Genomic DNA, 142,056 nt, shown 5'->3' with positions numbered 1-142,056 from the left:
GGATGCTTTCAACCCCAAACAGACCACCGGGCACACAGTAAGTGCTCAGTGTTTACTTGTTTTATAAGACTTGCAAGCATCAGTTATGATCAGATGGGACAGGGCTCCAATCGTTTGCCTCATTCGCAGGATGGTGGCCTTGAGCCTAGGGAATGAGCCTGCAGCCATGAGTCCTGACACCTGGGGACCTGCTTGCCGCCAGGTCTGGAGAGTTTCCAGCGGGCTCTTAGAAGGCTGTAAGGCAGCCAGGAGCAGCCAGCAGCACCTGAGCCAGGGCGAGCAGCTTTGACTCAGTGGGTTTCCTGAGGCATGGTTGAGACCACACACACGACTCATCCATCCTCAGCCTTCCAGAAACGAGCCCGCAGATACCTCTGTGTGCTGCGATTTGCTTCCTCATTTACTTCTCTGTGTCCGAAGTTCCCCTTCTGCCTTACCTGCTGGTCCCTGCAAGCTGCCCTCCTCACCTCCCTGTTCACCTGCTGACACCACAACCTGAATTCTCACTCTGGTCCCGGCCCAGACACACAAATGGGCCTCACCTGCCTTGGCAGTGGAGGAGACCCTAAGCAGCTGGGGACCCTAACCAGCCAGGGACCCTAACCAGACTGGGGACGCTGGGGCTGCGCTGGGCAGGTGAGGCCCGTGTATGTTTGTGCTTCACTTTGCCCCACGACATCCGTGCACGTGACCGTCTGTTCTGTGTTTGTTCTGCCTGAATGTCTGTGAGAAAGCTGCCCCGATTTCTACTAAAACTAAACCCAGGCTGGGAGAGACCTCCAGGTCAGCAGGAGCTAAGGGGGTGCAGAAAAGCTGAGGCCAGTGGCTGGATCCCTTCCCCACATCTGTCTCCATCTGTGTGATCTCTCTGCTGCTTCTTCAAGGCTGAGCCACGCTTCCCCAGCCTGGTGTCTCTGTGCACGAAGGCTGTCGCCACAAAGCACCACAGACTGGGGGTTTAAGTCCCAGCAAGGTATTTCTCACAGTCCTAGAGGCTGCAAGTCTGAGATGATGGTATGGGCAGGGCCAGTTCATCCTGAGTCCTCTCCATGGCTTGCAGACGGCGTCTTCTCCCTGTGTCCTCACAGGGTCGTCTCTCTGTGTGCACCTGCATCCGAATCTCCTCCTCTTATCAGGACATCAACCCTGTGGTTTAGAGACTACCCCGATGGCCTCATTTTACATTAATTACCTCTTTAAAGACCCTATCTCCAAATACAGTCATAATCTGAGGTCCCAGGGGTTGGGGCTTCCACGTAGGATTTCCTGGGAGACACAATTCGGCCATCACATGACCACCAGTGTCCCCTTGGGCATGCATTGAATGCTTGTGTTCACCCCAAAAATTCATGTCAAAGCCCAAGCCCCTCATATGGCAGTATTTAGAGGCAGGAACTTGGGGAGACAATGAGGGTTGGATGAGGCTATGACTTGGGGCCCCATGATGGGACCAGCGCTGTAAAAAGAAGAGGAAGGGGGCAGAGCTCTCTCTCCCTCTCCTCTCTCTCTCCCCCCCACCCCCATGTGAGGATACAGTGAGAAGGTGCCCTGTCTCAACCAGGAAAAGGCCCTCATCAGCGAGTGAATCTGCCAGTGCCTTGACCTTAGACTTCAGTCTCCAGAACTGTGAGGAATCCCTGTTTGCTGCTGAAGTCACTCAGTCTTCGGTATTTTGTCACGGCCCGAGCTGGCTAAGACAACCAAGCACTTCTTAAGTAACGAATGGGCCCTTCTCAGAGCCCAAATTAGCCCTAAACACAATTCACCTGAAACACTGGGCATTCCAATCCTAAATCATGAGAATCAGCTGAGCTTCAGACTGGTTTAAATGCCAAAGAATAAACAGGAGAATGCAATATTCAAAAAGACATTAAAGTTTGAATTATCTCAATCACCTGCATATATCCAATTGGCTAGATTTTCACATTTTCAAATAAATATTGACTGCATTTGCACTCAATGGAACTATATTCCTAAGTAATATTCTGGGAGTTGTATACAAGACAATTTTATGAAGCCTCTTTAACATCACCTCGTTTTAGAGTCTGTGTCACATAATTGACACCTGCCATGCTGGGGGCAGTGTGGTTTGCCACAGTCGCAATCACTGGCGAATGAGCTAATCCCGAAAGTTGTTTTATGAGCTTCTTTTCACCAGTGACACCGAAGCACTGATCCCTGTCCCTGATAAGCCTCCTGTAATGACTCAACCCTAAGAAATCCACAAACAGGCAGCTATCCCTTAAATGAATGCATTTTTGAGAGATCCCAGTGAAAATTCTGAGCCGCCGTTGCTGGAAGACCTGATGGGGACGTCTCCTTTCGCTGCTCCATGTGGTAATGCAATGATCAGAGGTCACTCCCTCCTGATGGAAGGAACCAGCACCTGCCTGCTACCAGCTGTAGAATGAGGGAGACTGAGTGGGAGACGTTCCCAGAGTCTCGGCAGCGCCCGGCCCGGTTCAGCCAGGCCTCTGCTGCCCTCCAGTGGCCTTCGGCTGGAAGCAGCGGACAGAGAGTCCCGCTGCAGGAGCCTGGGACGCAGAGCATTCCTGGAATTAATTCCTGGACTGCTGGGAAAGCGGCCGGGGTGTCTGGGGTGTGCAGGACTAAAGCAAACCACTCAGCCCTCGGCCTGTAACTCCTTGCTTCCCCCAGTGCATTTTTCTCCTTGGTAAAATCCAGATGAAATGAACCAAAAGAAAAAGCAGCCTCCACGATGAGAGGTCCCGGAAGGAAGCCTTGGAAGGAAGCGAGGGGACGCCCCTGGCCTCGGCCTCGTTGCCTGTTCCTTCTCCTCGGCAGCTCTGCATGGCCCCCCAGCAGGACAGCTCATCCAAGGACACCCCTGCCTGGGGCCTGAGGACCCACCTGCAGGGCCAGACCCCCCTCCCCACCCCGGGGTGAACACAGCCCCCACAGGCCCCAGTGGGCGGGAATGTTCCCCGTGGTGGCCATTCACATAACAGGACAAAAGAGCCCCCACGTTTGCTGGGATGACTCTTGGGAGACCGCCAGCAAGTTGCAGACCACGGCAGAGGCCGAGCTGAGACGGGAATTCCATGCCCAGGTCTCCCTGGACTGAGGGAACGTGATAGAAAGCTGAAATAGAAACAGAAACAATAGCGACACCTCTTTAGAAAGGCTACAACTGAAAACTGGTTCCCAGTCTAGCCTGATGGACACACGATCTGAAGAGATCCAAGACCCGTTTCTGAGAGGAGAGAGAAGACCGTGGCCGGCAGACAGGGGTGATGCTCTCAGCTGCCCTTTTCCAGCCAAGGCCAGAAATGTGGTGTTGCTTTGGCTGGCTTTACGCCCAGGACCCCAAGCGAGCTTCCTCCCCAAAGTGGGCTGTCCTCCGGACTCTGGGTTGGGGACATCTCTGAGCCAGCTGGGAGGTCAGAGACAGGTTTACAACCAGGAACCCCCTCCCAGGCCCGGCATGAAGCATGGGCTGTGTACCTTAAAAATGTGGCTTTAGGAAGTGAAATGTTGGCCGGGCGCAGTGGCTCACACCAGTAATCCCAGCACTTTGGGAGACCGAGATGGGCGGATCACCTGAGGTCAGGAGTTCAAGACCACCCTGGCCAACATGGTGAAACCCCATCTCTGCTAAAAATACAAAACTTGGCTGAATGTGGTGGCGGGCGCCTGTAGTCCCAGCTACTTGGGAGGCTGAGGCTTGAGAATTGCTTGAACCCTGGGAGGCAGAGGCTGCAGTGAGCTGAGATCGTGCCACTGCACTCCAGCCTGGGTGACAGAGTGAGACTCCATCTCAAAAAAAAAAAAAGAAAGAAAAGAAAAAAGAAAACAAAGTGAAGCAGCGTCAACACCAGCCAGGCTCAGTACCCTGGAATTACATATTCAGTTTGTGGCCTGATGTGGGGTACGTTGGTTTCAAAGAAACAATAAACCTGTAATTTTAACAAATTGATGTTTGGCCAACTAGACATTCTAGAAGGCAGTCGTTCAGAGGGCAGCTGCTGGTGGCTGGACACCTTCTGAACGGGCAGCCAGTGTCCATGGCCAGGTAGGCAGTATTTGCTTCTCAGTTCCAACTGGAATCATGACTCCAAAGCGACAGCTGCCACGAGCAACAGAGAATGGAGAGAGACACACCCAAGCGTGGCCACACAGCAATTCACAGTCAGGAAGGAGAAGCCGGAGAGGGACTCAGCCGATGACCCCAGGAGTCACAGAACTCCCACTCACTGCAGGCGAATCTACCCGGGAGAGAGGGGAAAAGAGGTTCCCCGAACACCACCGGGGAATAGGATGATATTCATAGCAACAAGCATTTATATGATACTCTGTGCTGGGTGCTTTACCTGTATGTACTCATGAATCTTGATAACGCTTGAGCCAGGAGCTCTTCCGTGAACATTGTCGTTTTGTAGAAGAAGAAACAGAGTCACAGGGCCCCCAAGGGACCTGCCCGGGTCCTACAGCTTTAAGAAGTAGAACTGAACTTACACCCAGGGCCCTGGCTCCAAAGCCCACCCTAGTAATCCATGATGAATCACCCACCTCTGCGTTGGCCTCACCAATAAAGCTCTGATCCAAAGGTCCAGGCTCGGTCCCCGTGGTGTGCTGGTGGCATAACCGGACAAAAATGCCCCAGCGTTTGCTGGGATGGCTCTTGGAAGACCGCCAGCAAGTGGGAGAATACGAGAGAGACCGTGCTGAGATGGAAATTCTAGGCCCGTATTCCAATGAACTGAGAAAAACAACGGGAAGCTGAAATAGAAACAGGGGTGATAGTGACAATTTTTTCAGAAGGACCTCCTGGGAAGATGGAAGTGAGGCAGGCATGGCCCTTCTCCCGGACACTAGAGCCTGCACAGGCCTTCTCGATGGGTGAAGGGGAGCTGCTCCCCCGGCCTGAGGCCAGCGGGGGAAAGTTCTGGAACCTGAGCCCCTGAGTGTTTCCTGTGATGGGCAGAGCCCTGTGTGGTGACAAAGACAGGTGCTCAGTGTCTGCTGGCTCCTGAGCTTCCATCTGACTCTTCAGGACACAAACTCTCAGGTTTCCACTCCATTTCCCAAAGGGGTCTGTGCACACAGGGGGCCCCAGCCCAGCCCAGGAGCCACCAGGGCCTCCAGTCAGAGGACAGAGTAACAAATTTCAGTGAGGACAAATAGAAAAAACAGTAAGAGGGTAGAAGTGGAGTTAATCAGTTCATTGTTCCCTGTTTCCCTGAACAGAATTTTTTTTTTTTAAGACGGAGCCTTTCTCTGCCACCCAGGCTGGAGTGCAGTGGCGCAGAGCAGCCTTGAGCTCCCGGCTTCAATCCATCTTCCTGTCTCAGCCTCCCGAGTAGCTGGGACCACAGGCATGTGCCACCACACCCAGCTAATGTTTTGTATTTTTTGTAGAGACAGGGTTTCGCTCTGTTGTCCAAACTCATCTCAGATCCCTGAGCAGAAGCAATCTGCCTGCCTCAGCCTTTCAAAGTGCTGGGACTACAGGCATGAGCCGCTGTGCCCAGCCAGGATACTTGAAATTCTCAATATCATGAATTCCTTGCATATTATTTTGAATTCGTGTTAAACTGAACTATAGTTATTCAGAAGATATTTTCATTTTTCTCTTTTTTCTTTATTTTTAAACTTCTCTTGTTTCCTAATAAGGCTTTATCTCTCAATACTAAACATTGGCAATGCATTGTGTGGGTGGAAACAAGATTCCTGTTCCCTGGAAATTGGAAGGCAGACGGTGGCTTTCCAATGTCCATCAACTGCCAGGAGTTAAAGTGAGGGAGACACAGACAGGTGACCCCAGAAGCCATGTTTCTCCACATGTAAAGGACATATTTTTGGCTTCCCTACTCCCCTTTCTCTTGACGTGTCTCGCTGCTATTTATGGAGTTCGGGGTTGTCTGGTGATGCAAAGCCGCATTGCATAAACCTCTGTGCAGTAACACACCTTTGGGTGGACATGAGAGGTCCCTTAGTTTACTCTGTGGTACTCATGGACACCATGTCCATGGCGTCCACTGAGAAAGCATCATTCAAACCAGCTGCTGTCACTCTTCTCTTACCCAGGACACACCAGGCACCTGAAAACTACAAAGTGAGGGAAGGTTAGTGGAGGGGTAGCCCTTCTACACAAAAAGTGGTTTGTCAAAACTATAGCTAGAAGGTAGTCCAGTCAAATGGCATTTGCCTTTTGACTTTATATCTTCAGGAGTTTGGGCAGCAAGTGAAAGAAACCAGCTTAAAGCTATAAAACTGGAAAATCCAGGAGTAAAGATGGCGTAAGGCAGGGTGAGTAGAGGGTGCAGAGCATGGGACCATCGTCCTTCCCTCTCCTGCCCTGCCTGGCTTTCCACGGCTTCATTTCGGGGAGGCTTAGTCTGTCTCTCAGAAACCCAAGTGAAAAATAAAAGTAACTTTCCTAAGAGCCCCCCAAAATTCTAGAATTGAGTTTTTGCTGACTTAGTCATTTGTTCATTCGTTATCCAATCACTGTAGCCTGAGGCAGGGAAACGCTCTGATGGGCCAGGCCTCGAGCTCAGAGGTGCGTCCACGCCACGTGCTATGAATGGAGAGCTATTGTCTGGGGCAGGAGGCAGAGGAAGGAGGGCTCGCGCCGAGTGAAACGAAGAGGGGAAATGAATGAATGTCTCGGAAGCAAAAGCAGCACACACCCACTCCAGACGCCACGCCCAGAGCTCCAATTCCCAACAGGGGCGCCGCGTATTTCTTTACAAATTATTTACAACAGGGCACCGCACAAGCTCCCTGTCCTTTTAGAGCGCACCGTGACGTTCCATCCATTTCCAGCGACAGTTGCTCTGTTTCACTCTTCCTGTTTAAAATGCCAGCCTAGCAGTATGAATTGGTTGTGAGTTTGAATAACTGTCATGAAAGCAATTTTAGTAAAAATAAATAAACCATGTAAAGGACATATTTACTCAGCGCAGAGCCCTTGCCAAGGAAATTGTCAAAGTTAGAAGAAAGGCAGCCATCTAGTGGCAGCATCCTGTCATAACACTGCTAGAGTTGGGGAATTCAACTCTATTTAGGGGGAAACTATTGTATCAGTGAGATGAAATACAATTATTTAAAAAATATATGATTTGCCCCATTTTTGAGACTGGGTCTTGCTCTGTAGCCCAGGCTGGAGTGCAGTGGTACGATCATGGCTCATTGCAGCCTCTACCTTCTGGACTCAAGTGGCTTCCAGAGCAGCTGGGACCACACGTGCGCACCACCACACCCAGCTAATTTTTTTAATTTTCTGTAGAGACGAGGTCTCACTATGTAGTCAGAGCTGCTTTTGAACTGCTGAGCTCAAGTTTAGAGGAAGCCTTTCAGTGCAGTGAGACTTTTGTGGGGGGTCCCTCAGCCACCTGGAAATGACTGTCATCCAGGAAGTTATTTTCTACCCACCTCAGCCTCCCAAAGTGCTGAGATTACAGGTGTGAGCCACTGCACCTGGCTTTATTTGCCCCTTTTAAAACAAAGCCAGAAGGGCGCGGTGGCTCATGCCTGTAATCCCAGCACGTTGGGAGGCCGAGACGGGCAGATCACGAGGTCAAGAGACCGAGACCATCCTGGCTAACACGGTGAAACCCTGCCTCTACTAAAAATACAAAAAATTAGCCGGGCGTGTTGGCGGATGCCTGTAGTCCCAGCTACTCGAGAGGCTGAGGCGGGAGAATGGAGTGAACCCGGGAGGCGGAGCTTGCAGTGAGCCGAGATCGCGCCACTGCACTCCAGCCTGGGCGACAGAGCAAGACTCCGTCTCAAAAAAAAAAAAAAAAAAAAAAAAAAAGCCAAATTCCATCTATAAATTCACTTATGGAATAGTTATACAGAAACTATTTTCATTTCATTTCATTATGCCTATGTCACGTTAAACCCTGCTCCTGGTTTACTCCCTGAACCTGGGATTTCTAATACATATGGTAAGATTTTCAACTGCTGTATTTCACTGATTCTAACACATATGCTTTCTGTTCATATTCGTATGACCCAATAACAACACTATTGGTTTGGCATCCAACGATGTGAATTCATCTTAGTAATGGATCATACTATTAAGTGGAGAGAGCAAGTCCCAAACATTTACCCAACATATGCTATTATTTTATAAGGTGAAAATAAAGGAAAATAATAAATACATGTATTTTAAGAGAGCATGCACATATAATAAACATATATGAAAAGTAAAGCAAGGGCCAGGTGCGGTGGCTCACGCCTGTAATCTCAGCATTTTGGGAGGCTGAGGCGGGCAGATCACCAGAAATCAGGAGTTCGAGACCAGCCTGTCCAACACGGTGAAACCCCGTTTCTGCTGAAAATACAAAAATTAGCCAGGCACAGTGGTGCGCACCTGTAAAGCCAGCTACTCGGGCAACTGAGGCAGGAGAATTCCTTGAACCCAGGAGGCGGAGGTTGCAGTGAGCTGAGATCATGCACTGCACTCTATTCTGGGCAATAGAGCAAGACTCCATCTCAAAGAAAAAAAAAAAAGTAAAGGAAGAAAATAGTTAACTTGGGTCAGGAGGGAGGGGTGTAGTTTGGGACAACTAAATTATTATTTTCAGTATTTCAAAATAATATAAAATATACAAATATAAATATATCAAATATATTTCTTTAAGTCCTACCATCAAAACTCTGTAATCTACTCAGTAGTCTATCCATCAAGTCTATTTCTCAGCAGAAGTTTTATTGCATCTGATGTTAAACCAGGTTTCAATGGCTGCAGGAGAGATATTGGCAAATAGGGGGTCAGAGGGAGAGAGAGAGAGGAGGGATGGGGGCTGCATTCTCCATGAATGCTTACAAGTTTCAAAGAAAGGTAGTGATGCTTGATTATAAGTGGGTGTTGTTCTTTGTGTCATATCACTGTATAACTAACTCATGGAATAACAGAATGTTAGAACAGAAAAGGAATGTTGAGGTCGGCCTGAAGCTCTTTGTTCTGCAGAGAGGGAAATTGAAGCCCAGAGAAGTTGTGTGAGTTTCCCAGAGCCACACAGCCCAGCAGCAGCACAGCATGGAGTTGAACTCCCAGCACTCCAGCACCATACTCAGTGAAGCGCACCTTGCTGCTGGCTTCCCACTACACGCCAAGATTGGAATTGTGACCATAGTTTCATATGAGATTACTTTGTTAACATCCAATTCACACATGCAAAATACCTGCCAAAAACCTGGAGAAGAGTTTACCTATGAAATCACAGAAAAGACAGATGCTGTTTGTGGTGTAGCCTTAACATTTAAGGAAACTAAGTGAAATCTATGGTGCATAAATTTTTAAATTTTTCGTTAAAATATTTCCACTTATAAATCAAGCCATGTTAAATGGCCTATATTTTTAGATAAATGAATGTTTATCAATAATGTGATATGTTTAAATATTCATTATTGAACTAGGACAAACACGTCTCTTTAGAAAAGAGATAAAACAGCCTATCATAGTATTCAGGAAAAACAAAAGAATATGATACCAAACCTAAGGAGCCCTGTAGTATGTGATCACTATTAATATAGACCTGCCATTTACATTTTTAAAAAGCATGAGACTAAACGTTTTCTTGTAAAAGGCATGCAAAGATTTCATAAAGTAGCAAGCATTGATGATTTGCATTGCCTTTGTTTCGCTAATCCTGCAACACTTTTTATTCAAAATGCAGATGATCTAAGCTCCACGTTCCATCTGCTGATACAGCACTGACCTTTGATAGTTGGTTCAATTTGCCAACGTGGAGTGCAGGGAATGCAGAGCCACTCACGCTAGATCAGGCGCAGGGGGTCTGTTCTTTTTTCCTTTATTTTACTTTACTTTTCTCACAAGCAGACAGAGGGGTCCATTCTAAGCATATGTGTGAGGTGATGAGGAAATGGAATCTCAGGAAAATGTTTTAAAATCACAAGAGGGTCAGTTTTTATGGAAGTGAAGGGTATAGTGCATCTAAGACAGCTCTGAGGTGCTGAAAGGGGGGCCCTAGGACCCCACTATTAATAGAATTTAGCTACACTATATTCTGATATGCTTCTTCCCACTTCCTATGCCGAGTCTTTCTTTGATTTGCAATTTAAGTTATTTAGAGAGAGGGCTTTTGATTGGCTCGGCTAATAACTATTGATGAGTACATCAAGTCAGTCATAGACTTGGCCACCTGTGAACAGAATGCTGGTGGTTCCAGGGGCCCATTTCTAAATCAGTGGGAGCCACAGGCTGTGTCCTGCAGCCCATAGTGTTGGTGGCTGAGGCTGGAGATGCCAGCAGGGAATGTGAATGGAAGCCGATTTGGGGGAAGGGGCTGTGGATACATCAAGCACTGTGATTGATTTGTCTAACATGTGCATTAATGTAAAGAAATACATTCTGCAGACGTGATCTAAATGCAGAAATAAGCCGTGTCAATCAGTACTTAATACAGGGCAGGGCATTTCTGTTCTTTTCACTCTGAGCCCTGGCAGGGTAGTTGTCTTGTTCAATCAGTGTCTCTGCAGTTTAGAAATATTTCTATATAATGGCACTTTAAATGGTGTGTAGTAAAGAACTAACCTTTGGTTGGGCACAGTAGCTGATGCCTGTAATCCTGACACTTTGTTCTATGGAGTTCTATGGAGGCCGAGGTGGGAGGATTGAGCCCAGGAGTTTGAGAGCAGCTTGGGTAGCTTAGCAAGACCCCATCTCTACAAAAAATATCTGGGCATGGTGATGCACACCTGTGGTGCACACCTGTGGTCCCAGCTCCTCTGGGGGGAATCACTTGAGCCTGGGACATGGAGGCTGCAGTGAGGTATAATCACACCACTGCACTCCAGCCAGGGCAACAGAGAGAGGCCCTGTCAGGAGAAAAAGAAAAAAGAAAAAACTAACCTTACCCAAGGAGCACTCTGGCCTTTGCCTTCAGCTCCTGGGAGGTCACGTCTAAGCCGCAGGCATGTCTTGTCTACTAAGAGTGTTTTTGTCTAGCTAGGGCCTTGGGCCATACGCAGAGCCTAACAGCGTGATTCACAGTGGAGGCTTTGGATGGTGCATATTGGCATGACTTCTTGAAGGACTGGTGCTATGGTCTGCATGCTGATGTCCCCCCAAAAACTCATGTTGAAACTTACTCCCCAGCGCAGCAGTATTAAAAGGTGTGGCCTTGGGGAGCTCGTTAGGTCATGAAGGCCCCACTCCTGTGAATGGAATCAGTGCCTTATGAAAGGGCTGGAGGTTGAAGCCAGCACCCTCTTGCCCTTCTTTCCCTTCCATCCTATGAGGATACAGCATTCGTCCCCCCCTCCGGAGGACGCAGCCACAAGGCACCAACCGAAAGTGGAGCTCAGCCCTCTCCAGCCCCTAAACCTGCAGGCTCCTTGATCTTGGACTTCCCAGCCCCAAGAACTTGAGAAATACATTTCTGTTTTTTATAAACTACCCAGTCCGAGGTATTTTGTGATAGCAGCACAAACAGACTAAGGCAGCTGGGGCCTACAGGTCAGCCAAGTGCAGTCAACCATGTCTCTGTGACCAGGTCCAAGGGAAGCCTCTGGACGCAGGCTTGTGGAGCATCCCAGCTGCCTGTGCTCCATGTGAGCTGCCACACATTGTTTCTGGGAGCAGCAGACTCAGCCACGATTCCACCAGGACAGGAGGTGGCAGCTCTGTGGATCTCTCCAGGGCTCTGCCTTCAGAACCTCTCCACTTGACTGATTTTACTCTGCACCCTTTCACTGTAATAAATGCTTCTGCTGAGTTCTATGGGTCCTTCTAGTGCATTATTCAACCTGCAGGTAGTCTTAGAGATGCCCTAACTCAGCAAAGAATCATTATTCTTTATTGACCTTTTATCATTTAAGCACTTAACTGAAAATAACTTCAAGAAAGAAGCATATACAATGTAGCAGGATGACTTATACAGGACCACTCGTGCACAAAACACCACAAACATGTATTACTGGAATTATCTTCCAGCTTTACATCTTGGAAGTACTGCTGAGCGTTTCTTCAAGATGATTCTGGGAGAAGGCTGGAGAAACATCCTAGACTTTGCCCAGTCCTCTCAACATTCCTTTGCCCTCGTTCTGGCTTGCCTAAGTCCTTCTGTCTGTGCCCCACTCTTCTGCATGGACACAGTTAGGTCCTTGTATTTGTCTCTCTGTCTGCAGTCTCTCTGAACATTTACCATGACCCGGGGGTGTGCTATGCTGGCTTACGCTGGATCCAAAGCCAGTTATTAGCATCTCTGCTTTGCAGGACCTCACACTAGTCCCCGGATCCATCCACAGTGGGAGTATTTACACCAAGGGGATTTGCAAATGAGAAACATCAGCACTTTCCCTCTTCTGTCCCTACTCCAGGCCAGTATTTACCTGCTGAACATGATTCTTTAACAACTCAACTTCCACATCTCTTTGCTATATTTTGTCAGCAGCTGTAAAACACTGGCTACGGTTGCCTTCTAGACTAAAATCCCTGCCTCTGCTCAACCCACACTCATCTGGGTCTTTGCATTTTTCTGCTCCAAGCTGTGCCTCTCGGCTCACATGATATAGAAAGGGGATCTGTAGCCCCTGTCTTTCAGTGGAAAGAAAATAAAAACCCAAATGTCCATCAGTGATAGACTGGATTAAGAAAATGTGGCACATATACACCATGGAATACCATGCAGCCATAAAAAAGGATGAGTTCATGTCCTTTGTAGGGACATGGATGAAGCTGGAAACCATCATTCTGAGAAAACTATCACAAGGACAGAAAACTAAACACCACATGTTCTCACTCATAGGTGGGAATTGAACACTGAGAACACTTGGACACAGAGTGGGGAACATCACACACCGGGGCCTGTCGTGGGGTGGGGTGTAGGGGGAGGGATAGCATTAGGAGATATACCTAATGTAAATGATGAGTTAATGGGTGCAGCACACCAGCATGGCACATGTATACATATGTAACAAACCTGCACGTTGTGCACCTGTACCCTAGAACTTAAAGTATAATTTAAAAAAAAAGAAAAGAAAATAACTTCCTGGATGAGAGTCATTTCCAGGTGGCTGAGGGACCCCCACAAAAGTCTCTCACTGCACTGAAAGCCTTCCTCTAAATCAGTTCTTCCCACACTATTTGTGAGGAAGAAACAGCTTTGTTTTGTTTTAAATCTCCAATCCTGGTGGACTGATACTTTTCTAAAATACAATATAAATTAATTACTAGGAAAAGAAAATACAACAAATATTAAATAAGAACTCCACATTTTATCTTAAATGTAAATAAATAACATTTTTGCTAAAATGTAGTAAAAGTTGCTACACTTTCTAAATTCAGTTTCTACACTCAAATTTCCTCAATTTCTGAACTTCTAAACTCTTAGTTTCAGAACTTTAACCTTTCTCAGCTCTCGGGTTTCAACCTCACCTCATGGTAGATCAGAAACAAACTGTTCTGAGACCGTGTTGAGTAGCAGAGATCTGAGACACTGCTCTGCCACAACAAAAGCATGACCATATCTGCAGGAGCATGATCGTTATTCACTTCCATGAAGGTGACACATTTCCACTTCATGACACTGGAGAGAAGTCTTGTGAATGAAAATAAATCGAAATTCTAAAACTCAATTTCATTTCACATATGAATGATTTGGAACAAGCAGTTGAATCCTAGCCAGGTTTTCCAATGAAGTGAGTTTGTCAACAAACCCCTACACATTGATTTGGAAGCTAAATCTTTCCGATGCAATGAATGGACTTTGTTGGGATTCATTTAGAAGATGATGAGGCAATTAATCAGATCACCAATTAGTTGGTCCAAGTCAATTATACTGACTGCCAAGACAGCCCAACTGAAACGGGATAGGCCGGGCGCGGTGGCTCACGCCTGTAATTCCAGCACTTTGGGAGGCTGAGGCAGGCGGATCACAAGGTCAGGAGATCGAGACCATCCTGGCTAACATGGTGAAACCCCGTCTCTACTAAAAATACAAAAAATTAGCCGGGCTTGGTGGCGGGCGCCTGTAGTCCCAGCTACTCGGGAGGCTGAGGCAGGAGAATGGCGTGAACCCGGGAGGCGGAGATTGCAGTGAGCCAAGATCACGCCACTGCACTCCAGCCTGGGTGACAGAGCAAGACTCCGTCTCAAAAAAAAAAAAAAAAGGGGGGGATAATTAATTCCCTTGACCCCTTCAAGGGACTCAGAAAGGGGCTGGTTCATTTACTGAGCTTGCAGCTCTCAACCCCTTGCAGGATGGGGAGCACACAGGTGAGCAGGTACAGAGGCCAGGATGTGTGCTTCTGGGCAACCGGCAGGAGCAGAACTCTGTGTGGCCCATGGCAGCATCTAGGGGTTGCCCAAGACCCCCAGAGCCTCAGAGGATGTGTGTTACACTGTGCTCTTTTAGCTTTGCATCCGTGGGTGGCTTAAGTCTTAAACAGCTCAGTGAAGGGGCAGTATGACAGCCTCTTGCACCCATACACAGGTTGTTGTGTGGGCTCCAGGAAGAAGTGGGTCACACAAACCAATTGAAGGGTGGTGAGTGTGCAGGATTTTATTGAGCAGTGGAAGGGGCTTTCAATGGGATGGGGAGCTGGAAAGGGAATGGAGTGGAAAGGTGGTCTTCCCCTGGAGTTTGGCAATCCCCAGCGGAACTTCTCTTCAAGGTCCCACCGTCAAGCCGGCCCTCTGAAGTCAAGCTACTTTTCTCCAATGTCTGGCTGCTTCTTCTCTTCTCTCCTTCTCTGCTACTCTGCCAGTGAGGCCTGGTGATTTTATGGGTACAGGATAGGGGGCAGGGTGGGCCAAAAAGCAACATTCAAGCAGGAAAACAAGATTGCATGTTCTCACTTTGGGCCATGGTCCCAGGTTTGACGGTGTGGCCCTCCCTGGGGACCACCCTTTTCCACCCAGAATTTTCCTGCCTTCTGTCCATATCACAACTAGGTTCATGGATGAGATGTATGTTTTCTCTAAGTATTAGGTTTAATGTTCCTCTTCATAGTACTCTAAGAACCTGAATATTCAAAATGCCTTCTAAAAACCAGAATCTGTGTTTAAATAGTTTATGTATAATTTATGCTGAAAAAGAAGAAAATCGAAATGATATATATTAATTCAATAGTTAGTTTCTCTAATAGAAATTAATAAATAGATGCACAAGAACAAGCATGATGAGATCATTATACTGACTATATATTTATTCTTAAATATGTAGTGGAATAAATATGTAGTGGAAAAATGTTCGTTGAAGCAGGATACTTTTCTAAATACAACTTTGTATGGTATCATCATAACTAAAGTGGCAGTTTATGTTACCATCATAACTAAAGTGGCAGCAAAGAATTCAGAAGTGCTGATAAAGGTGAACTGCATCTGGGCCGGGTGCGGTGGCTCACGCCTGTAATCCCAGCACTCTGGGAGGCCAAGACGGGCAGATCACGAGGTCAGGAGATCGAGACCATCTTGGCTAACACGGTGAAACCCCATCTCTACTAAAAATACAAAAAATTAGCCGGACGTGGTGGCGGGCACCTGTCGTCCCAGCTACTCAGGAGGCTGAGGCAGGAGAGTGGCGTGAACCCATGAGGCAGAGCTTGCAGTGAGCCGAGATCGCACCACTGCACTCCAGCCTGGGCGACAGAGCGAGACTCCGCCTCAAAGAAAAAAAAAAAAGTGAACTGCATCTGTTGAGTGGGTACCTCCTAGAGAGACTAAGATGCTGTCAGTGAGGAGGAATGCGATAGCCCATGGGCAGCTCTCTTCTCTTTATTGTTGCAAAAGCTGCCTGTAGGGCACTGGGAGGAGCACTTCCAATGCATTACTGCCTTCACTGTTAGCAACGTCCTGTGTCACGAGCGCTATGATTATTATCCCCCATTTCATTTTACAAACGAGATAGTAATTTCTTATAACGTGATTTAAGGGTCCTGAGAAGTCTATAGCTATCTCTTCCTTTCTTTAGGTTAATTGAAACTATCCCCATTCATTTCAAATTTAAGTATTTCTAAGAGAATAAATGTTTTTAGTGTTTATTAATACTGTGAAGAAACAACAGATTATAAGTAGGCTAAATAAATGTGTGTTCATATGTACTTCAAAGTGGCATTGCTCAAATAAGGGATAGTAGAGAAATCTTTAAGAACCCTTTAAGAAATCTGTCTGGAGTAAGGCGATTGTTAGAATAACTATTATTATTATAATGGTAGTAATTGGTAATATCAGCTTTAAAGCTTTTAAAGTACCATTTTTTTCAGTTTCTATTAATACCAAAGATACTACACTAAATAGTTTATATATTCTATGAGATAAGAAATATTACTCCTATGTTACAGGAAACTAAAATTTAAAGAATTTAGGTAGAGTGCTGAAAGTCAAATAGCCCAAAAGTGCTGAAACTGAGATCCAAACCCAAATCTTTCTGATGAGAAAACTAGTTCAATACGACCACTTCTTTTCGATTCAAAGGATAATCCTAGGCAATCTGGTAGAAATCATATTTTACACATATCATACAAAGAGCAGTAGAGTCAGATGAGCAAATCCTGTAGGAATTAAGACCAATTGAAGGATTTTAGGCAGGAGGATGCAGAGCATCTGATAGCTTCTTTTCTGTCTTGAAGGATGCAATAGAGGAGCGGGGGGAGAGGAGTAGGGGGAAGAAGGAGGAAGGAGGAAGGGGGTGGAGAAGGAGGACAAGGAGGAGGAGGAGAAAAAGGGAAAGAAAATGTCATCTGAGAGACCAAAATAGGTATCCCTTTATCAACTAAGATGGACTCTAAGGTTAAGGAAATAAAATTTACCTTTAAGTCTAGGGTTCAGGACTTGGCTGGCATGACAACTTCCTAAATTCCTAAGGCGCAAGAAAAACACACTCTTGCTGAACTTCCTAAGAATAGGAGTTATGAGAGTCCTCCTAATTCTGATTTAAAAGCCAGACCACAACAACTCTGACTGGGCAGAGGGCTGGCCTTACAAACACCTTTTTCTGATAAGCAACTGCAGACCTTAAGCCAGTTTCAGCAACTCATAGAGGCTGTGCAAAAACAGTCTTTGTGTAGTTCACCTTTTGATGTAGAGAGCCACATGCCACCTCATTTTAATGCTAAAACCCACTCCAACGTGAACATGAGAGGTATGTTACAGATATGGTATCCATTGCACGTGTGCTCAACCCCCTCGTTAATATGTATAGCTTTCTCCCGACACCTGCTGAGTATGCAGGACTCTATTGTATGATGCGGACCCTGTGAGGCAGAAAACCCAACCTTCTCTCCCCCTCTTCCAAGAGAGGGCACCCACAGCGCACACCAGAAACTGTCTCTTCCCAATTTGCAAAATGGAATCGCAATACAGTTCTCCTTCCCACTCTTCAGTCCTCCTGGTGATCTTTTCAATGATGAAGAAAAAGAAAAAGAAAGAGATTAAGATTGAGGAGAGAAACGTAATTATCTTTTCTGCAAAGCAAAGCGTGTAGAGTTGGGGAACCGATGAACTGACTCCAGCTCCAGGTGACATTTTCAGGGACTGGCAAGGACAGTCAACAAAAAAGACAACACAAAATGCTCTCTACACACTAGAAATGGTGCCAGGAGTGGGAGATACACTCTTAGGGCTTAGAAAATCGTAGTATGATACTTTTTTAAAGATGATTATTTTATTTATGTATTTATTTATTGTTTTTTATTATTATTTTTTTATTTTTTGTAGAGACAGGGTCTCTGTGTCACCCAGGCTGGAGTACAATGGGCAATCATAGCTCACTACAGCCTCCAACTCCTGGGCTCAAGTGATCCTCCAACCTCAGCCTCCCAAGTAGCTAGCGCTACAGGCATGCGCCATCATGCTTGGCTAATTTTTTTTTTTTTCAATTTTTGTAGAGACAGAGTCTCCCTAAGTTATCCAAGCTGGTCTTAAACTTCTGGCCTCAAGTGAATACAAATACCATAAACTGGGCAGCTTAAACAACAGAAACAAATTGTCTTGTAATTTTGGAGGCTAGAAGTTTGAGATGAAGGTGTCAGCAGGGTTGGTTCCCTCTGAGTCCTCTCTCCTTGTTGTGTAACTGGCCTTTTCCCCTCTGTGTCTCAAAAAAAAAAAAAAAAAAGGACCTCCTTCCTCTTCCCACTTCAGACAGCCTGTGGCACATAATAAACCTGGATTCTTACCCACCGGGACCCATCCTTTGGCACAAATTTGTTTGTCTCATACCCAAAAGATCCTCACTGTTCCCCAAGAAGGGGGTCTCATTATCAAGGAACAGTAATTTTCACGATTAGAATGTCGGGAAGTGTGTTACAATAAACGAACTTTTGGTGATGATGTTGTCTGAATCAGAAAAGATGAACTGAGGAGTGGAAAACCAGTGTTTCTCCCACTGAGCTTTCTATTTTACAAATGTGACGTTACCTCTGGCTTGCTTCCACTGAAAAGACATTTCAGGAAGGAACATTTATTTTACTGCCACAAACAATACCGCACAAAAGTGGTGCATAAATGCTGTCATGGGCACCCTTTTCCTTCCTCCATCCCCTGATATGGACCCATTCATTCTTTCTATAACTGACAGGTATTTCTCTCAAAGCTCCAAAAAGTGATGCCTGAAAATTAAATTATAATATGCATTTTCTATCATTCTATTTCAGGCATATCAAAATTTCTCATTCATACAAATGAGCTAGAATATTGTAGAATGCTTTGCTGAAAATACCAACAATTTGCAATAAAGCCTTCACATTTAATCTGTACAATAATGATTTGACCATTAATGAAACTGAAAAAAGAAGCTGAAGAAAAAATGTGGGAAAAAAGGGGCTTGTGTCAATAGACTACCTCTTTTTAGGAATATAAATCTGATAATTTTATTTTAAAATATTAACAGGTTGGTAAAACATTTTGTTTTATAAGCAACTAAATATTTTATTTTTAAAAGTTCTTCTATTTTACAATACAGAATGGAGATTTTATTTATTTTATTTATTTTTTTACTTTTTTTTTGGAGACAGAGTCAATTGAGTCTCCTGCCTCAGCCTCCTGAGTAGCTGGGACTACAGGCATGCATCACCATGCCTGGCTAATTTTTTTTAATTTTCAATAAAGTCAGAGTTCCGCCATGTTGGCCAGGCTGGTGAAAAAAATTCCTGATCTCAAGTGATACACCTGTCTCAGCCTTTCAAAGTGCTGGGATTACAGGTGTGAGCCACTGTACTTGGCCAGGAGATTTTATTTAAACATTGTGGTATGCAGAATAATGGCCCCCAAATATGTACATATTCTAATCTCCAGAATTTGTGAATATGCTATGAGAGGTGGAAGGAGGAATTAAGATTGCAGATGGCATTAAAGTTGCTAATCAGATTACCTTAAAATAAAATTATTTTGGATTATTGGGGCGGGCCCGAGGTAACTACAGGGGGTCCTTAAACAGAGAGGAGGAGAGCAAGGCAGAGGCACCAGAACCAGAGACTGGCATCAGGGAAAATGGGCCAGCCACTGCCAGCTTCAAAGATGGAGGGAGGGCCCCCAGCCAAGGAGTGTGAGCATGCTCTAAAGGCGGGAAAAGGCAAGAAGCAGATTCTCCAGCAGAGCTTCCAGAAGGGAATGCAACCCGGCCCACACCTTGATTTTAGCACAGTGAGATCAGTATCGAACATCTGACCTCCACAACAGCAAGTTAATAAATCTGAGGCCAGGCACAGTGGCTCACCCCTATAGTCCCAGTGCTTTAGGAGGCAGAGGCAGAAGGAGGACTTGAGATTAGGAGTTTCAGGCCAGCCTGAGCAACATAGCTATAGTCTGTCTCTACTTAGTTAATTAGTTGATTTGTGTTGCTTTAAGCTACTGGGTTTGTAGCAACTTGTTACAGCCGCAATAAGGAACTCCTACACACAAATTAAACTGTTGGGAACTCATAATTTTTGGAAAGCCTCATCTGACCTTCTCCAAGAAGTCTTCTCCTGAACCACAATTTTGTGATAAGATCTTCACCCCTGCCCTCCCACAGCATACTGTGTGTTTATCTGTTACAGAATGTGTTAGACTGCACAGTGATTTTTCATTTATTTTTCTGTAATCTCTGCTAGACCAACAGTTCCATAAAGGTAGGGACAATGTCTTTAATTTCCACCTGAAGTTCTCGTCCCAAAACATTTATCCCTGGCCAGGCGCAGTGGCTCACACCTGTAATCCCAGCACTTTGGGAGGCCAAGGCAGGTGGATCACGAGGTCAGGAGTTCGAGACCAGCCTGGCCAACATGGTGAAACCCTGTCTCTACTAAAAATATAAAAATTAGCTGGGCGTGGTGGCACACACCTGTAATCCCAGCTACTCTGGAGGCTGAGGCAGGAGAATCGCTTGAACCCAGGAGGTGGAGGTTGCAGTGAGCCAAGATCAAGCCACTGCACTCTGGCCTGGGTGACAGAGCAAGCCTCTATCTTGAAAAAGAAAAAAAAAAAAGAAACACACACACACACACACACACACACACTTATCCAAAACTTAGCAGCAGCAAACTATATAGCTTATCCTGGGAGCTTAATATTTTTTCAAACAAAGAGTGACGATTACAAACCCACCTGCACTCTCACCCATGAAACCAATGATAAAAATATTTTAAAGCATCACAACTATTACAAAATGGCTTGTCTCATAAAGAATGCAATCCATGACCACAAAACAGATAACAGGGCAAACACAGAGCCTTAACTACAATTGTTCTGTGTTGTAGCAGAGTGGACTGGCGTGTCCTTCTCCAAGCTGTCAAGTCATTTACAGTGAAAACAGTGGCACCTTCGGTTACTGTTAAAAAGTCTAAACGTACTAAACAATTGGAATTTGCCCAATGACTAGCCTTAGAAAATAAACAGTTGGAGAAAATATATTTTGTCTTTGGAAGTTCCCAACATTTGTTTTTCTCTCCCCGTTTAATCATTTCCATTGGTGATGATGCTCTTTTCTGAGGTCCTCAGATACTTGCCAGCTCTTTCCTTACAATAATTTCCCTTGGAACATTATTCACTCTTAGTGTGAATTTAAGTAAGTGGGTCTTTGCATTTTAAGCATTTTGATCAATTTGGAACACAAGATATTGCCTCCTGTTAAAGTATTTTCAGTGTTAGCAAATACATGTTAAGGATGCCATGTGATTAACACATGTTTAGAGTGACGCACCTGACACACATGTTAAGGATAAAACACACATTAAGGATAGCATGTGATTAATCAGTGTTAAGGATGACAAACATATTAAGGCAGGCAGAGGTTTTGTTTCTCTGCTTAAACTCAATTCTAAGCATTGCGCTGTGAGTTAGGGTCCAATCTAACAACTTATTCTGAGATCATTTTTGTTTTGTTTTGTTTTTTTGAGATGGAGTCTCCCTCTGTGGCTCAGGCTGGAGTGCGGTGGCGTGATCTCGGCTCACTGCAACCTCTGCCTCTCGGGCTCAAGCGATTCTCCTGCCTCAGCCTCCCGAGTAGCTGGGAATACAGGTGCCCACAACTGCGCCCTGCTAATTTTTGTATTTTTTTAGTAGAGACGGGGTTTCACCATGTTGGCCAGGATAGTTTCGACCCTCCTGACCTCAGGTGATCCGCCCTCCTCGGTCTCTCAAAGTGCTGGGATTATAGGCGTGAACCACCGCGCTTGGCATATTCTGAGGTCATTTTAAACTTCATGACTTTTCCTATTACAGAAAGCAGAAATAAATTTCACACCATGTATATTAAAGGCATGGGTAAGAGAAGTAAAACTTGCAAACCCTTAGAAGAAATAGAAGATAGTGTCACTATGGCCTTAAGGTAGGTGGGGGGAATTGAAGCAGCAGTTTCATTTCCTCCCATATGCTTTATGGCATTGATTGAACCTGTTCTCCAGTGACCTGCCTCAGTCATACCTCGCACCTCTCCATACAAGTGTCTCCCCTACATGGGAGCGTGTGTACTGCTGACTGTTCCTATTCTTCCTTTTGACCTCTTTGCCTCTCTCGGTGCCAATACCACACTGTCATATGTAAGATAGTTTTGTAAGACTTTCTAAGTCTTTAAAAACATGTCCTTAGTAAGAAGGCTTGCCTTAATAGCAGGGAGAAGAAGTCCTCTACCCGGATCTTCTTCAAAGCTGACTTGCCCATTCCTGAATCTTTTCTCCTTCGTATGTATTTTAGGCTCACTTCATGCATGCTTCTGCTCTTCTGGGCTCTTTACTGGAATCATATTGCATTTTTAGTAAGGACTGACCACTTTATCATATTGAGTTTCTCATTTATGAACATAGTATGTTTTGCCGTTTATTTAGATTTTTGTAAATGTCCTTCATTAAAGTGTTTTTGCTAAATTCACAATTAGATACTCCCATGGATTCTTCCCATTCAAAAGGGAGTTGATTTTTTCCCAGTCAGGTGAGAGCTGCAGCTTGCATGTAGAATGGAGTTGCTGCTACCTGTTTTGCTTACCAATTTATAGTATGTGTGTGATATACGAAAAATGATGCATATGAGTATTTTAGTATATGCGTAGCATTGAATTATATAAATATGTTAAATTTTATTTAAGAAAACTCTTCCTGATAGGCTTTTATGTTGTTCTATATTTGTTTGTAGTCAAAAAATGCTGCAGGGAACATTTATACTTTTATATCACTGTGCCCTTGTGAGAATGCAACTGTGGGAGAAATTTCATGAAGTGAAATGTCTGGTAAAAAAGTGCATGCATTTACAATTTATGTAGATAATGCTGAAGTGCTTTAAAAAAAAGGCAAGAAAAATATAGTGCTACACAGTACCCAGAGGATGAAAATACATAATTACCATCACTTCACAAACCTCACTAGCCTGTGTTTTATGAAACAGTCTTATCCGATAGATAAAATAATAACTATCCCATCATTACTGTGACTTTTCTTTAGTTATAAGTAACCCTGGGTTTTTTCCTTACATGTGTATATACATTTGTAAAGTTTTAAAAAATTATTAAGGGTCTGAGCCAAGAGAAAGTTAACACTTTAGGCTTTCTATAACAACTTGAAACACCCAAAGTTAAACTAAATTTAAGGAAAGAGCTGATCTCCCTCAAAGGTGGAAATCAGGGAACATACCTAGAAGCAAAAGTTAAATCACAATCAGCCTAACTAATTTGAATTTCTCAATGGGTGATTTTAAACAGAAAACACGTTGAAAGCTGAAGTCAATGCTGTGGCTGCTGTCACAAGTAAGACCTGAGATGATAAAATTATGGAATTTTAGGGTGGAAAGTAAACTTGAAGAAAATCTGGCCTCATCTTTTTTGACAGGTGAGTCTGTCTTTGTAAGTTCAACAGAAATATGAAATGTTTTATTCAAACTCATAAGTAGCAAAGTTCAGTGGCTAGCAAATAGGTAACACTATAATCATTTGTGGAGTGAACAAGAATGAAGGAATGAATGAATGAATGAACGGTACTAGGATTGGCACCTGGGTTTCCAGAAAGTAGGATGCTCTTTCTCCTTATGCTTTGCCATTAATAGTCAGTGTGCTGACATTCCATACATTTCTATAATCCTACATTTAGAGGCACTGAGCTAATCCCTTGTTTTTAATTTCCGACAATCATCACTTTTAATTTATGATGAATTCAGAAAGAAAGGGTTTCCAAAAGCATGTATTATGTTCATGACATGTAACCTTGGAAAACACCATATTTGGTTAAATCACTGCATATTTTTCTTTCAGAGGTAAAAGTGCTTTGACATCTCTGTATTTGTTTGCTAAGGCCAGGGTAACAAAGTACTGCAAACTGGGTAGATTAGAAAAAAAGAAATTTATTATGTCACCGTTGTGGAAGTTAGAAGTCCAGGATCCAGATATCGCAGGATTGCTTTCTTCTGAGCTTGAAGACTGAGTCTGTTCCATGCTGCGTCCTGAAGTTATGGTTATTGACTGGTGACCCTTAGCATTCCTTGGCTTGTAAAGGTTTCACCCCCAATATTTGCCTTTATCTTCACATGGCATTTTCCCTGTGTGTGCATGTCTGTCTCTGCATCCAAATTTTCCCTTTTTATAAGGACATGAACCATCCTGGAGTGAGGCCCACCCAATGATGTCATTTTAGCTTAATTATTTCTGTAAAGACCATCTCCAAACAAAGTCACACTCTGAGATACTGGGGGTTAGGACCCCAACATATCTTTTTGGGTAGGCACAATTAAACCTTTAACACTCAATATTCACTTGATTGCCCTTCTAAGTTCCAGTCACAATCTATTCTGATTTTTTTAAAAATTGCTTTCTAATTTCGCTAAAACAATGAATTTCACTATAACATAGGATATGTTTTTGTAACATAGCAAATTGCATAGACAAGTTCGGATTTTTAATTTCTGTGTTGGAGTCATTTGTGTTAATATAAACTGAGACTACCTGTAGGTGTTAACATTAGGTTGAATGCTACTCGAAATAATTATTTGTAAATGTTTGGGCGTTTGTTTATCTAGGTTATCCATCAGTGACATTTGAATGCTATGGGAACACACTCTGAAGCCTTAATTATTAGACTTACACAACATCTATTTTCAAAGAAATAAAAACACTATAACCTTCCAGTGTTTCATTTTCCTGGCCACTCACAATAGGGTTAATGATACCCAACTGTCTCCCCCAAGATCAGAGATGTTATGATGACCTACTAATATGTATGACCCATGAAAGGAAAATAATATCTCGGGAACCCAAATCAGTAAGCTAAAGGGAAAAATCAAGCTGGGAACTGTCAAACCTGCCTCCCATTTTATTTCTAAGTAAGACAGCTAAAAGGATTTTAAAAGCCACATACTTTTCTCACAATTTGTCCACAAGGAAATTCCTTGTGGACCAAGGACAGGCAGAACTCAAAGTCATCCTCCTGAGGCTCACGGGTGAGACAAACGCATATCTGATCACTTCCTCTGCCCCATTGTTTCACTGAGTCAGACTAAGGCATTAGTGACTGTTTCTCTACCCTTCTCTCAAATGTAAGTTGTGTGTTCAGTGAAAGTCTAATCAGAGACTCAAAATAATGCAACCATTTCCTTCTTATCTACCTACAACCTGGAAGCCCCCACTTGGAGTTGCCCTGCCATTTCGGACCCAACCAATCTACATTTTACATATATTGGTGGATGTGTCATATCTCCCTAAAATGTATAAAAGCAAGTTGTGGCCAGGTACGGTGGCTCACGCCTGTAATCCCAATACTTTGGGAGGCGGAGGCGGGCAAATCACGAGGTCAGGAGTTCGAGACCAGCCTGACCAACATGGTGACACCCCATCTCTACTAAAAATACAAAAAAAAAAAAAAAAAAAAATTAGCTGGGCATAGTGGTGGGTGCCTGTAATCCCAGCTACTCGGGAAGCTGAAGCAGGAGACTCGCTTGAACCCGGGAGGCTGAGGTTGCACTGAGCCAAGATTGCGCCACTGCAATCCAGCCAGGGCGACAGAGTGAGACACCGTATTAAAAAAAAAAAAAAAGTTGTGCCACGACCATGTTGGCCACATGTCATCTGGACCTCCTGGGGCTGTGTCATGGGCATGCCCTTAACCTTGGCAAAATTAACTTTCTAAATTGATTGAGACCTAGATCGGATATTTTGTGTGCGCACACCCAAATTCTCCCTAGAAGACGGGTGATGCGCAGAGCGTGTTTGTGTCTGTCGCTCCTATTATTGCCTGTGTTCTGGTTCCTTTGGGCTCTTCAATAAGGAGGTACGTGTTTACCTGCAGCCCAGAACTGGCTGCCCTATGGAGAGTTTGGGGTAGACACGTTGGGACTTTTCCCCACAGTATTACCTTCCACATTGCTTCCAAAGTTTTAGCTTGTTCAAGCCGACTGCAGCCATCTACTTACCATTTATTTTTTTTATTTTTTTTTTTCAGAGCCCATTAGGAGACAGAGGGAGATTTGAGCCTGTTTGTATTCGTGATACAAGGGGAAGAAAAGAGGGCGAAGGTGAAGGGAGGAAGGAAGAGAGGCTCTGAGAAACCCAGAAGGTCAGACTTGGTGCGGACTTCCTCCAAGGGCTACCCCACCCTCTCCAAGCGTGGCTAATCCCAGGGCCCCTTCTGGCCCACAGTGCAGAGCCACCCACTCCTACGCGGGCCTCCTTCAGCCTCTCTGGGGGTTCCCAGAAGGGCCCTTGGGCACTTGGGCAATGTCAGGGGGCTCAGGTGCATCTTCCTAGACACGAAACGAAGAGGAAAGCGGAGGCAGCAGCGGGGGCCACAGGTTCCCATGCAGCAGCTCGGAGCTGTGCTGTGCTTCCCTGGCGGCCATCCGTGATACGTGTGACACCGTGGGGCCCTGGCCCTGGGACCTGCCATGCAGCCTTGAGATCTCATCCAAGAAGCCCCCAGACCCCAAGGTTCAGGCCTGGCGGGGCAGCAGAACGCCTTTGGAGCTCAGCTCAGCCCTACAAACAGGACCAACGCCCACACCAAGGCCAGAGAGGGGTACCAAGTTTCACCTGGCCCAGCTTCCGGCAGCCCCCAACCAGGCCACTACCCTCACCTGAACATCCCGGTCCATCACCAAGCCCCACCCACTTCTGCCAGCCCTGCCCCCACAAGGCCCCGCCTCTCGCATGCAAGCCCCGCCCCCAAGGCCCAGCTCACCTGCAGCCCCGCCCCACCAGGCTCCACCCCATTGCCTGCAAGCCCCATCCCCAAGGCCCAGCTCACTTGCATCCCCGCCCACTAGGCTCCACCCTATCACCTGCAAGCCCCGCCCCCAAGGCTCAGCTCACTTGCAATCCCCTCTCCCACTGGTCTCCACTCCTCACCTGCAAAGAGCCACCCCTCGCTAAGCCCCTCCCCTCACTTGCACAGCCCCGCCCAACACAGCACGCCCTTCCAGGAGCCCCTCTTTTCACCAGCGCAGCCCCGCCCTTCACCAGGCCCCACTCCATCTGCATAGACACGCCTCTCGCCACGCCCCACTTCTCGCCTGCCCACTTCCCCCTCCTATCATCTGTCCACATCCTGCTGCTGGCCGAACCCCGCCCCTTTCGGCAAGCCGGCCCCGCCCCTTTCTACCCGTGACCACGCCCCTCGCCTTGCCCGCCTCCTTCGGCACGTCGGCCCCGCCCCTCCCGCCCATCTCCGTCCGCACCGCCCTCCCGCCCGTCCCAGAGCAGTGGAGGCCTTCCTTTTCACCTACAGCCTATCGCAGAGGACGTCGCTGTTCGCGTTGACCAATAGGAGTGGTAGCCGTCACGGCAAGCCCCGACCCGCGCCCTGCGTCGGGTTAAGAGAGGTTCCTCGTCCGCCAGGTGCTCGTCATACGCCATGTGGCGCTGCGGCGGGCGGCAGGGCCTGTGTGTGCTGAGGCGGCTGAGCAGCGGGTGAGACGCTGCGACGGGAGGCGCTCGGCGCGCTGGTACCCGGGAGGGGAGGGTCCAGGGCAGGCCGGAGGCGTAGGGGTCCTCGTCCCTGCGCCCGGGGCTGGCAGCTCCCCCAGCTGTGGGCGTCCCGCACCCCGAGCCCTTCCTGGAGCTCCCGCATCCGAGGCTCCGAGGCCGGAGGACCTCGGAGCTCCTTCCCACTCCCAGGGGCGATGCCCCGGGCTGGGGGCCGGGCCTGCCCGCTGCGCTCCCGGCGGGGCCCTCCATTAGCGTGGGCTTTAACGGGGGTAGTAAATGGGGTCGGCAGTTGCGGTTCTCGCTGACAGCTTTGCTCCTAGTTCATTTTTGTTGGGAGGCCGAGTCCTTAAGAGAACCGAGGCGCCCACAGCCCACACTGAAAGTCTCGCTGTGTTCAGAGAACTGAAGCCTCCCGGAATTGAACTGTTTTTTTTAATGACTCAATTTATGGGGAAAAAAAATGACGAAGCGGTTTAGTGTTCATGGTAATCCATGAGCCCGTGTTTAATATAAGGTAACAGTTCAGCGCTGCCGGCCCAGGCCGGGAGGCACGGGGCGTCCGTGGCGTGAGTTTGGCCTGGCCTTACCGCTCAGGAGTCTCCTATCATGTCCTTGATAAGTAGCTTCTTAAAACGCTTCTGTCCCATAATTCTGAAATTTGCTAAATCAGTGAGCAAATGTTGGTTATAGCATATCTTCATAATATTGCCAGTGACTGAATAGGTTTTTTTTTCCTGTACATATTATCTTTAAAATAAATATTTCGGTGGGATACATTAATGTAGAAAATCCCATAAGACATATAATACAATTGGAGAGAATAATAATTACGTGTTTTTTAAGAGCAGGGATCTTGCTCTGTTTCCCAGGCTGGTTTGATCCCCCTCCTCAGCCTCTCGCATTGCTGGGGTTACAGGTGTGAGCCATCTCATTCAGGTGAGAATAATTATTAGAAATAAGTAGGTTGGGCGCGGTGGCTCACACCTGTAATCCCAGCATGTTGGGAGGCCAAGGCGGGCAGACCACTTGAGGTCAGGAGTTCAGGACCAGCCTGGCCGACATGGTGAAACTGTCTCTACTAAAAATACAAAAATTAGCTGGGCGTAGTAGTGAGCACTTGTAGTCCCAGCCACTCAGGAGGCTGAGACAGAATTGCTTGAACCCGGGAGGTGGAGGTTGCAGTGAGTCGAGATTGCACCACTGCACTCCAGCCTGGGCAACAGAGTGAGATCTCTCTCAAAAAAGAAAATTAGTGTCCCTGTGGCCAAGTTGAAGATTCCCCTGACTGCTCGTAACCCTCTCCCTCCCTCTTAGATTATCACCGTCATGACATACAGAAATGTCCTTGCTTTTTTTTTTTTTAATATTTTACCATTTTTATGCGTTCTGACAATATCTTGTTACCTATTTGAATAATACCTGTTTAGGATAATACTGTATCATGTGTATCTTTTGTTTCACGTTATGTGACCCATATCTTTGTTACATGCCTCTGTAGGCCCTTTTATTGGTAAGGTTTTTTTTTTTTTTTTTTTTTTTTTTTTATTATTGAACGATTAGTCCGCACCTTATCCATTCTCTGTCGATACGCCTCCGGGTGAGTTGAGTTTGGGACTGTCAGGGTTCGTGCTGACATTTTTGTCTGTGAGTGCTGGGGCAGCAGCGTAAGGTGTGGACGATATAGACCAAGAGGTGAATGGATTTCCAATCTTCAGCTTTTTTTTCTTTTTTTTCCGACAGTCTTGCTCTGTCACCCAGGCTGGAGTGCAGTGGCGTGATCTCGGCCCACTGCAACCTCCACTTCCTGGGTTCAAGCGATTCTCTTGCCTCAGCCTCCCAAGTATCTGGGACTACAGGCGCCTGCCACCAGGTCAGGCTAATTTTTGGCCAGGCTGGTCTCGAACTCCTGACCTCAGGTGATCCGCCCACCCAGGCCTCCCAAAGTGCTGGGATTACAGACGTAAGCCACCACTCCCGGCTTCTTCAGCCTTTCTAAAGAATGCCAAGTGCTTTTCCAAAGTTATTCCACTTTGTACTCCCTGTAGCAGTGTATGAGAGTTCCCTGTAATATTAGGCTTTTTAAGTTTTCACCAATTCAGTAGGCATGTAATGGGATTTAACTGTAGTGTGAATTTCTTGCTATACTGTGAAGGCTTTTGAGGATTCTGTGAGGGAAAGAAGCCCTTTTGTTTAAGAGTTGTTTCTTAAACAAGGGGAATTTAAACTGTAATTGTATTATAGTTATTTGTGAACATGTATAAAGAAAAGATTTCCAACATTGAAGCTTTAGTTAAGATAAAGATCATTAAAATGGAAAGGACCTTACCAGAAATCAGTTTTCTGGAATGTGCAAGACTTTGGAAGATGCAGTATTTAATTTTTCTTTAATAATCTTTATTACATGAGAGTATTTTCACTATGTGGCTGAATAATGTTAGCCAGATAATTTTCCTGCAACTCATCTAACTTAGATGACTTTTAATCTAGACATGCACACCACAGAGCGTGGCGATGGAACAGTAACCGGGCTTGTGAGAGGGCTCTGCAGTATAAACTAGGAGACAAGATCCATGGATTCACCGTAAACCAGGTATGGGTCGTCCTTGGCACCTCCTTTTAAATCCACATACGTTGCAGGTGTGGCTTCTGGCCTATGTACGGAGCCCTTCAGGGCGGAGACTAGCGTTTTTGTCCTTGTGTCCCAAGGCCCTGGCCCAGCTCCTGTTGTGTGGCGGCTACTCGGCTGAACAGAGCTTGTGAGTGAAATGACCCCCAGTCCCTTCCTGGAATCCCGCAAAGCCTGATTCTTGTGAGATTTTAGAGAGTAACTCTTCCAGCTGGGTCTCTGTAATCAGACACACTAGCGTTTCTGCAGCCAAACCTGATGTTTCACTGAGTATGAGCATGAAGACTCACTGCCCTGATCTGTTCAGTCAGGTTTTGCCATCAGATAGCTTGCTCTAAACTTCTGCAGAACCTTTCAGTTTTCTGAGCCATTCGGGTTTCAGAATGATAAAGAAGAAATTGTGGACCTGTACTTACTTGGGTCTATATTAAAATAGGTTCATTTGTTTTTTGTTTTGTTATTTTGCCTAAACCTTTTGCATTGTTTCTATTTAGCATGGTAACTAAAAATGACACGCTTCATGTATTTGGCCAGCTGTTGGCTTTGTGCTGTGCTTGATGTTATAGCAAACGTGAAAGACAAACAGCTTCTGTCTAGAGAGACTGCTGCGGCTGTGACCGGAGGCACATGGTGGACGCCACGAGGAGGGCCAAGGACAAGGGCAGGAGGAGGAGTGGGAGCTGCTGCTGCTGGGGGCAGAGGGAAGAGCTCCTGGAGAGGGTGCTGTGAGAACGTGGCTGCCTTCGGTCAGGGCTCCAGCAAGGGAGCCAGGGCAGTGACTAGGGTGCGCCAGACAAGGTCCAGGCATGGGAGTCATGAAGACAGACTTGGAGCGTTTGTGAAATCCTGCAAAGGCCAGGCAAAGACAGTTGGGTGTATAGTGCAGGTTACTGTTAATAAGGGCCTCACCCACAGTGGTAGATTCTCCTCCTTTATTTTTCAAATTTTATAGAAACGTATTTTTGAGACTGGGACTCACCCTGTTGCCCAGGCTGGAGTGTGGTGGCATAATCTTGGCTCACTGCAGCCTGGAACTCCTGGGCTCAAGCGATCCTCTCGCCAAGTAGCTGGGACAAGGTGCCACCACGCCTGGCTAATTTTGTGTGTGTGTGTGTGTGTGTGTAGATGGAAACTTTGTTGCCTAGACTGGTCTCAAACTCCTGGGTTCAAGCAATCCTCTTGTCTCGTGTATTAGTCTAGTCTCACACTGCTATGAAGAAATACCCAAGACTGGGTAATTTATAAAGTATGAGCTAAAAAGTGAAGAGGTTTAATTGACTCACAGTTCTGCATGGCTGGGGAGGCCTCAGGAAACACAATCATGGTGGAAGGCATCTCTTCACAGGGCGGCAGGGGAGAGAATGGGGATCAAGTGAAGGGGGAAGCCCCTTATAAAACTGTCAGATCTCATGAGAATGTGCTCACTGTCATGAGAATAACATGGAGGAAACCGCCCTCTTGATTCAATTACCTCCCACCAGGTCCCTCCCACAACATGTGGGGATTATGGAAACTACAATTCAAGATGAGATTTGGGTGGGGACACAGCCAAACCATATCACTTTGGCCTTCCAAAGTGCTGGGATTATAGGTGTGAGCCACTGTGTCCAGCCATAGAAACTTAAGTCATGATTCTTGTTTGAGAAATAGCTACCATGAAAGCTATTATTATTAAAGCTATATATTATTAGAAAGCAGGCATCTCACTGTATCTGCTGATTTTAAAAGCATTGATCGTCTGTTACAAAGTACAGTAAGCTTGGAAACAGAAGTAAGTTAGCAGCGGTAGATGATGCAGGTCGTAGTAGTCCGCTTTGTGCATGACTGTTGCGTGGCAGGCTCCCTAGATTGGGCTGAGGAGACCCGAGGTCTGACCTCGGCCAGCGACTTGCTGTGTGCGCTTGGCCAGGTGACTCGTGGCACCTGGAAGGAGGGGGTGGTGAGTGGTGTGGTGATCACAGGGACGTGGTGTGTGATTGAGGGAGAGGGCCGGCTGGCATGACTGGAAGAGAAGACAGTTTCTTTCATACCGAGGAGTATGGTCACTTACCAGGAGGCTTACCTAAAGTAGGAGATGACCTTCCACGCCGCCCCAGGAGTGGGGAGTCTTTCGTCTTTCTTTTGGGCATTTCTATCCTCCCGGCCCCTCCAGCTGTTCTGGAAGCCACAGCTTTTTGCTTCTAGCTACCACTGAGAACCCATCCTAAACTAAGAGAAGCAAAGGCCGATCCTAGAGCCTCTCCCCGCTGTCGCAGGCTAGCCCACTCTAGCATTTCCCCTCCCTGCAGGCCTGTTCTGCGCACTACAGGAGATGATATGCACAGAAACAGACACACAGCCAACGTTGGAAGGGGTGCTGTGTTACTGAGGCACAGCACACAAAAGCAGGACAGGAGGCACTCAGCAGACATTGGAAGGGGCGCTGTGTTACTGAGGCACAGCACACAAAAGCAGGAGGCACTCAGCAGACATTGGAAGGGGCGCTGTGTTACTGAGACAGCACACAAAAGCAGGAGGCACTCAGCAGACATTGGAAGGGGCGCTGTGTTACTGAGGCACAGCACACAAAAGCAGGACAGGAGGCACTCAGCAGACATTGGAAGGGGCACTGTATTACTGAGACACAGCACACAAAAGCAGGACAGGAGGCACTCAGCAGACATTGGAAGGGGCGCTGTGTTAAGTGCAGCACACAAAAGCAGGAGACACTCAGCAGACTGTGGAAAGGGCGCTGTGTTACTTAGGTGCAGCACGGTACCATGGGAAGGGCAGACACCAGGGTGAATCCTGGCTCTGTGATTTAGGCAGCTTATTTCATCACCCTGAGCCTCGGTTTTTTCTTCTGTAAATGAGGATGAGAATACCTCCCTCACAGGATTATATGTGACATGATTAGAAAATGCCTAGCCAAAAAAAGAATAAAAAATTAAAAAAATAAAAAAATCTAAAATACCTAGCCAGTAGTAAGCACATGCGCGCTCGCTTGCGCTCTCTCGCGCGCTCTCTCTGGCTCGCGCGCTCGCTCCCTCCGGCTCCCTCCGGCTCCCTCCGGCTCCCTCCGGCTCCCTCCGGCTCCCTCCGGCTCCCTCCGGCTCCCTCCGGCTCCCTCCCTCCCTCCCTCCCTCCCTCCCTCCCTCCCTCCCTCCCTCCCTCCCTCCCTCCCTCCCTCCCTCCCTCCCTCCCTCCCTCCCTCCCTCCCTCCCCACACACACACACATTCTCATCTGCTTTTTTAGGTCTGTGTTTCCTCCTTTGTAGGATAAGGGACCTGGACAACATGGATCTCCTCTCCAGCTCTGAAATACTGCCTTCCCGGCATCATCTAATTTCAGGCAGAAAAGCCAGTTTTCTCAGTGTGTCGAACATAACCATTTCAAAGGCCATTTTGTCTAAGTTTAACTGGTCGTGTTTTTCTTGTTAACTCAGGTGACATCTGTTCCTGAGCTGTTCCTGACTGCAGTGAAGCTCAGCCATGATGACACAGGAGCCAGGTATTTACACCTGGCCAGAGAAGACACGAATAATCTGTTCAGGTGTGTGGTGTATTGTAAGAACATGGTCTTGAATGTTTTTATTTAAATCAGGAATGTCCATTCTTTTGGCTTCCCTGTGCCACAGTGGAAGAAGAACAACTGTCTTAGGCCACGCATAAAATACACTAACACTAAGGACAGCTGATGAGCTAAAAATAATAAATAAAGGACCTCAATGTTTTAAGAAAGTGTATGAATTTGTGTTGGGCTGCATTTCAAGCCATCCTGAGCATGCGGGCTGCAGGCTGCGGGTTGGACAAGCTTGATTTAAAACATGGCTATACATTACGTGGTTTAAAATATCATCTCACTAGTATTTTTATTGACAGAGCATCTTGAAAAATAAGGAAAAGCTTACACGGACTTATAATCTCAACAAAATACAATTTTACAGTCTGAATCGATGATTTACATTATAGTTGGAAAACCCTGTGCTGGAGGATTGTGGTGTCAGAATGATGATTTCTAGTAGCCTGAGGTGATGGCGCATCTGGGAACTGTGTCCGCAGCACTAAGCTGAACCTTTTGCGTTCTGGTCATTCTCCTTCCCTAGCGTGCCATTCCTCCCCGTTCCCTAATGTGCAGTTCCTCCCGCTTCCCTAGCATGCCGTTCCTTCTTCCCTAGCGTGCAGTTCCGTACCACTCCCATGGACAGTACTGGTGTTCCTCACATTCTTGAGCATACCGTCCTTTGTGGGTCTCAGAAATATCCGTGCAGAGACCCTTTCTTCAAAATGTTGAACCGGTCCCTCTCCACGTTCATGAACGCCTTCACAGGTAAGACCAGCATCCTGAACAGAAACTGCTTTTGGGTTTGCCAGGCACACCCACTGGAATTCAGTTAGTTTCTGAGAAGGAATGAGGGGAGTGGGCAATTCATGTTCTAGAATAATTTTTACCTCTCTCTAGTTGAAGGACATTAGAAATTTAATCCTTCAGGAAAGCCACATGGTAGCGAGATTGTAAAAACTAGCGTTTTAAGAAAACGTATGTGAACTTTTCCCAGAAAAGTTCAAAACAATTTTCTCTTGGAGATATCGCTACAATGCCAGGCCTCCAGAGTTACCACTAATGTTGATGTTTGACTTTTAGTAAGACTGACGATAGTGGATAGGGTGACGATGAACAGTGCATTCTGTGGGGGAGTGACATTGAAGAGCGGGTTAAATCCATGCTGTTACAGAATGAGGTCATCTTTGTAGATGTATGAAAGTCTCTGGAGAAACTTGAGAGAGTTTAGATGTTCGCTGAAGAAAGCCCTGGTGCCCGTCGAGTGCAGATCCTGAGATGGGATGGGAAAGCCGGCACTTGGTGTTATGAGCTGGGACAGCTGCTGAGGCCAGGGACCAGAGCATGGGGCCACTGCCCCGTCCCAAGAATAGCTACAGCTTACTGTCCTAGGACAAAGGGGAAATGAGTCTTGAGAGTCAATAATTTTAGTAGAAATCTGTTATATTTTACAATTTCACTTTTCATTTGTACCCAGCTAGTGATTATACTCTGTATCCATTTTCCACACAAAATCCCAAGGACTTTCAGAATCTCCTCTCGGTGTATTTGGATGCCACCTTTTTCCCATGTTTACGCGAGCTGGATTTCTGGTATGTCATGAATGATTAACTAGTTGATACAGACTTTAGTATTTGAGTCACTATCAGCTTATAATGATTTGTCCTCAGGCAGGAAGGATGGCGGCTAGAACATGAGAATCCGAGCGACCCCCAGACGCCCTTGGTCTTTAAAGGAGTCGTCTTTAATGAGATGAAGGGAGCGTTTGTAAGTTTTCTTCCTTTTTTATGTTGTGTTCAGCTTACCTTTCCCATGTACAATATCATGATATAGACACATCTGGAAGATTTTATTTAATATTCTCATTATAGGTGATATGTTCTTGAATTAGCTGGGGTCAGTGCTGTGAGCAGAAGTCGGGGTAGCAGGGCCAGGCTGCTGTTCTTCCCAGCAGGTCTCAGACCATGTCTGGGGACCCCGGTGTATGATCTGCAGCAAGTCTGTGAGATAAAAGCTATTTTCATACCACTACCAAGACATTGTCTTTTTACTCATTCTTGCCCAAGTACACGGTGTACTTTCTAGAGGCTGCATGGCAAGGTGTGTGACACACAGCGAGCTGGATACAGAGCAAATGGGGGAGTCCAGCTTCACCTCTGAGCCAGACGCTACAGAGATTTGCAAAAAAGGCAACACAGCACCACTCTAAGTAATCAGTTTTTTACTTTGTTATGAGAAGTATTTTTCAGAAATATTTATATCAACATGTAATGATGGCTTACCTTAATGAATAAGTATTTTTTAAATGTCTCAGCTTTAATTTAGAATATAGAAAAATTATATAAACACACACAGGCACCTACACAGGCAAAAACGCCCACATAATCAAAAGCTGTTTGGGTCCTCATTAAAACGCATTTATGCCTAGTGTTCCATTATTGGAACCCTAAGCTTGTGGGAGTTATTTATGTCCTACAGCTCAAGGTCATCGCCAAGGTCAGATTTTTTACAAAAAAATTGCAACCTCAGGCATAAATGGGTTACTTTTTCAGAGTGTAAAGGATTCTTGAGACCATTTTGGATTAAGAGCTGCTGTCCTGGGCCCGTGTCTTCATGTCCCCTTGTGACTTGGACAACCTGCCTGTCCTGGTGTCCCTGAGGCTCATGGGTGGCCTGCTCTCTGATTCCCGTAGCTCCTCTCGGCTGGTGAACTATTTCTTACGTTTTCATTCTCAATTTGGTGGTCTTTTCTTCCAAGGAGTCTTCTTGAACTCAAGTTGGGGTGACAGCTTCTCCCCACTTCCCTCACGGCTGGTGGGCAGACCTACTGATCCGTCCCGATTTACAGCCCTCAGCTATGCGTTTGTTGCACCACACATCCAAAAGACCATTGTTCTTCTCAATCCTTGGGTCCTGTGTGTGGGTGATGAATGATTGAATACCGTGTTAAACAACGCCTGCGTGGGTGTTTTTTTTTTTTTTTTTTTTTTTTTAAACCATTAGAACAGCTTTATTTGCAAAGTATTACAGGTGTATGCACCAGAATGTGATCAGTTGGCTATATTGTAAGTAATGTAACGTGTGTGTATTATTTTACGTGTATACTTATGATTTATTTATTTTACGTTTCAAGACAGACAATGAGAGGATATTCTCCCAGCACCTTCAGAACAGACTTCTTCCCGACCACACGTACTCAGTGGTCTCTGGGGGCGACCCACTGTGCATCCCAGAGCTTACATGGGAGCAGCTTAAGCAGTTTCATGCCACTCACTATCACCCAAGCAATGCTAGGTAATATTTTGTTGGAAAAGTTTGATGGTGGATTGTGAAAAGTTGACTTGTTTGTGTTCTTAACACTTTACGGCATTGGCTTCTCTCACATTTAGCAATGCTTAAGAAACATCTAAGTCTAGGTGAGATTCTTGGCCTAAGTTTGCCTAGCTTACTTGGACGTTGATTTTGGACATTTACAATGATAGCCTTCAGGAGGCTCAGCATGGTGGTTACAAACACAGCGTTTAGAGTCCCCCACAGGAGGGTCCTGGCCCCGCAGCCTCTTGCCTCACATCTAGCAGCCTCTTGCCTCACATCTAGCTTGGTTGCGTGGAAAGTGGGGGTGCATGGATGGTGCCCACCTTGACACGGGGTGTGAAGCTTCAAGCCCTCTCCTTGGCACGGAGAAGAGCTCTTCCAATAGTGGATGCAGTTACTGAACCTTAATTACATCCTCACTTTCTGATACATTGCTTGTTCTTATGTCACTAATACAGGGTCATTATAATAATAATATAGTCATATATCTTATATAAAACACTAATTGTTTTTACATATAAATGCTAATGTAAAAACATATTTGCAAGATTATTTTATGTAAAAATAATTATGAAAACTTGACGCATACAGAAAAATAGAGAGACTAGAATAATGAGCCCCTAAACACTTATCATGTAATAGATATCCTTTCCCTTGCCGAAGTTTTTGGAAGTAAATTATAGACGTCATGATCATTTGCCCGTAAATGTTTGAATTTGTGACCCTAAAACATGAAGATTTTTTCTTACATGAGCTAATGCCATTTTCAGTTTTAATAGAATAAAACATACTTTCTTAAAACTGCCTATTTCTTATTCCATATTCAGATTTTCTAGTTGGCCCCAAAGTGTTTGTTGCACGGGGTCCCACAGATCACACCTGGTCGGCCCGGGTTTCTCCTGGGCACCCTCTAGGGGACGGCAGAGGAGTGTGCAGGCCCGGTTTCTTTCCGGCGCACTCACTTTCCAGGTGGCCTGGCTGTTCCCGCGTGGTGTTGGGTGCCATGTTCCTGTGTTTCCTGAGCACTGGAACTTAGATCCAAAGACTTAGTTTGAGTCAGGCTGTGCCTTTGTAAGCAGAGTCCCTCATGGGGAGCTCTCCATAGACGGCCACATCCTACTGTCATGTGAGGTCTGCTCGCCTCCACTGGGGGTCTCACACCAGCGGGGTCCATGCTGAGAGTCAGCCACTGCCTTGGGAAGATCTGCTTTTTCCCTTCAGCCACAGACCATCTGGCGGGCTTGAGTTTCTGGTGTCCTGTGATAATGAGTTCCTCATCAGCCTATTAATGGTTTTCATATTCATTGAGGATTATTGCCTGAATCAATTACTTTGAGTTTGCGAAGTTTTCTAATTCTGTAATTTCTTCTTCATTTGTTTGCTGGACTTCTTCAAAGAAGAGCTCCACATCAGCTGGGCTGTCGGGTTATCTTGAAATATGGTTCTGTGGAAAAGGCAGGGCCGGCTGCTCTCCCTGGGAAGTCCAGTTTGAGGAGGAGGGGTGGTGCAGGAACTACTTCTAATGGTGACAGAAGAGGCTGTCTTGTTTTGTTTTGTTTGGTTTTGTTTTTAAGACAGGGTCTGGTTCTGTCCCCCAGGCTGGAGTACAGTGGCATGATCTTGTCTTACTGCAGCCTCAGCCTCCTGGGCCACCTCAGCCTCCTGAGTAGCTGGGACTACAGGCGCACGCCACCATGCCCAGCTAGCGCTTATATTTTTTTGTAGAGACAGAGTCTCGCCATGTTGCCCAGGCTGGTCTCGAACTTCTGAGTTCAGTCTGCCCACCTTGACCTCCCAAAGTGCTGGGATTACAGGTGTGAGCCACTGCGCCCAACATGGAGAAGAGAGTTCTTCTTTTTTTTTTTTTTCCCCCAGTCTTTTGTTTTTTAGTACCACTCTGACCTCACAGAAATATTTCTGTATATGTATATATTTGAGATTATGTGATCAGATGGAATTTATTCATTTTTATGCCCACATTTGCCCCAGCTGTGGGCCCGTTTTGGTCTAACTTCTTTGGTTTCTATGCCCCCACCCCCACCTCCCTAACGCACGCACAGCCAGGCCCTCCCTGCTCCAGAGGTTCAACTGTCTGTTTCCCCAGGGAGCTCTGATTTCTATGGCTAATGGGGAAGGGCCTTTGGAGAGCAGCATCTGGACACTAGGGGTGGTGATTGCTCCTGGATTCTCTCAACCCCGAGTGTGTAAAATTTGTTTCTAAATTCTAGAGTGAGAAATTTCTGAAGGTTCTGTAAGATACCAGTTTCCCAAACCTTAACCATAGCTCAGGCTATATAGTAAAGAAAAAGATAAATTCTGTCATTGTAACCTTTTTCCTCTGGTTGAATAAATGTGTTATCTTTATAAACGTGTATAACCTTGAATTTGTTGCCAAAAATTGAGTTTTGTGAAATTGTCAGTTGGATTACTATATTACTGTACCTAGGGTTATAAAGTATTTTAACAAATAACCTCATTTGGTTTTTGTCACATCTCTAGATGAAGTTTAAAATGAAAGATCGATTTTTGGCTAGGTGTGGTGGCTCATGCCTGCAAATCCAAGCACTTAGGTAGGCAAAGATGGGAGGATTGCTTGAGGCCAGGAGTTTGAGACCAGCATGGGTAACATAGTGAGAACCCACCTCTAAAACTTAAAAATTAGCCGGCCAGGTGCGGTGGCTCACGCCTGTAATTCCAGCACTTTGGAAGGCTGAGAGGGGTGGATCACCTGAGGTCAGGAGTTCGAGACCAGCCTAACCAACATGGTGAAACCCTATCTCTACTAAAAATACAAAAATTAGCTGGGCATGGTGGTGGGCACCTGTAATCCCAGCAACTTGGGACGCTGAGGCAGGAGAATCTTTTAAACCCGGGAGGCGGAGGTTGCAGTGAGCTGAGATTGTGCCATTGCACTCCAGCCTGGGGGGACGGGGCGAGACTCCGTCTCAAAAAAAAACCCACCAAAACCAAGTGTGGTGGTGTAGTCCTGGTAGTCCCGGCTACTGAGGAGGCTGAGGCTGGAGGATTGCTTGAGGCTGCAGTGAGCTGTGATGGTGCCACTGCACTCCAGCAGATGCCCGAAGCCAGGAATAGCACCATGCCCTGTGAATGAACGTTGAATTTATAAATTAGGCACAGTGAGAGGTTAACAACAATAACTAATAATAAAATAGAACAATTATAACAATACACTGTAACAAGTTACATGAATTTTGGTCTCTCGAAGTACCGTGATATTTTTGGACCTTGGTTGAGTAAGGGTGACTGAAACCGAAAGGCGAGACCTTGGGTAAGGGGCACTCCTGTGCACTGTGTTTCAGTGAAACAGACAGCACTTGATCTCAGATCTTTTAAACTAAAACAGACTAATTATATTCCCTCAAAATTTTAGGTTCTTCACGTACGGTAATTTTCCATTAGAACAGCATCTGAAACAAATTCACGAGGAAGCACTGAGCAAATTCCAGAAAATTGAACCAAGCACCGTGGTGCCAGCTCAGACACCCTGGGACAAGCCTGTGAGTGCCCCACCGTGTTTGTGTCCTTCCTGGTAAATATGTTGACATGAGGACTTGGACTGGGTGTTCACGATGAGATTTCAGATGCTGTCATGTTTGGTACAGAGTATGGGAGAGCTTTTCAAGCTAAAAGAATGGTAATTTGTTTGAAAGGAAAGTTAACTTAGTGGAAAGCATGTTTCGCTCCATTTTATGTATCCAGATAACCTAGAGTAGTTGACAACCGTCAGACACTGTGCCTACTCACAACGTCACATCATTTTACAGAGGGAATTCCAGATAACATGTGGCCCGGATTCATTTGCTACAGATCCCTCTAAACAAACAACCGTCAGCGTTAGCTTCCTCTTACCGGAGTAAGTATATGCTGTCAAAGCTCATACAAGACAAAAACATGAGGAAAATGTTCCTATTAGAAGGTTCAGAAGTGAGTTCTACAATTGAATGTTAATTAATATATGGTTAGGATTCAGGGGTTAAGTGGACTTTAGGAATAGAGAACAAAATGTCGAAGTTTTTAATAACATCCAAAATGGTTTTTGAGGAAAATCATTTTTGATAGCCCTCTGGAAGAAAAGTAATTTACTTATTGTATTTCAAAGCTTTATCCCTACAGAGAAAAGACTGCCTCAGACCAGCAGTTGCTCACATTTTGAGGTCACAGGTCCCTTCGAGTGTGAGAATGGTACTATGAACATGCACCTTGGCAAAATATACCACATACAAAACTTTGTAATTCCGGTGGTTTCACGAGACTAGGTCGGAACCGTGCCAGGGGGTGTTCAGGAAGGGAAGGCTTGGGCTCTGGGCCCTCCCGTGCTCAGCCTGCAGCTCCGTGGCTGGCACCTCTCCTGGCTTGTTCCTTGTCTCCTTAATGGTGCTGCCACTGTGCCTGTGATTTAAATCACGTGTGAAAAGTGCTTGGCAGGCTGTCCCATGGTGAGCATTTCCTGTGCAGTGAAGTTAATTTTATGGTTTGTGCCCCACTTCAAAAATCCCGATATTTAAGGAAAATTCTCTTTTGCTCATAAAATTGTTAAATGTTGAAATGCAAGAATTTCTAGAAAGATGTGTAGTGGTTTTAAGTAAAATGTGCATAAGGGCCAATAATTTTCCCTTTACTCTTTTCTTACCTCCCCTTTCCTTTTTTTTTTTTTTTCAATGCAGCATCACCGACACATTTGAAGCCTTCACATTAAGTCTTCTGTCTTCACTCTTGACTTCTGGGCCCAATTCTCCCTTTTACAAAGCCTTGATTGAATCTGGCCTTGGCACAGACTTTTCTCCTGATGTTGGGTGAGTTTATGATTAGATTAGATCAGTAGTTCTCATTGGTTGGGGGCAGTTTTGCTCGTCCACCTCCACACCCTGTCCCGGCCCCAACACTTGACAATGTCTGGAACATTTTTGAATTTTTGATTGCTATAATCGGAAGATGGCAGACCAGGAAGTTGCTGAGTGTCTCATGGTACACAGGATGGCCGCCCCCATCAGGGAACTCTAGATGAGATCCTGGATCCAATGCCAGCCATTTGTGTCCCCCCAAGGGGGCATTTGTCCAAAAGAAAAACACCCAGCACAAAGACAGCTTTTCCAGGGCCTCAGAATGTCATGCTGTTGTCTCTTACAGGTCAGGTCATTAAGTATTAGAATTTTTTTTTTAGATGGAGTCTCTGTCGCCCAGGCTGGAGTGCAGTGATGCGATCTCGGCTCACTGCAAGCTCCGCCTCCCGGGTTCACACCATTCTCCTGCCTCAGCCTCCAGAGTAGCTGGGACTACAGGAATTTTTAAAATTTTGTAAATCTCAGCAGTTCTGTTTTGATATTTATCCTGCCATAACTCAAAAGTTTAAATTTTATTTTTAAAAAATGATGTAAAAATGACATGGATGTACACAGAACCAGTTACTTGAGAACACTGCTTTTATGAGCTTTTCAGTTGGGGGGCTGGAGTTTAAGGCGCTTCGTTCTGATCTTTAAATCAAGCATATTACGTTCATCAAGCATGATGAACGTGCCCGGATTCCAGTGCATAATTTCTGGTTTTGTCTTCTAGATATAATGGCTACACGAGGGAGGCCTACTTCAGTGTCGGCCTCCAAGGGATTGCGGAGAAAGACATTGAGACCGTCAGAAGCCTCGTAGACAGAACGATTGATGAAGTAGTTGTGTGAGTGTAGCTTGTTTATAACAATCTGCTTTCGCTCCTCATTCCTGCGTGCTTTTTGGGAGGAGCTGAGCCTGATCCATTGCTTCGGCCTTCCTTCTCTGTCATATAACATGCTTTTGTTCATATTTAGTTGTTTAAATATTATCTCTGCTACCTTCTGTTACTAAAACTCTTCAACATCTTAGGTTTTTGTTTTGTTTTGAGACAGGGTCTCGCTTTGTCACCCAGCCTGCTGTGCAGTGGCGTGATCTCAGCTCACTGCATTTTCCTCCCCTACCAGGCTCAGGTGATCCTTCCACCTCAGCCTCCCAAGTAGCTGGACCTAGGGTGCACACCACCATGCCCAGCTAATTTTTGTGTAGTAGAGATGGGCTTTCTCTATGTTGCCCAAGCTGGTCTTAAACTCCTGGCCTCAAGCAGTCCTCCTGCCTTGGCCTCCCAAAGTGCTGGGATTACAAGCATGAGCCATTGTGTCTGGCCCATCTTTGTTCTTCATTGTATTCTTTAGGAAAGGATTTGAAGATGATCGAATTGAGGCTTTACTTCATAAAATTGAAATACAGATGAAACATCAGTCTACCAGCTTTGGGCTGATGCTGACATCAGTAAGTGATTTCTCAACTTTGTTTTTGTTTTATAATAGACATTTTGTCTTGTTACTAGCTTAACTGGCTTTTTGATATTTTTATGTGAAATAGATTACTTTAAATGGGTAAGGGTTTATAACTAGTAATCTGTTGGTTATTTCCTAAACATTATTTCAGCCTGTGCTTTTTATTTTATTAGAACAAAACCGGGCTAAAGTAAGTTTTTTTGTTTCTCCATCCAAAGAATTACATGACTTTTGTTATAAACAATCATCTGTGGTATATTTAAATATAGAAACTAGGATCTTAATATCAAGTCTGGGCTGTTTGTGGAGGTTGTACTGTGGTACCAGCTGCATTGTGGATGTGGAAATCTTCCTTCCAGTACATAGCTTCTTGCTGGAACCACGATGGGGACCCTGTGGAGCTCTTGAAGTTGGGAAATCAGTTAGCTAAATTCAGACAGTGCCTGCAGGAAAATCCAAAATTTTTGCAAGAAAAAGTAAAACAGTATTTTAAGGTAAGAAAGTTGGATAATTCATTTCTCTAATTTTGAAGTTGAATTTTATACTAATGAAAGGAATATTAGGAACATAATCTATACATATAAGTAATTTCTGTTAATGGGTGACTTAATTCTAATTAAAAATTTAAATGCTTACATTAACGTAATTATTTTCCAGATTGTAATGCAAGTTGAGTTTTTTTAGATGAATGTATATGTGCATTTTTAGTATGTGAATATATGTATGTTTGTGTGTATGAACAAAACATCTGCATATATTGTTCTTTTATTAGTAGAAGAATATAAAATATGTGAACAGTCACCCAAATGTAATGAATCTTCTGGTTTTCATGAGTGAATTCTTTTGATGCTTGCAGGTTTGTTTTCTCAGATTTTTAGGCAGTTGTGCTTGGTTGCCTGTTCTTTGCTTTGTACTCATTACTGTGGTAGAACTTTTAAAAAGGGTTCCCGTGGTGGGAGAGACTGTTGTCTGCTGTGAAGGGAAACTCTCCAGTAGGTTCCATTGTTTTAGACATGAGATATGATTTAATAATTTGACCTGCAGTTTCTCTCAGCTGTTGTAAGTTATTTTCCATGAACTGATGTCTTCTAGTTATCTCACCTGTTTGTAGTATTTTGTATGGGAGCATTTTGTGCATGTGTAGTTTTTTAATTGTTGAAACAAGGAAAGGACATGAAATCACCTAATGTTCATTTTTATATTATGTCAACATGTATTTTGTTCTAATAATTTATGAAGTATTGAATGGGAAATGTAGTTCTAGCCTTTTAGAGGTTAATAGTAGAATGAACGCTAGACAAAAAATAGAATTCTATATTATCTTCAATTAGACTAAAATCCAAGATCTGTAGTACTTGAAAGTGCAAACCTTCTTACAACTAAGATGTAATGAAAATGTTTAGTATTGATATGTTTAAGACCTAATGACCATAATAATAATAGTAGAATAACAGCATATGTGAATTCTGTGCTTACTACATAGGCAGGTATGTATGGTGGTAAGCATTTTATAAGGCTTGGGTACTTGCATCAGCAAAGCAACTCTTGAGGTGCGTTCTATTATTACTATTTTTAAAGTGGGAAAGCGGAACCACAGGACCAAGAACACACCAGCAGAAGCTTGTTGAGTGTTAGGATGTAGTAAGATCTTGTTTTCACTTGGCTTTTGTTGTTGCTGTGGTTGCTGCAGAATAACCAGCATAAGCTGACTTTATCGATGAGGCCAGATGACAAGTATCACGAGAAGCAGGCACAGGTGGAAGCCATGAAGCTCCAGCAGAAGGTCGAGGCTCTGTCCCCCGGAGACAGGCAGCAGATCTACGAGAAAGGTCAGAGGCTTCCTTCCGAGCTGGCGAGTCCCTAACCTGCACTCGGGCCTAGTGGACTTGTTAGTGAGTTAGTAGTTGGAGGCAGGTATTATTTCAACCAACAGGTGTCCGCTGGGCGCCAACAGAGCTCACGTTCGATGCATTGAGTTCAGATATTCTCAGAAAATCGCCCGTGTAGCTCAGTAGGAAACTCAGGAGTCATTGAAAAGAAGTAGCTTGAAAAGATGTATTTATTTTACAGATTTTGTAAATACTTTTATCAGGTGCCGTAATATGCCAGTACCATTGTACTGTTGCAGTGCGTGTTGCCTGGCCTGTGAGCAGAGTGGACAGTGAGAGCTGTGTGTTGGGAAGAGGCCTGTCTCAGGCATACAGGGTTTGTGCCAGCCGCAGAGTGGCACCAGGATTCTGTGGGACAGGCGTGGGGCACACAGGGATGGTGGAGCGGTGGGCATGGAGGGAGGACAGCGTGAGTGGGGGAGACAGGTGTGCCCTGTGGCTCTGGGGAGGGCCTGTATGGAAGACGGGGAGCACACAGGTGCTTAATGTATTAAGGCAGGAGAACTGCCGGGTCAGTGAGCAGTGTAGCTGCAGCCTCATTCAGGATAGTTTTGCAGAAAAATAGAGAAATTGGATGGAGAAAACTGCTGAGAGGCAATTAGACACCTAAGCATGACATGACGACCTAGGCCAGGATGGTGGGAGTGAAAAGAAAAGTGAGACGGGGATTGGCAGCCGCTGGGGGAGCAGCCGGGTGGAATGAAGGAAGGGACGAGGCCACGGGAGAGAAGGGGACCCAAATGGATTCTCAAAGGTATTTTGGCCTCTGGGAAAAAACATTTGCAAAAATGTCTGATAAAGGCCTGTATTCAGAATATACGAAAAACGAACAATTCAGTAATGAGAACACACAACCCAATTAACACATGGGTAAAAGATTTTGACAGATATCATCTAAGAGTTCCTAATGGCAAATAGGCACATAAATCATTACATGGGAAATAATCTCATTACTTTCTTAGGGAAATGTATCATAATTATTAGAAAAATGCAGATTAAAACTACAGTGATATACAATTATACACCTACTAGAATGACTAACATTTTAAAAATTACTGCCAGCACCAAATGTCATCAATCCTGAGAGGCAGGGGGAATGCTCACATGCTGCCAAAGGAGCCAAAATGGTGTGGCCACCTAGGAAACAGGGTCACAGTTCTCACAGTGCCAGCCAACATGCACGGACCAGGAAGGCCCCGCTCCTAACGTCCCTTCAAGAGAAATGAAAACAGGTGTCCGCACAAAGCTTGAAACAACCCAGATTTCCATCAACATATACATCGTTACACAGAAATGCCACTAGCTGTGAAGGAGCGCAACAATGATGCACGCTTGGTATTGGTGCATCTCGAAGCTTCCCACAAAGGGAAAGAAGCCGGGTGCAAGATGACATCCCGAGGCCATTCATGGGAAGCCTAGATGTGGCAAAGCTGCAGGGACAGAGAGCAGATGAGAAGCTGCTGGAGGCCCAGTCGGGGTGTGGTTGACTGCAGTGGGGATGGGAGAGTTTTGGGGTGCTAGAAAGGCCCAGTACTATGATGTGGTGGCTTCATAACTTGCCACAGTTTTCAGAACTCAGTTGAGTCTTTAAAATTGTGAACATTATTGCTTGTAAGTTATGTATTAACTCTTTTAAAAATAGATGCAACACATACACACATGCACTTTTCCTGTTAAAAAAAAAAAGCTAATTGGGCTGGGATTCTGTGAGAAATTGTCAGGTTTGTCAGGAGGGTAAGAGTGGACGTTAGATGGAAAGTAAGCAACTCCATTTTGATCATGCTAAGTTTGAAGTTACATCATGTAAAAAAAAAATTAATGTCAGTTTGTAACCTGCTCTTACTCTTGCTATCTGAATTCTTGTTAGAGACAGCTGTTTTTTTTTTGTTTTTTTTTTGAGACGGAGTCTCGCCCTGTCACCCAGGCTGGAGTGCAGTGGCACAATCTCGGCTCACTGCAAGCTCCCCCTCCCGGATTCGCGTCATTTTCTCGCCTCAGCTTCCCGAGTAGCTGAGAGTACAGGCGCCCACCACCACGCCCAGCTAATTTTTTATATTTTTAGTGGAGACTAGAGACAACTGTTTTAAGCTCTATTTTTTTAACCTTACTCTTTTTTTCCCCCTTATTAAGCTCTGTTTTGTGACAAGCTCCAATCTTCCCGCTTTTAATTGAAATTATTCATGAGTACACAAGATGATTCCATGAGTAGGCAACAGGTTGTACGTTTCCTAAATTACTTCATATTCGTGGCCTGGCCTCAGAGCTGTGCTTTAAGAAAACCCCGTATACTGTAGTCCAAACCAGTAGGTTAATGAGCAGTGCCCACACTACAGATTTCTCCTTTACACACTCACTGTGTAGCTCTTTGAAAGGAGGGCACAGTGCTAGTGCATTGAATGGTTATTTCAGGTCAGTAAGTCTTCAAGTGTGCACGGCAGTGTTAGGGTTCTGTGAATTAAAAGCCAATCTGTAGAGAACAACAATGCAGAAAAGGGGAATGGGAAACTATGTAGTAAAAGCTTGAATCTTCCGATTTCTGGTCTTGTGTGTGTCTTAAGCACTGTGAAGAGGTAAAGCCTCCACCATCAGGGAGTGTGTGATGTGCTGAAAGAAAACAGAGAAGAGAAAGTGCCAGAGGCTTTTTCTACCAACTGTGAGTGAGTGCATTCAGAGAAGGAGCCCTGGATGTCAGGGTAGCTGTGGCGTGCTCTAGCGCAGGTGGGCCCAGGGACCATGGGGGAAACCGAGTCAGGGAAGAGGCAGGAGGGAGCTTTGTGGCAAAGCCACAGATTAGAAAATCTCTGCGTGGCGTGAGGTCGGGAAAGTCAGGATGTTAGGTAGGCGGCGAGCAGGCAGGGGAAGCCTGCAGAGCCCAGGTCTGAGCTCTGTGCCATTGGGAGCCTGGGCTCCACATGCTGCTGGGAGCAGGGGTGGTTATTGATGGCAGTTGCGGCTCCAGAGGTGGACAGAAGGGCTGGAGCCCACAGTGGGGCACCTGTGGAGGGATGACACTGCCTGAGATGCTCACTGCACCCCAAGATCCCGTGTCTAAGTGCGCGGCACGCTCTCGGGGAACTTCAGAAGGTGGAAATGGAACATGGGGGAGGTCAGCCCAGCAGACACCAGGAGTGCTGTCTGCGGGGACTGAGTTAAAGTGGGAACTGGGCACAGCCCTCCCCGGGAGTCGTGGAATCAGGCATTTGTATACTTGCTTGGCTCGCTGTAGCACTGTGAAGCCGCTTCACTGATGGCCATCAGGGCGGGGAGCACGCCTGGGTCTTGTGGATTCTCCACATAGGCTGTGGCTCAGTGGAGGAGTCTACTGTGAAGGTGCTGCCTCCCTCATTGATGCATGGACTGTCAGGCCCAGGAAGTGTCTTTCTAAGCACCACTGTAATTTGTGTGATTTATGCGCTTGTGTAAGTCTTTTGCTGAAATTAGTGAGAATGAAACAATAGAAAACAAGTATAGGGCCAGGTGCAGTGACTCATGCCTGGAATCCCAGCACTTTGGGAGGCCAAGGTGGGAGGATCACTTGAGGTCAGGAGTTTGAGACAGCCTGGGCAACATGGCAAAACCTCGTCTCTACAAAAAAAAATAAAAATAAACAGAAACAGAAATCAGCCAGGTATGGTGGTCTGCACCCCTAGTCCCGGTCACGTAGGAGGCTAAGGCGGAAGGATCACTTGAGCCCAGGAGGCAGAGGCTGCAGTGAGCTGAGATGGTGCCACTGTACTCCAGCCTGGGTGACAGAGCCAGACCCTGTCTCAAAACAAAAGATAAGTATAAAGATCACTAAATTTCAGTCCAACAAGAAATAGTTTGAAAACTCTAAAAACAAGTTGAATCTATTTAATGTAAACTTTGGAGGGGTGCAGGAGAAGCTGCTTGAGCAAACCACCACTCCCCAGCAGAATTGCTCAATAATTGAAAATGAGAATTAGGAAAAGGGCTACCCACTAAGCAGGTTATTAGTGCGTCTAAATCTGGTCAGCCTGGAAATAGGAGATACTTTGCAAACCACAGTGCTCCTGTACTCCCCACACTTGGCGTGGACGGCTAATTCTGGATGTTAAGATAATGACATAGGAGATAAGTTGCATCAAACCTTTTAATTAGGGCCCTGAATATTCCTTTTTCTTGTTTCTTTTTTAGGTTTAGAATTACGGACTCAACAAAGCAAACCTCAAGATGCCTCCTGTCTGCCAGCGTTGAAAGTTTCCGATATTGAACCCACCATACCTGTCACAGAGTTGGACGTGGTCCTGACAGGTCACTGTGAATGCTACGCTTTTCCTGGGTCTCGGGTTCCTTGGGGAATTAAATCTCACTCCTCACAGAAGCAGTAGAGTCACGTCTTGGAGGTTTTCCCTGAAACATTTGAGCAGCCCTGTGCGTTCATAGTCTCGCTCTACACGTGTCTTCTGCCTTGTTCTTAACTCTCGGTGGTGATAGCCTCGTTCACTCAGTAAGAGCCTGTGTGTGTGTGTGTTCCTGAGAGGGGTTTGATAGGGCGCTCTGATTTCCTGCTTCTAGAATCAAATGAGGATTTGGGTTACGCTGTGACTGTGTGAAGTGCAGTTTTAAAAATAGAGGCATCCTCAGAGCCCTTTTTCCCAACTGTTTACCCTGCCATCAGCATAGAGGAAGCAGAGGGACAAGAGCCCCTGGAAAGGTGAGTGCTGAGTTGAAAGGAAGTTGGAGACCAGGTTTATCCCCCTGCTGTGTCCTGGCATTTTGTTCCGTGACATGTTTCGTTCCATGGCACGTTTCGTTCCGTGGCACCTTTCGTTCCGTGGTACTTTTTGTCCCGTGGTCTGTCACTGCTTTTGAATTCTCAGGGTACCCCCTTTCTCTCTGGCTCCTGGCTGGTAGCAGGAGAGGCACCTTTGGGGTAACCTCACCTATGACAGTGTTGATGCTGAGCTTACCAGCGGGTGTGGCTGGACGTGACTGAGCTGAGGGCAGCATGGCTCTCACTTGCACCTCGAGGACGGGGATGGGATTTCACCCTGGGCATCCCTGTGTCCTGTGAAGCGTCTCCAGCCCACCTTTTGTCTTCTGACAGCGCTTGTCGTGTTTGTATCTCGTTTATTTTCATGTGTGTGTGTGTGGGCGCATGTGAGTGGAAATCGAGGCTGACGTCCCTCTGATCTGTTAACCCTGGCAGTTTTTGTCCGTGAATCTCATTAAGTGTTTGCTAAGAGTGAGAATAAATCAGTCATCCTTCCGCACCTTGGTCCCTCCGCTGGTATAAGGTGCTCTGCTAGGTAGGGACATGCGAAGCTGAATGCCCAGCCCTCCCCTTGAGGTCAGGACGGGTGGGTGGGGGACACCAGGAGCCTTGTTTGGGGCCCTGGGGCAGCCTTCTGTTGTGGGGCCAGAGGGTGGCAGGAGGGCCTGTTGGGGAAGATGAGCAGCGCTGAGGACGGGTGCGATGTGGGCCCAGGGGTCTCGGGGGCACCTGGTCGGAGTTCCCTCTGGTTGATGGGGAGAGGTTGGGTAACTGGAACTCGCAGTTATGAGACCAGAAGGTCGTGGTTCCGTACTTCCTTTCCCATTCCTTGGAGAGCACGGGTTGCTTTGCTATTGAAGACAGTTCCAGTTTTTAGTCATGAAAATACAATAGGGAAATTTATATAAACTCTAGTATAAGTCTTAAACCTCCATTCTTGAAAAAACAATAAATAGCATTGTTTTTAAACATTATAAGTGGTTAAAATTTTACTGGCAACAATCAAAATTAAATCCCTTTTGTTTTTCTAGCTGGAGATATCCCTGTTCAGTACTGCGCCCAGCCCACCAATGGCATGGTGTATTTCCGGGCCTTCTCCAGCCTGAACACACTCCCCGAGGAGCTGAGGCCCTATGTGCCCCTCTTCTGCAGCGTCCTCACCAAGTATGAGTCGCAACACACCCTTGTGTGTCTTACTAACATCTGCTTTGTGTGCGTATCTGTATTGTTCTAATGCATCAGTAGGAATTACCTTCAGTGAATCACAACTTACAATGTTAGTGTGTAAGTATGGTGTACAATATATTGGTTTAGAATTTTTTATGAAAGTAACATTTTCTTACTATATTACATTGAAATAGTTATGAATCTACGGTATAATATAAGGAGATACTTTTAGATCTCTATCTCAGCCTATGAATCTATGAAGCTTTAGAAAGGATTGATGGTTTAATCCGAAAGTGTAAGTAATTGGATGTGCAGTGTGGCCCGGGGCTGCCTTAGGAACAGGTGTGCCTGCTGCCTGCGTGGCTCCTCCTCCAAGCCGACCCTGCAGTTGCCGGCATCCTCCGTAGGTGGGGTATGCACAGATCTGGAAACACACACACGAGTGCACACATCAACACTTGACTTTTTGCCCAGCTCTGCCGTGGCCGAGGTTGCAGGGCAAGCAGTAGACAGGGCTGTGGGCTCCCGTTCCCATCCAGAATTAATAGGGCGACAGGGAACCCTGCAGCCAGCTTCAGGGACCACTGCCCAACCTGACATGCAGCTGGGGTCTTCCCTTTGTGGAGATGAAGTTGTCTGCGTGCTGCAGAAAGCTATGTGGCTGTGACACCTTCTGCACCCTGGCTGAGGGTCCACTCAGATGGAAAAATGTCTTCAGGGTTTTGAAAGTTCCCTGCCTTTCTTTTTAAATAGAGCTGCCACTGTTCATCCTTTTGTAGCAGTTTAGAAAACACCTCATGGTCATTCCCTTGACTCAATTATTGCTGGCATTAGCAGTGTCACTGTGAATGTTTCTTTCAAAAGCATGAGTGCTGAGAGGAAACTGCTTTTCTTAAAAACTTAAAAAACCTTTAGTCTTCGGACTCCCCTGCCCAGGCTACCAGACATTTGAGCAAAACAAAGGAAGTATGTATCACAGTGATCTGGGTGAAGAGAGTAGGGAGTACTCATAAAACATTTATTGAAAAGCTTACAACTGGAAATGCCTATTTTAGAATGGTGTTTTAAGTGCAGACACTGGCTGCCCAAGTGTCTTGTGCCTCTGGACACTGACTTCCTAGGCGAGAGAAACTGGGGTCTCCCTGGGGAAGGGGGCACATGAACTCCCGAGGGCGAAGGCCAGAGTGCACCTGCTTGATGACTTTCGAAGTGTAGAGAGGTTGGCAAAGCCGCAGTTACTGAATTAATGAAAGCAACTTGTAACTCAAGATGCACGATTTTAAAAATGATTCAGTAAAGACTGCCTTGTAATCGGGGTGATGCTTCTCTGCTGTGTCAGGCTGGGCTGCGGCCTTCTTGACTACCGGGAGCAGGCTCAGCAGATAGAATTGAAGACCGGAGGGATGAGTGCTTCTCCCCACGTGCTCCCTGACGACTCGCACATGGACACCTACGAGCAGGTAGCCTGGTACCATCAGACGACTGCTGTGGTGGGAAGCTTTTCTCCAGTGTCTGTCACTGTTCGATTCGGCCCTAATTCCTTTCTTCTTCTGTGTTTTCTTTGGTTCAGGGTGTGCTTTTCTCCTCTCTCTGCCTGGATCGAAACCTGCCAGACATGATGCAGCTATGGAGTGAAATATTTAACAAGTAACTTTATTTGCAAGAGTTGTCCATTCTTGGGGTGTACTAGAGATCTTTGAAGTACTTTAAAGGAGACAGTTTTACTCGTGTGTGTTGTTGACTTCCAAGTCTGACTTTTACTTGTAGTTCATATGGACTTGTAAAATTTCTTTGGTTGCTAAAGTACTCTGAAAACTTAATCAACTTTCCATGATACTGAAGGGATGTGAGGAATGGGTCTCCAGGAATTTTTTCTTCTCCTTTTTCCATAGCCCGTGCTTTGAAGAAGAGGAGCACTTCAAGGTGCTGGTGAAGATGACCGCCCAGGAGCTCGCCAATGGAATTCCTGACTCTGGGCACCTGTACGCGTCCATCAGGGCAGGCCGGACCCTCACGCCCGCAGGGGACCTGCAGGAGACCTTCAGCGGGATGGATCAGGTGGGAAGCTTGGAAGGAACCTCTATTACTCCGGTTTAGCCACATATTCCAGAGTTACTGATTTCTTTGGGAATACATTAATTTATGTCCCAGAAATGCTAACTTTCTAACTGACTAAATATGGGGAAGAATTGGTAGGTTGGTTTTGACTCATCTTCCTCTTTGTACCACCCTGCACCCCAGTTCCAGCCCTGCTCAAGCCGTGCACTCGCACACATAACCCCTGCCCAAGCAGGGTTCTGATGTCACAGGTGCTTGGTTCAGACTGAGCGGGTCTGTTGTAGCCTCTGCCTCTCTCTGAGCGAGTTTCCTCTGGCTTAGGTGCGGCTGATGAAGAGGATTGCAGAAATGACAGATATCAAACCCATCCTGAGGAAGCTCCCGCGTATTAAGAAACACTTGTTAAATGGTGATAATATGAGGTGCATTTGTGATTTGTTTCTAAATATTTTATGATTCATTCTATTAAGTATAGTTTTTAGGTATTTCTTACTTGTAGAAACTTCAAGATAGAGTGCTTGGTAAAGGTAAAGGTTATAGAATTTATTGTAAATGTCAAGTGTTCTAACAAACTAAGAAAATATTTTAAGCCTATTAAAAGTTGTAGGAGATGGGGAAGAAAGCAGGCTAATTTTGTTCTAGAAGTGCAAATAGGTTGAGGGCAAGTAGTTATATTGCTTCCAAAAGCACATAGTCCGTAACTGAGGTATCTGTAAAGGTGAGCTTGCTGAAGACCAGAGTAAAAGTGCAGTTTCTTATAAAATTATGTGATGCTTTGAGGAAACATCTGGCAGCTCAGTCCTATACCTTCAGTTGGCCTTAGGCCCTCAGATGTGTGAGCATGAATAAAGTTTAAAAATGATTAAGTTTATTTTCAGCATCTTATTGTCAGTGACATTGATGTATTCGTCAGTACTTAACAAGAAAATGTTTGCTGAAGTCAGTTGTCCTTCTTCACAGAGAGTCCTGATGCCTTTCCCCAGTCATGTCCTGAGAATCCCTGGCAGATTCTACAGGGCGGTCTGTGGGTGGCCAGAGGTGAAGCCTGGCGATCAGGGTCTCTTGGCATTGGGCTCAGGCAGGCCTGGCTTCTGGTGCCGCCGGGTCAGCACTCACGCTCGCTCCCAGGCGGTCCTGGGCAGCTGACCCACTTGCGTCTTCTGCTTCCTCCTCCATAAAACCTTCCTTCGCAGGTTTATCATAAGGAATAAAAGAAAGAATATCTGCAAGGCAGCATACATGCCTGGGATATAGTTAGTATTAATATAATGGTACCTGCTGTTACTTTAACTAGAATAAGTTTAGGATTTACAGCCAAAAGGAAAAAATATACACTCTGTCAATATACTGTAGAGTTCAAGTAGCTTTTATATGATAGTAGTATTTGCAATTCTGTGGAATTTGGAAGAGTTCTATTTTCATGTAACTTTGAGAGCATGGTAATTTTTTGCAATTTATAATGTTCTGCTTTAACAACCAGTTCACATTTTCAAATTGATGACTTCTGGACAGTAATTTTAAAAGTTGTCAGTGTTTTGATAGTGTAATTCTGAAGGCATGGTTAGCAGATCTTAATAGTCTCTGTATTTTCTTTGCTCTTCGGAAGAACTAGAGTTTAGAGTCTCAGGCTCCGCATCTGGACGGCTTCATTAGCTGCCACATTGAACTGTGCGGAAATCTCTTGATAACCTGAAGCACTGCAGAGCAGGGAGGCGGCCGTGGCATTTCCACATTTGGCTACTGTTTCTTTTAACACTCTGAACAGTATTTTCTATAAAAACAACATTATTGAGTTATACAAAATGTGATGAATTACTAAAACTGTTTTTTCTAACAGTGGTTTTATGTATACGTAATTTTTCAAACAGGTGTTCAGTGAATGCGACTCCTCAGCAGATGCCTCAGACAGAAAAAGCGGTCGAAGACTTCCTTAGAAGCATCAGTCGGAGTAAGAAGGAACGGAGGCCTGTGCGCCCACACACGGTCGAGGTATGCACTGGTGGTGCTGGCGCCCGGTGAGCGCCTGGCAGGTGCCAGAGCAGCTCTCATGTTTTACACGCATTAACTCAATTCTCAGAGCAGTCCAGCATGTGGGGGTTCATATCCCCTGTACGCAGATGAAGAAACTGAGGTTTCTTCAGGAGGATTAAGTATCTTGCCCAGTGTTGGCCCAGTTAAGTGAGTTCAGACCCTGCAGTGTGGCCTTGGATCCTGCGCTCACTTCTGTGCCTTGCAGTGAGTAGTCTGATAGGAAAACAGACTTTGGCTGGAATACGCTGGCAGAGGAATGGCCCAAACCGTAGCCTGAAGGCTGTTCACTGCTGTTTCTATGACTCATGAATCCATGGATCTGACATGGAACAGTGATGTCGGTGATAACTAACTTAGTAAATTTGATTAACTTAGAGAGTTGTAGTTTAGTTCATGGATGTCAGTAGAGAAGCCGTGCTGCTCCGTGGAGGAGGTTGACGCTCATGTCTTCTCCATTGGTGTCTGCGTATCCCTGGTTCAATTCTGGATGTGGTCTCTCTGTTGGCCCCTGGGAGTGGAGCCTTTGGGAGGTGGCCTCCTGCTGCTCCAGGCCCCTCTGCCTGCAACCCTTTCACCTTAAATGTCCTCTTGATTTGACAGATTAATGACAAGAAAGTGCAGAAAGAAAGGTTAAAATATTTTCTTTGTACCATATAACAAGGCTACCTTTTCCTTGACTGTCTGAAAATTTATTTTAAAATTTTCTTAATTTCTTTTACTCACTTTATTTCTTTTTTTAGTTTTTGTTATTTTGAGACAGGGTCTGTCTCTGGCACTCAGGCTGGAGTGCAGTGGTGCCATTACAACTAGCTGCAGCCGTGACCTGGGCTCAAGTGATCCTCCAATCTCAGCCTCCCAAGTAGCAGGGGCTACAGGTGTGCACCACCATGCCCAGCTAATTTTTAAAAATTTTTTGTTGAGATGGGAGCTCACTACATTGCCCAGGCTGGTCTCAAACTCCTGGACCCAAGCAATCCTCCCACCTCAGCCTCCAAAGTGCTGGCATAGGCATGAGCCACTCTGCCCAGCCTATTTTTATTTTATTTTTTTTAAGCGTTTATTATTTAAAACACTTACATCTGCCCTAACACTTGTTGTTAGCTGTGTGAATTTTATAAACTCTGTTACTTCTTATATATTTCAAGTGAGTTCTGGATTTTTCTGTTTTCTCTTGGAAACTTGATTTTCAGAAACCTGTGCCCAGCAGCTCTGGTGGAGATGCCTACGTTCCCCATGGCTCCCAGGTCATTAGGAAGCTGGTCATGGTAAGAACCACAGCCCATCCAGGTTCCCAGCGGGTGGGTGCTTCCCTCCATGGCTGTGTCTGCCGCTGATGTTCGAATGTTCCTCCGTCCGCCTGTCCGTGGGGCTGGCGTGTCCCTAGAGTTGCGAGTTCAGTGCATCCTTTGTCACTGCCACCCTGAGCCTTTTCTCTCTCAGATAGTGCTGAGTGAAGGCCCTGGCGGGGGTGTGTCCTCCTGTGCCGAGGAGGGCCCTAGTATGGGGTGCGTCTTCCCTGTGCCCAGGAAGAGGGCTACTGCTGTGGGTGGTCTCCTCCCGGGCAACTCACCCTCCTTTGAACGTAGCTCCCGAGCTGAGTTGATGCCAGTGGAGCGGTCTGACAGATCCTTTCCGCGACTCAGCCTGGTGCTGATGCTGTTTGGTTTGGTTCCTTGTGGAGTAGAGTGATTTAACACATTCCTATGATATAATATGATATGAAATATAAATATGTAACTGATATAAACGGCGTAGAATGAAATGTTTTTAATTGAACAGTATACGTTAAAGCATCACGTCAAGATTGGAGGACTTCATGTCAGTTTTACAGTGAGAAATTCTGTGGAGTGACGGAACTGCAGTGCCTTGCTCTTGCGCCCCAGCACCTGGCTGCGGAGTGTCACGGAGATGGGACCCCTGAGATGGGTCCAGTCCCAGTGCCATGGGCGGTGCGTGGCAGCACAGCCGCCTCTGACCCCTGAGATGGGTCCAGTCCCAGTGCCGTGGGCGGTGCGTGGCAGCACAGCCGCCTCTGACCATACCTTGTCCCTCAGGAACCCACCTTCAAGCCCTGGCAGATGAAGACTCACTTCCTGATGCCCTTCCCGGTGAATTACGTGGGTGAATGCATCCGAACTGTCCCCTACACGGACCCAGATCATGCCAGGTAGGAGGGTGGAGGTCGGGACCTCTCAGGCCTGAGCCTTACGGAAGAGCTTGTCAAGGCTGTTCGAGTTCACAGGGCATGTTTTAGCACAGGAAAAGTCTGTGTTGACTCTGAGTGTTGGACCTGGGGCTGTGTGAGTCTACGAGTGCTCCTCTTTAAACAGCAGTCTTCGTGAACAGAGACCCAGCTTTAGAGCCAGTCATTTTTGTAAACAATTTCTATTATTGAGGAGTCCTATGAACAAAACAGATACCTATGACCTTAAACACAGACTCCTTTCAACATGCCCCATGTACTCACCTCATCTCTAGGTAAAAATCAAATGAATTTAGGCTGAGACTTATGATAGACATGGTAGGTTAAGCCTTCATGAGGGGACAGATGCGTGAACGACAGCAAAGGCAGATCAAGACAGGAAGCTACAAGGGAAAGAGTGGGAGGTGACCCGGAGAGCCATGGGGGCTGCAGGAGAACCTCGTGAGCCAGACTGTGGGTGGGTGGGGGGTGCCTGACCTGGGGCCACAGAGGGACAGGGCAGTGGGGAGAAACCAGGTGGTCCTGCAGAGCCCTGCAGATGGCAGGGCCGGAGGCCGCCTCACAGTCCCTCTAAGGAGTTTGTCTCCCCTGTCTCCCCACCAAGTCAGAAGCTCAGGGAAGGAGGCCCTGGGTTGAGCAGCCGAAGCCACAGCCAAGAGTCAGGGTCAGGCCTGTTCCCAAAGTGGTGTGGGGCGAGGGAGTTTGCAGCCTACAGACTGGCCCTCCAGCCCCTTCTTCCGAACTGTGGCTGCCCCTTGGCTGTGTTCATCCCATCTGGGGAAACTGGCCAGACCAGGACAGACTCACAGACGTGCACCTTTGGGGACCCGTCAGTTGGGTGTGTATGACACAGATATGTGCAAACATGTTATATCCTGGAAATTCACTTCCTGTGTCCTTGTCCCAGGCAGCTACCCCCATGAGGGACTAAACCAAGGAGTGAGCCTGGTAGAGAGGTGGAAGGCAGGCTTAGGCCTGGGCAGCCTGTCCTGATTGGAGAAGGAGCCAGGCCTCCGGGGTGCACGTGTGTCACAGAGGGCCACAGATGGGGAGTTGTGTAGGAGGCAGGCGGGAAGAAACGTGGGGCTGCAGTGGGGGCCCAGAAAGAGCTGGCTGTAGAAAAGAAGTATGTGGTCAGCTGTTTTATTTATTTATTTCCATATTTGTAGAAGATGAACAGATCTGTCTGCTATGCCGGCAGAAGAGTGGTGTCTGTTTCCACTATCCAATAGGAAAATGTAGACAGAAAACTCTAAAAATGTGGAGGTTCCCCCTGGGCAGTGGGATTCCAGATCTTTTTTTCCTTGTGTTTTGTATTTTATAATCTTTCAGCAGTGAGCATGTGTTTTTAATATACAAGTAATAGAAATTTCTCAAGAAGGATAATGCACGGACGGATGGAACGCCATCCCTGCCGGTGCTTGTGGAGACTCCGTCCCCCAGGGTTGGGCTCCAGCCTCACTAGTCCCAGCTGACGGCGCCCCAGCCACGCGAGAGGCGCTGGGTTTCTCCTGGAGGACCTACACGAGATGGTCGTGACTTCTCCCACCACAGCCCCTGGGAACACGCCCACTCCTTCCTTGATTTCCCACCTGGCCTATTTGACTCCCTTCATCCACTTTAGGAAAAGGCCCGTCTGTGGAAGCGGCGACCTGGGGCTGATCTCGCCACGGGCGTCTTCAAGGAGCCTGTGTCTTTGCTGCAGACTCTACCATCATTGTCTGCCCTGCCTTCTGTCGGAGGTGGATGTGTTCTAGAATCAGCTTGAATGTGATGTTACCGTTCACAGTGGAAGGCAGAGGAAATCGGCCCTGTTCCTAGAAACGCGCTTTATCGGAGAGTGTGTGTTTTCTTAAGGGATTCTTATAAAACTCACTTCAGTTTCCTTTTTTTCCATATTCTGATGTGAGACATTTAAATAAATGTTCATTTGCACATTTGCCTTTATAATAGAAATAACCTCTTTCTACTTCACGAGATTTTAAAAATGCCATATGTGCATTGGAACAAGTTAAGCACTGTGGTGCTGGAAGTGTTAAGATTCCCTCCCCACCACCTCTCCCTTCAACCCTGTAATCTAAGCCAACTGTTTGAAAATTGTGCTTCCTTGTGCTTTTTAGTTTTGGTTAATTGAAAAGAAAATCTCATGCCTGTAAGCCCAGCACTTTGAAGGCAGGAGGATCACTTGAAGCCAGGTGTTTGAGACCAGCCTGGGCAACAAAGCTAGACTCTGCCTCTACAAAAACTGTAAAAATAGTCAGGCGTGGTGGCCCACACCTGTAGGCCCAGCTACTCAGGAGGCTGTGGTGGGAGGATCCCTTGAGCCCAGGAGTTCAAAGCTGCAGTGAGCTGTGATTACACTAATGCACTCCAGCCTGGCGACAGAGCGAGACCCCATCTCTTAAAAAACAAGACCAAAATATGGGAAGATAATTTATGCAGCATTATTTTACAACTTGATTTTATTTTCATTTTCACTTAATCCAACAATTACTTCATTGTCTATGCTTTTTTATCAGCCATGGTGTTAACTTGCATTTTTTAATCATTTCAGTCTTAAAATCCTTGCACGTTTGATGACTGCCAAATTCTTGCATACAGAAATTCGAGAAAAAGGCGGTGCTTATGGTGGAGGCGCAAAACTCAGCCACAATGGGATTTTCACCCTTTACTCTTATAGGTGAGTTTTGCTCTAGTTCACACATTGGGATGCACATGTCGTTTTAGTCTTCTACTCATGATTATCAGTGTCATTTTCTTCTACTGCAGTGAACCTTTAGACAAAAGTTGTTCTGTGTGCTTCTTTTCACTTCTTGGGCACTTAGCCACACCCAGCAATGTCCTTTCTGGCGCCAGGATTAGGGCCAGCAGCCTAAACAGGAAGCATTCTGCCTTCAGTAAACCCTGGCTTCAGCCAGCATATTTTGGCAGAACACGGTAGTGCCTCCATCCGTGGGTTTGCCTTCCACGTTTTATTACCCACAGTCACCCTCGGTCTGAAAATATTAAATGGAAAATTCCAGACATAAACACTTCCTAAGTTTTAAATTGTACACCATTCTTCTAAGCAGTGGGATGAAAGCTGACGCTGTCTACAGTACCTGCCTGTTGGTCACTCAGTAGCCGTCTAGGTATCAGATATGCTGTGGGTATCCAAGAGCTTCTGTTCACAGAACCTTTGTTTTACTTAATAGTAGCCCATCAGCGTAACTTTTATTACAGTATAATTGTTGTATTTTGTTAATATCTTGCTGCACCTAATCTATAAACTTTATGGGCCCCAGGTGAGGGGGCTGCCATACAGCCTGAGAGCGTTCTTAGCTCATTTCAGTTGGAGGTGCCTGATGTGGATGCAGTTCTGTTAGCTTTCATAAACATAACACCGTTACTCTAAAGCAATATTCTTGATTTTCTATGGCTTTGCTGCCTAAGAGAACATGTATTCCAACAGTTTTTAAGAAGGAGCCGGCCGGCTGCGGTGGCAAGTGCCTGTGGTCCTAGCTACAGGAGGCTAAGGCGGGAGGATCCCTTGAGCCTGGGGAGGTTGAAACTGCAGTGAGCAGATTGCGCCACTGCACGCCAGCCTGGGCGACAGTGAGACCCTGTCTCGTGGATGCATAGCTAGATTAGGTAGGTAGGCAGGCATGTAGGTAGATACGTAGGTAGCCATTGCCACTCTGATGAGTTCTCCCCCTTGCTGGGCTGGAAGCCATGCTTCTAGACAAGGATGGGGAAGCAGCTCACAGCCCCTCTGCAGCTCAGGGTGGAGGGAGGGCTGGGCTCTTTGCATTTACACGAAGGGAAGTCTGGATTGGCCCCCTTGGGCTGATTCCTGTACTACCCTGGGTGTGTCTTCAGGGAGATGAAAGGAAAACCTTTGTTTGCTTAATTTTTCCGTGTAAGTCTTCTGTAATTTCCCTGTAATCCTGACCTGCCCCTACCCTCCACTGACTTTCCTCTCTTGATGAGGTCAGAGAGAGGTGTATTTAAATAATCTAGGGAGGACTTTGTGCAGACAGACCTTGTCTAAGAGGGAGAACGTGTTGAAAGGCTTATGTGATCGGATTTAAATTTCCATTGAGAGTAATTGAGCGATTTGTCAGTGGGCTGTTTGGACTAAATCAGATGTAAAATAGAGCTGTTAACCCATAGAAGATGTTGAATTGTTAAGTCGACAGAGGTTTATCATAAACTCGTCCATTGGTAAAATGCTTGCCCGTTTATTTCTCTGGGTTTCCTAGGGACCCAAATACAATAGAGACGCTCCAGTCTTTTGGGAAGGCTGTCAACTGGGCTAAGTCTGGAAAATTCACACAGCAAGACATCGACGAAGCCAAACTTTCTGTTTTCTCAACCGTAGATGCTCCTGTCGCTCCTTCAGACAAAGGTATTTTGAGTATAACAGTGAGAATCTCAACCCACAGCCTCACAGATGACGTTGCTGTTTTCCAAGTTCCCGGCATGTATGGGCAGGAGCACCAGCTTCTGGTGCCTCCATCCTTGCTTGTGATATGATTTCCACGTCTGACACCCTAAACACGCTTCCTGACATCCGGGCGAGAAGAGTGCATCCTGTCATTTTGTTTTACTGACCTGAGACCCAGTGGGGCCAACCCATGGCAGTGTCCAGGCTCATTAGGGTGGAAGGAGGACGTGGGCACGGCCCGGGATGGCCACGTTAATCTCTAGAGCCACTTTTGCTCACAGCATCATCAGCCTCACGCGGTGCTGACTGCATCCATGCTGCAGAAGCAGGCGTTGGTAGGGGTCAGCGTGGCACGTGGGAGCTGGAGGTCGGGGTGTGATCTCTGGGTTGTTAGACACATCCCTGTGGTTGAAACATGCACGTGAAATGACAGTGAGATGCCTGTGTCCCCTCCGGGACATGAGTGCACAGCCCACAATGCGAGCTCCCGGGCAGCGGCTCCATCGTGCCTGTGGATTGTCTTCTAGGAATGGATCACTTCTTGTATGGCCTCTCAGATGAGATGAAGCAGGCCCACAGAGAGCAGCTCTTTGCTGTCAGCCACGACAAGCTCCTGGCCGTGAGCGATAGGTGAGTGGGGAGCGGGGGAGACAGCGTCTGGGACTGGAAGTCTGCGTGCTGACTTTAACAGCGCTGACGCAGAAGCCAGTCCCCGCTGACCACGCCTGCCTTCCTCTCAGGTACCTCGGCACTGGGAAGAGCACACATGGCCTGGCCATCCTCGGACCCGAGAACCCGAAAATTGCCAAGGACCCATCCTGGATCATCCGATGAGCAGCCGTGGCACTCGACTGCACAGGAGCCCGAGACAATACACCTCTGAGCTGAATATGAAAAGTCAGAAATGCTACTGCTTTTTCCAAGAATATTATGTCATTAAGTGTCGCCAAAGCCCTTGACTGGCGAGTCAAAAACTCAGATCTGTCTTAAGAGTGACCAGGAAGAGGTTCATTGAAATAATCATGCATGAAGCGCCAAAGATGCACCATGTAGAATTTTTACTTTCTACTGGCAGGCTTCTTTTACCTCATTAATTCTAGAATATTTATTTAAGAATCTAAAAATAAAGGGCAACTCTGACTTAACCTCTGCTTGAGTCATTATTTTAAGCAGCATTTAGGGCCTTTATTTAAAAACAGAAGTAAAATGAAAAGATGCGCAAGGGTGTCCCACGTCAGCCTGCGCTGATTCAGACAACTCCATCACACCGAGGCCCTGGGGGAGTGTCCTCCTAACAGACGGGAGTTCACCGCGGCGGCTGGATGGAAACCGTCCTGAGAAGCAGGTGGGTTGGGGTGAGTAAGCGCTTGCTTCATCTTTACAGAGCCAGAAAGGAAAGCCTCCGCGCTAGCTCTTCCTTGGGAAATCAGAGTCCAACAGCCAAACAGCTTGTTTTTGGCATCTCCTCTCCCTCCTCCCAGCTCTCTGCCCCCGTTTCTGAGGCACAGCTGTTGTCTCTTGCAGACTAGAGCTAAGAGGCAGAAACGCTGTCCCTACAGGAGGGGGGCCCACCAGGGCAGCAGGGCTGTCATCCCAGCAGCCGTGTCTACTCTGGCAAGACTCTTCCGGAGGGTTCCAACCTAGGTCCCAGTGAGGACTGTGGCTTGGCCTGGAGGAGAAGCTGGCTATCAGAGTTTTGAACCCACCACCCCACCACCCACCCCTTGGTGGTTTTAACATGCAGCTAGGATTGCAATCAAGAGAACAAGTAAATAAGATTCATGTTTTACTTTCTATTTTACTTTCAAAGGAGAGCAGGAGCCTGGGGTCGAGGCCCAGGGTCCCGGCCTGCTGCTGTGGATGGAAACTGACACATGGCAAATATGTAACGGTAAGTAAACGTGGCCTTCCCCTTGGCCTGTGTAAACTACTGGCTTTGTTCTCCTTTTATGACTTGTGCATATTTCAGTGATCCCTATAAAAATATTTTGCTAATCTTTGCCCACAAAACTGAGAAAACCTTTAGTAGCCACCCATAGATTGAGGTATTAATCTCCTACTTAAAAAACTAAAACAGAGGACTGTTGGAGTTGTAGGCAAATGTTTAATTCTGCTCATGTGCACATCTGAAAGCATGAGACACAGTCCACAGACAGCACGCACTGGAGCTGGTGGGGCAGACGGGCACTCACCAATTAGGTATTAATGTCAATAATACGTGCATAAAGTGCTGATAAATAACTTAAGTGTTACAAACACAGACGGTCCACGGTGAGTCCAGGCTGCAGGCACATGCAGGCGGGACTGGGTCAGACACTCCAGGGCTGCACGTGCTCCAGCTGGCCTGAGTCTGACACGTCATAGCTGGCCTTGTACTTGGCCAGGATCTTCATGAGGGGCCGTAGCTTGAGCCACCACTGTTCTTTGGGAATCCTGTGCCTGTGGAGGGAAGAGGAGACAGCAGTGAGGCCTGCAGTCACCCCCAGGAGATGCCTCCGCCTGCCCTGCACACCATGGCCAGCACAGCGAGCAGTCTTGCCAGAAACACAGGGTTTGTAGGGTCAGCTGAATCAAAGCCAATTTCAGGATCAAATGAAACCATTGTTTAAAATTATTCCCGAAGACCTAGTGGTGTTTTCTGTGTGTACATTTTCTTTTTTGAGATGGAGTCTCTCTTGCCAGGCTTGAGTACAGTGGTGCAATCTCAGCTCACTGCAACCTCTGCCTCCCGGGTTCAGGCGATTTCTCCTGCCTCAGCCTCCTGGGTAGCTGGGACTACAGGTGTGCATCACCATGCCTGGCTAATTTTTGTATTTTTAGTAGAGATGGGGTTTCACCATATGAGCCAGGTTGGTCTCGATCTCTTGACCTTGTGATCCACCTGCCTCGGCCTCCCAAAGTGCTGGGATTATAGGCATAAGCCGCTGCGCCCGGCCAAGACCTAGTATTTTTTTAACTGAGCTTCAGAAAAGCCAGTTCCTCAAACCCCTGAATGAGTTGCCAACAGCAACAGCCATTCCCCTGGCCCGTACTCACATTGGCTGGGTTCACTGAGGCAATAAGACCCCAACTTACTCAAAATCCGTTTGCTTCTTCAGCTCTGCCACAGGTTGAAAAATAACGTTTCTTTTGCTTATTCCCAGCACACAAACGGAATCATCGGTGGTAAATTTTTTTCCTATAAAAGATTTAAAAAAAGATTAATAACACCCTGTCACATGGGCAGGTGGGGGAGCAGAATCATGGTGCGAGTTGAGAACTGAGATTCCTCGGAACCATGCTGAACCTGGCCTGGAAGCCCAGGTGAGACTGAGAACAGCCGCGCAGTGGGGCCAGTGCCTGGCCTCCTGCAGCTCTGCTCTTGTGGGACCACCCCGATGGCTTCCTGGAAAGCAGCTTTTGTTTTTTCCTCCCAGTGGAGAGAATTTTTCACTAAATAGTGGAATAGGGAAATTAGCTTAAATTACAGCAAAACACTAATTTATGCTCACAGATACACACACTGAGAGGCAAAAAGCATCCATAGCTAAATTAGCAAAAGAAAATCGCTGTAGAAAGAATCAAAGCCAAAGTCAGTTCTTCAAAAAGACAAACCCATTGAAACTATTCACATCACTGTTTTTTATAGACTCTCATTTTTCTAAGTCGGACACTGGCAGTGATACGTGGTTTGCCATAATAAAAGCATACATCTGCTATGACTGATGAAGAAAGCTGAGGGGGTGGGGGTGAGAAAGATGCTGGCACAAAGAGCCACTCAGGAATGAGCGGGGAGCAGCCATGTTGGAACCATTAAAGTTTATAGATTTCTTAGAATATGTAACTTACAAAACTGATTTAAGGGAAAACATGCACAGTTCTACAAACATGAACAATTCATTCAGCAGTCAATTCTTCCTCAAAACTGGAAGTTTTGATGGATAGAGTCACAAGGAGGTTGTCCTACCAAATATCCAAAAAATGAAAGGCCCCACTTAAACTGTGAGGGGAAATTGCTGGCCAACGTTCAGGACCTTTAGAGCAAAAAGCCTGCACAAAAGAACTGCAGACTGAATCTAGCAGTGATAAAAGATAACATGTCATGCCCAAGCTGATCTTATCCCAGGAATCCAAGGTTGGTTAAATAGCAACACTCAGAGATCAGGAGTAAAACATCACGTGCAGCTCAGTACTGAATTGAAGAAGGAACCAGCACCCTACTTCTCCCTGACAGGACAGCATTTTCACCAAGGCAGGACAGCCTGCATCACGAGGCTGTGGCCTCCCTTCCCAGACCCCTTACCTCTGCCCCGGGCCTCCTTGAGTTTCACAGTGATCCACTCCATAGCTCTGGCAGAGATTTTGGTTCCAAAGTTTCTATCAAATGGAGAGGGTGCCCCACCCTGTTGGTGGTTAGAGTTATATGAAATATCAGTTATACAGTAATACTTTGCTGTTAAATAGAAATGACAATTTCTATGTTGCAGAATTCATGTTTTTATTTCTAGGTCCTTATAGTTGGAACAGAACAAAACAAAACCTGTGATTCTCATAGCCTGAACTCGGCCTGTTAAGCAAAAAGTGTTCCCCCCGCTCAGTAAGATGAGGATTTTAATAAACTCAACAAGTCAACTAACAATCTTCATTATTTTAATATCTTAAATCAGTATTTCATAAACTCATCTGAGGTGGGGATGGGTCACAGCTTTAATCAAAAAACCGTTGTGGATTCTTTAACAAGATCACACATACACCTACTATTTCATCATCATTGTAGGGGATTCATGGACTCTTATGGCTTAAAAGTATAAGAATAGGAGGTGGTGAGGAAGGAGTGTGTGCAAGTTAGGAGGCCTGGACCCCTGTGTCCCAGGCGCGTGCAGCTCATTCCAGGTCATTCTGATTTGGGGTGTCAAGTATACTACATGTCTGATAATCCATTTTAAATCTTAGGGAAGCTCCAGTTTTTAACTTGATGAAGTGTTTAATTTGAATAAGCATTTCCAAGTAATGGGGGTATCACTGTTTTCATGAAAGTGACAGTTCCCTTAAAATCCCCATTACTCAAACCTCACCAACAAAAGAATCCTAAAGCTGGTGATGTTTGGCATGACTTAAAAGTTCAGATGTTTTGGCTGGGCACAGTGGCTCACGCCTGTAATCCCACCACTTTGGGAGGCTGAGGTGGGTGAATCACCTGAGGTCAGGAGTTTGAGACCAGCCTGGCCAACGTGGTGAAACTCCATCTCTACTAAAAATACAAAAATTAGCTGGGCGTGGTGGTGGGTGCCTGTACTGCCATCTCCTCGGGAGGCTGAGGCAGGAGAATCACTTGAACCTGGAAGGTGGAGGTTGCAGTGAGCCAAGCTTGTACCACTGCACTCCAGCCTGGGCAACAGAGCAAGACTCTGTCTCAAAAAGTTCAGATGTTTTTTATCATCTTGGAATTTACTTATACATTTTTCCCCAAAATGGCTAAAATAAGACAATCTTTTAAAAGTCACACGACAGTGGCTTTGTGGGCCCCTCATGCAGTCTCGGGCCTACCTGCTGCATGTGGCCCAGCACGTTCTTCCTGCAGTCAAACACGCCTTTGCCTTCTTCCGAATAGAGCTGGTAAATGAAGTCGGTGGTGTAGTTTTCACTGCAGCTCTCATTTCTGAAACGAGCGAGGAGTCGTCACTTTGTTTAGCGTGCAGTGGGCACGTGGCTCCCTGCTTGGGGAGATGGCCCTGGGAGGCTGGCCTCCCGCATCCTCCGACCCTATGGTGATTCTACATCAACACCAGTCCCTCCAGTTCACGGTTTTGCTTTCTGCAGTTTGTTACCCATGGTCCAGTGGTCAACTGAGGCCCACAAATATTAAATGGAAAATTCCAGAAATATGTAAGTTTTAAATTGCACACCATTCTGAGTAGCGTGATGAAATCTCGTGCTGTCTGTCTTGCTCTGTCCCACCCAGAACGTGAATCATCCCTGTGCCCTGCGTCTCCATGCTGTCTGTGCCTCCTGCCCGAGTCACTCAGTAGCCGCCCTGGTTATCATATGGAAGCAACCTCGTGTATACAGGGGGTGGGTACTATCCCCAGGTTCAGACACCCACTGCAGTCTTGGGACACAGTCCCTGAGGCTAAGAGGGATGACTATTTCCTTCTTTCTTCATAAACATCAGGTGCTAATTAGGGAAATGATTGCGAGATATCTAAAAGAATAAGAGACTATAAAGCAAAAATGTTAGTTGTCTAAATGCAGGCAAGCCTTTAGAGCAGTGCACCACAGCTGTCTTCTGCACCTGCTCAGTGTGTGTAGTGCACTCTAGTGGCAAAGAAGTGACCACTCATCCAGCCCAAGTCACAGACTAGAATCTAAGAACCAGGGTGTGGCGGTGAGGGTAAGATCAGCCCCTGGTCTCTCTCTCACTCACCTGAGCACAAGGCCTCTCTGGATGGTGGTCTTCATTTTCTCCGTCAGGTGCTCCACATTGGACTGGAAGAGAGTATTTTGTTAATCAGACAATAAACTTCTACTAAGTACCTACTGTGTGCCAGGCACTGCAGGCCGGGAAGTGCCAACCAAGTGTGGCTGTGAGCGTGGCCAAGGAGGCTGCAGCTCTCGCGGCTCGGGTCTTGGGGAGCCTCCTCCCAGATGGGGAGGACACGTCTGCAGCGATGAACGCTGAGGACAGTGCACGGTGAGCAGCCCTCACGGCGGCCACTAGCAACACCTTCCGGAGTCAACAGGGTCCCTCTGAAAACGGTAATTCCGTGATTTGCCCAGTGCTCATTCATGGCTCTATTGCTCCTTGTTTATTTGCATGACGATGTTCTCTCGGTGCTCTCAGAGGAAAAGAGTGACCTGCGGCCTTTCTATGGAATCTCATGTGACGGCCTGATGAGCAGTGTCTGACCAAAGAATTTTGTAGACTCACATTCATACACAGATTTCTTAAGGAAAAGATGGTCTTAGAAAAGAGTAAGAACATCCCATTTCAGATCACGTTGGGAGGATTACAAGAGGGAGGTAATTCCCTAATGATTCATCCTAAGAAAGTGGAGGTTTTTACATCTAATCAAATCTGTCACTGGGCGCAATGGCAGAATTTCACAAAGTAGGAGGCCAGGCATGGTGGCTCATGCCCATAATCCCAGCACTTTGGGAGGCCAAGGCGGATAGATCGCCTGAGGTCAGGAGTTTGAGAGCAGCCTGGCCAACATGGTGAAACCCCCGTCTCTACTAAAAATACAAAAAATTAGCCAGGCGTGGTGGCAGGTGCCTGTAGTCCCACCTACTTGGGAGGCTGAGGCAGAAGAATTGCTTAAACCCAGGAGGCAGAAGTTGCAGTGAGCCGAGATTGTGCCACTACACTCCAGCCTGGGTGACAGAGCGAGCCTCCATCTCAAAAATTAAAGCAAAAAATAAAAATCTGTCAATTTCTCCTCTTAAGCCCTTGCCATGTTGAGTGCTGGTGAGGCAGGATCTTTGGACAGATTTCTGAAATACGGTCATGAGTCACGTAACAGGGATATGTTCCTTGAGAAATGCATTGCTAGGTGACTTAAGCCTTGTGCAAACATCCTACAGTGAACTCACACAAACCCAGGAGGCAGGGCCTGCTACACACCTGTTGTTCCTGGCTACAAACCTGAATGTCTGGGACTGTTGAATACTGCAGGCAATTGTGTATCTAAACATGTCTAGACGTAGAAAAGCACAGTAAAAGATACATATTTTTTGATAAAAAATATGTATCTTTTTATAAAATTTATATCTTTATATAAAAGATAAAAAACTGCACCTGTTTGGGGCAGCGCCATTATAATCTTATGGGACCCACTGTTGACAGAAACATCATGATGCAGTGAATGACTCCACAAATATTTGACATGGTAAAGAAATTTGTGATTCACATGTCACATAATTAGTGCCAAGGCCCTTTTTACCTGATCTATTTGGCTCAGAAACAAGTAACATCCTAACTTTTTAAAAGACACTGGTGCTGGGCACGGTGGCTCATGCCTGTAATCCCAGCACTTTGGGAGGCCGAGGTGGGCAGATCACGAAGTCAGAAGTTCGAGACCAGCCTGACCAACATGGTGAAACCTCATCTCTACTAAAAATACAAAATTAGCTGGGCGTGGTGGCTTGTGCTTGTAATCCCAGCTACTTGGGAGGCTAAGGCAGGTGAATCGCTTGAACCTGGGAGTCGGAGGTTGCAGTAAGCCGAGACCACGCCACTGCACTCCAGCCTGGGTGACAGAGCAAGACTCCCTCTCTAAATAAATAAAAACAATTGTTCAAGTTGCATTTTATCTGCCAAGGCCTGTCATCTTGCATGAAGTTTAGCAACTTTGAACGTTGCAGGGTCCAGGCCTGGATTCTGCTGTGTCGTCCAAGCAGGGGCAGACCGCAGGGTCAGCGACACCCTTCCCTAAAAGAGCCACAGATGCCGAGAAACCACGGTCATGTCTGTGTCAGTTTACAGGCAGACGCAGCATCAGGGGCCTCAGGATTTAAAAGAAGCTGCAGCAACCTTCAGAGCCTGTCGCAGACGTGGGTGGTGACTGTCAGCGGAGGTTCTCAAATCATTGGTGACATAAGTGAGACAACACTAACTACACAACAGACTACATCAAACAAGCTTGTGTTTCACACATGAGACTAGAAGGTATCCTCAACCAGGCACACCTGCCGCCACCTGACACGCAGTAGGGGCACCTGGGCGATGCGAAGTGTATCAAGCGTGGCGTGTTCCGTAGCACCTCCGTCTCCATGCCCCTCGGAAAGCAAACCACCCTAGACACGATGATTCACTCCGCAGCACCCACTGGATCCCAAGGGGCGGGCCCTGAGGCCAGCCCCGTCACATACCTGCAGATCCCTGATGTCGAAGGGCTCTTCGAAAATGTAGGCGGCATCAGCTCCGGCCGCGAGCCCCCCCATGTTGGCCAGGTAGCCACAGTAGCCGCCCATGGTCTCGATGATGAACACGCGCCGCTTGGTTCCGCTGGCGGACTGCTTGATGCGGTCGCAGGTCTGGTCACAGAGAAGAGATCAGTCACTCCAGCCCAGGCCCGGGGCACACCCACCATCCCAGAGCTCCCCCAAGAGTGAGTGCAGCAAGGCCCCCCCACCGCACCCAAACATGCGGTCCCAGCATCCCGCAGAGGTGAAGGGTGTGCAGCAGCCGGGATGTGCCCTCGGAGTGGGTGTGAACGTGGTCCCCCGCAACCCCACTGTGACAGCCACCTGGAGGTGACCTCGATGTCCCGTTTTGGGGGCCTGGCCACCTGCCGCTCCCTTCTCCCAGGCCCCATAGAAGGGGACGGAAAAGACGACCCCACAAGCCAGCTCACTCCACGCTGCTCTGTGACTGTCCCTGCTGAAGCCACTTTCACCGGACACGGACACCATTAGGTGTTAGCTGAGATGTTAGGGGACTGTCCCCTGCCAGCTTAGTCCGTGGGAACCGCTGTGCTATTCTGTTTTCTTCTGAAAAGCTCCCTGTGATTTTAGAGGTGCGGCCATCTTCCATCCATCGGTGAATGTTACATTTATGGAAACTCTACTCAAAGGCAGATGGTGGTTCTTAGACCCAGGCGCCTGGGGAAGTCTTCCAGATGCACAGGCATCGGGTCCCAGAGTGAAATGTCTGCCATCCGCCCTCCATGAGGACCCAAGCTCGGGGGGGAGAAAAACGGCAAAGAAATGCATCGGCCGCCTTCCCACCCGTACATCAGTCCGGCAGCAACGCCCTCTTCCTGGGCCTCAGCTCCCACCCCGGGACCCTCCAATCCGTTCACACAGAAAGGACCCCATCTATAAAAAACATAAATCTGATCCAGTTCTTGGTTTATTCAAAACCCTTTGCTCACTTCAAGTACACATCAAGCCTTTGTCGGGAATCCCCGGCCCCGCCTGCTCCCGGCACCAGGTCCTGTTCCAGCCACCCCAGGTCCTCCTGGGGCCTTTGGATATGCTGGCCGCTGTGTGCATCACATTCCGGCACAGTGGTGGGCGGGAGAGCAGCCCCCAAAGGAATCCCAGTCCTATCCCTAATCCCTGGGATTAGGGAACCTGGGAACATTCCCTCATGTGGTGATAAAGGTGAATCCTAGGAGTACCCAGGTGGGCCCTAAATGCCATCACCTGCATCAGCAGATGAGGGGCGCAGAGGCTGAAGGCCCTGGAGCGGGATGCTGCACACCCACATGGAAGGAGGAGGCGCCAGGGAACAAGGCGTGCAAGGCCCGCAGCTCTGGGCACCTGAACGGGCCACGAGGGACGCTCCTGGAGCAAACATTCTGGCCTCAGCCCATGGCTCCTGCCCTCCAGATCTCTGGGACAGTGAGTATTATTTTCCAGCCCCAGGTGTGTGGTCAGTGTCACAGCGGCCACGGGACACACAGAGGCACCTTCCTCAGCTCTGATCCAGAGGAAAACGTCATTTCCTCAGGAAAACACCACCTGGTTTCTAGGACCACAAAGTTCCCTCTGTCAGGGGCTCTCGGAGCCACCCCATGTCCTCTCTTCATAGAAATTATCCCGGTGTCTCTCCCTGCAGTTACCTTGTGGTTATTTGACTTGGGAGGATCTTCCTCCCTAGGCTGCAAATTCCATGAGGACAGGAACTGTGGGCTGGGCTTACACCAGTACACCATCAGCAGCACCCGGCCGAGCCCCCACAGCAGGCGCTCAAGAAATGCTTGTCTCTGAATGACATAAGCACGGTATTCCCCAGCCAGCCGTCCATCCGTCCTGTTCAACGGCTGATCCTGCAGGATTCACTAACGGGCCTCCATGGGACTCAGCCAAGAGTAAGAGCATGAAGTGGGGGAGTGGACTTCAGACTAGGAGCCACGTGAGAGTCTGTGCACCCAAGTTTAACACCCACTGGGAAATTTTCACTTGAGTACTTGGGATGAAATCTAAAAGTGCACTTTGATTAATAAATGCAGGCTTGATTAAACGATTCCAAACTATACTTCCAGTTTCTTTGGCAGATTCTTTTCTTCCCAAAATAATTGGTTGATGTATTCAAAACTGAACACGGACTCTAGTTAGCGGGCCACTTTGCATTGTGTAGAAGCCGAGATGGGGAGAGAAACAGGCACTGGGAAGAATTCCCATGTTTGTGCTTAGGAGGACAGAGGACAGAACCCCGTCAAGGGTCCAAAGAGCCCACAACTGCCTTCTTGAAGGGCCAGTGCAGAATTCTGAGGGTTTCACTGTTCCACCTGTACTGGGTCTCTCTCTCAACGTGATCTAAGACTTAAGATGCTGTAAGGCTTTAAGACTTGTCCTTTGTCTTAGAGAATCCTGGGTGCGGGGTGGGGCCTCAGGACCCCAAGAGGCACAAAACCTCATGGGTTACTTTTCCAACTGAATCTCCCCCGCAGCCCACCCTGAGGTGGGGAATTACTGTCACTCATTCAGAGAATGACATCAACCGCTTAATGGCAAAAGAATTCTGCGGGCAAAGCAGCTCTCCCAAGAGGCTGATTTGTGCCCAAGCATGTCTGAGTTCTGGTCCCTCCAGGCTGCCCCAGGGGCCTGTGGAACAGCGCAGCCCTGACACCTGAGCCACACCCCCGACTGTGTGCTCGTCTCAGTGTAAACGCAGCGACAGCTGGGACGGAAGAGGCCGCCTTTGCTGGAGCTTAGAGATACAGCTTTCCTGAACTCTCTCCTCATTACCTAGATGGCATCTGAAGCCTGAATTAGCTTCTAAAAATAGCAAGTCACTCCGGCCGTGCCTCAGGCAATTAGTCAAAGTGGCACTGACAAGAAGGCGGCAGATCCCAATCGCGGCCCTGCCTGCCTGCAGTGTCGCACGGAGGCGCCTCCCTGGCCTCTGAGTGGGTGGAAGGATGGCAGAGGGCTGTGTCCCAGGGCTGGCACGTGGACAGCAGCCGTGAGTGGCACTTGTCAGGCAAAGCCTGTGACCTCAGCCGTTCCCCCTGCACGATGGGATGTGCCCCCAGCAGACACCACCCCCTGCAAGGACACACAGGCGATCCTGCTGGGAAATTCCCCGAGGAGTCCCATGGGAGCGAGAGCCCCAGGCTACAGTTCAAACATCACCACACTTTGCTCCATGGGTGTTAAGAAATATAAATTGGTGGTGAAAGAAAAGGTGGCGTTTGCTACAGCGTTAAGGTAGAAAAATGCCACTGACTTCTCTGTGAGAACCACCTTGCTCTGTGAATCTGCAGGGAGGCCAGTTTTCCCATGACTGGTATCCCTCACGGCAGCCGAGCCTCTGCTGAAGTCGGTGGCCAGACGGGACAGGGGGTGGGGGTCCCGTCCCTGCTACAGCAAGGAACCCGCAGCAAAGCACAGCTGCTGGCCAGGGTAGGGCTGCGTCGCATGTGGGGCGCAAGGGTGGAAGTGTGCATGGACATCTACAAGGTGCTAAAGGAGAGTGAAGCCAGCGATGGCCGGACCCTAATGGCATTCACCCAACAGGGGTCACATGCGGGGCCCAAGGAAGTCCTGGGAATGAGCCGGGGCCAGCCTCTGCAAGACCACCACAGCACTGGGGAACACAGGGAGAAGCCCAGGAGAGAGACGGCCAGAACACGCCCCTCAGCTCGAGTGGGAGGCTGAGGCTCGGACGCACAGGAAGCTGCAGCCGACCTCGTGACTCCTCTGTGCTCCCTTCCCTGCACTGTAACTCAGCTCTGAAGGAAGTACCCGGAATAGAACTGCTGTTTTCCGAGGTTGTGTGCTAAGCTGAACTAAGGAGTCTCCAGCAGGGCTGGGAGTTTTCACTGCAAACTCCGGAGCTGGCTTGGACGTCAAGATGTAAGGTAAAGGCCAGTGGCTGCTGTCCCTGCACGCGATGCAGGCTGACTCCAGCCAGCAGCTGTGCTTTGCTGTGGGTCCCTGGCACCAGGTGGCCAAGTCACGGACGTGACCCTACATGCCACGGTGGCCACCGTCCTGTCTGCAGCTGAGTGAGGACCCTCTCTGCAGCAAAGGCCTGTGGAACTACCATAGGTCCTCATGTCCAGCTTATGACCATAGAGGTGGGTCAGAGTATCAGGGACCGGAGGGGCCACCATGCGGGTGTCAGCACCACACCCACGACTGGCAGAATCCACCCCTCCCAAGGCACATGTTGGTGAAACCGCCTGCCCAGGAGGGTGTGACTTCGGCTCTCTAAAGAGCCTCTTGTCTCACCAGGAAGGCTGTTTTCCAGGCAGCAGCCCCCAGTGGGTACGGCTCTGTCCTGGAGCTCGTACTTACCGGGCATTTACACCCCTTCCTGCAGGCTCCCACAGCTGGCCCTGCAGCCTCACTACTCAGTGTGGGCAGGAGAGGCAACCTCCAGAGAAATGGTGCCTGCGGCTCCCCTAGTCTAGGTGGGATAGAAACACGATCCCAAGGACTGGATATATCATCTCACTGTTAATCAATAAAGACAGGCTCTCCCTAAGGCAGAGAAGCTAAAAAAATTTTACCCTGTTCTGGCCAGTGTGACATAAAGCCAAGCTAACAAAAGGGGGAAAAGAAGAAGAATAAATCCGGCTCATCCTTAGCACAGAAGAAACAAGTTGCTAAAATAAATGAAGGGAAGCAACGGGAGGAAACAGGGTTCTCTTACCTCAACGACAGCATTCAGGCCAGTGTCGGAGCCCAGGCTTATTTCTGTGCCTGGGACATTGTTGCTAATCGTGGCCGGCACCACACACAGGGGGATGCAAAGCTCCTGGTGGCGGCCTCGTGCCTCGGCCATGTCGCACGCACTCTTGTAAGCCTGAAGCAGCAGGGCCAAGCGGTTAGCGGGGGTGCCGGGTGCTCACCTGCCAGCCCCAGGGCCTGTGCTGAGGTCCAGGAAGGGACAGGAGGGGACTGAGTCCCCAGGGGAAGCCGGTTCATGCGGGTCAAGGGGCCGAGGGGAGCTCTGGAGGCCGTGCGAGAGCAGGACAGGCCTCGGCGACACAGGGGGCCGCCTGGGCATAGCCCAGGTCCTCATGAAAGGGGGCGCCTGCAGGCAGCACAGCGGGTTGGATGCGAGGCAGGCAACGGAGCAGGTTGCAGGCAACGGAGCAGGTTGCAGGCAACGGAGCAGGTTGCAGGCAACGGCGAGTTAGTCACGAGTGGGACAGCTCAGCTCTCGGCATGTCATGGTGGGTAAGGGAGGCCAGGGCAGTCAGGACACATAAAGGCAAAGCCGATCCTGTAGCTTTCTGCAGGCAGGCAAGGATCAGTGGGATGGGGCACACGGCTGTGAGGACCACACCAAGTGCCCGCCTTCATCGTGCAGAGGCGGCGCCCAGGTGCAGGCAGGGAAGGGGGCATGCAGCTGGATTACCGGTGGGCCACACTCAGCCCCACGCCACATCTCTGCTCTCCGGGCGGAAGCTGCCGTTTCTGCCCTCGGCAAGCCGCACACAAAGCCGCACAGGCGAGCAAGAACCTGAGTTGCTGCTCTGGGGTTCCACTGGGAAATGCGCTCCGGTATCAGAAAGGGGAGCGGTTCTTGAGCCCGTGTACACCGGGGTTTTTCAGACTCCACCTCAGGGTGTTAACCAAAGTCACAGCAGGACAGGTCCGCACGCCCACTGTTCCCACCTCCAAGTGGCCCCACACAGCAAGGTGTTTTTGACATCCACGTGGTGGCAAAACCAACTGTTTATGGTCTTGGACATGTCCGTCTTACTGTGAATATCCCCACATCTGCTGCAGAAATGCTACTGGTGGGACACAGGGCGGCGCCCACACCTCCCCGGGAGAGTCGCACAGTGAGCGATCTGGGCTCTGCAGCCCTGGGGCAACGCAAAGCATCCCAAGGCCTGGAGCCCGTGTGGGCCGAGGGCTTCGGACAGTGGGTGTAGACCCGTGGCAGGTGAGTTCACAGCACGGTGGATAGGAGGGTGGGGCGGGTGGGTCAGTGCTGGGTGACCACAAGGCGAGCTGTGAGCAGGGTCAGTGCTGGGTGACCACAAGGTGAGCTGTGAGCAGGGTCCCCCGCGCCCCATGGCACGGCCTCCACGTCCACCCAGGCCCAGCACGTGCCCAGCTCTTAGGCCGCTCTGTGCAGGCTCTGCCTGGCAGGCTCTGGCCATGGCAGTTTTTGCAGGACTTCAATCCAAATGCCAGCTGCTTCCCAGCCAGCAACACTCATGTCGGGGCACTGGCTGGCCTGGTGCCCAGGATGTGGCCCCTCAGCACCGCCACGTGGGAGGCTCCTTATGCTTTTCAGACAGGTGATGTTGCTCACTTTACTGTGGAATACCCGAGCTCAGGACTGACCAAGACTGGCTGCGGGGAGCTGGCTGTTTCTCCGAGAAGCCCTCGCTGGAAGCCAGGCAGTGTGGGTGACCTGAGACCAGGAGGGGTCTGAGGCACACAGGAGGGCAGGTGGGGGTCTCGGCACCTTAACTCCACATTGAAATCTGTGGGGACAGCCACAATGCTGCAAATCCTCTCTCCCCTCTTCCCTATCACTCCTCTTTTCCTTCCTTCAGTCTCCAAAAAAGGGAAGGGAAGCTTCAATACGGGGGAGACCCTGCCCAGCAAAACATAAAATTCTCAAGACCAAGCACAGCCAGGCTGTGAATCAGTCATGAGGCCGTGGTCACTGCCACCTTCACGGCAGCTGACAGCAGCGTGGCAGCAGCTTACTGTGCTTCTGATGTGACCTGATCGAGCTTACAGGACAGAGTAATGGGCCAGCGCTAAGGAATGAAAGCGTCCGCCCGAAACTCCCTGCAGCCGTATCCTGAGAACGTGTCACACCGGCCCTGAGGTATTTCATTCCTTCTGCTCTGCCCGGAGGACCACTCACCAGCACCGCATAGATTCTGAGGGGCTAAGCATCAATGCTGGCAAGAAGGAAATCATGAGAGGGGACGAGGACGCACGTGTCCAAAGAAGATGAGGCTTCACCACATCAGCCCCGCCCAGGGCTTCCGAAGCACAACACGGTGACGTCCTGAGCCAGACTCCTATTATGGAGCCCACCCTGTGCTCTGAGGGACGTTCCGCAGTGTCCCTTGTCTCCAGCCCCAGATGCTGGGAGCATCCCTTTTCCCAGTGCTAACCAGAAACCTCCCTGGACATTGCAAACATCCCCTGGGGCAAAATCACCACCCCTGCCCCCATGAGAATCACCAAATTTTCTGAACAATAGAAGCCGGTATACTGGAGCCATCTACAGACCTCAAACCTAAATGCTGCCCAGGGCCACGCCATGAGTCACCAGTCACAGAGGGTGTGGCCGGACAGGGAAGAGACGCTCACTCCCATGCGTCCTCAGCCTCCGGCGGCTTCAGGACAGTGGCCGGGGGGACCCGGAGCCATCCACGTCCAGTTGCCTCACACCCTGATTTCCTGAGGACGCCACCAGCTCATGTTCTTCTATGGCCAGACGAGCCCAGTTCAGACCCAAATCCAAACCTTCTCAGGATTCACACTGTTCGGCCGTCAGTAAACAGGGCTCTGGAGAAAACAGCTGCCATGTTCACATATCGGTCCCTCTCCCTTCAGGGTCCACAGAGGGACCCTCAGCGGCTTTCTCTTCTCTGCCCCAGCTCCCGAGCAGCCACTGCATTCGCCAGGGTGACCTCGGTCAGACGGCGCCACTCACCCATCACGAGACTAGAACCACCGCACTCCCAAGACAGCCTTGTTCCTTGGAGCTCAGGATCAGAAGGGCAACAAGGACACACACATGCACTTACCAAGGTGGCTGTACCTGGCCAACGGGAGGCTCAACTAACTACACGCTCCAGTTCTTTCTCAGACATTGTAATCAGTTAACTTCAGGCCCGGCGCGGTGGCTCATCCCTGTAACCCCTGTGCTTTGAGAGCCTAAGACAGGGGGATTGCTTGAGCCCAGACGTTTTGAGACCAGCCTGGGCAACACAGGGAGACCCCGTCTCTATAGAAATACAAAAAATTAGCTGGGCACGGTGGCACCCACCTGTAGTCCCAGCTACTCAGGAGGCTGAGGTGGGAGGATCACCTAAGCCTGGGAGGTCGAGGCTGCAGTGAATAGCGATTGCAGCACTGCATTCCAGCCTGGGAAACAGAGTGAGGCCCTGTCTCCAAAAAAAAGAAAAAGAAAAAAAAGAAAAAGAAATTGTTTAACCTAGCTTCGAGAAACTCGAATGAATGAAAAACTGCATTTAAAACAATCACATAATAAATCACAGAATCCCTCCAAGGGAAGTAAAGGCGGGTGGAAATGATCATTTGTGGGGTGTTTTTGCCCCACGTATTTTGGTTTTCATAAATTTGACCCTATGCATTTGTTACATATTTACAATCTGAAAAAAAAAAAAGTTATTTATAGCAGAGGACCCTGGAATTAAAAAGAGAGATTTTCTTCATGCCTGAAAGTGCACATCACATACCACAAGGATCTATGCTTTGTGTGGAAACTTGAAAATAAGAACAGCCACAGGGAGATCAACGCCAGCTTTGTCCCACATCTTCAGATGCTCAGCTAACTGCAGTGACCGCTCTCAAATTCTCCACCCGTTCCCTCTGGGCGAGTTCCAATTAGGTAACAATTAGGGAAAAAAGAAGCTTCAGTCCCTCTCATTGCACACCCAACTTTCACAGACCCAAAAATCTAGCTAAAGCAGGCGAAAGAGCAGTGAAAGCAATGACGGAATCCAGTCTGTGAAAGATGCTCATCTTCACATTCACAGCGTGAAGGTCGGCCCAGAGCCGGGCCAGCCCCGCAGCAGCAAAGCTGTGACACCCACCACCAGGAGAACAGAAGCAACGTCTAGGTCAGAGATTAGCAACTGCCAAAAATAAGGTGAAAGTTGCCCCCAAAGCCAGTGAACACAGGAAAACCTGGGCAGGTTTCCTTCGCAAAGAAAGTGAAGAAAGTTTAAAACGCTCAGAAAAGCAAGAAACGAGTGCTAAGCATTACTTACCATACGAGCTGTATGTTAAAAGCTTGTTTTTTTATTTACCAGTGCTAGAAATAAGTTTCATGCCAAGGGTTTACAAGAAAAAATATCTTTGAAAAATATTCATGAGAACCAAGTCTCACAAGAAAAATTAAAACTTGAGAATTACTAAAAACTTTTAGACATCAAATTTTAAAAAAATGAAATGCTTTCTGTGTTAGGTACAGATCTTCAAACTCCCACGTCAATTACCAAGCGTGACACATAAACATGGGAATAGGTGTATATTTCTTTTAGCCGGGAATGGTGGCATATGCCTGTGGTCCCAGGTACTCAGGAGGCTGAGGTGAGAGGATCACCTGAGCCCGGGAGGTCGAGGCTGCAGTGAGCTGAGATCACACCACCGCACTCAAGCCTGGGTGACAGAGTAAGACCCCGTCCCACAAAGAAAAAAAGAAGAATATATTTCTATGTTTTATTATTGTCTCTTGGCAAAAAAACTAAGGTAGCACCAATTATTGCCTTAGACGTAATTTAACATCCCCAGTTTACAAAGGGGAAAACGAGGTCAACAGCCAAGACCACAGAGATAACAAATGCAATGGTGCATTCAGGGCAATGAATAAAATTATAAAATATTCGGTTCAATTTCTACCCTCAGCATCAAGGCAGGGGTTCATCATAATGGGTATTGGAGGCTCAAAGAAAATTTAGGCTCAGCACAAAAAAAAAAAAAAAAAAAAAAAGCGATTTTTAATGCTGGTGCAATCACGGGAGACTGCGACCCAGCCCTCCTCAGCGCCTCAGGTGCTCACGGGGACTCCTGGAGTCTCGGCCACACTACGTCCCCCTGGTGGCCACACAGAAGAAGACGTGGTAAAACTTTCTGGGAGTGAGATCAAACATTTTCAGAGTCTTAAAACATACTTTTCTGGGGGAAAAAAAGAACGAGAAGCTCTCATTCAGGGTATTCGTACAAGGCTGTTTCTAGCGCACTGGTAGATAAAAAGGGCCGGGGCCCTGGGGTTAGCGTCGGCCGGCGCCCGCCTGGCGGGGCGCGCACGGACTTACGTCGGTGATAGTGTTCAGGGCCGTGTCTGCCCCGATGCTGAAATCGGAACCCGGCACATTGTTGGACACAGTAGCGGGAACCATGACCATGGGGACACAGAACTCCTCGTGCTTCTCCCGGGCGGCTGACAGCTCCAGGAGTCCCAGGTAGGCCTGTCAGACAAGCGTGGGAGTTGTGGGGCGAGAGGGAAGCTGGCGAGGAGGGGGTCTCGCTGGGAGAGGCTGGGAGAGCCACCTCCACCGCAGCACGCAGGGAGCACACTGGGGCGTCACGAAAACACTACAAGATCAACACACAGTTGCCTTAAGACCACAGACAAGGATCGGCAGGTTCTAAGCACAAAGGGCGCAGGACAGACATGATCAGTTAGATGACTAAACCTCTCATGGGTAAGAGTCTCATTTCTGAGGTTCTTTGTTTTTGTTTTTGTTTTTTGAGACGAAGTCTCGCTTTGTGGCCCAGGCTGGAGTGCGGTGGCGCAATCTCGTCTCACTGCAACCTCTGCCTCCCGGGTTCAAGCGATTCTCCTGCCTCAGCCTCCTAGGTAGCTGGGACTACAGGCGCCCGCCACCATGCCCGGCTAATTTTTGTATTCTTAGTAGAGACGGGGGTTTCACCATGTTGGTCAGGCTGGTCTTGAACTCCTGACCTCAGGTGATCTGCCTGCCTCGGCCTCCCAAAGTGCTGGGATTACAGGCGTGAGCCACTGCGCCCGGCCAGTTTTTACTTTTTCTAAAAGTAAATGGAAAGGTTACCATGGGACTAATCTTCATGAATAGAAAAAATATAAGGGTCTACAGTCCAATATGTGATTTTAAACAAAATTCTAGGTATAACTACCTTAGTCTCTAAGTAGCCACTGGACTCTGGACTCAAGAGATAGAATTACTTCCACAGACCTGAAATAGAAGAGCTCACTGAATAGGTGAGGCCCGGTTAAGGAGTCAAGCTTTTGCTTCTCGGTTAAGTTGCTTTACTGGAACTGGGCCACTCGTAGGCCACGTCTTACCACCTGCTATTCTGCTGTTCTACAATTCTCCAGTGGCCGCTGGGTCTGGGAACCTATCATCTCGGATCGTGGCCAGTAGCCAACAAGTAACTTAATGTTTAGCCAACACAGGGCGCGGCTCACACTGGCAAGACCGGCAAGAGAGAAACGGTAACGTACCTCGAATCCACCGATGATCAGCAGCGCGTTGATGCTGTGCGTGCGCATCTGTGTGGCGATCTCTTCCAAGTACTTCCCCGGGAGAACGCTGAAAACAGCCACATGGAGAACGATGTCAGACACCCCAAACTCCACACGGTCCGCGGGACGCCACGCCGGGAATCCCCGAGAAACCACGCCGGTCCCCACCCGGCCGCCTTCCCCAGTCTGTGGTTTTAAGGAGCGGTAAACGTTTGCCTTTTCACTCATGCCGTCGTGGCTGGCAGATGGCAGAATGACCAGGAATCTCATCTCAAAACAGTGTTTTCATGAGAAAATGGAATAAAGCATTACAGCTCATACCTTGACCTAAAAAGAACTCTACTGCCCCATTAGAAAAAATAAAATTAAGAAGTTATAATTAATAACAATTTTTTTTTCAAGATGGAGTCTCACTTTGTTACCAGGCTGGAGTGCAGTGGCGTAATCTCAGCTCACTGCAAGCTCCGCCTCCCGGGTTCAAGTGATTCTCGTGCCTCAGCCTCCCGAGTAGCTGGGACTACAGGCGCCCGCCACCACGCCCGGCTAATTTTTTACATTTTTAGTAGAGACAGCGTTTCACCATGTTGGCCAGGATGGTCTCCATCTCTTGACCTCCTGATCCACCTGCTTCAGCCTCCCAGAGTGCTGGGGTTACAGGTGTGAGCCGCCGTGCCCAATAATTGTTTAAATGGAAATTTCCAGTTTCCAAATAACTTACATATGCATTATCCACTATTGATCTCATTTAAAATCCCATCTGCTCATACCTGCTCTCCCTCCCCCGTGCTCTCACCAATGTCACATGACAGGGCTAACAAGTGCAACACCAGACTGTGCCCCTCCCTGGATCCCATCCCAAGCCCACCCAAAGGTTTCATGTTGATTGGAAGAAGTGAAGTACTTCTACTCTTGGTAGATTTATAAGACACCGTAGGGCAAAAACGTTCAGGCCAGGCAATCAGAGCAGACAAGTGAATGCAGCTAAGTGCAAACCTGTGCTGGCCCCTAAGGTGAGGTTTCTTAAGCCTCTTCAGGACCAGCCCACAACAGCCAGCGAGTCCTCTCTACGTTCGAGAGCAACGCCCTGGCCCTATCAAGCACCTGTGCCCGGGGTGTCAGCAGACAGTCCTCAGCCCCAGAACGCACACCGAGGGATGCATCTGCCTCTACCTAGAGCTTTACCGTCCAGGGCACCCACACACAGAGCTCATGAGAACAGCCGGGAGGCAGCTGTAGAGCTAACCCAGCTCTGAGGCTCCCACCAGTGGCTGGGAGTACCAGGGTCCTGGCTGTAAAGCAAAGCAAAGCAAAGGGTGCAGCTAACTCCCTTGGAACAATAAGCCGGAATTACATGGAATCCATCATTTATTATATTTGCCAAAAACTACCTTCCTTCCATATGAAATTGTAATGTGTAGTGATGACAGAGATTAATATTCGCACCCCTGACATGATCAAAGGTGAGAATTACTCAGGCTTCATCTACATTAGGAAATCCCATTGTCCCCAGCGATGCAGGGACGCGAGGCTTACTGTAGGTCTGAAAAAGAGATTTTTAGACTAGAATTCCTTGGGTCCTTTCCTTGGCTGTGGAAATCTGAGCCTCGAGTCACAGCTGCTCAGGGCTACGCTTCCCCCCAATGCTGCCTGCTATCCAGGCTGCTTTAGGGTTTGCTTAGAGTGCCGTCTCCACGGCTCCGTGACACCACTCATCTTTATGACCTCCAAGTGGAGGCTTTAGGCTCGCCAGCTGGCTTTTCAAATGAATGGAAATATGAATTAGAGGAAGGCATTCACAAGCTACCTCCTCATCTCTCTTACGCCCTGGGACGCATCCCCAGCTCCCTGGAACACGGGCAGTTCCACTGGAGGGAGGACCGGTAACTGCCTGCACCCCTCCCTTAGGGACGCCTTTCCAGGAATCGCAAGTGGCGTCGGCACCCAGCGATTCTCTCCCAGAACACGGCTCTTCCTTCTTCCTTAAAAGCAGGTCATAGAGTTGAGATTTGGAAGTTACCGTTTTGTCCCAAGAATGGAGCCTCCTTGGCCGGTCCAGCCCCCGACATCTGTCCAGCCGATTTCTTTGATCTAATGTGCAAACACAGAATGAAACAGCTAAAGTGAACAATGAAAGGCAAGTTGCAAAGTGCTAAAAATAGCTTTCTGTACTTTTCAACAAGCTGCATTCCAGTAAAAGATTGGAGAGGCGTATGAGACAGCATTTATCACGACGCCCGGATGAATCAAGGTGAGAAGCAGAAGTCCAAGGTTAACAACTCATGAAGAGCAGCAGAGGGGCTGCGTTCTCCCTGCCTGTCAGGGCCTCTGCGTCTCATCCCGAGCCACGTGTGAGATACGTCAGCTCCCCGTATCCCGCCACCGGCAACTAAAAGAAAAGTAACATGATGGTTTCTAAATTGGTAAAAGATTAAGGGAAAATTTCTTTTCTTACAAACTAGGGAGAAAAAAAGGAAAACAGATTACTAAGCAAACTAAGGTAATCACAGAAAGAGGATGCCACTTCGAGTACGGCGGGGCCGCGGGAGGAGAACCCATGGGGCTCGAACCCCAGCTCCGCAGCTTCCGGTCACGAGATTCTGGGTAAGTTCACGGATTTGGTGGACACACTGCTATGCTGCAGGGGGATCTCCAGGTAAATTACATTAGAAAAAAGATCAGTCTATCTCAAAAGGTAAATACTGTACAAGGTGTGTGTGTATATACAAATATATATATACACACACACAAATATAGATATACACAAATATATATACACACATATATATACATATATACACAAATATATATACATATATACATATATACACATATATATACAAATATATATATACTATATATATATATATATTTGACAGAACCATATAAATCAGGCTTTTTTTTCCCACATAAATCAGTTTTGAAGGCAATATTTTTTAAATAAAGCAAATACCAGTTTTAAGCCAATTAATCTTCACAAGTCTGAACAAGAAAGACGGCGAAAGCAAGATCCACCCAGGACAGAACGGTTCCTAATCCGGTTCCTGCTGCTGAGATGCGGGTGGATGGGCCAACACAGAAAGGGGGCCAGCGGTGGTGGAAGGTGGATCATCTGTGTTCCCAGGGATGCCACAGGGCATCTCCACCCCACCTCTCTGCCACTCCTCAGTCTCCTGGGCTGGGGTTTCCTCTTCCCACCCTACTCTTAACAATGGCGCCCTGAGGACTCAGTCCTGGACCTTCTCTCTCTCCTGCCTGCACTCAGGCCCTCAGGGAAGCTCTGTGAGTTCTGCACCTTTAACTACGTGGAGACGCTGAAGACTCCTAAACCCACGAGCTGAGCCAAACCCTCCTGAAGATGCCGGGACACAGCGGCTTACTGCACATTCTTGGCCACGGGACACACACCTTCACCCTGGCATCCCCAGTCCTGTCCTCAGCTGAGGGACACACACCTTCACCCTGGTATCCCCAATCCTATCCTCAGCTGTGGGACACACACCTTCACCCCAGCATCCCCAGTCCTGTAATCAGCTGAGGGACACAAACTTTCACCCCGGCATCCCCAGTCCTGTCCTCAGCTGAGGGACACACACCTTCACCCCGGCATCCCCAGTCCTGTCCTGCACCGCGGGACACACACCTTCACCCCGGCATCCCCAGTCCTGTCCTGCACCGCGGGACACACACCTTCACCCCGGCATCTCCAGTCCTGTCCTCAGCCATGGGACACACAACTTCACCCCAGCATCCCCAGTCCTGTCCTCCGCCGCGGGACACACACCTTCACCCCGGCATCTCCAGTCCTGTCCTCAGCCATGGGACACACAACTTCACCCCGGCATCCCCAGTCCTGTCCTCAGCTGCGGGACACACACCTTCACCCCGGCATCCCCAGTCCTGTCCTGCACCGTGGGACACACACCTTCACCCCGGCATCCCCAGTCCTGTCCTGCACCGCGGGACACACACCTTCACCCCGGCATCCCCAGTCCTGTCCTCCACCGCGGGACACACACTTTCACCCCGGCATCCCCAGTCCTGTCCTCCACCGCGGGACACACACTTTCACCCCGGCATCCCCAGTCCTGTCCTCGGCCGTGGGACACACACCTTCACCCCGGCATCCCCAGTCCTGTCATCAGCTGAGGGACACACACCTTCACCCCCGCATCCCCAAGTCCTGTCCTCTGCCGCGGGACACACACCTTCAACCCTGGCATCCCCAGTCCTGTCCTAGGCCATGGGATACACACCTTCACCCTGGCATCCCCAGTCCTGTCCTCGGCCGTGGGACACACACCTTCACCCTGGCCTCATGAGTCTCCGCTCCTCATCCTTCCTGCAAGCAGCGTGTCTTAGGGCTTCCTAGTCCTCATAAGTTGCAACTCTACCCTTTCCATGTGCTCAGGCCAGCTAAGAGGTTAGTTAGAAGGAGCGACAAAGACCTGATTCTTTCATTTATTTTAAGCTACGTCAAAAAGAAAGTATTAAGACCATAGATATATTATTAAAAAACCCATTTCTGCCATCTCCTTAGCTCTCCTGCTTAAGATGCACTGCAGTCTAGATCAGCCACGTACTAACAATGGCTAAAACTAGGTAGTTGCTCCTCTGTTTATGCCTGCGTGTACTTAGCAAGCAAATCCCACCTGCCCTCTGTGCCCTCAATACCTCCAGAACCTTGGAGGTTTCTCGCCATCCGCACAATAGCCAGTCTGGACCCACCATCTCTTGCTAGGTGACTGCAAAGCCCCAGCTGGGAGCCCTGCCTCCTGCCTCTGCCTCGGTGAACACCATGGGGTCCCTTAAGAAAGCTCTTGGTGTGGGCCAGTCCCTGCTCAGGACCTTCGAATCTCACGTAACACAAAAGCCAACCTCCTCAGGCTGCCCACAAACAAGCCGGCCCTGCCCCTGAAGTTTCCATCCTCACTGCCCTGCGTGGGCTCAGAGCCCCTGCCCCTGTGAGCATCAGCTCCAGAGCATCCTTTCCCTCCACCTGGGATGAGTGTCCCCTGAGGGCCCCATGGGCCACCTGCTCATCTTCTGACCTGCAGCCTGGGAGCACCTTCCCCAGTATGGCTGTCTGTGGGATCTCCAGCAGGCCCTCCTCGGCATGCCTCTGAGCACTGCTCACCATCCAGAGAGCAGGGGGATCCTCAGTCACTGTCCTCTCTCCCCATCCAAAACGCAACCTCCATGGAACCAGAGAGTTGTGTCTGCTTTGCTCACTCATTTAATTCCTCAGCATAAGAATTCCACAAGGTAGGAGGCCGGGCACGGTGGGTCATGCCTGTAATCCCAGCACTTTGGGAGGCCGAAGTGGGTGGGTCACCTGAAGTCAGGAGGTTGAGACCAGCCTGGCCAACATCATGAAACCCCATCTCTACTAAAAATACAAAAATGAGCTGGGCGTGGTGGCGCATGCCTGTAATTTCAGCTACTCAGGAGGCTGAGGCAGGAGAATCGCTCGAACCCAGGAGGCAGAGGTTGCAGTGAGCTAAGATCACGCCATTGCACTCCAGCTTGGGCAACGGAGCGAGACTTCATCTCAAAAAAAAAAAAAAAAAAAAAAAAAGATTTTCACAAAGTAGGTCTTTGTTGGCTAATCAGATAAACAAATAGCCACAAGTTCAGCCCCTGGGCAGGAGCACCCAGCTGAGCTGGCATCCCTGTGCCTCAGTTTTCTTGTAAGGAAAATGGGGATAACATCTTAGATTTAGTGTGAGGCTTAAATGGGCGAACACATGTCAATCCCACAGAACAACTGGATACAGCACACATCAAGGGGTGTTACCTGTGTTCACTAAGGTTTGTATTTCAGTGGGTGCTTGAGCACACCAGACACTGCCTGCTTTCCCTCCAGTGCCCGGTTTAAACCAACCACAGCCTCTGAGACGACGCCACCTTCCTTCTCACCTAACGTCAGGGCCATCAGACCCCAGAGGCACTGCCATCCCCCAGCACCTTTTCAGAAAATTCAAAAGCACATCATACCCTGGGCTCCATTTGAGGGCCTGAAACCTACCTTAGGGTGAGATTTTACTCCAGAAGCAATGCCTTAAATAAGTAGTCATTCAGTCACAATATCACAGGATCCCGGACTGAGGCATGAAAAGGTATGAGGGCCGTGGAGGGGGCCCCCTACAACGTCCACTGTGCTCAGAGCCAGGGTGTCTGCTTGCCTACAGCATCCTGGGTGACTCACCTGGCCCTTGGCGAAGCCGTCAAAGCCATCATAGATGGCAAGCATCCTGTGGCCGTCGGCAATGCCCACGCGCACAGCTGAGCGTACGGCTGCGTTCATCCCAGCCGCGGGCGCCCCCACGTTGATGACAGCCACATTGCAATTGGTCTGCAAAACAGAAGGTAGGTGAGCGCTGGATCACGGGCATACGTGAGCTCCATTTGTTGCACACTTTGGCAGTGGCCCATGCCGTGCCAGGCCTGAAAACAGGTAGCCTCATTCACTGAGGCAGATGCCATGAGGGGAGGCCCGCAGGAGAGGTCGGGGCATCGCGGGAGGCCGGCCACCTACCTTTGGGATCTGATCATCCGGCAGCTTGATGGCAAGTCGCTTGTAGGTGTTCAGGTTGCCCGCAAAGCTCCTAAAGGAAAAGGGTGTCGTTGGACCGGAGTCGAGAATACCGGACACAATTCGGGGCTCATATGGAGAAAAGGCGGCTTATCTGCCAGCAGTCGATGTGTCTGCCTGCCTATCTGGGCAGAAGGAGGAGGCCCCAGGATTCCATGTGCACGGCAGAGCCCTTAGCCGCGACCCGCGGTGCTGTCCGTGTCTGGTGGAAATGGACTAAGAGAAAAGGGCATGCTTCTACACTTCGTAACTTTCTCTTGCAAAACATGGGTGTGGTGGCTCAAGCCTGTAATCCCAGCACTTTGGGAGGCTGAGGCGGGTGAATCACTTGAGGTCAGGAGTTTGAGACCAACCTGGCCAACATGTTGAAACCCCGTCTGTACTAAAAATACAAAAATTAGCTGGATGTGGTGACACGCACTGGTACGAGCTGGTAATCGCAGCTACTCGGGAGGCTGAGGCATGAGAATTGCTTGAACATGGGAGGCAGAGATTGCAGGGAGCTGAGATGGCACCACTGCACTCTAGCCTAGGCAACAGAAGGAAACTCCTTTTTTTGTTTTGGTTTGCTGTTAAAGGGCCACAAGTCACCTTGTGCCTTAATCTCATTAGCTCCTAAACAACTATCACCTTACCAAAAAGGACCAATGGCAAATTTAGAAAATTATTTCTCTCTAACCAGTCACCAGGGCCTGCTACTGCAAAAGTGGTGCTGTGAGTACTGCCTGACTTTCTGATTTTTCACAGTGACATGGAATAAGCACAACCCCTAAGCACGTTTGCAGTGGCCGGGCCTGAGGGGTGTGTGTTCTTGACAGGGCAGAGCTTTCTCCAAAGCACCTCACCTCCCTCGGAGTCGAACCGCATCTTGAAATCTCCTCTCGTCCATCGCCTTCTGCACATCCTGAGTCTTTTAAAACAATGATGAAAAGAAGAAAGAATGTGTCAGGACCTGGTGCATCATGGATGGGGTAGGTAGAGACTGGCTCGGTCCTTCCCACCAGCCCCCTCCAGTCTGACCCGGGCAGCCGGCAGCCCCAGGGTTAATGGTCTAGACGACCGGCCGCCAAGTGTGTCCTAATGCTGGTTGGCAGCCAGCCCCACATGGCCCGGCTGTGAGGTCAGAGCCCTGGGACTGCTTAGCTCAGGAGGCTTCTGAGGAAAAAGAGAAGGTGTCACCTGCTGTTTGTGGACACAACACTGTGAAGATTTAACTCCGAGAGAACAAAGCCAGAGGAAATGAAATCTCTCAGGCATGGTTCTAAGGAATTCTCAATTTGATTATGGTGGGGAAAAACAAAACAAAACACACCAGCTAACTGGGGGATGTGGGATGGGAGCGAGGTCACAGTGGGCGGGGGAGCAGAGGGGCCCGGATGGAGGCCCTGGGACACGGGGCTGGGACTGATGCACGCCAGGCAACCCTGGGCAACGTCAGGATCTTGGGCAAGTTCTTTCTCGCTCTGAACTTCAATTTCCTCATCTGTAAAATGAGAAAAATACTCCTACTTCCAGCTATCTCTAAGGTTATTCAAGCATGTCAGACCCTCAGGAAGACGCCTGACAAACAGCAGGTGCACAGTAGTGGTCCCTCAGCTTTAAAAACAAAGGCACACAAGGGTGGTTTCAAGGTCAGGGCAATGACACCTACCACGGTCGTCTCTAGACAAGCAGAGACATGAGACACAGGCTCAAAATACACGTACTGCATGTCGTTCAGTGCTCTGAGCCTTTTAAGCCTACTGCCTCTCACATGCACACAGGCACACACTAACGTGCAGACACACACTATCTCACACTCCAACATGCACACATATGCATATAAGCATACCTGCACACACAAACATGCAGATACACGCTACCTCACACTCATGCCAACATGCACACATCTGCATAGAAACATACCTGCACACACACACAAACATGCAGGCACATACTACCTCTCACAAACATACACACACATGCATATAAACACATGCACACACAGACATGCACAATCTCAAACATGCTCACACAAGCATATAACCATACATGCACACACATGCAGATGCATTACCTCACACACACATACACATGCATATAAACATACATGCACACTAACATGCAGAAACATACTACCTCACGCTCAAATGAACACATATGCATATACACACATGCACACACACTAACATGCACACACTACCTCACAAAAACATGCACACACATGCATACAAACATGCATGCACACAAACATGCACACATACATGCAGACATACTACCACACTCAAACATGCATACTCATGCATATAAATACACATACATGCAGACCCAAACTACCTCACTCACACACACACACATGCATAAATATATGCATAAACCTGCATGTATATGCATATAGAGACACACATGCACACACAGATACATACATACACACAGAGACACAAGCCTGCACACACACTCACACACATACACACAAATACCATTTTCTCCCTTGGGCTTTTGGAAATTATGTTTACAAGGTGACTTTCAACAAGTCCCTGACTTGATTGCTTCACGACTTTTGTGTGGGTTAAGAGGCAACAAAACAGGAGTCATGAATCATGAATGAACTCTGAAAAATAAAACAACAGCTGGGCGCGGTGGCTCACGCCTGTAATCCCAGCACTTTGGGAGGCCGAGGTGGATGGATCACAAGGTCAGGAGATCCAGACCATCCTGGCTAACACGGTGAAACCCCACCTCTACTAAAAATACAAACAAACAAACAAAAAAATTAGCCAGGCACCTGTAGTCCCAGCTACTCGGGAGGCTGAGGCAGGAGAATGGCGTGAACCCAGGAGGCGGAGCTTGCAGTAAGCCAAGATCACGCCATTGCACTCTAGCCTGGGCAACAGTGAGACTCTGTCTCTAAATTAATTAATTAATTAATTAAATAACTTCAAATGCAGCTAACTCCACAGCCACCTCCACTACTGAACCAATGCCTGAAAAGCTGGAACTGCTTTTCCCTTTGTTCATTTGCAGGCAGGCAGTTCCCTGGCACAAGAAGGGTGGGTGTATCTTCGGGTGACCAGAGCTATCCCCTGTGTCCCATCACAGACCTGAATGTCCTTGGGGATAGGAGGACAGGAAATGGCTGAAACTGGAGAAGTTTGGGAAGGTCCCACCTTCCCCTACAAAATACCACCCTGCAGATCTCTCTCACGCCCGCCTCCCTGACCCCTCTGCCCCATGGGTCTCTCTCATGCCCGCCTCCCTGCACTCTGTCCACGGATCTCTTTCTCTCGGCTGCCTCCCTGCACTCTGTCCTTCTGCAGCACCTGGTGCACTGGGGCCACCTGGATCCTCGACTGTTGAGGATCCCAATGCTCTAGACCCCCCTCAGGGGAGGTTACGACTATGTGCCACACAGATGGATGGTAACTTAGAAAACCAAAGAGCGAAGACGGCGCAGGCTCTGCAGGTGTGGGTGAGAACACAAGCCTTCTCCCTCCCCACAGGCAGCTCACCTCCTTCTCAGAAAGGCCGTGTAACGCAGCGTGCACCGATGAGACACCCAAGGTGCCCAGGCTGGCCCGACAAGCAGCGTCTGTCCCAGCAGCCCCCGCCCTGCCCTTGGCCATGGGCTGCCCACTCACCATCTGCACGCACTCCATCAGCGGCAGGCGCACGGCGTGGTTCCCGTTCAGTGACACGACGCAAGCTGGGGTGTCCGGGGTGGCCTCTAGCAAGGCGATGACCGCCTCCACTCCCATGCGGCTGGCCTGGAAACCAGGTCCATGTGGGTCAGGGGCAGCCTCCCGTCCTGCCCTGTCCCTGTCACCTCCTATCTTTCCATGACGTCCAATGACCTCAGTCAGGTGCTCACAGCCCCTCCCACTTCCAGCCCAACTCTTTAGAGCAAAGCGATTTCCACTCCTTTAGAACTGGCAAGACGGGAACAGAGGGGAGGTCAGGGCACATGGAGAGCAGGAGTGTTAAGAACTGAGGGTTTGTACTTGGGATTCCTGCTGCCCTGAGTCAGTTTCCAGAAACTCACACTAGAAACACAGCCTTTCTGCCCTGGGGTTGTGCCCTCTGGGGTCCACGTCGTGCCAACACCAAGCACTGCCTTCCCACATTAGGGAGCTCTCCCCGCATCTGAATGGCTGCAGGCCTAGAGACTGGTCTACACCAAAGGTCTCAAGGATCGTTAAGATGAGGGTCGGGCCGCGGGCATCTCTCGGGGAGCACCTTCCGTGGCCGGCTGGTGCCTGTGCCTCTCCAGAAACGCTTCCTCCTAGAGACCTTGTGAAGATGCCCAACCCTTCCCAACTCACCAAGATCCTGTCGAATGCCGAAGGGGTCCCTCCTCTCTGCACGTGCCCGAGGATGGTCACACGTGTGTCATAGCCCAGCTGCGTGACGACGAGCTGCAAGGAAACATCTCGTTAGGACGCGGAACTGTGATGCGGACACAGCAGCCCAGATCTGGAAGGAGGTACTGGGCACTGGAAAAGGTTTTTCGCTCTTTCTTCAGATCTAAATGGGAAAAGTTATTTCTAAATTTTGTTTCCTAGCACAACGTTTAGTGTATATAACAGGCAGCTGAAACTTGGTTTTAAAAATAATACTGTTGTTACCAGACAAGATCTTGGCTCGCACCTAGAAAATGAATACAAGTAACATGTTTGTTGCTTTAAAAAAGAAAAATAAAAAAATAACGTTTTAGTAGCTTGCATTTAAACTATTACTTATATTTCACAAAAAATGTAAACATCTTCCTTGAACCAGCTTAAATTTGTTCAGCTGTGATTTGAACAGCACAAGCCAGCCCAATCAAGGCGCTCCCCTCGCCCCAGCCCATGGGCACGCCGGCCCGGTGATCTGGAGAGGCCACTGACTGTCTCTGGAACTCAGCTTATTCCTCTGTAAGGACAGTGGGGCTGGGCTACGTAAATTCCTTGATTCCTTCTCGGTCCATTGTCCTATAATTTAATTACAGTTAAGTGGGAAATAAAATCTTTGCCTGGACTTTATGGATGACCACTTATAAATATTGGCAGATGTCTTTCCCAGGTGTCCATCACTGTTTTCATATCCAGAGATATGCTTTGCTCCTTAACTGACCATAACAAAGCACAATAAAGAAGCCGACTTGCAAAGCCAGGTGGGGACGTCTTCTGCCCCGTGGCTGCTGGAGCCACAGCCCATCCCCAGCCCCAGCAGCCTGCAGCCCCGTCTACAGCAGGGGCGCAGCCCATGGTATCAGAGTCCTCTCCAGACAGGCAGGCACTGGCCTGAGCAAGTCCCAGGGCACGAAGCCTGCCAAAGCCTGTTCCCAGGCAGGGCCACGAGGACACAGCAGCTTTGTGAGTAAGAATGTGCTCAGCTGATGCTCTGGGTTATGGGAGGGCACAGGGAATAGCAAGATGCCGCCTTTTCCCACTGTGGCAAACAGAAGCCCGGGTCGGCTGCCAAGTGGTCAGTCCTCATTCTCAGAGCAGCTCATGTTTAAGAGCCGGAATATTCTAATCCAAAGAACACGCGTGGCCACTCGAGCTGACCCCCTCTGTCTGCTGGGGAGTCCCGGAACCTCTACGGGCTCGGCAAGAGGGGACGTAAGCGGAATGGGCTCCCAGGAGCGGGAGCTGCGTGTTTCCCCTGCCATCCAACTTCTGAGTCATTATGAAAATGTTTTAAATATCAAGGATAAAAAGTTAATAATTCAATGTTCTAAACCAAGCCTGCCCATGACGCTAGCCTCCCCTGCTTCCAGGCAGAAACCGAGAGAAAGTGAGCAGCTACACGCACTCACCTCTTTGATTTTCTCAGAGGTGATGGGTTTATTTTGGGTATCAATTGCTCCTTCAGCCACAATAATAATATTCAGCCTTTTTTTCCGGGCACGGTTCTGTGGAGACAGAAAATTAAAGCTCTCAAATTCCTAATCCTGTTCTTAGCAACAAATGCAACAAAACCACAGAAGTCTGTCTCAAACTGAACTGGCCTCTTTCTGGGCAGGAATCTTTGCCTAACTTCCTAAGAGCTGCTTCCCAATGACATCAGAAGGTGGTGAAAGGTGTGCTGGGTGACAGCAGGGAGGGACAGGGGTGAGAGGAGGGGCAGGGGCGAGGAGAGGGGCAGGGGTGAAGGGGCAGGGGCAGGGTGAGGAGAGGGGCAGGGGTGAAGGGGCAGTGCAGGGGAGAGGAGAGGGGCAGGGGCGAAGGGGCAGGGGCGAGGAGAGGGGCAGGGGCGAGGAGAGGGGCAGGGGCGAGGAGAGGGGCAGGGGCGAGGAGAGGGGCAGGGGTGAAGGGGCAGGGCAGGGGCGAGGAGAGGGGCGGGGTGAAGGGGCAGGGGCGAGGAGAGGGGCAGGGGTGAAGGGGCAGGGGCGAGGAGAGGGGCAGGGGCGAGGAGAGGGGCAGGGTCGAGGAGAGGGGCAGGGGCGAGGAGAGGGGCAGGGGCGAGGAGAGGGGCAGGGGCGAGGAGAGGGGCAGGGGCGAGGAGAGGGGCAGGGGCGAGGAGAGGGGCAGGGGCGAGGAGAGGGGCAGGGGCGAGGAGAGGGGCAGGGGCAGGGGCGAGGAGAGGGGCAGGGGTGAGGAGAGGGGCAGGGGCAGGGGCGAGGAGAGGGGCAGGGGCGAGGAGAGGGGCAGGGGCGAGGAGAGGGGCAGGGGCAGGGGCGAGGAGAGGGGCAGGGGCGAGGAGAGGGGCAGGGGCGAGGAGAGGGGCAGGGGCGAGGAGAGGGGCAGGGGCGAGGAGAGGGGCAGGGGCGAGGAGAGGGGCAGGGGCGAGGAGAGGGGCAGGGGCAGGGGCGAGGAGAGGGGCAGGGGCGAGGAGAGGGGCAGGGGCGAGGAGAGGGGCAGGGGCGAGGAGAGGGGCAGGGGCGAGGGGCAGGGGCGAGGGGCAGGGGCAGGGGCGAGGCGAGGGGCAGGGGCGAGGGGCAGGGGCGAGGGGCAGGGGCGAGGCGAGGGGCAGGGGCGAGGCGAGGGGCAGGGGCGAGGCGAGGGGCAGGGGCGAGGCGAGGGGCAGGGGCGAGGCGAGGGGCAGGGGCGAGGCGAGGGGCAGGGGCGAGGCGAGGGGCAGGGGCGAGGCGAGGGGCAGGGGCGAGGCGAGGGGCAGGGGCGAGGCGAGGGGCAGGGGCGAGGCGAGGGGCAGGGGCGAGGCGAGGGGCAGGGGCGAGGCGAGGGGCAGGGGCGAGGCGAGGGGCAGGGGCGAGGCGAGGGGCAGGGGCGAGGCGAGGGGCAGGGCCGAGGCGAGGGGCAGGGCCGAGGCGAGGGGCAGGGGCGAGGCGAGGGGCAGGGGCGAGGCGAGGGGCAGGGGCGAGGCGAGGGGCAGGGGCGAGGCGAGGGGCAGGGGCGAGGCGAGGGGCAGGGGCGAGGCGAGGGGCAGGGGCGAGGCGAGGGGCAGGGGCGAGGCGAGGGGCAGGGGCGAGGCGAGGGGCAGGGGCGAGGCGAGGGGCAGGGGCGAGGCGAGGGGCAGGGGCGAGGCGAGGGGCAGGGGCGAGGCGAGGGGCAGGGGCGAGGCGAGGGGCAGGGGCGAGGCGAGGGGCAGGGGCGAGGCGAGGGGCAGGGGCGAGGCGAGGGGCAGGGGCGAGGCGAGGGGCAGGGGTGAAGGGGCGAGGAGAGGGGCAGGGGTGAAGGGGCGAGGAGAGGGGCAGGGGTGAAGGGGCAGGGGCAGGGGTGAAGGGGCAGGGGCAGGGGTGAAGGGGCAGGGGCAGGGGTGAAGGGGCAGGGGCAGGGGTGAAGGGGCAGGGGTGAAGGGGCAGGGGCAGGGGTGAAGGGGCAGGGGTGAAGGGGCAGGGGTGAAGGGGCAGGGGCAGGGGTGAAGGGGCAGGGGTGAAGGGGCAGGGGCAGGGGTGAAGGGGCAGGGGTGAAGGGGCAGGGGCGAAGGGGCAGGGGCGAAGGGGCAGGGGCAGGGGTGAAGGGGCAGGGGCAGGGGCGAAGGGGCAGGGGCAGGGGCGAAGGGGCAGGGGCAGGGGTGAAGGGGCAGGGGTGAAGGGGCAGGGGCAGGGGTGAAGGGGCAGGGGTGAAGGGGCAGGGGTGAAGGGGCAGGGGCAGGGGTGAAGGGGCAGGGGCAGGGGTGAAGGGGCAGGGGCAGGGGTGAAGGGGCAGGGGTGAAGGGGCAGGGGTGAAGGGGCAGGGGTGAAGGGGCAGGGGTGAAGGGGCAGGGGCGAGGAGAGGGGCAGGGGCGAGGAGAGGGGCAGGGGCGAGGAGAGGGGCAGGGGCGAGGAGAGGGGCAGGGGCGAGGAGAGGGGCAGGGGCGAGGACAGGGGCAGGGGCGAGGAGAGGGGCAGGGGCGAGGACAGGGGCAGGGGCGAGGACAGGGGCAGGGGCGAGGACAGGGGCAGGGGCGAGGACAGGGGCAGGGGTGAAGGGGCAGGGGCAGGGGTGAAGGGGCAGGGGTAAAGGGGCAGGGGTAAAGGGGCAGGGGTAAAGGGGCAGGGGTAAAGGGGCAGGGGTAAAGGGGCAGGGGTAAAGGGGCAGGGGCAGGGGTAAAGGGGCAGGGGCAGGGGTAAAGGGGCAGGGGTAAAGGGGCAGGGGTAAAGGGGCAGGGGTAAAGGGGCAGGGGTAAAGGGGCAGGGGCAGGGGTTAGGAGAGGGGCAGGGGTGAAGGGGCAGTGGCAGGGGCGAGGAGAGGGGCAGGGGTGAAGGAGCAGGGCGGCTGTGGCTCACTGGAAGAGAGCTCTTTGGGACTGGGAGCTCACATCACCACCACAGATAGAAATGTGGCCCCCAGTCAGCCCCAGGTGGAGGGTGCTGGTGTGATTGACAGGGGTTCCCATGGGGAAGGACACACAGGTGGACGCCCCACAGGCGCCCCGTGCACGCCATGCTTTCTGCCTCCCTCCAGAGTTTCCTGCCATCTCCCTGTGAACCACTCCTCCCCGGCCCCTCCCAGGGGAGGCCCCGAATCCTGGCCACTGGGATGAGGTTCCAGGCTCCAGCAGCAGAGAGTCGGGAGAGAAAACACGGCGTGAGCGGACACAGGGCCCAGACAGTGGGTTTCTGGCAGCTGCAGCTGCACCCGAAAGGCCTCACACTGCTGGGCCACCGTGGCTGCTGTCCCCGTCGTCCTTCCTATGCTCACGGCAGTCACGTGAGCCTAAAGAGGTCATGAAAGGAACATAGCGACCACTCCATGATGTGGATTAACTCATCCTCAATGGACTCGCTTTCTATTAAGCCCCAAATTAAAGACCCACCCATAGAAAATGGTAGGGGTGGCTGTGTGGAGCCTGGAGCCAACAGTGCCTGAAGTCCGCCTACCAGAGTTAGGCACGCATGGGGCATTCTAACCAGGCTCACTCTGTCTCAGCCTCAGGTCTTAAATGAAACCTCTTCTGCCTTGAGTCTCAGCTTTCATAGAGGAAAACATGCCCCACGCTCACAGTCCATAGAGTGAAATACAAAGTGTGACAAACTGGAGACAGAGAAATTTTTTCACTTGCTTAAAATGCCGTCCCACTTGGGATTCCTGATTAAAGCAATGCAGCCAGCATCGCCCGCTATCAACGGCCACGGGACCCGCATTACCTCCGAGAGTTTGACACACATCTGCTCCTCCCAGCCTTCCTCTGGTGGAGATTCTGGAAGGAACACCCAGTCTGCACCGCAGGCCAAGGCACTCACCAGGGCCAGGTACCTATGTGGACAAGGCAACAGCATCAACACCCCAGAAGGATCCTTCCCACGAGGGCAGCCCAGGCACCCCGCTCAGCGACAGACGTGCAGAGCTAACGCCAGGTATGAAGCGGGATGCCGGCCCCTTCAGGACTTTCCACGGGAGCATTCAGGATGTGGGGCGCAGCCTCAGGGAGATGATGCTAAGGGTCCCCCACCTGAACCGCGTCCACCGGACCCACCGCAGGTACGTACCCACAGTGTCGTCCCATCACCTCCAGAACAAAGGTCCTCTGGTGGCTGGAAGAGAAACAGAGGGAGCCCCGGACACAGCTCAGAAAGCAGAGAAACAGAGGGAGCACCCACTCAGTCCTGGAAACAGCTCAGAAAGCAGAGAAAAGGGGCTTTGACAGCCGAGTTAGCCAGGAGGCCTGCAGGGACCTAGGCTTCAAAAATGGTCCATTTTCTACTAAGGCAAACGCTATACAGTAGCCTTCCAGACTCCTGCGAGGAAGGGGACTTGAGCCACCTCTGCGCTCTCCAGTTGCACGTTGGACACCTTCTGCCTGCCTGTGCCAGGACACACTCACACTCCCAGGCCCCGTGCTGGGCTCTTTCCCAGATACCTTCTCTATTGGGCACAGTCAGCAGCTGCTGTCGACAGCCACGGCTGGATCTCTCCCACGGAAACAAGTGAGTGCCAGACTCACTAAGTGCTTAATGCCCAGAGACTGTGGGTCTTCCCAGGGAATGGAAAAATCCAACTGCTCTGAGCAGCCTTCCAACTCGGTGATTTTCCACCAACTGTGGGGTTCACGCCCACGCACTGAGAATGTCCAGTGAGGCATCACTGGGAACAGGACACGCACACAGAGGACTGGGAGGCGCCATGCTGGGGACTGGATTCGGGCACTCTCCCAGTCTCGAGCACCTCGTCCTTAAAGGGGAGACACTTATTCTATTTACCATTTCACATGGTTTTCATGCAAATTGCTTCAGAAATTGTACGGTGCGCCCCACAGTCATTAGTGACAACCTGCTGAGCTTAGAGCACCTCGGATCAAACGCTGGGGCCCCCACGACACTTCGTGACTCCGTAGGTTACACAGGGCAGGACATTGCTGGCTGTGTTTCTAATGAGTGGTGTGGAAAATCCACACGACAGTTTCCTGCTTGCCGCTCCTTCCGGAGATGTTTGGGTAGGACATTTAGAGGATAATTACTTTGTTTCTTCCTTCCAAATTCTAATAAACTGTTTTCTATCATCAGGTTAAAAACAAGGAATGTTTTAAAATTAAAAATGAAAAGTAGACCAGAGAACAATGTTCTAGCAATAGCTCCTAAAAGTCAAGTTACAAGACCAGCACCAGGACACCCAATCTGCAGAATGTTCTAGAGCCCGTGGTAACGTCTGAGCTGGGCACACATCGGGCCCCACTGGCCTCCCGCCGGTTCCTCTGAGCGCTTTACCTCTGGGCCGTGGTCATGATGGCGTCGACGACCTCGATGATCCTGTGCAGGGCGGAGTCCGTACCGATGGTCATGTCGGTGCCACAGAAGTCATTGTCGATGGAGCCCACCATGCCCACCACGTTGAGGTAGGCATACTTCTGCACGGCCTCCTTATCGATCTGGCCTGCGCGGGGAGCAAACAGCACGTCTCATCGCCGTAACCATGGCGCGTTCGGGGGGTGCCCCACTAGGGGTGAGGCAGAATGGCCGTGGGTAGAGAAATCAACCACTCTAAACTCTTGTTATTGGTATCATTTCTTTATTATCATTTTTTTGAGATAGGGTCTCACTCTGTTGACCAGGCTGGAGTGCAGTGGCACCATCATAGCCCACTGCAGCCTTGAACTCCTGGGCTCAGGTGATCCTTCTGCCTCAGTCTCCTGAGAAACTAGAACTATGCCTGGCTGATTTCTTAATTTTTTTTGTAGAGCCATACTCTGTGTTGCCCAGGCTGGTCTTAAATTCCTGGGCTCAAGTGGCCCTTCTGCCTTGGCCTTCCAAAGTGCTGGGATTATAGGTGTGAGCCACTGCCCTGGCCGATTCTTTATTTTCTCAGAACTCAAGGCAACCGGATTCTGCATAGTTAAGGAAAGAGAAGCCAGACAAAGCTGGCAGCAGTTACACACAATGGGCGCTGTCACCTGGCACTTAGACAAGAGCAGTGGATTAGAAAAATAAAAAAAAGGATCCACATTTGCAATCAGTAAACAAACATCACAGTACTTCCTGGCAACAGCTTCAGAGAATGACACGGCTTTGAACAAGGATACGTTACAATTACGGAATTAAGAATCTAAGACACTAGGCCATCTTCACACTGATTTCTCATGCATCTGTGGGAAGCTGGATCATGGGTGAGCATCTACCTCGCACTCAGGACAGACCTGGGCTGGGCAGTTCTGCATAAAGGGAATCGGAACCACTGAAGGGCCAGGGGCAAGCTTGGGCCCGGACTTGTGGCCACTGTCCCGGTCTGGGCACTCACTGTGCTGTGCCAGACAGGATGAGGTGGACAAGCGGGAACCGTGAGGCCTGGCTGCTTCCAACGGGCAGCCTTCTCCATCCCCTACGAGGATGTTCACAAACCTGGGGACAGCTGCTTTGCCTCAATGCCGCCTCTCATCGAGTTGCTGTTAAACAATATGCTTCCCTGGTCATATTTAATATTGCACTGAAATTACATAACAACCGCTTCAAGGGAGAAAAACTACACTTTGGGAGGCCGAAGCAGGTGGATGACCTGAGGTCAGGAGTTCGAGACCAGCCTGGCCAACATGGCGAAACCCTATCTCTACTAAAAATAAAAACTAAATAAAAAAATTTTTAAAAAGCTGGGTGTGGTGGCGCATGCCTGTAATCCCAGCTACTTGGGAGGCTGAGGCAGGAGAATTGCTTGAACCCAGGAGGCAGATGTTGCAGTGAGCCAAGATCGTGCCACTGCACTCCAGCCTGGGCAATGGAGAGAGACTGTCTCAAAACAAACAAAATCAAACAATCAAACAAAACAAAAATAAACCACATACACACAGGGCTCTCAGAAACACTTTCCTAAGTAGTGCCAAAGTTGGTACCGGATGATGTATTGGCAGAGATTTATCGTCTAAATAAATTAAAGTCCTGTGGCAACTTCAGTTTTAAAGGACCCCAGCAAGCTGGAAGGATACAGTGTGAGGGCTGAAAGGTGGATGCTAGTGTCCCAGGCTGCTGGGGACCCGGCTCGCCCCACGGCTGAGTGGCCGTTTGATTCCTCATCTGTAAATGGGATGATCTAAAACCTGGCTTAGATGGCTGTCATGAGGATTCCATAAAACTATCTGTGTAAAAGGTCGAAGGGTGCCTGGCACATGGTAAGGTTAAATTACTAGCATTCTTACAATCATTGCTGTTGTTTTTTGAGATCCTAAAAAGTCCTGAGATGGTGACCTATAAGATCTGTGAGAAGAGGTGCTTCTGCCACAGTGAAGAGGGAAACGTGTCAGTTCCAAAGCTCTGAAACAGGGCGAAAACCCGCAGGACAGAGGAGCAGGTGTCCACTCACCGTTCCTGGCCAGCTCCTCCAGCAGCCCACTCCACTCCTTCCGGAAGAGGTTGGCCCCGGTGAGGCTCCCGTCCCCGCCGATCACACACAGGTTGGTGATGCCACGCTGCAGCAGGTTGCAAGCAGCCTTCAGGCGGCCTTCCCGCGTGCGGAAGGCCTGGCACCGCGCACTGCCAATGATCGTCCCGCCCTGGGAAAGACACCAGCTAATTTATCTCCTCAGTCTGAGAGAGAGCCAGGTGGATGGCACACACAGGCCGACTATAAACATGGGGTGCTGGAATTTACCTTTTTCTCATTTTCATCTTGTGAGTTAGTAACTAGCTATGAAAGACTGTGATTTTCCTGTTTTTAGTCCCAGACCAGCATTCCATGGACAAAGACAGGCGCATGACACCCAAGAGGAGCCAGGGAGGCTGCAGAGCCAGACACACGGCAGCCATCACTTAAATACACGGAGCAGGAACCAGCCTGCGGTGTCACAGCAGCCGCCTCAGCACCGGCCAACGAGCTCAACCAGGTGCACGTGGAACCAAAGACAAGCCCACTGACCACCAGAGCATGCCGGCCAGGACAAGGGAAGCGGTGTGACCAGCAGCCAGGCTTCTCCCTCCAGTCACCCCTTACAGCACCTGCAAGTAAAACCAGCAGGAACCTGGGGCCAGGGGGATTTTTTTTTTTTTTTTTTTTTTTTTTTGCACCACATACCCGCTGCCCCTTTTAAAGAGCTACATCTTCAGGATCTTAAATTCTTTCATCCAAACTTCCAGGGGACATAGATCATGATTCGTCACACTTGGTTTTCCAAAAACTAAGAATTGTTGGTGGGATCCACAAATGCAGGATTTCTTTAAATAAAACCATGAATGCACCAACAAACTCCATCCGTACGGGATCCCTAAGCGTGTGCTGACTTTGTCAAGCAAGGTGCTCATAAGCACAGCAGGGGTTTTCTCTGCACTGGAGGCAAAGCTCTCCCTGACTTCGGTCTGCAGGAGACCCCTGCAGTGATGTGAGTGCGTGTTTCGATACACCAATGCTGCACGCACACAGCTCATTTTCACATACAGAGACTAATATTCCAAATCCCAGAAAAGCTCCTATTTTTACATGAAACCTACCACCATTTAATTTATCAAAACATTATGAAAAGGTTACAAAAACTGAAATTCACTCCACACGATCCTACGTCACTGGCACCAAGTGTGACCGGGACCACTTACAACCCAACCCCCAAGGCAGGTGAGGGTGGGGGCGCAGAGCAGGGCAGAGGTGCTCTCTGGACTCTGCCTGGACAAAAACCTGGGGGGCAGCACGAGAGCCAGCACAATGGGAGCTAGAGCCAGCAACCCAGAAACTCCAACCAAAGAGATGAGGTGGCTGCAACTCAGGAACAAAACCAGGATAACTGGGCTGCAGAGGAGTGGGTGCCATTCCCATTCTCTCACTCAGTCTCTTTCACACTCACACACACACACACACCACACACCTACACATACAAGGACACCACATATACACACACACCCCACACATAGATACACATTCACTAGCCAGAAATTCAGTTAACACATACACACGGGCACACCACACATACACACTCAGACTCACACACCTACATACAGACACACACCTACATACACACACCTACATACAGACACACACCTACATACAGACACACACCAAACTCACAGTTACACACACACTGAGATTCACACACCACATATACCACACACAGAAACACAGACTCACTGATACACATACACACTTCAACTCTCCGTTCACATCTTATCTTCCTCCGTCAATCACGACCGCAGAATGGAAACGCTCCCCTGTATGAATTCAGCCCACACTCTCCTGATGTTTTGCAAACATTGCTCCACCTAACTTCCGTGGTTGTCAAAATTCCCTCCACCTCTCTTCTGATGTGTCAGAGCTCAGGAGGCGCCCAATGCAGAGAGAGCCTGGACCAGCACGAAGGTGTGGGCCCCATGAGCGTCTTCAGCGGGGAGGCACCGAGTTGGATTATTTCTATTAACAAGTACTCAAAGTGAGTCACAGATTAACACATGCATTTCTAAAAATCAAACCACAAGTAAAGAGCTGCTCACAAAGTCTGTTCTGTCCACATAATCTCTATTTCTCAACTGATCTGAGCTCAAGTGTTCTGGGAATTTGCTAGACATAAAAGAGTCTCTAACTCAGAGAACCCTGTGGACGCAGCCCAGTACCTACCACTTGCAGGATGCTGGAGACACTCTCCCAGTCGGCCTCTGCGATGTTTGAGCCTCCGTCCACCATGCCCTGGTAGCCCTAGGGGAGAAAGGGAGAATCTTTTAAAAATGAGATAAACTTCACTAAATGGGAAGTGATCCTTAAATTATATAAAACGGGAAAAATGACAGTGAATGTCAGTTCCTCAGCATCCACTGGTCAGAAGACAGGGCAGTTCCAGCACTGGATAAAAGCAGTGAATTGTGGGAAAGTCCTCACCTTGAGTCCCTAGTAATGGGAACGTCTGCCTAGACTCAGCCTCACAGTGCAATGAGGAATCAAGCCATTCTCCTATGGCCCAGCATTTCCCGAGAGGCTGAAAGGGTCGCGTTTCCCTAGAAGTTGAAAGGGGTCACGTTCACCCAATGTGTTTGTCATACTTCAGCACAAACTCACAGGCACACAGCATTGTCGAGCACGGGACATACACGGGAGCATTTTTTCAGGGGCTCCGCCTGCCAAGGCGACCTGCGCCACTTAGGATATATGTTAAATATTATTAAACAGCACAGCTGAATAATAATTGTCTGCCTTACCCTCCATTAATGACACGGTGCTGCATTAGGGAATCAGATATCAATATGTGAGGACACATTGATAGAAGAAGCCCAAGGACAATTACCTTTTTTTTTTTTTTTTTTTTTTTTTGAGACGGAGTCTCACTCTGTCACCCAGGCTGGAGTGCAGTGGCGGGATCTCGGCTCACTGCAACCTGCCTCCCGGGTTGAAGTGATTCTCCTGCCTCAGCCTCCTGAGCAGCTGGGATTACAGGTGCCTGCCACTGCACCTGGCTAATTTTTGTAGCTTTTAGTAGAGACGGGGCTTCACCTTGTTGGCCATGCTGGTCTCGAACTCCTGACCTCGTGATCCGCCTGCCTCAGCCTCCCAAAGTGCTGGAATTACAGGCATGAGCCACTGCTCCTGGCCGACAATTACCTTTCAATGCTAAATGCATCCCCATCTTTTTCTCCACGGAATATACAAGATCAGGAAATGCAGCAATGCCCACGGGTAACTTCATCTACGTAACTCACTTTCCACAGCATTTAATCTTAAGAAGGAATAACATTAAGGATTTAGAAAAGTTCATGACAGATTATTGTTGGATCCATAAGCCCACCTTAGTGAGGGTCCGGAGGACAGAAAAAAAGGAAGAAAGGTTTTTAAAATTGAAATGACTCATAGATTATGGAGTTCTATATATAAATTAATCAATAGTGCAGGCACCTTGATAGCTGGCCAATTTGTATACTTATATTTATAAATATAAATTTCCACCAGAAATATTATATATACATGTGTGTTTATTTTATTTTATTTTATTTTATTTTGAGACAGAGTCTTGCTCTGTTGCCCAGGCTGGAGTGCAGTGGCACGATCTCGGCTCACTGCAACTTACATCTCCCGGGCTCAAGCAATTCTCCTGCCTCAGCCTCCGGAGTACTTGGGATTACAGGAACACACTACCACATCTGGCTAATTTTGTTTTTGTTTTTGTTTTAAAGTAGAGACAGGGTTTCACCATGTTGGCCAGGCTGGTTTCCAACTCCTGACCTCAAGTGATCTGCCTGCCTGGGCCTCCCAAAGTGCTGGGATTACAGGCATGAGCCACCATGCCTGGCCACATGTGTGTTTATAATTTAGTGTCATACATGTAATAAACAAGAAAGGAGAAAACAGTCTGGAATGCAACAGAACCCAAAACAGAGCTGGTTCATTTCAGCGCTGGCAGCCCCGTCTGCACCTCCCGAGACCCACCAGGCACCCAGGCACTGGCTCACAGGCTGGTACAGGGACTGCCCATCACCAGGCCCCCTACCTCCATGGCAAAACAGCGGAACATCTTCTAAACACAGCCCAGTCTCACTCTAGGGATTATTATTATTATTATTGTCTCCCCTTGCTCTGAAAACAGATTTCCCTTGCAGTGCAGATGAGCCCAGTGTAGCCGTCCCCCGGAGGGCGACGGTGAGCAAGTGTGAGGTCGGATGCAGACCTCGCCTCTGCACAGGGCACCCTGGGAGGCACCGTTTATGTTCTGTCCTGCTGCGGATGCTCTGTCCACACAAGGACTCACTAGTAACAGATGGCCACGTGCAAAGCCATGAATGACTCTTGGAGGCCATAATCCTCAGAATATTGTAAGTACAGTAGGTAGGTAGGCGAGTGGGTGGATACGTAAATAAAGAGATAACCTAGCCTTGGGGTTGCATTTTTAGTGATCTCCACCACCCCAAACTCCCAGGTTTTTTTTTTTTTTTTTTTTTTTTTTTTTGAGATGGAGTCTCGCTGTGTCACCCAGGCTGGAGTGCAGTGGCGTGATCTCGGCTCACTGCAAGCTCCACCTCCCGGGTTCACGCCATTCTCCCACCTCAGCCTCCCGAGTAGCTGGGACTACAGGCGACTGCCACCACGCCCGGCTAATTTTTTGTATTTTTAGTAGAGACGGGGTTTCACCATGTTAGCCAGGATGGTCTCAATCTCCTGACCTCGTGATCCGCCCGCCTCGACCTCCCAAAGTGCTGGGATTACAGGCATGAGCCGCCGCGCCCGGCCTCCCAGGTTTCTGCTAAGAATTATGCTTCATTCTGCACACACAACAGAGCGCTCCATTCTTCAGGTCTGGGAGCAACACTGAACAAACTGCCATCTGCAGTGATCCTGACTTTCCAGATTGACTTCCATGAAGCTCGGGGGGCAAGGAAACAAGGAAGCAGGCATGTAGCCTGGGCCAAAGAGTCGGAGCCTGCACCACCATGAAACGGACCCTTCTTAGAGGCATGACCTCCCATCCTCCAAGCCCACATCTCAGGAGGAGAGAAACGATGACCCATGATGGGGCCTGAACTGCAGCAGAAACCGGGACCTCCCTGAGAGGACTGGGATGTAGAGCGGCCGTAAACCTGGGGCTCCGGCAAAACTGAAACAGACAGTTCCTAAATTCCCACACCCAGAGCTGCTGCGGTCATTTCTGTGCATGCAGTTTTTTGGTAAATAAAGAGACCGGGGGGAAGGCGCCAGTCCCGGCCGCCGCCCTGCTGAAGAGGATGCCAAGGCTGCTGCAGCATCATGAGGCCGTCTCAGGCCCAGGAGTCAACCATGCACCCCTAATGGCATCAGCTTTCAGAGTATTCCTGGAGCACGCGCTATCCCGGACGCTGCTTCCAAGTCAACCGCCACCCAGCATTTTACTAGTTAATATGCCACAGTGGGAACCATACAATTTCCTTTCCCTGCATGAGTTCACAGAATTTAAATACGGATTTAATCAAACATGTTAACGAATCCTCTTGCTTCTAGAGTAGTAAGAAAACTGCTCTGCAAACCACAACATTTTGAAAAGTAAAATGTTCTCTGAAAGTAATTTCATTGTTTTGTGTTGCATAGATGCATGTGGCAAAGAAAGCCATTAAAAAATAGAAAGGGAGGGCTTTCTGAGTGCCACCTCCAATGCTCCCTGTCTAGTGCATACGTGAGCTAAGTTGCTAGGAAATGACTCATTCTTTAATTTGCAAAGTCACGACGCCCATGGAACATGTGAAAAGCAACTACCAACCACAGTTCTAAGCCGTCTTTCACCAACAAGGAAGATATCACTAAATTAGGAAGACTCATTTTGCCCAAACGTACTACAACGTAGAAATTCAGATGAGTTTTCTCTTTTGAAGTCTTCTTAGAAGGCTGAATATTTATCTTACTACAGCCAAAGCCCAGACGTTTCCTAAAACACCCTTTTGGAATTTGCCTTCCAAGCCAGTTTTATGACTCACATAGGAAAAACAGAGCATAAAACCTTTAACCTTATCTCAGTTTTTTGGCCAAAGTAACATTCTCTGTCTTGTTGACTCTGACTCACATGATGAACCTTAGATCTCCTCGTTGGCTGTGTCGGACCCATCGTCGGACAGAATTGTTTACGTTGAGTCATTCGATCACATCTAAGAACACGCCACAGGCTCTGAAGTCATTTCAACTTATTCGAAATTGTTTTGAGCTGTGTCAAAATAACCACAGCCTTCTAACCATGTAGGAGATCATTCTATATGTAGAGGTGGTTTTGACTAGAATTTTTAGGCAATCGCCGAATCCATCATAAATGGAGTAAGCTAGTTCACCTATGCGCGTAGTTCACCTATGCGCGGCTTTCTCGGACATCTCATATGTAAGTTTTTTTTTTTAAAGTTACAGACAAAGGGAAATTATACCGTTTTGTTGCAGCAGTAGGCTTTTTCTTTCAGAATGCTTGTTGCATGGGTCCATGTGTCTTCTCAACTGGATAATGCTTTTTTCCAATCTGATTTCCTGAATTCTTCACTCAACTAACTCCAAATGGTGAACATTCCAACTACCAGAATAAAACAAGCTCCTAGAGATAACAGACTTTAAAAGTGCCTTCCAGATAGTGTTATCACCAGCTTCCTGCAGACGTAGTTACTGCATTCAGAGATGTAGGGGCTTTGCTGCTTCTGAGTAAATACTATTTTTTTTGTTTCCTACAGAATCAAGCTTTCCCTAGTTTAATCCTTTTCCCTCCCCCACAGAACCTAAAGCTACAACATTCCTTAATAAATTAAAGCATTTCACTTTTAGAATTCAGAGCAAGCATGCAGAGAGGTCAGCTCTGAACGGCTCTCTAGGCTTAGACTCGGGAAACACCAGCGTTCCAAACTAGGTGTGCGAGAAAGAGAGGCGGCAGGAATTTCACTACGTCAATGGTTTTCAAAGGCCAGGAATCGTGGCTTTATCCTGTCTCTAGGAAATTCAGAGGCAGAGCCTGAGATTAAACAGCCCCGTGCCAACACACATCCCAAGCCCTGCTCACCTCCCCACCAACACTCTGAAGGAACGCTCTTGTCCAGAGACCCTACCAATCACCCCAGCAAAGCACCCTCACTGATTTCATTACTTGATAGAAAATTTCTATAGAGCAGCCTCAGGATTTCTTCTTGGGAGACTCAGTCAACTGTAAAATTCTAAAATAGGTTAGAAAATGACACACCATCCTGTGGTCCTGCACTTGCTTCTTTGGAAGACCAATAATGCAACAGCATGATGTATTTAGCCTTCTGGCATCATAGATTTCTTTAAGCCAAAGCTAAGAGTGCACAATTCCAGGTAAGTTGTACAACCAACAGCCCCAGCAGGAGCGAGGCCGGTCGCCCTTCCTCCCTTGTAGAGAGAGGGTCCCAAGCACTGGCCTGGCAGTGACCTTACAGCAAAACCCCCCCTTGAGGCTCATTCAGCTGACCACAGTGGTGGGGAGGTGGTGGTGAAGGGAGATGGTGCTCTTCTGCAGTTTGAAATGTTGACTGAAACTAGATTGTCTGAAGCCACAGGCAATGGTGTAAATGGTGGTGGGATGAAGGCAGATCATACATGAAGAATTCAGCATGGGACCTGGCTAGCATATAAACATGTAATAAAAGATAATGCTAGGATGGACGCGGTGGCTCACGCCGGTAATCCCAGCACTTTGGGAGGCCAAGGCAGGCAGATCACAAGGTCAGGAGATGGAGACCATCCTGGCTAACACGGTGAAACCCCACCTCTACTAAAAATACAAAAAAGTAGCCGGGTGTGGTGGCGGGCGCCTGTAGTCCCAGCTGCTTGGGAGGCTGAGGCGGGAGAATAGCGTGAACCTGGGAGGCGGAGCTTGCAGTGAGCTGAGATTGCGCCACTGCACTCCAACCTGGGTGACAGAGCAAGACTCTGTCTCAAAAAAAAAAAAAAAAAAAAAAAAGATAATGCTTGTTCCTGTGGTTATCGTCACCCTGGATGGGTCAATTTTGTTGGATAATGTTCCAACGATAGGCAGGGAGTGCAGAGCAGAACCAGGCCACCTCAACTGCTCTTCTAGGAGTCAGCCAGCTCGGTGAGCACGCACGCGTGTTAGTGGAAGGCATGGGCTCTGGTAAAGACCCTGTAGAGTCAGGTCGGGAACAGCTACACGTAAGAAACTGCACAGTGCTGTGCTCAAGCGTCACTTATTTTTAGACAGAAATGGAGTGGTTAAGTAGTTTTCACTTCAAGGAAGTTAACGGGCAGAAATAGTTATGTTTAAAACATCAAAGAGATGCGACTGAACGGGATGTGGACAACCTTGCTTGGTCTTTCAACACTGTTGGGGGAAGGTGGGGGTGACAGTCAGGGATGGGAGGGGTGAGACAGAGATTTAAAAAAAAAAAAAATCAGACACAGTCCCAGAAGTCAGGGCCAACGCTGTCACCTGCTCTTTGTCTTGCCAACTAGTTTCCACGGCCAGCGCCTTCCACACATCCCAGGAGCGGGAGCTCAGGCTTCCGTGGCCACCCCCCTACCCCCATCCACACATCCCAGGAGCTCAGGCTTCCGTGGCCACCCCCATCTACACATCCCAGGAGCTCAGGCATCCTCCAGATTAGGAGAGGTCCCCCACACCCCCTTCCTCAGACAGGGGAGCACCAGCACTTCTGGGGAAAAGGTGTTTATTTTGGGTCACAAGTGTGAGATTTCTCACTTTAAAAATTGTAAAAGCAGGAGCTTCATTTTATCCCAAAAGAAATATTTCCTATGGCAAATGAAGAATGAAGGGTTTCTATCAGGAAGGGAAAGGTTTTTTCCCCACATTTTTTCAATTTTATTGACACGTATAATTTTACATATTTGTGGGGTACATGTGAGTATCTGTTGCATGCACAGAACCTGTAATGACCAAATTAGGGTACTGGGGTGTCCGTCACCCTGGGTATTTTTAAACTTCAACCCATTCAGAACATTTCCAGTCTTCTCCCCCAGCTGCTCTGAAATACATTAATACAATACGCTGTTGCTGACACAGCCAGCCTACTCCGCTATCAACACTGGAACCTACTCCTTCTATCTAAGCATATGTTTGCACCCATCCACCTCTCTGCATCCCCTCCTGTCCACACCCCCTTCCCAGCCTCTGCTATCTATCATCCTCCTCTCTACCTCCATGAGACCAACTAAGGAAGGTAAGCATGATGCCAATCAATTCATTGATAAGTTAATGGTTTGTTTATTGGTATAGTAAGTCAAGCTGTAATGCTCAGGGCTGAAACAAGGGAAGCTAAGATCACATGCTGATATTTCAAGCTCAGAAGGGTTGGCCAGTCTGGGTGCAGGAACAGGGCTGCTGACCGGGGGCCATGGGGAGATGGAGACCCTCGGGCACCTGAGCTAAGCTTGGGGGCCGGTGGCGGGGGTCAGGTGGCACAGGCTCCATGGCAGCACATCTGGGAAGACCAGAGGCTGGATGCTGATGCTGTTCCAACACCCCTTATCCTTTCAACATAAAAGGGCATCACTTATCTGACACCTTTTGACTGTGTTGTTTTTAATCATGGAAAAAACTAGTGATAAAATGATCAGAATTATTCCTAGCCTTTCTTTAGGGTGTGGACTATGACAAAGACAGCTCTGATATTGTTTACAAACAGCTGTCCAGAGCAGAACCAAACTTTAAAACAAACAAAAAATTAAGATAAAAGACTTTTTTCTTTCTCTTTTTTGACACAGTCTCGCTCTGTCACCCAGGCTGGAATGCAGTGGCGCAATCTAGGTTCACTGCAACCTCCACCTCCTGAGTTCAAGCCTCAGCCTTCCAAGGATTACACCACGCCCAGCTACCTGTTGTGTTTTTAGTAGAGACGGAGTTTCGTCATGTTGGCCAGGCTGGTCTTTAACTCCTGACCTCAAACGATCCATCTGCCTCAGCCTCCCAAAGTACTGGGACTACAAGTATGAGCCACGGTGCTCGGCAAGAATCTTAAGTGAGTCATATTTGAAGAGCTATAATAATATGAACAATTTCTGAAATCTGCAGAAGAATATTCAACAACAGGATATGAAATTCATGAATGAAACCAAATGCAAGGAGCCGACTGTTTTCTGCAGCCACAGTGGCAGCCCTGGATTAACCAACTGACTTGCCCCAGCTTGGTTTGGACCCACCAGAGCCAGGGTAGTTTACCCTGGGCACGGCCTTTGGGTCAAAGCATCTGATATACTTAGTATCATCATCTCCAAGAAGCTAAAGCCATTTGTAGGCTTCTAAAGAAAAACCTTAGCTTAAGAGAAAAAAGAAAGAAGCAACAATTGGTTCACCAGGTGGAAAGGAATGGGTTAACTGGCAAACCCTCCCTGAGTCTCCCTGGAATGCAGCCCAAGGCTTGGCATGCTTCACACGTAGGCTTGGCCCAGGTTTATAGGAGCGCAAGCAGCGGCCAGACAGCAGAGCTCCGTCGATGAAGGCCAGGCTTTCAGCAGAAACGCCACTGTTCCCAGGTTAATACTTTCTTCACACATGCACTACTAAAGGAAAAAACAAACCCCTTTAATTAATAGTAACCTGTTTAACTGTCCTGGTCTGTTGGTAACCTAGAGAGCTCTAGGTTAGAAACTAGAGTATAGGTGAAAAAATCTGTTGGATAAATTACTGAGTCATACTTAAAAAAATAAAACATAATATCCCCTCAATTTGAGCCCAAATAAGTCTAGAACAGTGGTCCCCCAAAAGAGTGATTTTTCCCCCATAGGACATTCGCCGATGTTGGAGATACTGTAAGGACATCTTTGACTGTCATGACTATGGGGTAGGTGGACACAGGGGTGCTGCTCAGCATCCTGAGATTCAAAGGATCCCCCACCAAGAATTGCCCACCCCAGATGCCATAGCCCTGACACTCAGAGAGAAGCCCAGCCTGTGGGTATGACGCAGAGACCAGGCCGGGGAGGGGGCTGGGCCTCTTCAGTGCAGAGCCATCTATGAATAGATGTGTTCAGGTGCAGACCCCGTTTCCCTACCTGGCCACACACCCATGGAGTCAAAGGCACGCGCGTCTCATCCCTGAAAAGCAGTCAAACAGCTCCTCTGCCCCGTTAGTCTCAAGACTTTTCCAAGTCCTTTCTACCAGGGAGACAGGAGGGCAAACACCATTTCTACTGCACAGATGAGCACACAGAAACGAAAGGTTGATTTATGCATCCACAGTCACTGGAGTACGTCCTGCAGGCCCACGATGGCTCACCCAAAACCCAGGACTGAGAGGCAGGCCAGGACTCAGAAGGCTTGGGATTTTAAAAAGCAGGTTTTCTAATGGCTTAAAAATATTCCATTGCATATATACGCCACATTTTATCCACGCACCCACTGATGGTCACTTAGACTGATTCCACATCTTGATACACAATGGAATATTATTCAGCCAATAAAAAAGAATGAATCCTGTCATTCCGAGCAACATGGATGGAACAGGCAGAAATTAGGTGAAATAAGCCAGGCACAGAAAGACAAATACTGCAATCTCTTACTCATACATTTAAGCTTAAATAAAAAATTGATCTCATGAAGACAGAGTTAGGATTGATCTCATGGAGACAGAGAACAGAATGATGGTTACCAGAGGCTGGGAAAAGTAGAAGGAAGCAGGGGTGTAAAGAAGGATGGTTAATGGGTAAAAAACAGTTTGAGATAGAAGGAATAAAATCCAGGGATGAGTGATACTATGGAGCGACTACAGTTAATAATGTATAATGTTTAATAATATATAATAATGTTATACATAATATATAACATTGTATACGATATGTATAATACATATATAATTCATATTATACATAATGTATAATATATACATAATATACATTCAAAATAATATTTCAAAATAACTAAAAGAGTAAAATTGGAGTGTTCCTAACACAAAGAGATGATTGTTCTTGAGATGATGGATATGCTACTTACCCTGATTTTATCATGATGCATTGCATGCTTGTATGAGACTATGACATGCATAGAACTCCCCCACAAGCCAGCAGCCCCACTGCTGGGCATATACCCCGAGAAAGGGAATCGGCAGAAAGAGACCTCCACACTCCTACATTCACTCCCCATCACAACAACCCAGTGTGGAATCAGCGCCCGTCAGCGGATAAATGGACAAAGAAAACGTGGTGCACGCCCACAACACAACACCGTTCACCCATAAAGGAGAAAACCCCATCATTTGTGGCAATGGGGATGAAAGTGCTTTACTGTTAAGTGAAATAAGCCAGGCATATGGGCGTGGTGGTTCATGCTTGTAATCCCGGCACTTTGGGAGGCCCAGGAGGGCAGGATCACCTGAGGTCAGGAGTTTGAGACCAGCCTGGCCAACATGGTGAAACCCCATCTCTACTAAAAATAAAAAAAATTAGCCAGGGGTGGTGGTGGGTGCCTGTAATCCCAGCTACTCAGGAGGCTGAGGCAGGAGAATCGCTTGAACCCGAGAGGCAGGGGTTGCAGTGAGCGAAGACTGGGCCATTGCACTTCAGCCTGGGCAACAGAGCAAAACTCTGTATTGAAAAAGAAATAAGAAATAAGCCAGGCATAAAAAGAGAAACATTGCCTGTTCTCACTCATACGTGGGAGCTAACAGAGTTGATCTCATAGAGACGAGAACTGCAATTATCAGAGGTATGGAAGGGGAGGGGTGGGGAAAAGAAAGGATAAAAGGGAAGAAGACTATAAATATATTTATTACTGAACTCTATGCCCACAAATAGTAAAGATGGTAATGATATATGCATATTTTACTTCAATAAAATAAATTTTTAAAAATCACATGTACCCCATAAATAGGTACAACTATTATGCATCCATAATAATTAAAAATAGAAAATGTTTTAAAAAGCAGTGAGTGTTACTGCACCCATACTCTGGGCCCTTGGGAGTGCACGGCATCAAACCCACCCCTGCAGAGAGAGGTGGGAGCCGTCACCTCGGCTGGTTGACGGGATCACCCCCAGGCAACGCGCTCCAGGTCAGCCGGGGCTTTGCTGCCCAGTTAGGAAAACACTCACACATTTTAGTGTGTTTTCTATCTTAGAATTAAAGACTTGGAACCACCCCAAATGCCCATCAATGATAGACTGGATTAAGAAAATGTGGCACATATACACCATGGAATACTATGCAGCCATTAAAAAGGATGAGTTCATGTCCTTTGTAGGGACATGGATGAAGCTGGAAACCATCATTCTCAGCAAACTATCGCAAGGACAAAAAACCAAACACTGCATGTTCTCACTCATAGGTGGGAATTGAACAATGACAACACATGGACACAGGAAGGGGAACATCACACACTGGGGCCTGTTGTGGGGTGGGGGGAGGGGGGAGGGATAGCATTAGGAGATATACCTAATGTAAATGACGAGTTAATGGGTGCAGCACACCAACATGGTACATGTATACATATGTAACAAACCTGCACGTTGTGCACATGTACCCTAGAACTTAAAGCATAATGTAAAAAAAAAAAAAAAAAAAAGAATTAAAGATACAGGATTTTTACATCTGTAACAGCAAAATGATGATACCATAAATGGATTCAACATTTATTGCTACAGCTGGTTATAGAACCCACCACTCATACAAAGTCCTGGTGGTCTGAGGGTCCATGAGAATTTATGTTCCCAAGACACCCAGAGGTAGGCTGATGCCCGGACTACACTGGAGGAAGGTGAAGAAATGGACCCGTTCACTAGGATTTCCCACCTTCTGGGGCAGGTGGGGAGGGTGCCAGAGAGGTAATTTGGGCTCAAATGAGCTGATCCCCAGGCTGCTCCTATCTCCCTCAGTAAGATAATTCCAAAAGCCTGATCATTCTTTGTGCCAAAATTCACAAACAGTCCATTCAGCTCTGCTCCTAGACAGCTTCGAAGGTGCCACTTACTATAAAAGTTATCATAAAAATTAGAATTCCCCCAAAACACCATTTGCACACAAGGATTCATTTTGGCCACATCTCAGCAGAATTGCAGAAATTCCTTGAATTTCCCTAAAGGAAATGAGATCTCAGAGTCAGAACCCCTCCTTCCCCACCGAGGGCAGGGGCAGGAAGAGGCAGTGTCCCCGCCGGACAAGGTTATCCAGACAGCACCTGCGGCCATGGAGTCACATGGATGAGCCTCAGAGCCCCAGCCCTCCCAGCTGAGACAGAGAGAACATATGGAGTTTACCTCCCAAGAAAGCCCAGGGCCTCTAAGCCAGGTGAGGTGCCTCACACCTGTAATCCCAGCACTTTGGGAGGCCAAGGCGGGCGAATCACTTGAGGTCAGCAGTTCAAGACCAGCCTGGCCAACATGGTGAAACCCCGTCTCTACCAAAAATACAAAAATTAGCCAGGCCCGTAATCCCAGCTACTCAGGAGGCTGAGGCAGGAGAATCACTTGAACCTGAGAGGTGAAGGTTGCAGTGAGCTGAGATCACACCACTGCACTCCAGCCTGGGCGACACAGGGCAAGACTCTGTCTCAAAAACAAACAAACATCAGAGAAAGCCCAGGGCCTCTGGGGTAGGCCTCCCAGTGTGTTCCATACCAACTCCTTAATTCTGGTACATACCACACAGACAGCAGGCACAGGTCTGAGGACATCTGAATCCCACCAGGAAATAGACGGGCGACTACAGCACACAGTGACCAATAAAAATCAGACACCCGACAATCGCCACAAAAACACAACCCTTACATCAAGTGAGATTAAAGTGGGCCAGGGACTGCATCCAAGATTAGGCGCTCACACTCCCCTCGGCCTCACTCCCCACCCCTCCCCAACTAACAACATTCAAACCAAACACAGTGTGCGCTTAGTTTAGTGCAGGGTCCCTCGGCCTTGTTTCTACCAACATTTGGGTCTGGACCATTCTTTGTGGGGTGTGGTCCTGTCCATCGTAGGATGTGCGGTGGCATCACTGGCCTCTCCCCAGTACATTCCAGGGGCAATCCTTTCAATAATGGCACAATCAAAAAATGCCTCCAAACACTGGTAAACGTCCTAAGGGGGTAAATCACTCCCTACTCCTGGCTAGAGGCCAGGGGTCGGGGACCGAACTCTGTTCCTGGCCCTGAACATGCTGAGTGGTGACGCGGAGAAAGTGAACTAAGATAAGTCGGTTTATCTGTGAAATAATAGAAGTGATTTCCTTCCTTTCCTCTGCACCCAGAGTCCCTGTGAGTGTTCAGGCCGCCACTTCTGTGAGGGAACTAACTTCCACTCAACACACAACAGCGTCAGGGCCGCAGGAACAGGAGCAGCCGTGAAAATCACAAGGCATCCTGGGAAACATTCTGTGAACTACAAGTCTTCATGAATTTAAAAACATTTTGCGAATTATAACAGAAAAACCACCTCTCAGGATACTCCATCCCCAAACAGCTTTTAAAACCACATTTCTGTATTAAGAGCAGCTCTCAGGACGGGTGTGGTACTGTCTCCCAAAGTCCAAGGCAGATCACACCCACCCTCTCCCCCGCCCACCCAAAAAAAGGCAGAGGGAACAAATTTAGTATGCACATGTATATGCTCCAGCAGCAGCGGAAACTAAGCTGGCCTTCGTCAGGTGCAGGTGACCACCACTTCTGGAAGTCTGTGTGCAAATTCCAGCGCTGGGGGCAGGGTGGAGGACAATGCTGGGGAGGGGGTGGAGGACTGTGCTGGGGAGGGGTTGGGGGACTGTGCTGGGGAGTGGAGTGGGGGACTGTGCTGGGGAGTGGAGTGGGGGACTGTGCTGGGGAGGGGTTGGGGGACTGTGCTGGAGAGTGGAGTGGGGGACTGTGCGGGGGAGTGGAGTGGGGGACTGTGCTGGGGAGTGGAGTGGGGGACTGTGCTGGGGAGCGGGTGGGGGACTGTGCTGGGGAGCGGGTGGGGGACTGTGCTGGGGAGCGGGTGGGGGACTGTGCTGGGGAGCGGGTGGGGGACTGTGCTGGGGAGGGGGTGGGGGACTGTGCTGGGGAGGGGGTGGGGGACTGTGCTGGGGAGGGGAGTGGGGGACTGTGCTGGGGAGGGGAGTGGGGGACTGTGCTGGGGAGGGGAGTGGGGGACTGTGCTGGGGAGGGGAGTGGGGGACTGTGCTGGAGAGTGGAGTGGGGGACTGTGCTGGAGAGTGGAGTGGGGGACTGTGCTGGGGAGGGGTTGGGGGACTGTGCTCGGGAGTGGGGTGGGGGACTGTGCTCGGGAGTGGGGTGGGGGACTGTGCTCGGGAGTGGGGTGGGGGACTGTGCTCGGGAGTGGGGTGGGGGACTGTGCTCGGGAGTGGGGTGGGGGACTCTCCCGGGGAGGGGGTGGGGGACTCTCCCGGGGAGGGGGTGGGGGACTCTCCCGGGGAGGGGGTGGGGGACTCTCCCGGGGAGGGGGTGGGGGACTCTCCCGGGGAGGGGGTGGGGGACTCTCCCGGGGAGGGGGTGGGGGACTCTCCCGGGGAGGGGGTGGGGGACTCTCCCGGGGAGGGGGTGGGGGACTCTCCCGGGGAGGGGGTGGGGGACTCTCCCGGGGAGGGGGTGGGGGACTCTCCCGGGGAGGGGGTGGGGGACTCTCCCGGGGAGGGGGTGGGGGACTCTCCCGGGGAGGGGGTGGGGGACTCTCCCGGGGAGGGGGTGGGGGACTCTCCCGGGGAGGGGGTGGGGGACTCTCCCGGGGAGGGGGTGGGGGACTCTCCCGGGGAGGGGGTGGGGGACTCTCCCGGGGAGGGGGTGGGGGACTCTCCCGGGGAGGGGGTGGGGGACTCTCCCGGGGAGGGGGTGGGGGACTCTCCCGGGGAGGGGGTGGGGGACTCTCCCGGGGAGGGGGTGGGGGACTCTCCCGGGGAGGGGGTGGGGGACTCTCCCGGGGAGGGGGTGGGGGACTCTCCCGGGGAGGGGGTGGGGGACTCTCCCGGGGAGGGGGTGGGGGACTCTCCCGGGGAGGGGGTGGGGGACTCTCCCGGGGAGGGGGTGGGGGACTGTGCTGGAGACCGCGTCTACTGTGCTCATTCCACATCCCTGAGCAAGGGGCAGCCGCTGCCAGGGCCAGGGTCCAGGCAGGGAAACTCAGGAGGGCAATCTGACCTTAAAAACACCCAAATATAAAATGATAAAAACAACAGCCTGGGAATGCTACAGCTAGACCCTCTGTTAAAATTGCCCAAATCGCATAAATACAAACAATAACCACGTAACCAGTTTAATTGAATAAAAGCAAACAACAATAACGAGAACAACAGAACCTCTTTCCAGCAAATGATAAACAAATGGATACACAGATAAATGAGCAAAGAATAGTAGCAGCAACCATTTCACCAAAGGGAAACATGGCTTAGAAAGCAGACAGGGGAATCCTGCCAGTGCTCAGAAGGCCGCCGCACACAGCGGCACACAGCATCGTCATGGGAGCTAGAGCACCGCCTTCCCTGCGCAGGGCTGGGACGAGGCTGGACAGGTTTCAGGAATTACTTAGGCAAGAAGCATCCCAAGCCATCATGATGACTGTCCCTTTTAGCTCAGTCAGTGCCTGATATTAGGACCAAGGTATTAAATAATACAAAACATCAAATCGCTTTGAATATTAACATAGATCTTGCAGTGTTACAATAGCTTAAAAAACGGGGAGAAAGCTAAATAGTGCAATACCACGAGAATGGTGGAATACAGGGTCCATCATAAATGATGAGACATCAATTCAACGAGACAGTATGTTGACATTCAAAGCAACAGTTGGCTGGGCGCGGCGGCTCACACCTGTAATCCCAGCACTTTGGGAGGCCAAGGCAGGCAGATCACCTGAGGTCAGGAGTTCGAGACCAGCCTGGCCAACATGGTGAAACCCCATCTCTACTAAAAAACACAAAAATTAGCTGGGCATGGTGGCAGGCACCTTAATCCCAGCTACGTGGGAGGAAGATGCAGGAGAATCATTTGAACCCAGGAGGCGGAGGTTGCAGTGAGCCAAAATCAAGCCATTGCACTCAAGCCTGGGGGACAAAAGTGAAATTTTTCTCAATAAAATAAAATAAAATAAGTTAAAGCAACAGTCGTGAAACCTACGTAGTGAAAAGTCATGACATAATCGTAAACAAAAAACACAGTATACAGAACGTGTTTGCTGTACTTTTCCTAATGTGTGTGTTTCTTTCTGGTGTTTTACATACGTCATACTGAAGGAAATCAGACTAAAACACTAATAGCCATTTTGGAGGCATTAAGTGATTTACAAAAATACCTTCTCATTTTTAAAGCTATGTTTTATAAATTTAAACATTAAATATTTTTCCTAATAATTTCTGAAATCAATACTGTGATCCAAACTCTATTGGTGCCTTCCTTTCAAATACTTTTTAGTCTTAAGTTGCCAGGACTTCAAAAGTGGCAGACAGGGAGTCACTCCTGCTATTTAACACATCAGCAGACACTAGGCATCGTTTCCACTTTACATGAATGATGAAAAGCTCAAAGTGGCTGTTTTTCCTCATTTCCCTAAATGTGTATTCAAATTCAGCCTACATTGGAAATTAATAAATCACTTCTACAGTAGTAAGAGCCTCAGACAAATACAACCAATCAACCAATACAACCAATTAGAGATCATTGGTTGATTTCTAATCCTATAAATCAACACCAGGAAGTTGATATCAACATGGCCTTTTGTGGCTGGGCACAGTGGCTCACACCTGTAATACCAAAACCTTGGGAGGCCAAGGCGGGTGGATAGCTTGAGGACAGGACTCAGACCAGCCTGGCCAACATGGTGAGACCCCTTCTCCACTAAAAATACAAAAAATTAGCTGGGTGTGGTGGTGGGCACCTGTAATTCCATCTACTCATGAGACTGAGGCAGAAAATTGCTTGAACCCAGCAGGTTGCAGTGAGCCAAGATCGTGCCTCTGCACTCCAGCCTGGACAACAGAGCAAGACTCTGTCTAAAAAAGAAAAAAAAAGAAAAAAGAAAATGGCTTTTTGGGCTCCCTCTCATCTCCTTTCTCCTCTTGCCTAACAAAAAACTTGCAGACCAGGCATCAGTCCCTGCAGACCAGGGGCTTCTGTGGGCTGAGGAAGGGCCCTGGCTGGCAGGCTCTTGCTCCCCTGCCCGCCTCTTCGGCTGTGCTCAGCACGGGGGAGGCAGGGGTGAGTGAGCGCCGGTGACTGCAGGGCTCTGGGCAGGTGGAAGAAGGGCGACAGGGGATGAGGGGCAGACACTGACCTCGTAGATGAAGTACACCTTGGCCCCCACGTAGATACCCATGCGCACCACGGCACGGACAGCAGCGTTCATACCTGCAGTGGAAACAGGAGCAAGAGTCACTGAAGAGCCCGGGGCAATTCTGGCTCTGCCACTAATTACCCATGACCATGGGTCTGTTTCCTAACCTCTCAATGCCTCATCTCCTAATATGAGAAATGGGTACACACACTCCTCTGGGATTAGGGTAAGGACTAAAAGAAACAGCCAACGTAACGCAAGGTACCCACATGCCCAGGCTGAATCAAAGAGCCCAGGGTACTTTCTGTTCAAAACATCACTGCCTGGACTTGGTACGAATTTGTAGGCCACTCCATTCAACCGCAAAACGAAGTACAGAATAGGGGTTTATTTGCAGCTAGCCAAATTCTGTGTGTGTGTGATTTGAGAAGGAGATGAAAAATGGAGTATCGCATCACCAACTACCACTGTAAAAAAAAAAAAAAAAAAGGCAGTGGGCTTCAACAGAAAACAAGTCATGCAATTCTATTATCAGTAAAGTTAAAATAAACCAGCATATTACAAATAACCATACCTCATGAAGATAAAGGGAGGCCCCCCTTGAGAAGAACAGTGTTATACAATGTATCATCATATAAGTCTTTTTACAATGTATCATCATGTAGGTCTGTTTACAATGTATCATAAGTCTGTTTACAATGTATCATATAAGTCTGCTTACAATGTATCATCATATAAGTCTGCTTACAATGTATCATAAGTCTGTTAGCCTCCACCTAGCTCTCCACTGCCGCTGGATTTGGGGGAGCTGAAGCCACTAGTGTCTCGGAACCACCTCTGGGCCTGGAGGGTCTGTCTTGCTGTCGTGGCTAACGAGCACAGGCCCATCAGGAGAGGAGTGAAAAGGCACGAGGGCCGCACCCACAGCCATGCAGCGCTGCTGCTTAAGGATGAGGAACACCTGAGCCTTCAGTGCCTTTGCTCCCAAACACACCTGAGAGCACCAAGCTTCCTCCTCTGCAAAGTTAAATTTCAGAAACAGCTGTCAGAACTAAAGATGCTGCAGTTCGTGGGCCATGAAGCCAGTGATGTTTCCAGTCAATAAAACACAAATGAAAGGACTGTGGTCCTGCAGGGCCATCTGTGACAGAGGCAGGCTATGTGCACTTGGACGGTGACCGGCTCAGAAGATGCTTAGAAAAATCTCCAATTACACTGGGCCAGGTCGGCGATGCTGGAGTCACCATTGCCTCTGAAAGTTGACAATTCTGAATGAGAATATCTATTTGGCTGAAAAACCTTGGGGATACATATTTTAGAGGTAAATGCATGTTTACTATGTATCTAACATATGTATGCATATATATATTACATAGTCTTATTTACTTTATATTCAAACCTAGCTTATAACACAAAGAATTCGAATGACCTGCTGATTAACTAGTGGCCATCTCTCAAGAACATCAAACTCAGCATTTCAAAATGCAGGTCATCTCACCCTGATCATTTCCTCCTCCTGCTGTAACCTCTCTCTTGCCGAACAGCACAACTTTCTTCTCTGTCGCTGGCACTGAATGCCGCTAACACCCTCGCTGACTCCTGCCCATACAGCTAACACCTGCTCCCAATATTACCCCCGAATCCCTGACTCCCTCTGACATGAGCCACCTGTGGCCAGAAGGATTACAACAACTTTTTCTCTTTCATTTGCTTTTATGCAAATAATTTATGAATATATTGTTCTTGTTTAGAAAAAAAAAACAAACGAAGTAACAGCCACATGAGCCCCACCCCGTTGGAGAGCTGGGTATGGGGACAGTGCCTTGCTGTTGGGCTGTGTGAGTTTCACACTTGTTATTTCTTTCTACACTTTGACACTACGTCCGAGATGTTTTCCATACCAGTTTCAATATTCTTTTTTTTTTTGAGACGGAGTCTCGCTCTGTCTCCCAGGCTGGAGTGCAGTGGTGCAATCTTGGCTCACTGCAAGCTCCACCTCCCAGGTTCACGCCATTCTCCTGCCTCAGCCTCCGGAGCAGCTGGGACTACAGGTGTCCACCACCACGCCCGGCTAATTTTTTGTATTTTTAGTAGAGACGGGGTTTCACCGTGTTAGCCAGGATGGTCTCCATCTCCTGACCTTGTGATCCACCCGCCTCGGCCTCCCAAAGTGCTGGGATTACAGGCGTGAGCCACCGCTCCCGGCAATGTTCTCTTCTAAAGCACAAATATGACCGCGTTCCTCCAGGTTCCCAGGGCTACTGGAAGAAAACCCAAGTTCCCCTGAGCTCCCAGCCATGCCTCAGGGACCTCTCACCTGTCTGGCAGCACTCGGAGGCTCCTGTTCCTGAACCTTGGTGGCAGTCCCACCAGCGCTCTTGCTCGGACGCTCTTCCTCCTCCAACTCCTCCTCGGCTCTGGCACCTCCCAGGAAAAGGGCCTGGCTTGCCTCCCACCTGATTCCATTTATTCCTGGCAGGGCAGAGCCTCCCACCTGATTCCATTTATTCCTGGCAGGACAGAGCCTCCTGCCCCCGTGGCCTCACACCTGTGGAAGGTCCTCGCTCATCTCTCCCATGGCTGGGCTCAGCAGTGCCTGGACTCTTCAACTCGAAGGGTGGACGCACAGCTCTGGTTCCAGGACCTTACGCTATGGTCACTCTAATGGATGAATTACCCATCAAACACAGCCCGTACCAACACTAGGAAATAGGTGATGCAGGAGCACAACTAAGACCCAGTGGCAGCCCCTCACCCCTGCTCCTCTTCCCCCCCTGCTCTCCGAAGACCTCGTTCCCACTGGTCTTTCATAAAGGAATGATGAAGAACTCGGGGATTTTAGGAAATGTTAAGTGGAAAGATATAGCAGAAGGAATAAAATTCTTAAAAGCTGGACATGAGGCTGGTCACGGTGGCTCACGCCTGTAATCCCAGCGCTTTGGGAGGCCAAGGTGGGCAGATCACGAGGTCAGGAGATCGAGACCATCCTGGCTAACATGGTGAAACCCCGTCTCTACTAAAAATACAAAAAATTAGCCAGGCGTGGTGGCGGGCGCCTGTAGTCCCAGCTACTCGGGAGGCTGAGGCAGGAGAATGGCATGAACCCGGGAGGTGGAGCTTGCAGTGAGCTGAGATCATGCCACTGCACTCCAGCCTGGGTGACAGAGCAAGACTCTGTCTCAAAAAAAAAAAAAAAAGCTGGACATGATACACAAGGTGACCCCAGGAGACTCCTGTGCAGAGTAAAAATGCACCCCAGCACTAAACTCACTCGCTGAAGTCCCTGCTGGATTCTCCCCACCCCCACTCCGGGTTTACCTGCACCCACCTGGAAAGAACAGTGACACCACCCCACAGCAGGAGCTCACCATCAGCGGCCACGGCACCCCCATGTAGCTGGGCTGCCCCCGGGTTTCACAGGTGGAGAGGGAGCCTGGGAACTTGCATTTCTAGCAATTTCCAGGTGATGGGGGCACCACACTTTTAAAGAGACACAATTCTAGGTCCTGAAAGGACTTCTATTCACTTTGGTAGGATGGAGCCCTGCATTGCAAAGGGCTTTTATTCATGTGTCCTCCTTGAGCTCAGGGGCTGGCAGCACTCGGTGGGACCCAGTAGGACGTCCCTTGCTGACTGCAGACCCACAGCCAGAGCCCTGGCCTGGATGTTTCTCACAGGAAGCCCACAGAGCTCCTGACACCTCCCTGGAGGGATGAGAAAGCTGAGGCTCTTAGGGGGATAAACTGATTACTGGAAGGTAACAACATTAGTAAGCGGTGAAGCTGTAGTGTAAACCCTAGTCTTATTTCATTTTAACTTTCAAGCCTTCCTAATTTCCTCTATTACAATGCCTGTGCCTCAGAGTCACCAATGGGAACTTGAAGGAAAATAATACCTGCTGAGGCCAGATGCTCACTTAATTGCCTGGGAGTGCAGACTGTTTAGTTCTAAGCCCTCCCTCTGAACTTCTGAACAGTGGGGACTGCAATTCAGCTGCCTCCTGCTGGGCCCTGCAAGGTGAAACCTGAGGAAGCCCCAGGGACATTCAGTGAGGGGTTTGGAGAGAGAAGAACACTGGTGGATGAAAAGCAAGGGGGAAATACACCAGCATTTACTGGAGGGCTGTCACCCACAGGACAGGGACAAAGACGTGCACACCTGCAATGCGGGCAGACGTGCACACCCGCAATGAGGGTTTTCACAGCCTCACAACGTGGGCTTTTGGCCTCACAGGTAAACGTCACCTGTTTCACCATTTCCTTAGGGCTGTCCGTGGGCCCTGGCACACAGCCATTAAGGGACAAAGGGCAGTTTCAGAGTCTTTCACTCAACACTCAAGCCACAGATTGTCCAAATAGCTCAGGCATCCTGGGGCTAATCCATCTGGTTTTGTTTTGGCTTTGGGAGCCCAACCCAAGGATTTCCAGGAGAAAATAGCATCTTCCTACCAAAGAAGAACCTTAACATTTGGAAAAACACCGCTTTGTAGTTTGCAAAAACCCCAGTTTTCAGGGAAGTGAATATCTTGTCATGAGAACCAAAAATAAAGTTGGAGATAATGAGGGAGCGGTTTCATAGGAAAGATCTGGTCATTACTCTGACAAATTATTAAATCACTTTCTTCATATGCCGTACTTTTTAACAGCTTCTTACTAAACCACAGTGCAGGTAAGAGAGTCACAGGACGGTTTCTTCCTTGAGTCAGAGTCATCCCTGGCCCACACCAGGGCCTAGCAAGCATGGCTTAGGTCACCCTTATTTCCTGGCTACTTGGAGGAGCTGGATTTCCCAGTTTACAAATCTCAGCTTCCTGGGATTCTGCTCTGATAAAATCTAAATTGTATTTTTTTTTTTTTTTTTTAAGTAAGGAATAGGCCGAGCACGATGGCTCATGCCTGTAATCCCAGCACTTTGGGAGGCCAAGGTGGGCAGATCACGAGGTCAGGAGATCGAGACCATCCTGGCTAACAGGGTGAAACCCCATCTTTACTAAAAATACAAAAAAAAATTAGCCAGGCATGGTGGAGAGCGCCTGCAGTCCCAGCTACTTGGGAGGCTGAGGCAGGAGAATAGCTTGAACCCAGGAGGAGGAGGTTGCAGTGAGCCGAGATTGTGCCACTGCACTCCAGCCTGGTGACAGAGTGAGATTCCATCTCAAAAAAAAAAAAAAAAAAAAAAAGTGAAGAATAGATGAACTCTAATGAAATAATCTGGGTCTATCTTTTACCTCCTCCGTTGTCTGGAGTAATAAAGCTCCCTGCCTCACCCTCTCTCACAGCACTCAGCCACTTTTCCTGAATTTTCCCACACTCCTGATCACTCACTTAATTTCAATGCATAAATTCTTTTTGAGAAATAAAGTCAGTTTGCCGACTCCTCCCGCTGCTTTGTTAGAAAATGAGCTTACACCGCGCTGATCTCACTACTGCTGCCAAAGTTCCTTCTAGGGGTTTTTCCTTTGATAATGTAGGGATTATGTAGGCATGGGGAGGTGGGATGCCAAAGGCGGATTCTGTCAAGGTGCTGTTCCCTCCCCACCCCTGCCGGTTCAAAGTCATCGAACTGGGGGGCCTCTCTGACCTCCTGGACTGTGCAGACACCGTGTCTTCTAGTAGGGTCAGGGGAGGGCTGGAGATAAATCTGTAGGGCTCTTCACTCAACCACCGGCCCACTGTCCAGCTCGGGTGCCCCAAGTGCCACCTCTGCTGGGCGCCGTGTGGATGCATCGGTGACAAGACGGGAAGCCTCTGGCCCTGGCGGAGCTTGTTCCGATCAGGAGAGACCCGAAAGCATGAAACACAGTGAACAAATGCATGATGCCCATGGATGGATGGCCATAAGTGCTAAGGAGAAAAATAACAAGCGGGGTGGGGGGTGTTGAGGGTGTGGAGGACAGGGAGGGGCTGCCATTGACAATCGGAGAGCCTGCAGACCTGCCTGAGAGTGACGTTTGGAGAAAGAAGGAAAGGGAAGAAGGTGAGGGAGGTTAGCCAAATGGACATCTGGGAAAGAGCTCAGGTAGCAGAGGGGCTGGGGCGGGGGCGCGGTGGCAGCATGCTACATTCCAGGGTCCTCTGCGTGGCTGGGACAGTGTCGGCCCTCCCCTGCACATCCCTCAGAGCCTTCGCAAAAACACCCACATGGGGACCTTCTAAATAGAGGCAGCACACGCCACCCATTGCCGTGACCACACTGTCCCTCAGAGGAGCCGCTGGCCACGTGCATCCCGTCCACATGGAGATGTGCTTTAAGCTTCTTTACACACTGGGTTTCAAAGACTTACTATGGAAAACAGTGTAAAATATTAATAATCTACAATAATTGATTGTTATCAAAATAGTGGGTTGAATATAAAACATAGTTTTTTGCTCTTACCAGTTTTTTACTTTTTTTTTTTTTTTTTTTTGAGATAGGGTCTCACTGTGTTGCCCAGGCTGGAGTGAACTGGTGCAGTCACAGCTCACTGCAGCCTCCAACTCCTGGGCTCAGGCAATCCTCCCACCTCAATCTCCCACGGGGCTGGGACGGTAGGTGTGCACCGCCACGCCTGACTAATTGTTTTGTATTTTTTGTAGAGACTAGGTCTTGCCATGTTGCCCAGACTGGCCTCAAACTCCTGGGCTCAAGTGATCCACCTGCCTTGGGCTCCTGAAGGGCTGGGATTACAGATGTTGAGTCTTGGCACCCAGTGTCCCCCACTCCCGGCCCCCTGCTCCGCCTTTCTTTAATGCGGCAACTAGATCATTTAAAATTGCATATATAACACAGGCCACCCACATGCAAGCCTCAATCCTGGGAGATTCTCCCGTTGGAGAAACCTCCAAGAAGCTGATCTGCCTGGATTTGCAAACTGCCCCACTGGCTCCAGAGGGAAGCGGCTCTGGAATCGGCTCTTCAATACTGCCCTTGAGTATACTGTGTACCTCTTGACTTTCCACCAGCACAAAGCTCCTTATTAAACGCTGACAAAAATTCCTTCCGTTCTGTTGGGAGCAGGCCCCCCCAAATCTGGCCATAAACTGACCCCAAAACTGGCCATAAACAAAATCTCTGCAGCACTGTGACACGTTCATAATGGCCCTAACGCCCACGCTGGAAGGTTGTGGGTTTATGGGAATGAGGGCAAGGAGCACCTGGCCCAGCCAGGGTGGAAAACTGCTTAAAGGCATTCTTAAGCCACAAGCAGTAGCATGAGATATGTGCCTTGAGGACATGCTCCTGCTGCAGTTAACTAGCCCAACCTATTCCTTTAATTCGGCCCATCCCTTCATTTCCCATAAGGGATACTTTTAGTTAATTTAATATCTATAGAAACAATGCTAATGACTGGCTTGCTGTTAATAAATATGTCGGTAAATCTCTGTTCTGGGCTCTCAGCTCTGAAGGCTGTGAGACCCCTGATTTCCCACTTCACACCTCTATTTCTGTGTGTATGTCTTTAATTCCTCTAGCACCACTGGGTTACGGTCACCCCGACCGAGCTGGTCTCGGCACATTCCAGGTGCCATAATGGAATTAATTAATCTCCTATTGATAGTTTTTTGCTGGTTTTCCCACTTTTTGCTATTCTAAGCACTGCTATGAAGATTCTCCTTTAACCCCCACCTGCCTGTGTCTGTTGCAGCTCACATGCTCTGCCTTCCAGCTGTAACAGCTGAGTGCCCATTCACCCCAAGCCCTGACACACTCAAGTCTCTGGGTCCCCTTGGCGGGATGTGTCTGTGGGCACAGGGCTGCCCTGCCACGTGCCCCACCCCATAACCTTCCATCTGTGGCCTGCTCCTTGTGAGACCCTAAACTGGTGGCCTCCCCTCCCCTCCTCTCCTCTCCACAAAGCCACCCTTATCGGAGACAGTCAGTCTGCTTCCCTCCACCTGCTTCCCAGTTTACCCAAGGCAAAGCCAAAGTCCTCCACTGGGCCACTCTCCTCTACGGACTCCTCCCTCACTGTCAGGTCAGGTCAAAGGGCCCCAACCAGAAGTTCCCCTGGGCCCTTTCATAAGACAGGAGCTTTTCTTCTCAGGTCGGGCTACAGGTACGTCGTACCCGCACCTCACCGCAGGAGTGACAGCTCCAGGCAGAAAGGGCCTGGTTCTTTTGCCAAAATCCTGCCCTGACTCACCCAAGGCAGTCCATTAACATGCACAATGATTACAGAAACACAGAAATAAGGCTGGGTGCAGTGGCTCAAGCCTGTAATACCAGCACTTTGGGAGGCCAAGGCAGGTGGATCACTTGAGGTCAGGAGTTCCAGACCAGCCTGACCAACACGGTGAAACCCATCTCTACTAATGATACAAAAAAGATCAGGTGAGCATGGTGGCACATGCCTGTAATCCCAGCTACTTGGGAGGCTGGGACAGGAAAATCGCTTGAACCCAGGAGGCGGAGGTTGCAGTGAGCCGAGATCAAGCCACTGCACTCCAGGCTGGGCAAGAGGGCAAGATCCCGTCTCGAAAAAAAAAAATAAATAAATAAAACAAAAAAACACACACACACAGAAATAAAATCTTAATCATAGTAAAACACAGCTGAAAAGATATGAAGGACTGACTCCCTGAGGCTACTGCATGCCACCCTTTCAATCATTTTCCATTCAGGAAACTTCGGATCAGATCATTTACATATGTACGTTTAGACAACGGGTCCTATATTAATGAATCTTCTCTGTCAAAATCCTGGTCAAAGTCAGAAAACAATCCCATGGGACTCCTGGGAGCATCTCACATTGGGGAAACCTGGAGAAGTGGAGAAGCTGATCTGCCCGATTTGCAAACCGCCCCACCGGCCCCAGGGGGTCCAGCAGCACCGGTGCCCTCCCCATGAGAGTCGGTGCCCTCCCCATGAGAGTCGGAGCCTCACTCAGACCCACATAGTCAGGATCTACACCTCCGCAGGCTCCCCTAGGCGTCTCTGGGCACACGGAGGCTGGGAAAATAAATAGCACATGGGCCCTGGGGTTGGGGGTCCCAGCACAGTCAGGCCTATTCTCTTTTGCCTCCTGAACACTTTCACTGTGGATATGTGTTAGGGAAGAGGGGAGGGAAGACAGAGACAGGGAGAGGAGACAGAGACTGAGTGATGCCTCCATTCTGCAGAGGAAAACATCAAGACCCTATCTCAGCACTCAGCACTCAGCACCCTGCTGACCCAGACAGCAGGGCCAGGGCCAGGACCTATAAATGTCTCTGCCTCTCAGTGCTCTGGTCTGCCATGTGTCTGGCTGCCTCTTACATCCTGACAAGCACAATGACTGTAATTCCAAACACAGGACTGGGAGTTGGGGGTGAAGACGGAGAGAACCGAGGAGTGGGGAGGGAAACTGTAGCCTTTGGGCAGCTACTCTCTAATAAACAAAAACACAGCACCAGAAAGGGCTTGTGGAAAAGAAACACAAAATGGAACCCAATTACTGACATATGGCCCTCTGTTCTATATTCACCCGCACTTTCTTAGCCGAAATGCCACTGTGAACGTGCAATCTGGTATCCTTATGTTTGCCCTGACTACGTTACCGTATCTTCACCTTTCTAATTTTAATTGCTTCTGATGGCCCATCAGATTGGTAGAGCCCTAATTATTTAAAGAGCCTAATTCTCCCTGATAAAAGGTTGGAGTCCTGTATCAAAAGCTTTTAGCTTTCTGTAACCAAGGGGGAAAACATGCTTCTTTCGAAAGATGACAAAATGTCTAGCTTCGAAGGGTCATTCGAGTATGGCACACAAAACGGTCTGCATTCCCAGAAAATGATGCCATTACACAAATCTCCCACTGTGCCACAGGGTGACACCATCATTCCAACACACTGCCTCCCAGACCCAGTAATTTTTGCAAAATTAATTACTGCACTTTACACTGAAAAGATCCCATCAAATGATGTACGTGCACAGGAAGGTAAGGGGCCCAGAGCCGTGGGAGGCAAAATGGCGCTGTTCTCAGTTTCCCCTTCCACCCTACTGGGCTCCGAAGCCAGCATTGCTTCAGACACCAAAGGTGCCCATGTGGGGCTCAAGCCTGGTGTCCAATAAATATGTGAGTCATTGACCTAATGCACGTCCAGCCAATGGAAACCTCACACTTCTGACTTCGGTTTTAAGGTTCTAATCTTGAAGTCTTAACAGTTTACACATATTGACCTGAGGATATTGAATACTTTTAATTAGAGAGGGTTGAATTCCTCTAAAGGATTTCATGGATGCAGAAGACAGCTTGAACCCCTGGTTTCCTGCTCCTCAGTGGAGATTCCAGGCAGGAGGCAGGCAGCAAACACTTGCATTCCTGCCAAGCGCCAGGCATGGTGCTGGGCGCGGGAAAGACACCAGTGAAGACGCAGGTATGCGCAGCCCTGAACATCCCTGCTGCAGCCACAGGGCCCGGCCCCACCACGGAGCTCTGTGAACTCAGGGAGGCTGGTGCAACTCAGGCACCCCTTGCTCATGTGTAAAATGGGGATAAGTCATTGCCCAGGATCACTGAGGCCCTGCCACATAACAAAGAGTCATTAATGCTAGTTATTCTCACTAGGATTGGAAAGGTTTGTACTTACTCAATTTATGTGGACTTTCTATAAATACTGTATTGATATTCACCTCACCACAGGCAAAAAGGACGCAGCTTTCACATCCAGCCTACCCTAAGGATACACCTGGACTTCCCAGTACACTCAGCTCCACCAGGCACCAGGACCTGCAGAAGCCACAACCTGTGACTAAGACAATGAGTCACTCTTGGTGTGTGGCAGTGTTCTGTGGCAGTGGCGACTTAGTCATGGTAAGTCCGCCATTCAGAGTTATGGAGCTTATTTTAGATTGAGTGAAAATCAATTTAAGTTTCCAGACATGTCTTGGGACAACAGAAGACACATAAAGAGGCAGAAGAAAAGAAAAAAAAAAAAAAAAAAAAAAAAAAAAACAGCCTGAGACAGAAGATATCCAAACAAGTAGAGAAAACAAACAAACAAACAAAAACAGCCTGAGAAATACTTTCTTCATTCAAGGCCCGGGGAGTCAGGAATATAGAAAAGAGATTTTCAATTGTATCTTATAATTAAATAATATACACTCTACTGAGGGAAGAAAAAGCAGCCCATCACATAATATTGTTCTTGCCACCTGGACTCCTATCACTATAAAAAGGCATTTTCCGTTCCCCTAACAAAACCACCCAAAGAATATCTGTGTAATTTTGGGCAAATCGGGTTTTGCTCACTTTTGAGCCTTAACTAGATAAAGCAGCTTCACCAAGAAAGGCCCCTGAAAAACATGGTGGAGATGGTGGAGGCCTGACATGATGGCTCACGTCTGTAGTCCCAGCTCTTTGGGAGGCCAAGGCAGGAGGATCACTAGAGGAGGCCAGGAGTTCAAGGCCAGTCTCGGCAGCATAGTGAGATCCTGTCTCTACAATAATAATAATAATGATAATAATAATTAGCTGGTCATGATGGTGCATTCCTGTCTTCCCAGCTACTCAGAAGGTTGAGGCAGGAGGATCACTTGAGCCCAGGAGTTTGAGGCTGCAGTGAGCTATGATGGCACCACTACACTCCAGCCTGGGTGACACAGCCAGACATAAGTACTCTTTGTGGTCTACGGGAGAGTACAATATTTGGAATTAAGATCTGTTTTGCTCCTATCACAATCACGTATGCACCTCATGCCCTTACCTAACTTACTTTTCTTTCTGAGTCTTTCTCCCCACTTCCAAAATGAGGACATGCCTCTCTTGGGATCATGTATTTAGGCTTGGACATAAGAAGTGTAAAGCTCTTAGAATACAAAATGTTTCCAACAAATGGTAGCTATGGTCATCTTAATATACGGAATTTTACCATAATTTCACATCTGACAGAAAATTCCTCTGAAATTAATACGTGAATGTGAATGTGTTCTCTCATCTCTAGCTACAAGCAATAGTCTTCTATGTCAGGGAAAATCAAGTATTAATATAGAATCAGAATAAAATGGTAAAAGAATGGGGACACTCAGATATTCTCGAGGAATAACCTACTTACTGTAAGGGTTTGTAAATCTGTGGCAGCTAAGACCAGGCCCTCTGAGTACATCTGGAGGTGAACTTCCTTACAAGAAATGCATCCAAATGCTCCAACAGGTTCAAGATCGTATCACCGAAGCGTAAAGCTCTTTACAGAGTCTACAAAAAAATTGTGACCTCAGCTCTACCGGGGAAAGAGTGCCCAGGCGACCCGCCATGGCGGGCTTCCCCAGGGACAGCCCAGGTGTGACCCATGTGGGCTCGAGGCCACCATATTTGATGCCACCTGCAGAGCTGAGGGCAGCTGTCTCCTATTAACCCGAGGTTGCAGCAACCAAGCCGCGTTCCCCACATAATATGGCTTCCAAAGTATCTTTTTCCCCAGAAAAGAAGAGGCGTGGACTTACTAACCTTCAATATGTCTAATTCCTCCCAGGTGGCAAAACCAGGGTAACAGAGAACACCGCGATTCTGCCAATGTATCCTAATCTCACGTGCCTGTACACAAACTCCTGCGCATTTTAGCAAGCTTTTGGACATGGAGCTCAAAGGAATGATCCATAAATATTTTCCAATACATACAGTATCTTAATTTTTTTTCTTTCTAATTTTTTTGTAGACACAGAGTCTTACTATGTTGCCCAGGCTGCTCTGGAACTCCTCGGCTCAAGCGAGCCTCCTGCCTCGGCCTCCCAAAGCACTGGGATGACAAGCATGAGCCACCGTGCAGGGCCCACAGCACCTAAATTCCAAAATAACCTTGAAACTCTGACTTTCCACCCGCCCTGGTGGCTTCCAGAGATCAGTTCCTCTTCCTGTGCCAAAGGTTTCTTGTCTTTCGCGGCCCAGGTAAGGTCACTCAAGGTGCTCCCTCTGCTTCTGAAGGCCTTTGACTGAGAAGCCACTCTGGGTCCTATCCCGACCCCAAGGCGGCTCCATTCGTACCCGCACATCTCCGGGCCGGTTTAAGTCACGCGGGCCAGGCTATTTCCACTTCACTCTCCTGTTTCTTCAATCCCATCCTCTGCTGCATCACGTTTTCTTTCTCTGAGAACCCAGACCTGCAGGAGGAACGTTGATGCTGGAGTCCTTTTACTAGAATGCTAACGCCAGAGCACTTCCCAGGGGCGCTGCAAGGCGGGCTGCGGGGTGGGGCCTGGCGCTGCCACCCGGGTCTCCCGCGGCGGGCGCTGGGCCTGGGGAGGCTGCGCTGCGGGCCTGGGGAGCGCGCGGCGCACGGGTGTCGGGGCCGGGGCACGTGGAGACGACGGGCCGGGCATCACGTAGGCGCTCGTGGCGGGCGGGGCGGCGCCCACAGCGCCTCAACCTGCGGCACCCGCGCCCGCCCCGCGCGCTCAAGGGCGAAGGGAAGGTCACCCGCGCCGTGGGCGGGGGGTGCATCCCCGCTCCAACCCTGTGCAGTGCGCGGTCCCGAAACGGGAGGAAATCCGCCATCCGGGCCTTTCCACGCATCTGCGGCAGGAGGAACCGGGAAAACAAAAATCAAAACCCAGCTCGGGGCGCGCCGCGTCTCCAGCCTGCGCTATCGCTAAGGCTCCCAGGTTGCGTTCGCCTGGGAAGCGCCGATCTACCCGCCAGGGATTGCACGGATCGGGACGCTCCATCGTCCGGGCACCGGCGCCCCCACGTGCACCCGGGGCCTGGGGCGCGCCGAGTCTCCGCCACCTTCCGCTCTTCAATGTTAAATATCCTCCCGGCGCGCCCGCGTCCGTGGGCCCAGCCTCGGGCCCCTCCTACAGAGCAGCTTCCACATTGCAGGGGAGGGAGGCCCGGAGCCCGCGCCGCGGCGCCGCTGACATCCCGGAGTCCCCGCTTCCTGATCCTTCCCGTCTGCGGAGGCTGGCGGGGAGGGCCTGGGACCCATTTTGGTTTTCGTTTTTGTCACAAGCCGGAAGGCGACAGCACATGCGAGCGCAGGAAACCCTTTTTAAAAATCTCCCAGCGGAAACGCGAGGGGCTGCCGGACCGCCCTGGAGACGCCAGGCGGGAACCCCGCGCACCCCCGCCGCGTCCCGCATTGCAGCAGCCGGGACCCCGCCCACGCCGCGCGGGGCACGAGGCGACAGGAGGCGCGCGGGGACCCAGCCGTTTCTTCCTCGACATTCTAGGGGGTGGCGTGCGGCGGAGTTGGGGGGCGGGGGGGCACTTAGGAAGTGATCGCACTGTACCCACGCTTCGGAGGGGACGCCCGGCCCCGTCCTACAGCTCAGAGGCAGAACGACCCCCGAGGGCGCTTCAGGCGACTCCCTCTGCCAGGTTCCATTTAAAACAAAACCGAAGGTGGAAAGCTCACTGATCTTCCGGATGGAGGTTCCTACCGCCATGTCCCTTCCTCCCCCGCCCCACCGGGCAAGGACCCCGGGGCTGCCTCGCCGGCTCATGCCGCCCCGCAGGTACCCCTGACGCTTCCGGGCGCGGGCTTCTTCCCGGTTCTCCCCATCGCTTCCCCGCTCTTCTCCGCGGTTCTCCCCATCGCTTCGCCACCTTTCCCCGGGTCCCCCCAATCGCTTCCCCCCTCTTCTCTCCGGTCCCCCCATCGCCTTCGCCCGGTTCTCCCCAGCTCCGTCCGTCCCTCCCTCGCCGCCGGGAGGGGGGCGCGCACCTTGAGCATCCCCGCCGCTGGTCAGCACGCCGATGGCCTTGCCGGCCCCGGAGAGGTGCTCCAGGAACTTCCGCAAGGAGCCCTTGGGGGCCCGGGAGTCGTCCGCGTCCATGGCGAGGAGGCCGAGGGGAGCCGCTCGTCCGGGTGCGCAGCAGGCAATGGGGACCCTGCCCGCGCGCGCCCGACTCGGAACCACCGCCCCGCCCGCGCCCCCGCCCGGCCCCAGCGCCAATGGGCGGTGACGGGCGGGGCCCGAGCGTATGGGAGGGGCTGCGGGGGAGGGGGCGCGGGCGCGGGCGCGGGCGCGGCTAGGGGCAGGGGCCGGGGCTGGGGCGGGTATGGGCAGGAGCATCTACGCGGGGGTCGTCGTAGGTGGGGGCCGCGCTAGCGGTGCGGGAGGCGGCAGAGGCAGGGGTAGCGCCACAGGTGGGCGGGTCCCTGCTAGTGGGGCCGCATCGCAGGTGCGCGAGCCTCGCGGGTGGGCTGGAGGACTCTGGTTGGGGGCTCTAGAGATGACGGGAGCGCCACAGGTGGGGCAGGGGCAGCGTCCGGAGGAGGGGAGACCGCAGGGGGCCGGGGTCACATCGTTTGCGGGGCGCGCCAGGGCGGGGCGGGATAGAACGCCGGGAGCATCTCCCGGGGGGGCGAGGGAGACCGTGAGTGGGCGCGAGCGCCGGGGCGGGTGGAAACCCCGCAGTTGCGGGGAGCGCCGATGGCGGGGAGGGGTGGAATGGGGGCGCGGAGACCCCACCTGGACGCGGAGGCTCGCGGCAGGCCCGGCCGCTCGGGCCGTTGTGGGGGCCGAGCCCGGCCGCGCGCACAGCTTCTAGTGGCCCGCAAGATTCCTCCTGGGGCGGCGCTGGGAGCCTCGGGGCTCGGCTTCCTCGACCCCCGCCCCCGGGTTTCCTCTGCAGCCTGAGGTCGGGAAGGACGGACGGAGAGTGGATCCTCCAGGTGGTGGGAAAAGGTGAGCGCGGCGGGCTGGGCCATGACGAAGCTGCCATTTCCCGGGCCCATGGGGGCTGTGGTGCTCCTGGGCCCCCAGCCCCGCCCTTGGGGAGAAGAAGCCGTGGGGTGGAGGAAGGTATCGGGGCGCGACCCTCAGAGACGCCCTGGCGGCGCCCCGGCCTGGGCGCTGGAAAGTCAGAGTGGGGCAGGAGGAGGCGCAACAGGACTGGCCTGGCGGGGAGGCGGGGAGGCGGGACGACCCTCCCTCCCCACGGACACGCGCGCTGCTGTACGCTCTGCCTGACCTCGGCCGGCTCCACTGGCCAGCTCCACGTACTGAAATACTCACATCCAATGCGCTGTGCGGTTGCCCATACACAGCTTAACAGCCTGGTGCCAGTTACCCTGCGATGGGAAAGGGGGCAGCCCCCATAGAAGCACGGGCTTATGGGGCCCCGGTTCCTTCAGTGCTCACCCACGAAGAAGGGCTCCTAAACGGCCCCACTCGACGGCTCACCGGAGGATGGTCCTGCGCAGTGGGTGTTTGTTGAACAGATAAGAGACAACAAAACAGACTAAGAAGAGGCCTGTTCTATGAACCGGGGAAAGTGAAGGAATCACAAAGGAGCGGCTCGCCTTAGGGCAATCCTGGGGAAAAGATGGAGAGGCATGGATTTTTCTTGGATATGTGCCTCATCCTGGGGCTCATCCCTCTAAGCATCAAATATTCATTGCAAAAGAGGGGGAAAAATCTGCTGCGGACAATGCTGGATGGTCTGATCTCTCCCTTGGCCAGAATTAACGGGGCAATTCCTAACCCCTGTTGGTCCTCAGAATCACTTGGCCTATGCACACTCCCGCTAAACCACTGAAGTCCAATTTCTGGGAGCTCAGCCAGGGAATGTGTATTTTTAAACAAGCCCCCTAGGTTACTCTGATAAGTGCAAAGTCAGAGAGCGCTGCTCTCATGCACTGAGCCTGAGCACTCTTCTATTAATAAAAAAGGAGAGGAGAATCCTGGGTGTCTTAAGGTGGCAGTTGGGTGCCCTTCGCCTTCTGGCGGCAGAAGAGCAGAGCCAGGCTCTAAGCACCTGCACCCACCGTTGGGCTCAGGATCTGCGCTGGAGAATAGAAGGGCTAATTTAGTCATTCATGCCTTTTTAGAGCAAATTACATGTGGAGAAGGTGGGGCACACTGAATTTTATTTTAGCCAAATGCCCCTTATCTCCTTACACAATTGATATTTTTATATTGAACATTAGAGGATTGGTCATTTGTCATCAAGTCGTCTGTAATACAGAAAACGATAAATACAACCTAACAGTTCAAACATGACGAGTTAAATAAATGATGGTTAAAAATATACGCTGCAATAATATTTAATTGCTGTTACCACTACGAAGATAAGTGTCGACTGACATGGAAATATGTTCAGGTCATACAAATAAATGAAAAGGCAGGCCTGGACACAGTGTGAGCCTGTGCTTGCATGTGTGCACGTGTGCGTGTGCGTGTGTGTGTGCACACATATGTCAATGTTTCTGAGCATTTTATTTCCTTTCTTTTGCTTAGTATAGGTAATGCCATTTTTCTCTCCAATGAACAGGTATTGTTTGGGGAATAGAAATAGTTAATTAAAAACAATAAAATTTAGTGTCCAGACCCCCACGGTTATGGATTATGTTCAAAAGTTTGTCTGTATGTAAGGGCTGGGGTCAGGGTGGTCACTGACCGTCCTCACACATCTATTCTCATGAGTTTGACCCATTGCTCAGTCAGTCAAGGAATTAACATATATTTATATATACCTGTAGCTAAGATGGAAAAGCATAGCTATGGCTCTTTTTTTTTTTTTTTTTTTTTTTTTTTTTTTTTTTTTTGCAAGTCGTGTATTTTAATGGTGCTACAACTAGAGATTTTTTTTTGTTTGTTTAATCTTTGGCCTGAGCAATGAATCTTCTAATTCAAGAGGAAGATACTGCATGCCTTGTTGACTGTACGGCTTCCACTCAGTAGGACCTGACATGTGTGTTTGTTCTTTATTGTCCCTTGACAGATTACTGCAAACTGTGGCCCACACCAGCACACACTTATACCACAGGAATGATTACTCCTTGGACCAGGAGTTCAGACAGGCTTCACTGGGCCCTCTGCCCCAGGGGCCCTCTGTGGCTGCAACAGGTGTCTGCCCAGGGCTACAGTGTCTTCTGAAGGCTCAGGCTCATCATGGGAGGAGCTGCTTCCACGCTCACTCCTGTGTTGCTGGCAGGATTCTGTTGCTTGCAGGCTGTTGGACTGAAGGCCCCAGTCTGTCCCTGGCATCAGCTTCAGGCTGCCCTCTGCCCTGGGCAGGTGACTGGCTTTGCCAGAACTAGCACGTGTCAAGAGCCAGGGGGAGAATTCCAGTGGACGGAACCTGCAGCCCTTCCCAATCCAATCTCAGGAGAGACCGCCGTCTCTTTTGCCTGATTCTGTTCATTAGAAGTGAGCAACTGAGTCCAGCCCTCTTCGAGGATCTGGCTGTGAACACTAGGGGCAGGGGCCACGGGGAGCCACTTGGGAGGGGAGGTGCTGCCTGGGACCTGCCTAAGACAAGGTGAAGGAGAACATGCATAGGGACAGATGCCCTTCCCACTTCCCCTCTGCGGTGAGCGCAGGAGCTGCCCATGTGCCCTAAAGGAGTCCTGCCATCCCAGGAGGGAAGCAGCTCCTAGCCATGAGGGCACCATAACCCTGTGTTCCGGCATGTTGGGCTGCACATTCCACCACCAGGGCTACCTGAGCTGCAGCCTCTTCCCTTCCCCTGCTGTTTCTGCCTGTGCATGGAGTAGGCATCTCAAATCTGCAGGGGCCAAACTGAGCTTAGGCCTCTGCACCCCCACGCAACCCCCCACCCCTCGGTCTTCCTCACCTCAGCTCCTGGTGACCCCATCCTCCCCGGGTCTCAGGCTGAAGCCTTGCAGTGCTCCTCTACCCTGGCATCCAAGTCCCTCAGGAAGGTCCCTCCTGGCTCTTCATTGCATCTGGAGCCACTGGGGCCAAGCTACCACCTGTGACCTGGACTGACACCGGCTCCCTCCCCATCCCCTGCTCTGCCCCCACCTCCACCCCACCTCCATGCCTCGGGTGTCCTCAGCTTCAAAGTCAGGGTGCACCTATCAGGATGTAATTCAGGCATCTCCTCTGCTGACTTGGGAGTCACAGGCCCCACACATGGCCCACTGGCCTGTCCACTGGTCCATCGGATCCTAGTGCTGCCCAGAGACCCATGCGGGCACCCGACAACCTCAGGCCCAGCCTGCTCTTTCCTCAGCCCGGGCCCTCCTCTCCCTACCCACTCTGCCCACCTTCCTCAGGTCTGTCCTGCAAGGTCTCCTGCATGGTGAGGTCTCCCCAGATCACCCTCTTAGAAATTCGGGCTACACACACACTCCTGTTCCCTCCCCGCTTCTCTTAAAACAGCCTCATGCGTGTCACACGTGGGGCACTTCACCTATCTGCTGGGCTTCTCGACAGGCCCCCCTGCTGAACTCTGAATGCTGTGGATTCAGAGATCTTTGACTATTCCCTGTTGCAGGCCCAGGGCAACAGCAGAGCCCAGGACAGAGTGAACCTGCCATGGGTGCTGCTGAATGAATGGAGTGAGTGAGTGAAGGAGTAAATGAGTGAAGGAGCAAATGAGTGAGTAAATGAGTGAATGGGTGAGTGAGTGAGTGGATGAGTGAAGGAGTAAGTGAGTGAGTGGGTAAATGAGTGAGTGAAATGAGTGGGCGAATGAGTGAACGTGAGTGAGTGAATGTGTGAGTGAGTGAATGGGTGAATGAATAAGTAAGTGAATGAACGAGTGACTTAGTGAATAAGTGAGTGAATAAGTGAATGAATCAATGACTTAGTGAATGGGTGAGTGAATAAGTGAGTAAGTGAATAAGTAAGTGAATAAATGAGTGAATGAGTGAGTGAGTGACCGAGGGAGTGAATGAGTGAGTGAGAGAATGAATGACTCAGTGAATGGGTGAGTGGGTGAATGAGTGAGCAAATGAGCCGGTGAGTGAGTGAATGGGTGAGTGAATGAGTGAGTAAACAAGTGAATGGGTGAGTCAACAAGTGAATGAGTGAGTGAACAAGTGAACGAGTGAGTGAACAAGTGAATGAGTTAATGAACGAATGAGTGAATGAGTCAATAAATGAGTGAGTGTATGAGTAAAGGGTGAGTGAATGAGTGAGAGAGTGAATGATTGAAGTGAATGAGTGAGTGAAGAGGTGAATGAGTGAATGAGTGAGTGAAGAGGTGAATGAGTGAGTGAATGAGTGAGTGAGTGAATGAATGAGTGAATGATTGAATGAATGAGGGAATGAGTGAGTGAGTGAATAAGTGAGTGAATGAGTGAATGGATGAGTGAGTGAGAGGGTGAGTCAGTGAATGGCTGAGTGTGTGAATGAGGGAGTGAGTGAATGAGGGAGTGAATTGAAGGGATGGGTTGCCCCTCCACACCTGTGGGTGTTTCTCATTAGGTGGAACGAGAGACTTGGAAAAGAAAGAGACACAGAGACAAAGTATAGAGAAAGAAAAAGGGGCCCAGGGGACCGGCGTTCAGCATACAGAGGATCCACGCCGGCACTGGCCTTTGAGTTCCCTTAGTATTTATTGATCATTATTGGGCATGGCAGGATAATAGGATAATGGTGGAGAGAAAGTCAGAAGGTAAACACGTGAACAAATGTCTCTGCATCATAAACAAGGTAAAGAAAAAAGTGCTGTGCTTTTGATGTGCATATACATAAACATCTCAATGCCTTAAGGAGCAGTATTGCTGCCAGCATGTCCCACCTCCAGCCTTAAGGCAATTTCCCCCTATCTCAGTAGATGGAATATACAATCGGCTTTACACCAAGACATTCCATTGCCCAGAGAGGAGCAGGAGACAGAAGCCTTTCTCTCATCTCAACTGCAAAGAAGTGTTCCTTCCTCTTTTACTAATCCTCCTCAGCACAGACCATTTACGGGTGTCGGGCTGGGGGACGGTCAGGTCTTTCCCTTCCCACGAGGCCATATTTCAGACTATAACATGGGGAGAAACCTTGGACAATGCCTGCCTTTCCTAGGCAGAGGTCCCTGTGGCCTTCCGCAGTGTTTTATGTCTCTGGGTACTTGAGATTAGGGAGTGGTTTGAGATTAGGGCATGGTGATGACTCTTAACAAGCAAGCTGCCTTCAAGTATGTGTTTAACAAAGCACACCCTGCACAGCCCTTAATCCATTTAACCCTGAGTTGACACAGCGTGTGTTTCAGGGAGCACAGGGTTGGGGGTAGGGTTACAGATTAACAGCATCTCAAGGCAGAAGAATTTTTCTTAGTACAGAACAAAATGGAGTCTCTTATGTCTACTTCTTTCTACACAGACACAGTAATAATCTGGTCTCTCTTTCTTTTCCCCACAGTGAATGAGTGAGTGAATGAGTGATCGAGTGAGTGAGTCAATGGGTTAGTGAATGAATGAGTGATTGAGTGAGTGAGTCAATGGGTTAGTGAGTGAATGAGTGATTGAGTGAGTCAATGGGTTAGTGAGTGAATGAGTGATTGAGGGAGTGAGTCAATGGGTTAGTGAGTGAATGAGTGATTGAGGGAGTGAGTCAATGGGTTAGTGAGCGAATGAGTGATTGAGTAAGTCAATGGGTTAGTGAGTGAATGAGTGATTGAGGGAGTGAGTCAATGGGTTAGTGAGTGAATGAGTGATTGAGGGAGTGAGTCAATGGGTTAGTGAGTGAATGAGTGATTGAGGGAGTGAGTCAATGG

The 142,056-nt window shown here is 49.3% G+C and overlaps 4 protein-coding genes across 8 annotated transcripts; 1 reads left to right on the top strand and 3 right to left on the bottom strand.

The window, feature by feature from the left end:
• The first annotated feature begins 27,028 nt into the window (after positions 1–27,028).
• PITRM1 (pitrilysin metallopeptidase 1) lies at positions 27,029–62,749 on the top strand. 2 transcript variants are annotated; one of them, XM_003827771.4, is made up of 27 exons: positions 27,029–27,293; positions 29,799–29,901; positions 33,364–33,470; positions 34,096–34,247; positions 34,957–35,071; positions 35,150–35,246; positions 36,613–36,773; positions 40,186–40,312; positions 40,580–40,668; positions 41,480–41,608; positions 42,369–42,482; positions 42,991–43,087; positions 43,455–43,589; positions 44,786–44,924; positions 49,140–49,256; positions 50,751–50,883; positions 52,226–52,346; positions 52,457–52,533; positions 52,779–52,944; positions 53,266–53,366; positions 54,813–54,933; positions 56,166–56,240; positions 57,030–57,142; positions 59,733–59,858; positions 61,420–61,565; positions 62,132–62,234; positions 62,345–62,749. In XM_003827771.4, exons 1-27 carry the CDS (start codon positions 27,238–27,240, stop codon positions 62,436–62,438), a joined length of 3,114 nt encoding a protein of 1,037 aa, XP_003827819.3. In that variant the 5' UTR covers positions 27,029–27,237; the 3' UTR covers positions 62,439–62,749. The 2 variants fall into 2 exon arrangements, with proteins under 2 accessions (XP_003827819.3, XP_034785755.2); XM_034929864.3 differs by lacking the exons at positions 59,733–59,858; positions 61,420–61,565; positions 62,132–62,234; positions 62,345–62,749 and adding an exon at positions 58,803–59,113 and having other exon boundaries at positions 27,049–27,293.
• A 939-nt stretch (positions 62,750–63,688) lies between these two features.
• On the bottom strand, positions 63,689–135,579 carry PFKP (phosphofructokinase, platelet). 4 transcript variants are annotated; one of them, XM_055092357.1, is made up of 23 exons: positions 135,314–135,541; positions 120,700–120,773; positions 103,669–103,746; positions 101,437–101,626; positions 99,357–99,522; positions 98,142–98,186; positions 97,800–97,908; positions 94,086–94,181; positions 92,608–92,700; positions 91,927–92,052; positions 89,155–89,219; positions 88,253–88,322; positions 87,923–88,069; positions 83,735–83,805; positions 81,697–81,784; positions 80,528–80,680; positions 75,190–75,342; positions 70,452–70,616; positions 68,008–68,069; positions 67,131–67,242; positions 65,887–65,986; positions 64,680–64,782; positions 63,689–64,043 (listed from the first exon to the last, which is right to left on the bottom strand). In XM_055092357.1, exons 1-23 carry the CDS (start codon positions 135,423–135,425, stop codon positions 63,914–63,916), a joined length of 2,508 nt encoding a protein of 835 aa, XP_054948332.1. In that variant the 5' UTR covers positions 135,426–135,541; the 3' UTR covers positions 63,689–63,913. The 4 variants fall into 4 exon arrangements, with proteins under 4 accessions (XP_054948332.1, XP_003827817.1, XP_054948331.1 ...); XM_003827769.5 differs by lacking the exon at positions 75,190–75,342 and having other exon boundaries at positions 135,314–135,579; XM_055092356.1 differs by lacking the exon at positions 80,528–80,680 and having other exon boundaries at positions 135,314–135,548.
• On the bottom strand, positions 133,663–135,285 carry LOC129393170 (uncharacterized). The gene is made up of 2 exons (XM_055092359.3): positions 134,377–135,285; positions 133,663–133,751 (listed from the first exon to the last, which is right to left on the bottom strand). The coding sequence occupies exon 1, from the start codon at positions 135,246–135,248 to the stop codon at positions 134,445–134,447; it is 804 nt and encodes a 267-aa protein (XP_054948334.1). The 5' UTR covers positions 135,249–135,285; the 3' UTR covers positions 133,663–133,751; positions 134,377–134,444.
• LOC129393171 (uncharacterized) lies at positions 133,776–134,383 on the bottom strand. Its single transcript, XM_055092360.3, has one exon. It carries the CDS (start codon positions 134,161–134,163, stop codon positions 133,786–133,788), a length of 378 nt encoding a protein of 125 aa, XP_054948335.1. The 5' UTR covers positions 134,164–134,383; the 3' UTR covers positions 133,776–133,785.
• Positions 135,580–142,056: the final 6,477 nt, after the last annotated feature.

This window comes from Pan paniscus, chromosome 8, assembly GCF_029289425.2.
Source record: "Pan paniscus chromosome 8, NHGRI_mPanPan1-v2.0_pri, whole genome shotgun sequence".
NCBI lineage: Eukaryota > Metazoa > Chordata > Mammalia > Primates > Hominidae > Pan > Pan paniscus.
This window is presented reverse-complemented; position numbering and strand designations above follow the sequence as displayed.

What these genes read in the sequence shown, in the direction of transcription:
- LOC129393170 (XM_055092359.3), bottom strand. Translation starts at nt 135,248, where the DNA reads ATGGGGGGACCGGAGAGAAGAGGGGGGAAGCGATTGGGGGGACCCGGG.
- PITRM1 (XM_003827771.4), top strand. Translation starts at nt 27,238, where the DNA reads ATGTGGCGCTGCGGCGGGCGGCAGGGCCTGTGTGTGCTGAGGCGGCTG. An exon ending in AAGTAAAACAGTATTTTAAG is followed by an intron (nt 43,590 to 44,785) that starts GTAAGAAAGTTG and finishes TGGTTGCTGCAG; the next exon opens with AATAACCAGCATAAGCTGAC. An exon ending in ACGGACCCAGATCATGCCAG is followed by an intron (nt 57,143 to 59,732) that starts GTAGGAGGGTGG and finishes TAATCATTTCAG; the next exon opens with TCTTAAAATCCTTGCACGTT.
- LOC129393171 (XM_055092360.3), bottom strand. Translation starts at nt 134,163, where the DNA reads ATGCGTGGAAAGGCCCGGATGGCGGATTTCCTCCCGTTTCGGGACCGC.
- PFKP (XM_055092357.1), bottom strand. Translation starts at nt 135,425, where the DNA reads ATGGACGCGGACGACTCCCGGGCCCCCAAGGGCTCCTTGCGGAAGTTC. An exon ending in TCGACATCAGGGATCTGCAG is followed by an intron (nt 68,070 to 70,451) that starts GTATGTGACGGG and finishes ACTCTCTTCCAG; the next exon opens with TCCAATGTGGAGCACCTGAC. An exon ending in CAAGGAGGCCCGGGGCAGAG is followed by an intron (nt 64,783 to 65,886) that starts GTAAGGGGTCTG and finishes AATCTTTTATAG; the next exon opens with GAAAAAAATTTACCACCGAT.